Source organism: Leucoraja erinacea, chromosome 23, assembly GCF_028641065.1.
Source record: "Leucoraja erinacea ecotype New England chromosome 23, Leri_hhj_1, whole genome shotgun sequence".
NCBI classification, from domain to species: Eukaryota; Metazoa; Chordata; class Chondrichthyes; order Rajiformes; family Rajidae; genus Leucoraja; species Leucoraja erinaceus.
The window spans coordinates 3,444,036-3,582,019 of NC_073399.1; the positions used below are offsets into that span (position 1 = coordinate 3,444,036).

Sequence of the window (137,984 nt, forward strand, 5' to 3'; positions counted from 1 at the left end):
AGATCAACTTAGTTTTAAAGATACACAAAAATGCTGGAGAATCTCAGTGGGTGCAGCAGCATCTATGGAGCGAAGGAAATAGGTAACGTTTCGGGTCGAAACCCTTCTACAGACGTTTGTGTAATAGGACTGATGAATACTGAATCTAGAACATTTTAGACTGGTAACAAAATCTCAAGGTGGAGCAAGTGAAGGTAATCATACAACAACCTGAAACGCCACACTGTGCTGTGCTGAATGGCAACTTCATAAAGTTCAATCTACCTCTCAATCTGCATTCTAGTTTGATGGCCACCAATTTTTTTGAAATACACCAAAATATCAAAATATTCTTTCAGTTTGGACTGCATCCATATACATTTGTAACAAAATAAATAAGGATGCTGCTAAAGCCAAGTACTTCAGACATTAAGTGATACATTACTTACCGTTTCAATGTCACTGCAGCACAGGATGCCATTACATAAAATATTTTCGCCTTGTTCTCTATATAAATATTTAGAATCAGAAATATTTGTTGATTTCAACTTATTTGATTTGTACTTTCCAATCTTTATTTGTTCTCATTAGTTATGAAATTTTATCTGTGGTAGAAAATGTTTCATGCCACACAAACTTGTTTTATAAAATCCCTTTTACACCCCTCACAACATAGTACATTTATTTGCATAGCAGCAACTAAATAGTTTGTTTTTCAATGTACAGAGATGGAACTGAGATTCTCACTTCTGCAATGGAACATTCCCCAACAACATTCCCAAAACTCCATTAATATTGCAATTTCCTTGCTTCTTAATGCTGTACAACTTATAAAGCTCAGTTGCCACAAGGCAAACGTTTCATGTTGTTCCAAACGATGTAGTTAGTTACAAGGTCACATCACAAAAGCAGACACTTTTAGACTTAAATTAAATGATAGTTAACTACAGCCAAATATTTTAGTGTTTTATAAGTAATTTTGGATTTAAAGAAAAAAAACGTTTAATCTCATGAATTTACTAGGATAGGAATAAGTGATACAACTCCTGGAATAATGGTTTTAAATCCTTCCCTTGATCTTAGATTTACTGGACTGCTTCAGATCCCAATCTGGAAAAGCCACCACTCCAGTAAAACCACCACAGAGTGGACTAAAAATTAACAATATTGCAATCATTTCAAAAGCATTACACCTCATTTATTGATCTGCTCAAAACACTTCAGACTTGGTTATTCCAGCTCACTTGCTTTGGACTAATGTTGCTGAAGGCAATGCATTCATATTATACCTTTCTACAATTTCATGAAAGTGCATCATGTCGGTGAATTACTTTGAAATACATCAACTTTTGGCAAAGAAAAAACAAATGAAGCCATAGGTCTTGCACTCGTTTTTCCAGATTCCATGATTCAACATTATTTAAAACTATGCACAAAGCGATGGTCTCACCAATCACCTTTTCTATTCAATTTAAAGTAACTTCATTATGACAAAATGAGGTTTAATGCAGCTTATCAAACCGGTGAAAAAACGGGGACGTTTCTGCCCTGGAACAGTGGTTTTACATTGTTATAAAGTACAGCTACCCGTCATGTGTGATATGGTTCTCTCGGGGTTCAAGGGTCTTTCAGACCCCTTTCAGCAAGCGATCCAATAACTGCTACGTTTTCCTTACAGCAAATGGCACCAGGGAAAGAAGTCTTTCTTGGCTACTTTCCTATTCCATTCTATTTTACCATTAAAGACAAGAGGCACTTGGCTTAAACCAATGAGTAAAGTGATTGAGAATTATAGGTGCAAAGCTTTGATTATTCTAACAGCATAATGCTACTACATTTTTACGTTTGGTTAAATTTTAATCCTGGCGTCTATTAGTTTCCTTAAATCATAATGATGATATTGAACACAAAATTACAAACTTTGATGTCACAGAAAATATTTTTTGCTCCGCCCATCAGCCACGAACTTAGGTTATTCAACTTTGAGGCATCACAATCACTGTCCCAAATCCCATTCCTGGAATCTACAGGGCAATCAGTTGGAGCAAGAAACTGATGAAACCCATTACAGCAGAGCCCATCTAATTAACTGGACTGAGGACTTTACATTCTTGGCTACGTTGAGGATAAAACTGCATGCATGCATTGAACAAATCCTAACTTGACACAAATTAATTTTCTTCATATGATCATTTTCAGGATGTGTAATTTTCAGTACATGGACATCATATTTAAATGTTTTTATTCTTCAGTTTGACTTTTAGTAACAGTTACTAGGTTCCAATAGCCCAGAACAGATATGCAAGTTTTCTCCCATTCTTTTAAATAAACAATATGCAGCAATGTGTTTTTCTTCTTTTAGTTTGAAATATAGCCTGCAAAACCAAGCCAGGAATAGTCAACGTTAACACAAAGTAACAAATAAGCGAATAAAGCAAAGAAGCAGTAGTTAAGTGCAGCACTGGTCAAATTAACAGCTGTTCATTTAGGTCTGGCAACGGCTCAGTTACATTGTCTTCTTGCCCAACACATGCAAACCCGAAGCATTTGCTCACTAAATATTAATAAAAATGGATTAAATTCATCAGGAATCTGTTAAAATATGAAAATTTGCAGGTGTAAATTAGCTTTATCTGGATTCAAATAAAAACTGAAGTAAACTTTTAACCACTCATGGTTATTTAAAAAAACATAACTACATTCGATTTCACTGAACATAAATTTACGTACGAAAACAGTTGCAGTTTCAAAGCTTCTGAAATATAAAATGGAGTGATCTGAAATGATAGGAACCCCATTTTCATCTACAGAATGAAAAACACCCAAAAATATCCTAATTCCACATATGAACAAAATACTGCATATTTACTAACAACTGCATTAGGTAGGTCATTAAAGGCTAGCTGCCAGATGTAGGAAATGGGTCCACACCTTTGTTCCCTTTATGTAACATACAATCTTGTGTAATTGGTGTTGTTTAAAGCACTCGCCATGTTGCCGTCACATTGGTGTGTGTGGCTAGCTGAGGTCCTCTCATTCTCTCCCTTTCCCAGTGAGCACTGAGGTAGATGAGCAGGAGGAACAGCCTCTCTTGAGGGGTGTGATGTTTTACATTTGTTCAGTTTCTTTAACTTGTGTTTTAAGGCTTCCCATTTCTCAGTGCTGCAGTTCACAGTCGCTCCTACAGGGCCCTATAACCCCCAACGAGTCAACACATGCTGGAGTTCTGGATATTGAGTTAGGCTTGTCCTTTTGGCACCTTGCAATTGATAAAAAGTTAGCTGCATTCCCATCCCCTGGTCTTTAATTCTGGCTGCTCTGTGCATTTGCAGCCATAGTTGGGGCTTCCACTTTGACAGCAACAAGTATGCTTTCTCCATCTTCTGTTTTGATACGTTTAATCTCTGGCTGCTCTCCTTGGTCTCCATTTTGGCGCTTTGTGGGAAGGGATGCTGACGCAGAGGCATGGGTTGCCAACATATGCAATGGGCTTGCAGCAGCTGCAACAACAGGAGCATACAAATATTTAGTGTTACACAAGCTCACAAAATCCTTCTTAATAGTATTATTAACTTTAATTTAAACCTATATACTTTAACTGTAAATATTTATTTCAAAACTACTATTGAAAAGTTACAAAGCAACTTGTTACACATATTTTGTTTAATCTATTTGTTATTCCAAATACAAAGCAGAAAATAGATTTAAAAGCAGAATTTTGAAAATGGTCATTTCTGTACAGATCTAATTTTAACCAAGACTACAGTGGATTGAACTAGGTTTTCATTCAGACTTTGACTGGTCCAGCATGTACAATCATAATATTTCAATTTAGAATATTCTTGAGCTAGTGATTTAGTGAAACAGCTATCTTGACATTCCAGTATTCTCACAACTGTACTGCTCAAAAAAGCTAATCTTCAAAGAGATAATTGTTAACCAGAAAATTGTTAAACAGATGATGTCTACATTTCCACAGCTTCAATTTGTCCAATAATAAAAATAAATATTCATATTAAAATGATACTTCTGTTTCGTTTACACCAATTAGTGTGGACCATTGGGACCGTGACATATGTAAGCATCCACAGTGCAGATCACAATGGAGGTATTCTGGAAGGCATTGCAATAAACTAACTGATCTGCTGAATTATGCCTTTCAACTGAAGACAATTACAAATATGCTAACCATAAGCCCCAATCACAAAGATAGTTTTGTACCTTTCTGATTTAACAGCTGAAAACGCTTGTGATCCTTTTCAGCAAACAATTTAAATTCATAAGATTACAAGTGGTAGGAGCAGCCATTCGGCCCATCAAGTCTACTCCGCCATTCAATCATGGCTGATCTATCTCTCCCTCCTGACCCAATTCACCTGCCTTCTCCCCATAGTCTCTGACACCCGTACTAATCAAGAATCTATCTATCTCTGCCATAAATGTATCCACCAACTTGGCCTCCGCCGCCTTCTGTGGCAAATAATTCCACAGATTCACCACAGATACATGTTGAACCAATTACAGAGCTAATGTATGTGGAGCATCCAGTTATACCTTTTTCTGCGGAGTGTTATTATTCAACTTTCCATCAGAAAAACTAAAGCCTTGTATTCCAATCTGGCACAAAATGAGATAGTAGGAAGCCCAAGTATCAAGGTACTGGAGGCAAGATCCATGAACTTGCATGGTCAACAACGGAACAATTAATTGGATTACAGCTGTATTCAGTCAATATTAGAATCAGTGATGGAGAAGGAATTGGGATGATTGCAAGAATCTAACCAGAATACCAATGCCCTTTTACACAATGCAGCCTTAAAACTATTCTCTCCAGCCTTTATGGGGAATCTTTGATAAACTCATAGCTAAAGAAACCGTTCATCAATTTACTTTGCTTCTTATGTTAATTAACATGATGTGGGATGTTGTACTCTTAAAAACAGTTTGAAGCTTTCCCGCTGCCTACCTGATTTAAAGAAAACCATTGAGACTTTTGCATTGTGCAAAGTTTCATGGCATGTAATGAAGGCATTATGTAAATGTTTGACCAGTATTCAGGGGACTAGGTTCATATAGGTGGATGGAAAAACAATGGCGTCAACAATATTCACCAGATGCAGTTAATATTTAACAAAGCCTTTTAACTTCATATACAACTCCTCTGGGAAATACTTTCAAAGTAATTTTCAACCTTGGGTCGGGAATAGCTATATCTGACCACCAAAAGTCCCATGGGCAAGATTTAAAAAGCAAAGGAATTCACCACGTGCCCTGGTCAATATTTATCTTCTCAACTAACATCACCAGAAACAAATTAAATAGTAATTTTATTACATAAACCCATTACGTTCATGCCTGCCAGAAAAAAATGCCCAGATTAAACGGGGTCTCAGGTCTCAGATTGAAGCCTCGTGGATGAATAATTGAAATGCTCTAACACAATAACTTTTAAAACACTGGTGGTCTCTCAATCCATTTCCACAAACGATGAGATTTTCATGAAGATCTTGCTGGCTCCTATTGCAGAGGATGAAGTTTCATTCAACAGGAAACTGCCCGTATCAAATTTTCAAAAATGCGTATATTTTGTCTCGTGGCGATGGACTGACTGCAAATTCCAGGCACTCAATTCTCCATATTTTTTTTTTTAAAGAACCATTCTTAGCCATTTGTACATTGGTTAAACAAATCATTTATACCAATAGAGTCATAGTGTGGGGAAACAGGCCTTTCGGTCCATCCTGTCCACACTGCCCAACATGCCCCATTTACACTTGTCCCACCTGCCTGCGTTTGGCCCATATTGCTCTAAACCTATCCTAACCACCTACCTGTCTAAATGTTTTGTTATAGTTCCTGCTTCAAGTACATCCTCTGGCAGTTCCATATACCCACCACCCCTTGTGTTAAGGTTCCTATTAAATCTTTCTCCCCTCACCTTAACCCTGCGTCCTTAGGTTCTGGCAAGAGGCCGTGATCTATTTGTACACTTTATTAAAAAAGTTATTATCAATAATTATTCCAATAGGAAGCCTACATCTAACAGTAACTCAACATAAATGCAATGAGTTTGAGGCAAAGGCATACAGGTTTGTAGGTTAATTGGCTTGGTAAATGTATAAATTGTCCCTAGTGGGATAGTGTTAATAGCGGGGATCACTGGTCAGCGCAGACCCGGTGGGCCGAAGAGTCTGTATCTCTAAACTAAACAATGCTGAACTAACATCACCAGAAACAATCTTTCATCTTTCCACCAATTACTTATTTCAAAATTATGCCAGAATTATTGATCCAGTTAGGCCCCTCAATGTTATATTCCTTGATGTGATAACGTCCCACTTCAAGATTTGATTTTACTGGCACTGGGCCCCTGACATGTTTGCTTACATTCCAGGAGCACTCATATTCAAGGGTGAATTTTCATCAGCTTCAATGCAATTCCAATATTCAAATCCTCCTCTTACTGTCCAACATTCTGTATCGTCACTCAGCACCTCGTTTGTTCTTTCTTGCATATTCAGTAATTCGTCACATTTTCCCATGCAACATTTACCTTTATACCTCTTCCCTTCCCACACGCCTCAAAAGTGTGGGAAGAAAAACAGTAAAAGGGCAGATCTTGCATTAAAGTGTTCTCCTAACCATCCACGCAAAGTAGCAATTCTCTGGTATTATTATTTCCAAATTCAGTGCTCAGTGTGTGATCTTTTCTGCAATTGGCAAAACCCAAATACAGATTGCCTCCTCTGCAGAACTCCAAGTTTCCAGTTTAGTGATACAGGCGCGGAAACAGGCCCTTCTGCCCACCGAGTCTGCACTGACCAATGATCCCCACATTAACACTATCCTACATACACTAGGAACAATTTGCCTACAAACCTGTACGTCTTTGGAGTGTGGGAGGAAACCAGTGCTCCTGGAGAAAACCCACAGGAATTACAAACAGCACCCATAGTCAGGATACAACTTGGGTCTCTGGCATTGTAAGACAGCAACTCTACTGCTAACCCAAAGATGCCTGCCACTATTTCTATTTTCCATTATTACTCCTCTGAAAAGACAGGCACTACAAGGCTTCCATCTTATGCGACTATACAGTTTTGATGAAAAACTATCAATCTTAAAACTTTAACATTAAATCAGGTATTTTCCTTCGTCCACAGAAATGCTAATTATTCCCTGCACTTTTATCAGATTTCCAGCAATTCACTTCTACATTGTTCTTATTCCTTCTATTTAGATCTCCTCGAGTCAGTTCAGCTGCGATTAGCAAGCGTTGCCCACCAATTCTCAGCCAACACCAGCATTACCATATCTCGGTCTCTTCTGGTCTCCAGCTTACCACAGGAATTTCCTCAGGTCTTTCACTAATTTAAATGTTTGATTTCCAACTTTCCTAGTTCTGAGAAAGCTCAAACCGAAACCATTTATAGCCCTGTCCCATGGCACGAGTTCATTCCAAGAGCTCTCCCGAATTTTAAAAAAAAACAAAAACTCGTGGTAAGCACGGAGAATGAACCTAGCAGGTACGTCGGAGCTCGGGGACGTCTCTTAGCGGCTAGTAACGCTAACGGCAGGTACTCGGGAAGACTCGCTAACGGCAGGTAAGCACGGGAAGACTCGTGAACATTTTTCAACATGAAAAATGTCCATGAGAGCCACGAGTACCGACGAGTGGCCATTACCGTAAATCTCAGAGTTCGACTCAGGGCAAACTCGGGAGAGCTCTTGGGGAAGGAAATTGAGGGTTAGCTCCAATGAAATTATTTGAAATAAGACATCTGACTTCTCAAGATATGTTTAAATAAATCTCATGACACACAAATGAAAGGCAACAATTTATTCAGGAAAGATGTATAAATTTCCCCTCCTAATTTTGAATTAAGGAATATCATCGAGGAGTGGGCAATATTGGGTAGGGGAACTGTGCACTGGTAAAGACAAACCATAAAACATCAACCTCAAGTATTTACATTGAAAGCAAATGAGCGAAAAAGTTTCCATATTTAAGCAACCCGACAAAAAGCACAAAAATAGTTTTACCCGTATTAACTTGTCCATGTGTTATCGAGGAGATGGGTATGACATGCGTTCCATTCTGTGCAATTGTTTTGAGGGGTAACTTGTGCTGGCCCAGTGGAGCCTGTTGTAGTATAGTAACTGTCTGTATTGGTGCACCATGCGAAGTCTGAATGAAACGACTGGCAGTGCCTATTGAGGCTGGTGTCATTGCTGAAATAGGCTCCACTTTGACTGTGAAACAGAAGCAGAAATATGAATAAACAAAGTTTAAAGGTGACGTCTCCAATTTTCGACCCGATTTATTCAGAACAGCTTTTGTTTTTCCATTAAGATTACCAAAAATAAGATAGTGCAAAAATATGACCACTGTAAGCGATGTTAGACACAAAAACCTGGAGTAAGCTGGACTCATTAATAAAGCCCAGTTGAGGGGTTGTCAAATGCCTATGTTTGGACTGAATAAAGGAATGTTCTTTATCACATTTGGCTTCATTAAAAAACTGGAAAAAAATGTACCATTTATAATCTTAATCAGCAGATTCTTACAGCAAACTTGAATAAACCTTCATTTAACTGCTCAGATACATGGACTGCAGTACATGTTGAAAATTGCACCAAGGTATCTCCAATTATAAAGTGATATTTTTCATTTTGTATTAAAACTACAGTGCTATTCCTGGAAGTACACAGAGTGGCTGGAATAACTCAGCAGATCAGGCAGCATCTCTGGAGAATATGTGCAGGTGATGTTTCAGGTTGATACCCTTCTCCAGACCATGATCTAATTTGTCCCCTCTCCCAAAAACATTTTTGAACACGAAAATAGAAGTATTTAGTTTGATGCGACAGCTGTGCATTCCACATGGGCAATGCAAGTTTCACTACTGTGATTGCACATATGGACGAACATTTCAGAACACAATTAATTGCCTTTTTGGGCAGTTCTATCATGTTGGGAATTAGTTTTATGATGCAAGATCTCATACCAAGTTAAATTTGGTGTAGCTTTTAATATGCATTACATAATCTATCTTGTACTCTATACTAGTGATCATATCACGGCTTCATTCCCTGCCACAATTAATCGTAACCTATTCTTATTCATTAAGTCATTAAATTAAATGGTAATTTGTAAATATAATGTGCAACCATACTGTAATAATTTGGTTAAAGGCATCAAGGTGCAGTGTTTGAAAATTCAAACTCACATTACCTTTCACTTCTTTTTGTTCTCCATTTTCTGGGCGTTCCATTTTGGCTTGACTGATCATCGCCTGTGTCACAAGTGACTGGTTTGCTACAGTGTAGCTGTTTGCTGTGAGATTAGCCATAGTAACAGACACAGCTGGTATCTGATGAACAACATGGACTGTTTGCAACATAGGCTGCTGGGATGTTGAAGTAACCGGGGTGGCCACCGTGTATGTAACTGGTTTCGTCGACTGTGAAATTTGCCGCTGTACTGTGATTAAAACTGGCTGACCTGACATAGGTGATCCTGCAAATTAGAGCAAGGGAACACAATTAATCCAATTGTTACACATTGAAATAAAGATGTGTATACTATGTCTAAAATTATACAAAAAATGGCCACCTATTCCCAGTCTTCTTCCACTAATTAAATCACATCTTTTTGAAAAGATCTTTCCAGGTAGCGCATTCTTACCGAAGATTTGGCTAAACATACCAAAACATCAATAAAAAAGCCATTTTTCAAATGGCTCACAGATTAGTCCAAGCACAACTTTTATTGACTGTAGAACGGCATTTTTAATTAAAGCCAGAGCATTTTATCCAATGCAAATTGATGTGTTAAAGCATGTCATATTTCGGCAACCTTGCTCAGTCCCATAGTACACCCCTGCATAACTTTGCTTTGGTAAATACTTGCACATGCCTGAAATATGCTGGAAAAACTACCAAGCATCTCTTAATAATACACTGAGACTACACGGTATGTTTATTCATTTAGAAGACAAAAATGATAGATTTCATTGGTTCAAATTCTACCTATCAACAAACATGTTTCATTGAACTGAATTGAACCAAATCCTAACATTTCTAAGAATTGAAAGTATTGGCACAAAATAAATTAGATTCATGAAATATGATCCTTCTCCGTACAATCGGATTAGCCTTCTAGGTTTTAAGTATGTTCTATTTCTCAAAAAGATGAGATTGCCAGTATCAAAGATTAATGAATATTACAGTTATTTGTATAGACATCAAATCTGGAGCCAACAAGATTTCCTGGTGAATTCACATTTGGTAAACTGCATCAAAGTTAGAAAAATATGTTAATGTGAACAATATCCAAGTAATATTGGAAAACAAATACTTTACGCAGTACTGACCAGCTTGCTCATTAACAAGATAATTTGTGAAAATATGCACTTTGATAATAATAAATATTTAAGAGCACACTATCTTCATAGATATTAATGACAGGAGTACATTAAGAATATCTTCTGCCTAGTCCTCCAACGCATCTCATTTATGGCAGCAAAGCCATAGTTTTAAAGATCACAGACGCAACTATCCTTAAAAGCCACAGAACAACCATCAACAAGAGAAAAGGAATAGTCAATTGCAGGATCTGGAGGCACTTGTCTCCCCCTTTCCTCAATAGGCAGTTTTGATTTAGCAGCATTTTTAATTCACTTCCCAGTCCCATCCTTTTATGTTCATGACATCTAGATCATAGGTTTTCAAACTGGGGTCCATGATAAGATCCCATGGGGATTGCAAATATCATCTACATTACAAGGAATCTTCAGAATTTAGCATTTAGATTTTGTTTGCAAAGGTGGAACTATCACATTGCAAACATTTTCTGCAAAACAAGGTTTTAACTGGGCAGCCTAGACCAGTGAACACGTTTAGAAGACAAAGGAGGGGGAGGGGGGGTCACCAAAACTCAGCGTTTTCAGGACTTTTTTCTTGTGCACAAAAGTTTGAAAACCATTGATCTGGATCACATTTGGCGAAGGATAAAATTGACTTTTGCAGCAATTGTGCGTTCAGTTGGTACTATTTCCAAAACCTGCAGATTGTGATTCTCTGGCAAATTTCAGTTTACGCTTCATTCAAGTATTTTCTAACTGATCTAACTTAGCCTTGCTCACCTTTTTCTGCGTGGGTGATTAATATATTATCCTTCCTCTAATAAAGGCCTTGTATGCTTTCCACTCTGTACCAAGAGAGGAGGTGTATTTTTCATTAAATATGAAATGTGACATACTTTTGCATCCTTTTTGAAAAGCTCTATACATTTGGAGTTTTAATTAATGACACGTGAGTGTGTCATCACATAATTCTAGGCTTCACCAAGGTATTGAAAAGTTGACCATTTTCAAATATTACTTACCAAATAATTTTAAAGCGATCATTATTCAGATAATGTAGTTCCAAATTAATTTTGGACATGCACAAACATTCTAAATGTCTTAATTGTTATTAAAAAATCTGCCTCCGCAATGAGTGTGCTGTCTTTATTCAGTTTTATCCATCTTGCACATCAAGCAATGAATTGCCTTAACTAGTCAAAATGTGTTTACCACCGAGCTGAAAAAGCAACAATCACGCATCAACACAGCAGTGAGAATGGTCTCATGCCCAAACCCAGCTTCCTATTCCACCAAAAGAAATACACAAAAGCAAATGGAGAACAGAATCTCCATAAGATGTGTACTATTAACAAGTCACACATGTAAACCTAGTTATCGAATTCTACAAGTTGCAGGACCACACAGGTCATCTAGGATACAGATGAAGAAACACCATTACTGAGATCAGCAAGTGTACTGAAAGAAGCCCCAATGTCCAGAATTGATCAGAGGTATTGATGAGATACAAATCAAGCTTTTTTACAAAGGTTGAAAAACATGTAATATTCAAAACAATCCCAGAACAAAACGTTTTAGAAGGAACAGCAGTTGCTGTTCAATCGAAGGTACACAAAAAAAGCTGGAGAAACTCAGCGGGTGCAGCAGCATCTACGGAGCGAAGGAAATAGGCAACGTTTCGGGCCGAAACCCTTCTTCAGTTTGTGTACCTTCGATTTTCCAGAATCTGCAGTTCCTTCTTAAACCCAGAACAAAACAGCTTGTTGGCACAATGAAACCATTGAATAGTCAATGAAATTGTTAACCATTTGACATTTGTCTTAGAACCAGATCCACCAAATTAAAATCTTCAGGAACTCGGCTAGGTATGCAAAGCGCTCGCTAGACCACAAAGTGCAGCCGCTCATCACAAATTAAAGGTTTGACAAGAAAGAGTACGTTTCCACTAAAAGATTTTTACATGAGGGTCACATGTAAACACATAATGTAATTGCCTGAATTATACCACTGGAATCAAGGCAATCAACAACCACTCCAAATCATGACTTGAGGATCTGTTTAATCTTTATGTTCCAAACATCTATTACGTCACATGCTCAAGTAGACATGACTGCTCGCTTCATAGCTGTCAGCATTCACGATGAACTTGTCCTTTAACTGTTGATGATAGTATTGATAATGATTTATCAACTAGAGTAGATTCAATAAAACATTCTAGGAAGCCTGACCTCCTCTCTCAAGAACTATTACATTCATCATCTCTTCACTATTTTTCAGGTTTTCTTTCACATTTTTCTGTGACCAGTTGTGAAGTATAGATCTACAGTGCCCTCCATAGTGTTTGGGACAAAGACCCATCATTTATTTATTTGCCTCTGTGCTTCACAATTTGAGATTTGTAATAGAAAAAAAAAAAAAAAAAATCACACGTGGTTAAAGTGCACATTGTCAGATTTTAATAAAGGGTATATTTAGACATTTTGGTTTCACCATGTAGAAATTACAGGTGTTTATACATAGTCCTCCCTATTTCAGGACACCATTATGTTTGGGACACAGCAATGTCATGTAAATGAAAGTAGTCATGTTTAGTATTATGTACATACCCTTTGCATGCAATGACTGCTTGAAGTCTGCGATTCATTTACATCACCAGTTGCTGCGTGTCTTCTCTGGTGCTGCTCTGCCTGGCCTTTATTGCAGCCATCTTTAGCTTATGCATGTTTTGGGGGCTAGTCCCCTTCAGTTTTCTCTTCAGCATATAATAAGCATGCTCAATTGGGTTCAGAACAGGTGATTGACTTGGCCACTCAAAAATTGACTGTTTTTAGCTTTGAAAAACTCCTTTGTTGCTTTAGCAGTATGGTTAGGATCATTGTCTTGCTGTAGAATGAACCGCTGGCCAATGAGTTTTGAGACATTTGTTTGAACTTGAGCAGATAGGATGTGTCTATACACTTCAGAATTCATTATGCTACCACCATCAGCAGTTGTATCATCAATGAAGATCAGTGAGCCAGTACCTTCAGCAGCCATAACACCCCCACCACCATGTTTCACCGATGAGGTGGTATGCTTTGGATCTTGGGCAGTTCCTTCTCTCCTCCTTACTTTGTTCTTGCCATCACTCTGATATAAGTTAATCTTTGTCTCATCTGTCCACAAGACTGTTTTCCAGAACTGTGGTTGCTCTTTTAAGTACTTTGTGACAATCTGTAACCTGGCCTTACTATTTTTGCGGCTAACCAGTGGTTTGTATCTTGCAGTGTAGCCTCTGTATTTCTGTTCATGAAGTCTTCTGTGGACAGTGGTCATTGACAAATCCACACCTGACTCACGAAGAGTCTTTCTGATCCGTCGGGCAGGTGTTTGGGGATTTTTCTTTATTATAGAGAGAATTCTTCTGAAATCATCCGTGAAGGTCTTCCTTGGCCTGTCAGTCCCTTTGCGATTAGTAAGCTCATCAGCGCTCTCTTTCTTCTTAATGATGTACCAAACAGTTGATTTTGGTAAGCCCAAGGTTTGGCTGATGTCTAACAGTTGTATTCTTGTTTCTCAGTCTCATAATGGCTTCTTTGACTTTCCTTGGCGCAAATTTGTCCTCATGTTGATAAACAGCAATAAAAGTTTCCAAAGGTGGAAAGACTGGAGGAAAGACTAAGTGCTGAGAGCTCTCTTATACTTGCCTATGTATAAACACAGCTGTCATTTCCACATGGTGAAACCAAAATGTATATAAATACCCTTTAATAAAATCTGACAATGTGCACTTTGACCACATGTGATTTTTTTTCTATTACAAATCTCAAATTGTGGAGTACAGAAGCAAAAATAAATAAATAATGGGTCTTTGGTCCAAACATTATGGAGGGCACTGTATTTCACGAAGAAAAGCATTCTAATGATTATGCAATCATTTACTCAATTTGTCGAAATCACCCTTTTTCATTTTCTGAAAACGAACAATTCTCCCTCGAAACAGATCTTTCAGTTAGTTGATGAAACCTTGATTCCCTGCTTACTGATTCAGTAGCACTGCAAAAGCAGATTTGTTTTGAAGTGGAATCAAACAAGTTTGCATATTTTGAATTTCTTGATTTCTGAAGCAAATTCGTACTTCCACACTACTATTCATGTTTCCGTCATTTATAGCTAGATAGCTATTTTTCCTCACAAAATTCCAGAAAGTTTGATCTCAAAGTAACAAAACATATATACAATGTTATTTTGGGGGAGATAAAATAGTGATGGCATTCAATCTGAAATCAGGTTTCAATGCATTACTTTTGTTTAATTGAAGATTTGCCATTATAAAGGACAAGGCAGTTTGTGTTAAAGGGGGAATGTATTTTTTCCACAGTCAAGTACCAGATTTACGCAGAGATCACCGTGGCATCTGGATGTGATACCATAATTTAACAAGACCTCAAAATTCTCTTCTGCTAATACATTCCAGAACAAATAAAATCATCAGCTTTATCACCAGCACACGAGTGTAAGATATTTGATGGAATATAAAATTAAGGTTTTACCACCTTAAATTCCATTTTTGTCTCCCCACAAAATAAGAAGTTTTTCTAACCCTTTATAGATTATACCTCATATCAATGTTTTTTTATTTAGATGACATGGCCATTCAAAATTACAAAAAATCATCATAATATGTGTGCTAAAACCAATAATTAAGATATTTCAATTCTGAATTACAAGTAGGTAAACAAAAGAACAACCAAAAACACAGTCCTGACAAATGGCTTAAACAGCCACTGATGTGTATACATTTAGAACATTCACCTGGTGCACTTTGAGCATATCTTGCCTCTTGTATTACTGCTAACTTGGGTTGCACAGTGCTAGATTCATGGTCTGTGGGGACTGGAGAACCTTCTCTGGACAGGCTCTCTGGGGTTTGAACACCACTGGAGTGAGATGAAAACACACCGGGGTGACTTGGAGAAGCTGGTGCACTTCTGTGGTAAAAAGGGGAGAAAAAACAAACAATCAGCATCATTTAAATATATACTAGGACAATAATATATTTGAAGTTTTATTTCAACCAACAATCTGTCAATTATATCCAAAATCCATGGTCTTGAAATTCTCAACAAACACGTTAATTATTTACTTCAAGCATTTAGTTGAATACAGAGTGTAGAGAATTATTTCAAACTTTATTCACACAATATTAGAATAAGTCAACTAGAATACAAGCTGAAAGTTGATGCGTTCTACAAACAGTAGTATATCTTTATTGAAGCAAGGTTACATTCAGCACAATGATGGAACCATTATATTTTCTTCGTCACACTGAAAATGACAATTGAGAATAACTACGAACAGATTTTTGTTAAGGCCTGGAAAAAATGAAAACCTTATCATCTGAACTTTTTAATAATTTCATACTGCATATATACAATTCCTGTGAAACAAGAAATGAGGCTTAACTTAAGAGGAATATCTTATTAAAAACAGGTTAACTAGGGTGGTGGAAATCAGAATTTATAATCTGTTTTGCACAGGGCGGCACTGTGGTGCAGCGCCAGAGACCTAGGTTCGATCCTATCAACTATAGGGTGCGTATCTGTACAAAGTTTGTACGTTTTCCCTGTGACCTGCGTGGATTTTGTTTTGGGATCTCCAATTTCCTCCCAAACTCTAAAGACGTACAGGTTAGTCGGCTAATTGGCTTGGTATAACTATAAATTGACACTAGTGCGAGTAGGACAGTGTTAGTGTACGGGGATTGCTGGAACGAGAAAGTCCGTTCCAACATTTGAGCATAGTTGAAGCTATCAAGTCCAACATTTGGGACGGCTTAGGGAACATTTGTTGTAAGTATATAGAGGGCCAACAAAAAGAGAAGGAACACATCACCTCTCAAACTACCTACCTGCCCGCTCCCTCAAGCATGCCTTGCAATACTTGGGGCCCACAATAGTTATCTGTAACCTCAGAATTCGAGTGGAAACAAGTCATCCAGGAGGAGGGAGCAAGTGGATGGTGATAGAAAACCAGAAGCAACTTTTCCTACACTGTTGACCATTTTGCAGAATTGTTAACTTCCTCACATCAATATGCTCATGTTATTTCTGTTGGATATACAAAAATCATGCAGCTGCTGACAATAGTTGTTTCCCTGGATTTCCCAGAGAAGATCAGACCCTGATATTATTCAAACACCAAAACATTTAAGGGCCTGTCCCACTTTCACGACCTCTGCCGAGTTTGCCCTTGACTCGTACTCCCAGCATGATCGTCACAAGGTCGTAGGTAGGTCGTAGCAGGCCGTGATGCTAGTCGTAGGTACTCGTGGCATCAAGTAGGTCGGGGCATTTTTCTAGCATGATGAAAAATGTCCATGAGTAAAAAAGGTTGTGAATTAGGTCATGAAAGTGGGACAGGCAACTTAAGACCTGGAACGCAACGCTACAACAAAGAAGCTGACTAGTTGTGGATCTCAGCTATGTCGGAGTAAACAAATAACAAATTAGCTGAGAAAGGAAATTATCAAAAATAGCTGCAGCTTGTCACTGCCACAATACGAGTGTTTAATAATAGATACACAACCCATTATTGTCCTTAAAGCTAGTACTAATCAAACCCATGGGTACCCCAGTGAACAGTATAATTAATTTATTTCAGGGTTAGTTGGCAGCATCTTCAACATCAGAGGGGGACATACAAGATTATGGCCAGAGCACTTCACATATTCATCCTTTAATAAGACATCCCTATTTTAAAAAAAAAAACTTAGATGAACACATTTTACCAGTTCAAAAGTTCACTCTCCTGCAACAACAAATCTGCACATACCATTTATTTCCCCCATGGTTCCATTCTCAGTTAGTACAGCAATTGGATGCACATTCATGTTAAAGATTTGTTGAAGCCAAATGAAGGACAATAAAACCCACATTACATTCACCAATAGTTCCTTTTTACACAATGTTTTTGACAGTCCATTTTTGTATTTCTCATTGTACTATGCATACACTGTACTTTCTTGAAGATCTCAGATCTCCTCTTTTAAATTCTGATACGTTTCCTATGCTCAGGATTACTGTTCTTTTTTCGGCAACATTATAAGCCTTCACTTTATACACTCCTTACAATTCCAAATTTTCTCAACATTTTCTGGTCAAAAGGTCAGATAAGTTGTGTTGACTATGTCACACATTTGCAATATACACAAATATACTCAGATTTTCACAAGAGACGGTACCATGACAGCACAGAATTGTTTTTTAGGCCCCAGTGTTTTTAAAATGGTCATTTGCTGTGTAGATATTTCTCATGGTTCCACAGCATTCCAGTAGGTGGCACTCTAGTTAATTTCCTTATTATATATGTATGCACCTTCTTGCCATTTAAGAGTACTTTATATTTAGAAAGAAGAGTTATACAACACTAAATGCTGACTTGGCAAAATGTCCAACCCGAGAATCATTGGCTCTATCAATTAGATTCTTCCTTCCTTTCATTGCGAGGTAGTCATTAAAAAATGGTTCTAATTTTCATTATAACAGAGGCAAAATATGACCATGCATGCATACAATAATGTTCAGAAGTTCACTAAAAAGTAATAATTCAAATCATTTAAAATACATTTGTTGGCAACATGTTATAACAGTGCATAGTATGAGAATTTTATAACCATCTTTTTCTGAAAGATCAGTCCTCCAGTTACATTTGCCAAAGTGTGTGATTGTGTATATGTTTATGTTATATATTTAAAAAAGAATGAAGAATTCATTCAGATTTAAATTTTTCAGATGTTGTCAATAACCTCACACAAGTATGGACTATGTCAATTTGGAATCACGTACAGTATTTTGTGGAATATTAAAAAAAAAGTGCATTCTACACATCATAGAACATTGAACAGTACAGCACAGAAACAGGCCCTTCAGCCCACAACGTCTGTGCCCAACATTATGCCTGTTTGCACGTGATCCATATCCCTCCATTTCCTGCATCTCCATGTACCCATTTAAAAACCTCTTAAACGTCACCGTTGTATATCTGCCTCCATCACCACCCCTGCAGCATTTTGCAGGCACACACAACCCTCTGTGTAAAATACTTGCAACAACCATCTCCTTTAAATTTTCCCCTTTAATCAAAGCTATGTCCTTGACTCCTGGTCTTTTCCACCCTGCTAACAATGTTCTGATTGTCTGGGAAAGAACTGCAGATGCTGGTTTAAATCGAAGGTAGACACAAAATGCTGGAGTGACTCAGTGGGACAGGCAGCATCTCTGGAGAGAAGGAATGAGAGACATTTCGGGTCGAGTCCCTTCTTCAGACTGAGTTACTCCAGCATTTTGTGTCTATCTTCTGATTGTCTATCCCAAATATGTTTCACATAAATTTTTATATACTTCTATCAGGTCTCCACTCAACCTCAACGGTCCAGACAAAACAATTCAAGTTTGTCCAACTTTTCCATACAGTTAATGCACTCAATTCCAGGCATAAGCATTTGACCCACTGGTCAAAAAGAATAAGACTAATATAATTAACACATGTAGGTAAATGGATACATTTACAATAGCCAGCTAAATGTAATTTTTTTAAGACAAATGCTGTTATAATTATCCCTTTAGTAGAAAACCTCAAATCCAGAAACATACCCCTGGCATAAGTAACTAAGACAAATATTGCATAACTAATTCCATGCCATTTACACACCTGGAGGAAAGGGGTCCCAAGGGAGTTCTGAAGCACACACCCCTAGGCCTTCTTTTCCTGAAAGCCTGCTCTGTTAGTTTGCTTTCAGAAGCAGGGTCTATCCTCCAGAATGAGCCTTTTCCTGGCTCCTCTTGGGAACGTGGTACCTTAATGAAGTAGCGGTTAAGTGAAAGATTGTGTCGGATGGAATTCTGTAGGAAATGAGAGAAAGGTTGAGGTTCTCCAAATAAAACAGCCTTGATGCTACTGAGCTGCATTAAGACTAAAATACCAAAAGAAAATGTTGCCAGTAAAGTTCATAGAATCATGAACCACTTAAGACACAGGAGCCAACTTGGCCCATCATGTTATGCTAGTTGAAAAAAGTGCCACCAAACCCAATACCATCGCCCCAATTCCATGGCCCTTCAATTACTTTCTAAATAGATGATGATCAGTGGTCCCCTTTATCATTTTTCCTTGGATTCTATGTTCTCTCTTCCCTCCCCCCCACATCACCCTGCTATGTGGGATTTTGTCAAAGTCATGCCAAAACCTAGGTAGGGGATGTGAAAAATATTACCCCATTAACCCTCCCCATTACCACCTCTAAATATTCAATTACATTAATCAGACATGACTTTCCATTAGCAAGTCCATGCAATGTTTTGTTGCTGCAAATTGTGATATTTACCTGCCAGCCTTTGTCTGCTGTCCTGTAATATGGATAATTCTTTGTGATGTGTGTGTAGATTCCACTTAATGTAAGCTGCTTATCTGGTGCTGTTGTGATGGCTTGAACTATTAATTGTGCATAGGAGTAAGGTGGTTTTGCATCATCCTGTTATCAAAGAACATTGTTACTTCTCAAAGACTTGAGAACTTTGAGTTATTAAGGAAAAAAAATCTGTCACTGAATTTTGCTCAAAACCAAATGTTTTCACACATCACAAAACACTTCTGTTTGAATGAACAAATTCTGTTAGTGTAATGTAGTATGAGGAAGGGTCCCGGCCCAAAACGTTGCCTATCCATGTTCTCCCAAAACGCTACATGACCCAATGAGTTACACCCAACACTTTGTGTCTTCTGTTATATTGAAAACCACCTTTAATCTATATGTTCAGATTTTAATTAACTTGGTATCACTTAACACATGCTGCAAAAGAGTTACGGATCTAGCTTTGACTTTCTTCAGAAGAAATAGAAGGTTTATTTAAATAATGACACTGGTGCAAGACAATTTTCATGACACGCTGCTCAGCCAGGGCAGACAGACCTTGACCCTGGACCTAGTCTTTATTAGAGACCCCGGCAATGCTCCAAGTAAACACCAAATTCACCACAGTGGATTGAAAATGAATCTACCCTTTTTGAAAATCAAATTAGCTGTTTTCAAATTGCTTAATAGGTCTCTGGTCATTTTCATCTGAAATGTTAAATTAAGAACATTTGATATATTGGTTACCAGTTTAACAATTCAGTTGATTCCCCTTTTCTATTTTGCCTGTATCCCTCCAATCTATTCCCCTTCAGGTACCTATCAACTTTGCAGATTGACACTTACACTCATTTACAGTAGCCAATTAAACAAACCAATTTGTCTTTGGGAAGTGGGATGATCCAGCTAAAACCTATGTAGTTACAAGTAAAATGATCACAGCCCACAAAACAGACATTGTGGCGCAGCGGCAAAGTCGCTGCCTTAGAGCGCATGCAGCTCTGGTGACCAGGGTTCGATAATGACTACGGGTGCTGTCTGTACGGAGTTTGTATGTTCTACCCATGGGTTTTCTCCGAGATCTTCGGTCTCCTCCCACACTCCAAAGATGTACAGGTATGTAGGTTAATTGGCTTAGTAAATGCAAATATGGTTCTTAGTGGGTGTAGGATAGTGTTAATATGTGGAGATTGCTGGTTGGCATGGACCCAGTGTGCCGATAGGGCCTGTTTCCGTGCTGCATCTCTAAACTAAACTAAAAAGATGCCAGAATCAGACCTGGACCCCTGGTTCTCTAAGACGATCTGTCACTGCTGCTTCATTGCTAAAAATAATATGTCTAAATGTAACAAAAATTTGGGTTTGTAGAGTAGATGAGGTAGCCAAATAATTTGAGTTTGTACTGGTAAAACCAATTTGAAATACACTAATGCTGTACAACAATTTGGCTCAATATGCAAATATATGTCAGAATTACCTCAGTGGGGCTTCAGAATGTGCCAGGGGCATAAAAGTGACCACTTATGTTAAGTTCTCTCTTTGTCAGGAGTCAGTAATTTGTAATCAAAGATCACGTCATAGGCAGATACACCTTGTGTATGCTACAGCTTGCTGCTATAATAATTCATTAACAGCAGTCAGGCATGGCTCAAACTTACAAGATTGCTACCGTACTCCAGGAACTAGATCTGACAATTTAGTGCAGCACTCAGCCAGTCATCTGCATATGGTTTTAAACTAACCTTTGGACTATCTCCATCTGATGTTTCCTTGTCATTCTCCGAATTATTTTGTACGTGGTCAGACATTAGCTGCAGGTCAGAATGAAGTCCACGACTTATTCGATAGCCTGAGGAACCTGCACCTCTTGGGCTGGAAGGACAGGAGTTTGCAGCGCTGAACACAAAACAAAACAGTTCAAACATTGCAGCAGAAAGGCAACAAACCAGGATTATAAGAAAAATAAGGATTAGCTAATTCCACAGTGTGGCAGATATTGAAACCTGTAGACTGGCAAACAGTTCCAATACAAGGATAATTTAAATTCCAGGCCTTAACTTGGGATCTTATCAGCTGCAGATCATTAATTTAAGAGTATGATATATGGATAATCTGTGAATGGCCCATTAGAGGGACCTTAAGAGACATTAAGAGATTAGAGTGACGAGGAGGAAGATAGAGTAGAAACAAATAACTGCAGGTGCTGGTTTGTACCAAAGGTAGACAAAGTGCTGGAGCAACTCAGACTGAAGAAGGATCCTGACCTGAAACGTCATCTGTCCTTTTTCTCCAGAGATGTTGCCTGACCCGCTGAGTTACTTCAGCACTGAAAAGAGTGCTTGCCAACAAACAAGGCAGATGCAAAAGCCAGTGGCTAGTTCAAGAATGGAGTAGTAAATAGGGTGAATCATGCAAGTTGTGTTGGATTTAGTGGAATACAAGTTAAGAGTTGAGAAAAAGTAGGATAGATGCATACTGCATCACATGCAAACTGAAAACGGAGAGATAAAAATATATGGTTTTGAATATGGTGGACAACGTAGGTGACTGGGAATTATAGTTTATACAAAAACAAGGAAATATACAAAAAAATATACATTGAAACATATAAGATTGTTAAGGGCTTGGACACACTAGAGGCAGGAAACATGATCCCGATGTTGGGGGAGTCCAGAACGAGGGGCCACAGTTTAAGAATAAGGAGCAAGCCATTTTGGAACGGAGACAAGGAAACACTTTTTCTCACAGAAGGTGATGAGTCTGTGGAATTCTCTGTCTCAGAGGGCGGTGGAGGCAGGTTCTCTGCATGCTTTCAAGAGAGAGCTTGATAGGGGTCTTAAAGATAGCAGAGTCAGGGGATATGGGGAGAAGGCAGGAACGGGGTACTGATTGGGGATGACCAGCCATGATCACAATGAGTGGCGGTGCTGGCTCGAATGGCCGAATGGCTACTCCTGCACCTATTGTCTATTGTAAAAAGAGCAGCTTGATCAGTAGATATATTCATAGTCAGTCTACGAGTCCAGAATCTGAGTGCTTACACAAGAAACTGGAAGCACTCGGATTGTGATTACCTATTATTATTCTGCATTCTCAACCATATGCAAATTGTTTAGAGGAGGGTTACCCCACCTCTCTTGCACTACATTCAGCTCTGGATTAGCTTGACAATAAGAACACTAGCAAGTTTGCGGATGACACTGCCACCCAGCTTTGTGTCATCCGCAAACTTGCTAGTGTTGCTCCTAATTCCCTCTTCCAAATCATTATACACACACCGAGCCTTGCATATATGTATACATATATGTATATATATACACTCGTCACTGCCTGCCATTCTGAAAAGGCCCAGTTCACTCCTACTCTTTGCTTCCTGTCTGCCAACCAATTTTCTATCCACGTCAACACCCTACCCCCAATACCATGTGCTCTAATTTTAGTCACCAGTCTCCCGTGCAGGACCTTATCAAAGGCTTTCTGAAAGTCTAGATACACTACATCCACTGGCTCCCCTTCATCCATTTTACTTGTCACATCCTCAAAAAATTCCAGAAGATTAGTCAAGCATGATTTTCCTTTCATAAATCCATGCTGACTTGGACTAATCTTTTTACTGCTATCCAAATGCTGTGTAATCCTGCACCATTCTGCTGTTTGAACTCGTCGCCATATTATTACTATGTATATTGTTTACACTGAGCTTCAAGTGAGAAAGGAATTTCATTGCAAACTGGTGTACACAATAACAATCTAACTGAATTGTGTTACTTTTCTCCTTTCATCTGCAACAGTTCAAAATCCATCTTTATAATGTAAATTTTAGTCAGTTCTCCTGCAGTCATTTTGACTTCAATTGTCAATTGAATAAACTAATGCATATGCCAGAATGCCACTATCCAGTATCTTACCTGATTGTTCCAGTGGGAGAAGGCAGGGGACTGATCAGATGAGCTATGTTGTCTGGAATGTTTATCTTCAAGGGGGAGATTTGTGGTTGCACTGGCCTCACTGGGGATTCTGGGGCCTCCTGTTTTTCTTTTCTTTCACTGCACAGTGCGGTAAATGAGATCTTGATATTTGTGCTGGGAAACCTGAAGGTACATCTGGAAAATACAAGGGCAGTTTTCAATAGGCATGTTATTTCTTGGCCTTAAGGTACTCTTAAATATTAATGAACACACTCATTTTGGAATTTCCCTAATGAGAGGTAATATTAGCCATTTCACATGTGATGGATTCTATGCTTATATACAGTTGTCTGCATTCACATGTGCTGTACATACACACACACATACCATGTAGACCTGGAGTGAACTGTGGCCTAATGCCACCCAGAATCATCCCTGGTGGTTCACCAAGCCCAAACTGACCAAGGCATGTGATAGGGGCTATCTTGCTGGCATCCAACATGGCTGTCCAGAGGCCCCATCCACTTATCATCCATCTGGACAGGCGTTGATAGATTTATATTAAAAGTTTTCAGTTTCCATGAGATACAAAATTAAAACTGAAATAAAAATTTAGAAATTGAAAGTAGTTAAGAAAACACATAATTAAAACCTTGAAGCAAAATAATTAAGCTTAGCTTCTAACTCTTTGCCCGACCACCATCAAAATTAATGGCGTCTCAGAACGTAGGCATCCAAATATCAATTCCCCGGCATGATTCTGGAGAAACCCAGCAAGATTGGTCCTGGCTGTTGGGCGTTGTATTAAGATAAAGAGCCAAAGTAAACTAGAAGGTACAGTTCTCAGGATACAAGAATAGAGAGATCCAGGGTAAATGTACATTTAAATTGTTAACACAGGCTGAGAAACTGGTTTTAGTTACGTGGCCAGGCTGGTGTTGCTGGGGTGTTCGCCATGGAACTGAGAAGGTTGAAAGGGGCCTGTTGTGCTGCTGCTGTGTGTGCTGTTGTGGGATATATGACAATCACCACACTTTACTCTCTTCAAGTAGAGATGTTAAAAATCGTGAAAGGGATGGACAGGGAGAAACTGTTCCATTGGTGGTGAGATTAATGAACAGGAAAAGAAACGGAGTGGCAAAAGAGCAAAGAATACGAGGAGCATTTATAAAAATAAAGCACAAATGTCTGGAATACATTCCAAGAGTAGTAGAGGAGGCAGGTTCATTTTCCAGTGTTCAAAAATGATCCAGGCAAGTCTCTAAATACAAACTTGCAGAGCTACAAAAAAAAAAGGGGGTAGTGGTATGGAATGAGGTAGTCTCTTCTTTCCCAGCATCGATTTTGCAATTCTGATTCTACATACTATTCAATGATGGACAGACTTGATCCTTTACAGTGGCCAGAAACCTTGGATTTCTATGTTTGACAGAGTATTTGCAAAAGTCTGCCACTTGGAACAGCTGAAAAGTACGACAAAGAGTTTGTTATGCGAATACTTAAAAGAAAGCAAGCCTGGTTTTTCTGGAATATAACCTGCAAAGCGCTCTTCGACTAACACATTATTTTGTGCATGTCCTTAAACTTTAATCAGAAGTCAGTTTGTTACAGTAACACCGACTACAAAAGTTCACCAATAATAAAATTAATTTAAAAAACTGGTCTATAAAGTTACTTTTAACATTAAAAAAAATTATACCCACTGAAGTCGATTTGTCTTCTGCAGATAATTTCATGCTTGTTGAATTTCCAAATTAAAATTTAATATGCAACAATTTAAATGGACAGATTATATGTCTGTAAACAGGTGGACTTCACACATGCTGTTTTTCAAGTACTGTAAACATTAGCAGCAATTCATTTCAAAGAGCAAATGGCTATTTATAGATGATATCAGGGATAAACAGTCTCACTAAGAACTCCATGGCAGGACTGCGCACAACATAGGGACTGTTGCGTAAACAACTTCAAGTATCACACCCATTTGTTACTAGCTACCTTGTCCCTTGCGCAGATCAGCAGGTGCTGTTTTTCTTGGTTGCGTTTCATCTCCACAAAGCACCAACTCTGCAGTGCTGTTTATACAATTCATCCCTGAAACAATCTCCATCTGTCAACCAAAATATTTAGCAGAATGCAACCATCACATTTTCGCAATGCTTGCAGTCTTTAAAAATAAAACTGGTTTTGCAAAAAAAGAGATAAATGCATTACCCAGATGAACATTTATAAACAAACATAACTGCAGCAGTCCAAGTGCCTAACTGACAATTATTTCAACATGTTGATATATTAGAAGCCCTGAAAGTTTGTTCCCTGGCCCCAACGAATCATCTTTAACATGGATGGACAATCTCTTTACATCTCCATCCTGTTGAAGGCCCCCTGCCTTTTCCTTGAGCAAACTTCCCGATGTTGGGGAAGTCCAGGACAAGGGGTCACAGCTTAAGGATAAGGGGGAAATCCTTTAAAACAGAGACGAGAAGAATTTTTTTCACACAGAGAGTGGAGAATCTCTGGAACTCTCTGCCACAGAGGGTAGTTGAGGCCAGTTCATTGGCTATATTTAAGAGGGAGTTAGATGTGGCCCTTGTGGCTAAGGGGATCAGAGGATATGGAGAGAAGGCAGGTACGGGATACTGAGTTGGATGATCAGCCATGATCATATTGAATGGCGGTGCAGGCCCGAAGGGCCGAATGGCCTACTCCTGCACCTAATTTCTGTTTCTATGTTTCTAAAAATAGATCATGGGAAGAATGAAAGCATTTTCGAAATGATCCTCTTGACCAGACTTAGATTTTAAAGTGTACACCAAAATACCAAACAAAAGTCAGCTTACATGCACCTGAGCCTCATATTGCAAATTTAAAATTCATCCACATTTGATCAAATTGTTTTAAAGTATGATCAAAGTGTTCCAAATTGGACATTTTGTATTGTTAGCAAAAGAGTCTGTCATGCCCTCAAGTATTTCATAAAATCTTTAGTGAGCATCTTCAACAGAACATTGCAAAGTATTTCATACATTAAGCACATAAAGATGATAAATGACTACGAACTTGATTTAAAGCAAGTTTAGAACAACGAACTAAGAGGGGCTCAAAACACACTTGAAAAAAAATACTACAAAAGTTTCAAATCATATTTAATAGTAGGAAAATTCTGTTTGGCTTCTTCTAGATATCAATTCAGCAATTTGAAATTTAGAAACAAGGAAAGAACCAAAAAGGAAAGGAGATAAGAGTTTTCACCCTTAGCGTACGAGGGAAATTGGATGTGCCCGAAAAGGACGCAAAAATTCCCCCGCCCCATTTTGCTAATACACACATCTCGGAGTTCTCATTTAAAAAATATTTATAGCGAGGCTACTCTTTCACTTTGACCTCATCAATTCTGTCACCTTTTGTTGGCTTCTCATAAAACCACAAGCTTCAAACTTACTGTCCCATTGAGTTATTCCAGCATTGTGTCTATCTTCAAACTTACTACTCTTTTCAACATTAAGTCGCTTTGTTTAATTTTGTGACATCCTAACAACTTAATTGGATCATTTTTCCTTTGAACTGATTTCTTAATAGATGATATTATATCTCATTTAAATGTGTGAATATCTCTTACCAACAAATCTTTGAGTCTAATTTCAGTCTACAATATGCACCAATGCCCTGTTATTGGTAAAAGTCAGTACCACATCCTGTCACATTTTGATCACTATCCAAACCACTTCTGTGTTCAATGGTGCCTTTTCTGTTTAAAGTGCAACATTTCCCTTATTTGATCACCCCAGCTCTCCACAAATACTCATAATACAGTAAGTTTAAAGCCCTACCTCCTACATCTGCCCTTAAGTAATTTGCCAAAGTACAAATTCCTGTTCTTCCCAGCAAAATATCTCTAATTTCCCCCTTACTGTTGCCTGTCTCACTGGTTCAAAAGCTGGCGTGTCTTTTGGGCATGTACAAGGCATGATAGTTCAGCCATGTAAAAAATTGTAATCATTTCACTTTTTAATCTGACCATGCTACCAAAGCCGAATGAAATCTTTAATGCAGAATTTTTAATAAATTAAAAATAGTAGAGTTAGAACTGTGTCGTCATAACCAACTGTTCAAGTGAAGGATTCTAAATGTGTGCTGCTTGGTTGAAAATAATGTACAATTTATAAACCATTTTTCAAATTTCTATAAAAAGATTTGAAAAATTATAATCTGCAATATTTGAATGCATGACCTTTATTCACCACATTTGTGGTCAGAAATATTTTGGCACTGAACACGTTAGGACCAATTCCCGGAACTGAATGGGCTCACATTCCAAACACTGTTCTTATTAATTTCCTCATACATCTATGCTGCAGGATGTAACGAGTCAGAACACTGACACTTTAGTCAATTGAAAATGTTGGTTTAATGTCCATACCTTTATAATAATGTACGGCGTCACAAGGCAGAGACAAGAGTTCAAATGAAAAAATAACAAGTTGTAAAATAAGGTAGTTAGGCTTAAGCAATGCCAGAAGGGCTTCCCCGACGACAATGTCTATGACAAATTACAACAACCTACCACTTAGTTGGCGTCAAACTATTGACAATCGGTGACACACAAGGACGTCCACACCTACGACCACACAGGAGACAACCTACAACAACCAAAGTCAACTCACAACTAGCTACGACCCTGTCGGCGACAATTGAAAACAACCGTAGACAATTCAGTCGCCGGTACCTGTCGCTGGTTGACGTAGGTAGTCGCCAATGGAATTCACCAAAGTCAGCACCAGCGAAAACCTACATCACCTGGCGACAACCTACGACAGCACCTACGTCAGGAGAGGTCAAGCTACGCTCATTGGCGTCAACCCACTGTCGGCAACATTTTTTGAACATGTTGAAAATCCAGCGGCAACCAGAAAGAGGCTACAACTCTTTGGGTGACTGAGGAGACTACTCACGATCATATAGGCAACACCCTGGCAACCATGTGGCAACAGCCTAGTCACCTAAAAAATAGCCTAAGTGGGACAGGCCCTTTAGTCCTAGACGAGAGAAATTATCGCCAAATAGATATTCAGAAGACAAAAGTTATCTTTGGGGTTCTTGTCACAAACTCTACGTCCTAACCAATGATCATTTGTCTCCCCGGCAGATGTTTAAAATTGATTACGGCCGTTGGTAATGAAACAAGCCGCTTTAGTTTTGTCTCCTCTGCTGTTATGCCCTCATTCATATATTTGGTATTTCCAAGTATTGCAACAGATAGCTGTCCGGTCTTTCTCATTTTATATATTGTAATTCTCATCCAGACAATACAATACAATATCCCAACTCTCAGTGTATCATTCATGCATCACTGTTGAATTTCCTTAAAACCTACTTTGGGACAGGATGTTCAAGTGTCAAATTTATTTGCTACTGATCCTGTGAATCAATTTTGCCAAATTAAAAGATGCTACATTCCACAAACAACAAATTTTAGTCAAAAGGGTCTCGACCCGAAACGTCACCCATTCCTTCTCTTCAGAGATGCTGCCTGTCCCGCTGAGTTACTCCAGCTTTTTGTGTCTACCTTCAATTTAAACTAGCATCTGCAGTTCCTTCCTAAACAAATTTTACGGTGCATTATGAATTTCTGGTAGTGGAGTGAGTGTTCTTTGCAAAGAGCCCCAAACTGATTACAAAAACATATCTAGCATGCTTTTGGCCTCACATAATGACTATTCAGTAACTTGTATTACTAATTAAAACTTACTGGAATTTTTATAGCAAATATGGCAAGTAATTATAGCTCTCCTAACAAGCAAATATTTATGATTGACTACTGAATAGAACAGGTCAAAATACATCCACAGTCTTGCACAACTGATTAAAAAAAGTCAAATAACTTTAATTTACTGTATTCCTGTATATCAATGTATAATATGCAAACACATAATATTCTAGAAATTATCTAGACTAAGAAAAGGCAAAAGGTTTACATATTAACATATATGTACATCTGTATATGCGCTACATGATTTCGGGAAGTCAAGGTGTCACAAGGTGCTTTGCTGCTGATGTGTTTTCAAGTATAAAGTAAAAAGACACAGCCAGATGTTTCGACAGAGCAATGAAATAAATGTACAGATCATTTGTTTTAGGTGGTGATGGAGGGATAAATATTGGGAAGACACTAACTCCACGTCTATCGAATGGTTTTCCATTCCTCAACACTCATCACCGCAGTAGTGTTGTTGGCTAATTTAATGATTAGATTGGTGCTTCGCCACAGTCGTGGGTATGAAAAGAGCAGAGTAGGAGGCTAAGCATGCAGCCTCGAGGCAAATCTTTCCCATGTACATTGCACAAACCATTATCGGATCATATTGTTAGGAAATTTCTAAATCTTTTTCAAATAAAAAAAACTTTAAAACTTGCAATTTTACCCTTTTTTGTATTGTCTCGATAGTTTCTATGAAAATTTGGCGGAGCATTCAACTCGTTGCATTGTTGTTGACTTTTCCTGCAGGAAGGCCGCTACAACCTGGCTCTGATCTTGCAACACAAGATTGTCATTTAGAAAACATAAATAATCAAACTGCATCCTCCTTCCTGATGCAAAGTGGAGTGCAGGACAGGGATCATAAAAGAAATTAACTTCAAAATGTTTAAAATACCATTGGATGAGTGAACTACAATTTAACAACAGTCACAAATATCCAACCCAAATGTTCAGACCTATGTCAACGGAATAGAATATTTCTCTTTTCTTGTGAAACTTATGAAACATAAGTTTGAATGATTAAAAAATAGTCAAATAATCAAAGGCTTAAGATAAATGCAACCTTGACAAAAAAAGGTGCAAACAATCTTTCCATGCTTCCAGGTAATATTGGTAATATTAGTCACAGAGAACTTTAAGGTGGTTTCTGAAACAACTGTGCTAAAAATAGGAAATGAATAATGTACAAAGTAAAGAAAACTACTCTGGAATATTTCAAGAAGGGATTCCTCAGAATAATTTAGCAGAGACGGAGTCTATCACAAAGATCGCCAAGCAATAAAAATATTTTCCGTACAGACGGCATACAATTTTGGTGGTGGGGTTACAAAAAAGTAATTTTATGATTATCATTCTCCTCCAAGCCCAACAATATTGCTTTTTTTGCCAACAGTTTTTGTCTGAAGAAGCTACTCTTGCTTTTTGAAAGAACAGAAATGTTGAAAGCAATCAATAGGAAGCTGCTGATAAAGCTACACGTCACATCTGTTGTTCAAAAGCTAGACATTAATTCATTAAAGCTGCTCATGTAATGCCTTTGGAATTCACGTCTTTCCAGACTCTGAAGACAAAGCCCAAACCAGGGAAATACAGCTTCTTTCTTACCTTTTCTTTCACTGGCAATGTCTATGGCATACTTGGAATGAGGGGGGGGGAGGAAGAGACGAAGAATTCTTCGCCTAACTCGCTGCATACACAAAAGTAAAAATTCCATTAAGAAAAGTAATCACCATTACGGATTCACAGACATTAACGCTGTAATCTGCATGCAGGCAATGTAATCAAAATAAACCAAGCTTTAGCTGCACAAATCCCACTTCGGTAGCCTCTATGGACTAAAGCCACATGTGTAACTTCAGCATGTACTATTTTTCCAAAGGTTCATTCTCTATCCCACCCACCAACAATATGATAACATCTCAAATGATTCTTTGATTTAAACTGTCAAGTTTCCAAGACGTTAGATTTGTAATTAGATTTCATGCTGCTTAATACATGCTAATTTAAATTGTCTAGTTTATAAAAAGTTATTGTAAAAGACCATTCAAAAATCTGCATTTGCATCAATGATCAAGTATGTGCACTCATTTATCAAGTCTTTTCTCCCCAAACTCCTTTACATTAAATGTGTCAGGGACAAAAGCAAAAGCAGAAAAACACAGAAACAATAAATGATTTGAGATACGGGATGTGCTGCTTGCCAAAACTAGAAATAATGTTCCTTTGGCTCATTGATTTCCACACTCACTTGATGTGTGGAAATGTATTCTTCAGAGTAGTGGAGGGGGAAAAAGCACAATTTCAACGATACAAATAGCACCATATTGCAGTTTGCAGTTTGCAGTTTACATTGTCAGAAATATATTTAATTTTATTGTACAAGTATAAAAATATTGAAAAAAGTTTACAAAAAGCTTAGAGCAAGGCAGCAGCTATTATGTTTATTGTGCTTGTGCCAGGTCTTTGAAAACAGCAGCACAATTATTCTTTAGTTTTAGTTTTGGAGATACAGAGCATAGGCCTTTAAGCCCACCGAGTCTGCACCAACCAGTGATCTCCACACACTTACACAATGCAAGGAACAATTTACAATTATACCAAGCCAATTAGCCTACAAACCTCTACGTCTTTGGAGTGTGGGATGAAACCGGAGATCCTGGAGAAAATCCGCACGGGTCATGGGGAGTGAACAAACACCGTACAGTCAAGCACCCATAGTCAGGATCAAATCCTGGTCTCCGGTGATGCAAGGCAGCAGCTTTACCATGGCGCCACTGTGCCACACTCTTTCTTCACAGATTTTCACAATTGCTACTCTTTCTTCACAGATCTACATCTCTCCCTCCCCCCACCCCCCTCTCATTTTAAAGTACATCTTCAATTCCTCCTTGAAAGTTATTAATTGTCCACCGTTTCGAGGAAGAGCTTTCCCCGACATTCTCTCTGGCTTATCGTCTTAATTTTCCATTTTTTGGTTATCAGTACATGTTGCAACAAGAACATATTTGCCTCACCATAACCAAGCAATATAGGTAGGAGATAGAGCCGTAGGCATCTTTGATGGTTGCATAGCAGTGATCATGAATGTGCTCATAATCACTCTCTCACAAATTCTCTTATGAACTAAATGACAATCTCTTATGAACTAAATGACAGCAACCCCAATCCCAGCCTATCAACAGTACTCCTGCTTTATCCATCCCTTCACGTCCTCTCTGCAACTCAAAACGTGCTTGTATTCTCATGAAGCATTTCTGACCTAAGATTTTAACTTCTGTTATATTTTGGAGTCATGCTAACAACATAGAAACATAGAAATTAGGTGCAGGAGTAGGCCATTCGGCCCTTCGAGCCTGCACCGCCATTCAATATGATCATGGCTGATCATCCAACTCAGTATCCCGTACCTGCCTTCTCTCCATACCTCCTGATCCCCTTAGCCAGAAGGGCCACATCTAACTCCCTCTTAAATATAGCCAATGAACTGGCCTCAACTACCCTCTGTGGCAGAGAGTTAACAAGAAGTTAACATGTTGATTCGAGCACACCAGTATGACAAGAATACTTGTTTTGTGTTTGTCAAGTTTTCTTTGGCTGTGAAATCATGCGATTTCAATGGATACACAAAAGCCTTGATGAATTTCAAAACTGCAGACATACAGCACACACAGAGGATGGATCACAGGTTTTCAAACATGGACAGGGGCTTTTTATCAGGCAGCATGTTATACCTCACTTCCCTTCAAGAGTCAAGAGCATTTAACTGTCATACGCAACCAGGAATGGAACAATTGAATTCTTCCTTGCTGCAGCTTTTGCAGGCACATTAATCAATGATACAACAAATATATATTAACAAGGCTGTGATGCAGTCAGTATTTTCTTCATCGTACATCTGTAGAAATTCAAGAGATTATTTGGTGATATACCAAATATCCCCAAACCTGAGGAAATACAGGCATTGAAGAACTTTTGTTGTGATTGCATCAATGTGCTAGGAACACAATTGATCAGACATGTGCACACCCAGGAACCTGAAGCTGTTGACTCTTTCCACTGCTGTTTCGCCAAACGAAGACACTTTCATGGACCACAGTTTTCCTTTCCTAAAGTCAATCAGGTCCTTGGTTAGAAGCAAGATCGTTGTTCTGGCATCAACTCAACCAGATTACTGATCTCAATCATGTATTCTGACTCATGGTTACCCAGTATTCATCCAACAACAGTGTTTCATTGACAAATTTAAGGATGCAATTAGAGCTGTGTCTGGCTGCACCATCATGGGAACAGAAAAACAATAGAGAAGGGAACTGAGTACACGGCATTGATGTACCGTAGGACATTTGGAACTGAGATGAGGAAAACTCTTTCACACAGTTGTGATTTTGTGGAATTCACTGCCTACGAAGGCTGTGGAGGCCGATTCACTGGATGCATTCAAAAGAGAGTTAGATAGCGATCTTGGGGCTAGCGGAATCAAGGGGTATGGGGAGAAGGCAGGAACGGGGTATTGATTGTGGATGATCAGCCATGATCACAGTGAATGGCAGTCAGGCATGAGACAGGAAAAATCTGAAAAAAAGAGGAAGAGAGAGGGGGGGTCCAGGGGGAAACGCAGATATATGCAGAAATGTTTTGATAATTGTACCTTGAAATGACTCAGTTTTCTTGCCTGTTTACCCTTAATTTTTTTATTGTACTTTAAAATAACACATTTTACTTGCTTGTCACTTCTTAATTTGCACAGAAAATCTGTGATAATCATACCTTAAAATGACACCAACTCCTTCTTGTTTACTTAAGTCATATAAAAAATATTTAATATTGCACCTACATGTAACATGATACCTGTTCCTTGCTTGTTTACGCTAATTAGATAGAAGTATCCTTTACCATTGTATTTAAACACCAAATTATTTTCAAATCCAACTCTTAACAGTTGAGATGAAAATGATGATTTTCATTTCAAACCCCCCTGCATCCTCATAGCATCCTCTTCACAGTTCACATAACCACCCAGCTTTGTGTCATCTGCAAATTTATTCATGTTACTTTTAATTCCTTCATCTAAATCATTAATGTATATTGTAAATAGCTGCGGTCCCAGCACCGAGCCTTGCGGTACCCCACTAGTCACTGCCTGCCATTCAGAAAGGGACCTGCTAATCCCTACACTTTGTTTCTTGTCTGCGAACCAATTTTCTATCTATGTCAATACCCTATTCCCAATACCATGCGCTCACTAATTTTGCCCACTAATCTCCTGTGTGCGACCTTATCAAAGGCTTTTTGAAAGCCCGGGTACACTACATCCACTGGCTCTCCCTTGTCCATTTTGTTGAAGGTACTCCTCAGGTTGACCAGCGTGTCATGGAGTGGGCGAGTTGTATTGTCCAGGATGCTCCGCAGCTTGAGGAGCGTGCCAATATTTTACTCATGTTATGCAGACTTCTACACCTGAAACATTTACGCACCACCTAATTTCTCAGGCATGAGCTTGTTGTTAAGGTTATTTTTCTGTGTTGTTTAACTGTTTCAGGTTGGTCTTTAACAAGAATTTAAATTTATCGTTATTAGTTTTGAAATCAAAACAATGAAATAATTTATTTTTTTTTAAATCACATTTAGTAGAAATTTAGTTGATTTAATTTATTACTTTCAAAATATAAATGAATAGATAGTTGCACCCAGGGCAGCCTTCCTAACGAGTTTGTTGATCCTAATGGCGTCCACAGCCTTCGCCCTGCTGCCCCCACTACACAGCAACTAAGAAGAGGACACTGGCCACCACCACTGGCATTGCCCAAACATCTGCAGCATGTTATTGCAGATGTTAAAGGAACTGATGCAACTATCTGTACTCATTTATATTTTGCAAGTAATAAATTAAATCAACAAAATTACTACTAACTGATTTTTTAAATTTCTTATATTTCATTGAGTTTTGATTTCAAAACTGTAATAACGATAAATTTAAATTCTCGTTAAAGACCAACCTGAAACAGTTAAACACACAAAAATAACCTTAACAATAAGCTCATGCCTGAGAAATTAGGCGTAAATGTTTCAGATGTAGAAGTCTGCATAACACGAGTAAAATATTGCCATGCTGCTCACCTTGAATATGAAGACAACTAAATACATTTCATGCCTTGTCCAAGCTGTTGTCGGGTGTCAAGGGCACAGTCAATGCATCCAAACAATAACACAAAATTTCATTGATTTGCCCAAACATCAAATTGCCAAGCAGCAGACCAGAAAGGCATAAGCATAATTTTCAGACAGAATCCAGACTAAGATATCAGTACTGGAACACACATATAAAAATAAGTTGAAAAATGTAACAAAAACACAGCAGTTGGGCAAAACTTTGATGTCCAGATTCTCTGCTTTCCCCCATGCCCAGGTATGGATATGGAGGGCCCATTTTGCAGGCTCAGAGCACCAACCGACTCCAGTTTGATTAGTGATGTAAAGCTTTGACAGCCGACAAGCCCCCCCCACCCCCTCTCAAATCCAGTTTTCTAGATATCAACTGTGGAATATTGAATAGTTGTTAAATCTAATATGAACATTTTAAAACTAAAACTGGTTAATTAATAAAATGATCTTATTACACCCAATCCATAAGCACACAATCTAAACCACCCCGAGGATTCCCAGACCTATGCCAGGTTCGTTCTCAGAGCTGGTCTGGACGTGATAGGTTGAATGACTCCTCCTGTGATCCCATGAGGCAGTTCCTACAAATGCTGGAAAATCTTAGCAAGGCATGCCTCCTTCATTAGTTTCCATTCAGTGTTCCAAATCTGTCAGCAACTCTGACGGCCATTTAAGAGCTTAATGCCATCACTTGTGCTAAAAACACCGATATAAGCCAGTTATCTTTTGAAATGCTGCAAGGAGGCCAATAGGAGGTGATGATTGAAGCAGATACTTTGGTGGCATTTCAAAGACCTTTGGATAGACATAAGGATATGCACGGAATGGAGGGATTTGGGTTTATGCGGGTTGCTCTGTGATGGTCTTGGCACCATGTTTGGCACACAGACATTGTGGACCTAATTGCCTGTTCTTGTATTATAATGTTCTATGATCCAAGAAGAAAGTTAATAAAGTGAAAGTAGCTGGTTTAACAGGACTATAAATGAATCAATTTTTCACATCAAAGTACAAGTTTGCAGAAATTGGAGTTAGAATTGAGAGATCACACACAATCAACAACAAAGCAGCCTTAACCATTACACCCTCAATAAATAACACCGACTGGCAAAAAGGAATGAAGACATATTTAAAAGGGACAACTAACAAGGAAGAGCAAAACGACCAAGGCTATCGAGTATTTTGAATGATGCAGGATTTTACAAGATCCTCAAAAATCACCACTGATAATTTGCATTTTGTGACATAGAAATATTAATCAAAGTTCACAATTGGTCCCATACCCATAACGTAGCAAGAAAAAGCTTTAAAGCTTACAATCCCAAAAATACTTTTCACAAGTGATAGTGACATTATTTTTGCAGAAGCTGCAAAGGCATGACTGTCAAATGCAAGGCATGTTAACATTTCCAGAATGTTGGATACATTTATAGAATATTTAACTTTAATTTCAATTCCTACTTAAATGTTCTCTGGACCACGCGTGCAATGTGGAAATATTTATCTTAGCAGTAGTGGACCAAATATGGACTGTTATGAGGACAACCTATTTAATATGTCAATAATACCCAAGTTAGAGCCACACATTCTGAAGCCTAATGTATTATACAACTTAGAACATTGTGTTCTAGTGCAAAAAGTACAGTAGCCTTAAACATCTAATATAATAGTCAACTGCAGAAAAAAAGGTGGTTAGTATTGCTCATAGAAAATAGGTGCACGAGTAGGCCATTCGGCCCTATGAGCCAGCACCACCATTCAATATGATCATGGCTGATCATCCAAAATCAGTACCCCGTTCTGGCTTTTCCTCCCATATCCCTTGATTCCCTTAGCCCTAAGAGCTAAATCTAACTCTCGTTGTAATTCCTTCTCTATTCACAGTAAAGGCCAAATCTCAATGGAGCTACAGTTAACTTATATAACCCAAACAACAAAATACATTTGGACAGGTACATAGAGGAAAGGTTTAGAGGGATATGAGCGAAACCCGAGTTAGTGGGCAAGACTAATGCGGATGGGGCATATCAGTAGGCATGGGGAAGATGGGCCAAAGGGCCCCTTTCCATGTTGTATGCCTCTAAAACTTCACACATTAAGGCACTCGTGAACCAAATCATTCCAAAAAGATCCTTGACTAAATATATTTTTATTCATTCCCACTATTTTAAAATATGTTACAAGAATCATATTGAAATAAACTCTTGCCTGGTGAGCAATCCTTTTAGATTAAAACATATCAAAAATCCTAGCATCTTATTAACATCTAAGACTATTGAGGAATAGGAATTCCCCGTGCACAAGTTGGTTTGTCTCACTCAAGACGAAAACATTTTAAGCTTTGGGTGGAATTATTCTGAATTTTACTTTCTGTTGCCAAATGATTTATGATGCATTTTGTTTCGAACACACTTTGGAATGTCCCACTTAAAACAACGCTTACTTTAGCCCTGGGAATACACTGAAATCAAGACTAGTTAGTAGCAATAAAACCTCTAATTGAGTCAAGGTGTCCAACTTTACTGTGTAGGAAGGAACTGCAAAAGCTGGCTTAAACCGAAGAAAGACACAAAATGCTGGAGTAACTCAGCGGGACAGGCAGCATCTCTAGATCTCCGAAGAGGGATCTCAAATGTGAAATGTCACCCATACCTTCTCTCCAGCAATACTTCCTGTCCCAGTGAGTTACTCCAGCATTTTGTGTCCAACTTTACTTATTGCTTGTATGTCTTTGAGAAATGTTCAATTCGTCGATTTAATGGAGAACAGAAAAAAATCCTTAAAATACAAGAAAAAAAGTTTTGTTTAAAAAAAAATTACCTCTTCTATCAGCCTTTGCAGTCAGTTCAATTTCTTGAAACTAGCTGCATCTACAGAATATACATAACAATATCACAGGAAATAAAGTTGCAGTCTTTGTTTCTCTTAGGTCAGTTTTATGAATGATTGCAGCTTTCAGCTGCAGCATTTCCTTCTTTTCCCAGGCCAAATAGTAAGAACTTTATTAGTGTTAAAGAGGGGAACTGCCTGGAAATCGAAGGTTACCAGAAAAGCTGGAGTTTGCAGCAGCATCTATAGGAAATAGGCAACGAAACCCTTCTTCAGACTGATCAGGGGTGGGGGTGGGTGGGGACAAGAAAGGAAAAGGAGGAGTAGCCGGAAGGCTGGAGGGTGGGAGGAGACAGCAGGGGAGCTGAGGAAGGGGAGGAGACAGCAAGGACTAACAGAATTGGGAGAAGTCGATGTTCATGCCCCCGGGGTGCAGACTCCCCAAACGGAATATGAGGTGCTGTTCCTCCAATTTCCGGTGCTGCTCGCTGTGGCCATGGAGGAGACCCAGGACAGAGAGGTCGGAGACGGAGTGGGAGGGGGAGTTGAAGTGCTGAGCCACCGGGAGGTCAGCTAGGTTATTGCGGACCGAGCGGAGGTGTTCGGGAAACGATCGCCCAACCTCCGCTTGGTCTCACCGATATAGATCTGCTGACATCTAGAGCAGCGGACGCAATAGATGAGGTTGGAAGAGATGCAGGTAAACCTCTGTCGCACCTGGAACGATTGCTTGGGTCCCTGAAAGGAGTTGAGGGGGGAGGTAAAGGGACAAGTGTTGCATCTGCTGCGGCCGCAAGGGAAAGTGACCGGGGAGGGGGTGGACCGAGAGGGAAGGGAAGAATTGACAAGGGAGTTATGGAGGGAGCGGTCTTTGCGGAAGGCAGATATGGGGGGAGATGGGAAGATGTGGCCAGTAGTGGGGTCACGTTGGAGGTGGCGAAACTGACGGAGGATTATTTTTTGTATGTGATGGCTGGTGGGGTGAAAGGTGAGGACTAGGGGGACTCGGCCCTTGTTGCGAGTGCGGGGATGGGGAGAGAGAGCAGTGTTGCGGGGTATGGAAGAGACCCTGGTGCGAGCCTCATTTATGGTGGAGGAGGGGAACCCCCGTTCCCTGAATAGTGAGGACATTTCAGATGTTCTGGTGTGGAACGCCTCATCCGTGGAGCAGATACGGCGTAGACGGAGGAATTGGGAGTAGGGGATGGAGTCCTTACAGGAAGCAGGGTGGGAAGAAGTGTAGTCCAGATAGCCATGGGAGTCAGTGGGTTTATAGTGTATGTCGGTTAGAAGTCTATCACCTGCAATGGAGATAGTGAGGTCAAGGAATGGTAGGGAAGTGTCGGAGATGGTCCAGGTGTATTTCAGTGCCGGGTGGAAATTAGTGGTGAAGTGGATGAAGTCAGTCAGTTGTGTGCGGGTGCAGGAGGTGGCACCAAAGCAGTCGTCGATGTAGCGGAGGTAGAGGTTGGGGATGGGGCCCTGGTATGTATGGAACAAGGATTGTTCGACGTAACCTACAAATAGGCAGGCATAGCTGGGGCCCATGCGTGTGCCCATAGCTACGCCTTGTATTTGGAGGAAGTGGGAGGAGTCAAACTCGAAGTTATTGAGGTTAAGGACCAGCTCCGCTAGGCGGAGGAGAGTGTCAGTGGCCTTCTCTGGTCGAGGAAGAACCGGAGGGCTGTGAGACCATCGTGGTGGGGGATGGAGGTGTATAGTGATTGGACGTCCATGGTGAAGATGCGGGGGTGAGGGCCTAGAGAATTGAATGCGCGGAGACGACGGAGAGTGTCTGAGGTGTCTTGGACATAGGTAGGGAGGGATTTAACCAAGGGTGATAGGATGGAGTCAAGGTATTTGGAAATGAGTTCGGTGGGGCACGAACAGGCGGAGACAATGGGTCTTCCGGGACAATCTGGTTTGTGGATTTTAGGGAGAAGGTAAAATCGGGCTGTGCGGGGCTGGGGAACGATGAGGTTGGAGGCTCGGTCGGGTAGGGCATTGGAGTGGATGAAGTTGGTGATGGTGCTGGAGATGGTGGCCTGGTGCTCGTCAGTGGGGTCATGGTCCAGGGGTAAGTAGGAGGAGGTGTCCGATAGTTGGCGCGTGGCCTCAGCTTTGTAGAGATCGGCGCGCCAGACTACCACGGCACCTCCCTTGTCAGCGGGTTTGATAACCAAATCTGGGTTGTTGCGTAGTGAGTCGATGGCAGAGCGTTCCTGTGGTGAGAGATTGGAGTGAGACAGGGGAGTGGAGAAGTTGAGGCGGTTGATGTCGCGACGGCAGTTATTGATAAAAAGTTCTAAAGCCGGAAATTGGCCACGAGGGGGGTTCCACGAGGAGGGGGTGCGTTGGAGACGGGAAAAGGGGTCATCAGTGGGGGGCGAGGACTCCTTCCCATGGAAGAAAGCTGTGAGGCGGAGGCGACGGTAGAAGCGCTCCAAGTCGTGGTGTGCGCGGAATTCATTGAGGTGGGGACGGAGGGGGACAAAGGTAAGACCTCTGTTGAGGACGGACCGTTCGGTGTTGGAGTAAGAACTTTATGTTCATTCCCAAAACAAGCCAAGTTTTAATTAAAATGAACCATTACTCAGATGCAAGTCACAGGAAGTGTGTGATGCATTATTTAACCACAATGTTTAACAACCCTTTGTTTTATACCACAATGAATAATGCCTGAAGCTCCATATGGAAAATATTCATTACCAGAGACAAATGTTTCCTCACTGACTGGTTAGTCAACAGCCTTTGTAATAGGATAAAAAGACCAACTGACCCCAAGTTGGTAATGAAGAGTGAAAAATGTTGATTTTTCTCACTTTTCTCCTAATTCACATACCCACTTTTCTATCCTTGGTCTCCTCCATTGCCAGAGCGATGTCACATACAAGCTGGGGGAGTAACACCTCATATTCCAGTTGCGTAGCTTACAACCCAATGGTATGACCATTGACTTTTCCCAATTTCAAGTGATACCATTTACTCCATAGCTCCTTTCCTGTGTTCACCCTGACCCCAGTGTGCAACGATTTTCACTATCCCACCCCTCATTCCCCTCCTTAGTTTAGTTTATTGTCACGTGTATCGAGATACAGTGAAAAGCTTTTTCGGTGCATGCTATCCAGTCAGCAGAAAGACTATACATGATTATAATCAAGCCGTCCACAATGTACAGACACAGGATAAAGAGAATAATGTTTAGTGCAAGGTAAAGCCTAGTGAAGTCTGATTACACCTCCCTTACCCATTCACATATTTCCTCTCTTCAACTGTTCTCTCCTAATTTGACACACTTTTGTCTCCTTTTCATCTCTAGCCTTTGTCATTACTCCGCCCATCTACCAATCAAACCCCCACCCCTACCTGTATTTATCTATCACTTACCAGGCTTTGTCCCACCCTACCTCTCCATTCCAGCATATGAACCCCTTACTACAATGTCTGAAGAAGGGTCCCAACCTAAAACGTTACCGTTTCATTCCCTCCAGAAGGTGCCCGACCCACTGAGTTACTGCAGCATTTCTCGTTCTACTCAACTTCCTGGTGTACCTATTTTATGCCCTCTCCAAAGCCTCCACATCCTTCCTGTAATGGGATGACAAGAACCGCACACAATACTCCAAATGCAGCCTCGCCAAACTTCTTATACAGCTGTAACATGACTTCCTGATTCATACAATGCCTTGACTGATGAAAACAATCATACTGTCACATCAACGACTACATTGGTGCTACCTCATGCACCCACACACAACTTACTGACTTCAAAGCATTCTATCTTGTTTCTCTTTGGCACTGGAATAAGTAGTGGCATTCGTAAAGCAAGTGGGTACCTGAGAACGGAGTAGGGTGACCGTTAATTCTCTTGCCAGATCAACACAGGTCCTGGGTCATGATTGGGGATTCTATCTGGGCCTGTTGCTTTCCGCAGGTTCACTCCTAGGAAAGCCAAGCTGACATGTGCAACAGTGACCCACGTGTACAGGTTCATCTGAGGCTGTCAGAGTGGATAATGTCATTCCTCTGGTTCAAAGTGAGCTTAATATGCATTGAGCTCGTTGGGGAGGGATGCTGTATTGCCAGCAATACTGCCAGACTTCACTTTATAGCTGTTATAGCATACAAATCTTGTCACAATCAATAGGCGTCAATGCAGTTATTCCGACTTGATTCCCTCTAGGCAGCCTTGAAATTTTTTGAAGATTGTAAATAGATTTTGTATATTACTCTGGATCATTTGACTTTAGCTTCACCTGGGAATGGACCACACGATTCATCCATGGTTTCCAGTTGGAAAACATTCATATTCCATAATTTTTTCCCCAATTCCTCATTCATTCCCGACATTAATCGCTCCCAATTTTTTCCCCCAATTCCTGCCTATTAATGCGTTAGATAGCCATCCTCCAATTTATCACCTTCATCCAAGGTCCAGACTTATCGCTATTGTTATCTTGATGGTGGTGGGGTGTAGGAGAGGTTTGTAGGAAGAAGCCAAGATTTATAAAGTTTTCAAAGAATGACTTGCAGTTTTAGATCACCTGCACTGCAGCTTTCACCATCATGAAAACAAATCCATAATTGACTGATCACATGGGAACAAAGCAAGGTTCACTCAATTTAAAAAACAACTTTGCAGAGGCGTGATTAAGTAATAAGATAAGTTATTGGTAATTTTAAGTACAATAATTGATCAACTAAAAAAATCTGAATTCAACATCAAGTGTCAAGTCTCAAATAAAAAACATGTGCCGCCAGAAAGCCTTATCCTTAGATATTTTCAGTAACATTTCAAAAATATTACACATTTTTTTAAAACCATTTTCTTTTAAAACACACCAACTAGCACATGTGCAACTAAGAAATGTTTACATAATCACTTCGCAATGCTTTTCATTATCTACTAAAAAGTGCTAATTATTGGAGTGCAGTTTCACAGGAGAGAACAAAAGGAAGCACATGTTCAATGTACATCTTCATTCGTTCTTTGAGAATATAGTACTTAATTGCTATTGGTCACATGTTCCCAAAGAAGATAGGGCATCTAGGTTTGAGTGTTGAAATGTGAATGGAGATGGCTTATTAAGCCAATCTGGGCTCGAACGTACCAACCATGCGTGTGACAGAGGTGAAGGAATACATGAGGTTTCTGATTTGAGATTCTCTTTTCCTCTATACGTCCTCCATTCTTGGTTCTTCATACAAGCATGCATCTCTTTTTGTGTGGATATGCCAAATAGGACCGTCTAGTGCTTGCTGTTTCCAGTGGTGTGCGTCAATATTGACACTTTTCAGGGATGTTCTACGAGTCTTTGAATCTCTTTTTATGCTAGGACATGATGTTCGCCCTCAGTCCACTGTCCATAAAGTATTCTGTCAGACACTCATCTGACATGTCCCACCCACCACCTCCACGATCCTTTCTGCAATGTGGGGATGTTTGGTTTGTCTGGGACAGAATCTGTGTCTGGAATCTTGTCTTCCATTCCTTGTGAATTATCCTGCGCAGTATATGGAAGTGGTTAAGCTGTATATCGCGTCTGCTGCACACTACACGTCCCGCAAGCATGGAACAAGGTGGGTATGACAACAATTTTCTTGTTCTTTAGGCCAATTTCTCTGTTCCCACACTTTACTTTGCAGCCTTTCAAAAGTAGAATAGCTATCTTGTTGACCTAGTCATCATTGTTGACTGATCTTGAGAGTACTTGAGCTATGTGAACATGTCCATAACTGAAAGCCTCTGACAATAAAGATTTATGGCACAGGCTGGTGCATGATTTTTCTTTGTGCTAATTGTCAAGCCAGAGTTTCCACAGGCACTGACAAACTTGTCTAAGTTTTCCTGCATATCACCTTCTGAACTCACAGTGAGTACACAAACAGGAAGATCCTAAAGATGGTTTCTTCTACGTTGGTTTTGACTTGAAAATCTGTGGTTTAAAAGAGCACCATCAGCCTTGCATCTAAGCTTGAGTATCTTTTTCATCAGGGTAGACACCAGACAATATTGAAGAGAACATCGTAATAAACCGTGGGCAAGAACGCAATATTATTTTGCACCATTAGTGACTGGGAATGGGTCATACTTTTATCATCCAATACTCTGGCCATAAAACTGTCATGGAGTTGTCAGACAACGGAGATTAATTTTTCAGTGCAGCCATACTTGGCCATGATCTTTCATAGGTCCTCACTACAAACAATGTTGAAATCTTTCATAAAATTGACAAAAATGGAGAACAATCTGCAGTTTTGTTCTTGGTACCTCTCTTGGAGTTGACTTGTATCCCATAAATATAACTAGATAGGAGAGGACGATGGATTAAAGCCTCTAGATACACTTACTCTACAAGAGACTAACCCTTCACCGCATTTGTGGTTTCATTATCACTCAACAGAACAATAACATTTAGCCCTGACAGAAAATTACATGCCATTGTGTCGAGCAAGGAATTTCCCGACAAAATAAGTCATGAGCATGAAGAAATGGACACCTCAAGGTTTTTGCAGCAAGATGAAAAGGGATATGATGTAAACATACCAAGAATAGGTTTTTAGGGTAAAATGCCTCGTACCTTTCAACAACCTGGCAAAAAAGCAAATAGGTAAATAGAATTACACGAGTTTTTGAAGAAACGTTGTTTATCATGCTCAATGCCAATAGCAATAAAATAATGGGCCATGATTGAGTTTTTAAAGAGAGAGTTATATTTAGCTTTTAGGGCTAAGGGAATCAAGGGATATGGGGGGGAAAGCCAGAACAGGGTACTGATTTTGGTCGATCAGCTACGATCAACTGGCTCGAAGGGCCGAATGGCCTACTCCTATGACCTATTTTCTGTTTCTGTTTGCAGGGAAATGCTATGTTTGGAATTCATGCACAAGCATGCGTGAGCACAGCAATCCCAAACTTGCTGACAGCTGCTCCGAGGCATTTTGCCAACTGCTCTTAAGCATCGACACCACATGGAGTCAAGCGACAGTGTGCAAAATTGTGGCAGTTTAAGCGGCCTGCTCCTGCTGTGTGGAGATCTCCTCTGTTGATTTCAATGGAGAGAATTGCTACAAGGGTTAGTTTATAAAAAACATTTTTTAAACAAACAAATAAATATGACCAATTTTAACTTGTATCCCATACTTGGTACTGGAATTGAATGGTTTACTTTTAAGTTTTGGAATGCCAGAAACATTATTTTAGTAGCTGGTTAAAACACAGGCATTTAACTGGCTCTCAGCATTGCCCTTCGCACCCCAGAAATGATACTACCAGATTTACACACCCATAGACACTGTCCTCATGCAGAGTATCAAGGCCATGGATGGAGACAGTGCTATTGAGGAATTGAGAGAAAGAGGAATGAGTGACCTCAGACCAGTGATGACTAGCTAGCAAAATCTGCACCCATGCTTCACTAGAGGCAGAGGCAGCTACCTGGACCACTAAATCCTTTCTTTCATAAAACCCATCTCCCCCATTTCAATATGTACAACAATCAGCTTACTATTATTTGCAAACTACTGGTTTATATTGTTGCAGCACACTTTATTTAATTTTTTTTTTAAAATCCACAGTATTTGGAATTTAAATTGTCCCTCGTATTCAGGATAGTGCTAGTATATGGGGTAATCGCTGGTTGGCGTGGATCAGTGGGCCGAAGGACTTGTTTCCACGTTGTATCTCTAAGCTAAGTATTTGTAACATTATAGACAGCCTCTTATTATATTTATAATTTAAATATAGGGATTTTTCCAAAAAATAAGTTTCTACAAGACCTATTTAATTCTACTTGGCTGCCAACAGAATAAACTGATCTTTACTCTCCAAACACATTACAGAATCGCACAGGGTGACAATGCAAAGCACATAGCAACAATACTATACCATACTAGAAGTCACCATCATTGTGGCAGATGATCAGGCCTCTATGACTGATGATTTTGACAATAACATTTCCAGCAATACTAAATATACAGAAACATGCAATACAATATTACCCCGTTGCATCCAATGCCTTTACTTGTAGGTGCCAATTTCAATACGGCTATTGTATGTACTGTAAACATGAGGAACATGAAGAATATTCCATGAACAGCTACATTTCCCAAATAATATATTTTGCCAATTGTGAAGATCTGACAGTGGAATGCTTCTCTATTTTCTGATATTGAGCTCTTGCCCTGTGAGGGAAAGGTGATCTGCCATAATGGCAGCCTATATAAAGCCCGATGGAAATTGAAATATGAGACAGATCCAAGTTAAACTTGGTCAGCTATTTCCAGATGTGCATTAGAAGATCCAAAAAAAATATTGAGGAGGACAGCGGGCACCTGCTGCTTAGCACCTGAAGATAGACACACAATGCTGGAGTAACTCAGCCAGACAGGAACACTTGATGTCGACGTAGAACATCCATTATCTCTGGTTACATCCGGCCATATGACATTAGGTCATGCAACTTCGACAAATGCAATGGAAATCACTTGATAAAAGATTGGTTCTGGCAGACAATAGATAGTGATTTTATGCAAGCAGCTAAAATCCAAATAATCTAATGAACCGTGGACAGCTAAAGTGGAAAAACAAATTGCTAAAATATTCTATAATTCCACATACTGAGAATCCTCCCCCCCCTAATTTTATTGTATTAATTTCAATATATTAATGTTTAAAATCCACGCATTTCCTCATTGACAAAATGGTTCATAAAATACATCATGAGACGTTTATTTCACATCATTGCCAAAACGAATTTAAAAGATAAATCTGGGCATAGTGAGATTGTCCTGGTTCTGTTTTGGGACATATGACTTGACCAGTGACAATATCAATACAATACATTGTATTGACGCATTTGACAAAGCACTATTCACCCAGATAAAATGTTATAATGCTCCATTGAATATTGTCTAATAGTGTCCAACTAATTCAATTTTTTGCAAGAGAATCTGTTATGTGACTTAATGTGCAAAACAAATCAAGATGTGCATTACTCTGATGTTGGCAAGAAAGAAAAAGGAAAGCTGATTAGAATCCTAGCTAACTTAAATTAATTCATTTGGCAGATGCCAGTATTTTGTAAGGGCAATATAATATTGTAACACCGGACGGACTGTAATTCTTGGCCAAAGATCACATTTTGTACAATGGTGGGAGTTGCATCCTGCAGCAGTGTGCGAGAAAGAAACACAAATACGTAAATTTCACTTCTCACTTCATAAATAGTAATGCAATGTGGATGGCCAAAATCACAAAATTCCTGCATTGATTTCTGTTTGTTAGAATAGCAAATCTGCTTGTACTTATATTGTGCCCCAAATATGCAAAACATTATTTAATTTATTATTAATTGTGAGACAAACTAAGTGCAATGAAGGAGAGTCAGGACAAGAGGATAATCACAAAAGAAAGAGTGGGTCAGAGTTCAAAGAACTAAGAATTTGATCAGTATCAGTGTAGTTGGAGAACTGTACCAATATGAAGAGATAGGCCGTTCAGTAAAGATAGAGTAAACTTAATTTGTCAAGTCAAGTCAAGAGAGTTTGTTATCATGTGTCCCAGAAAGGACAATGAAATTTGTGCTTGCTTTGGGGGATAAGAAACAGAATGTTGCAGATGAATAGGCAAGATGTGCAAAATGGGAGGCAGGAATTGAATCAAAGTGATGGAGATGGGAATAGATCTTAAAATGGTAGACTATATGGGCCAGGGTCTTGGAATTGAAACTGAACAATCCTGTTAATCCAACACAGGAGAGACAAGGAATGTGTGTAAACTGACAAGCGCCATGACAGCACAAGGATAATAATCAGGACAAGAATGTAGTTGCAGAGCTGGAGTGGAGTCAGCATGTGTAGAATAAAGAGAAAGCCACAGAATGATCCTCAAGAGGTTCCAAAAGTGAACACATAGGAGAAGAAGAGGCACCTATTGTAGATATTACGGAATGGTGGTAGAATTAAGAATGGATGATGGAGGAGAGTGTTACTCTTGATTAAGGTTGTTGTATTGATTGGAGAAAAAGAGGGGTACATATAAGCCAGTAACATATTAAAAACGGGAAAGGTAAAACTAGAAATGCTACCAGTTATTGGAAAAAGAGTGGTGAAAAGAATACTCCTGGAAAAAAAAGGAATGGGTGGCTCAGATGGGATACTTAAATATTACTTAAATATTATAACTTTAGTTACCTTGGTGGCTTGGGAGGGAAATTAGGTTATTTTTACTTTAGCGGTAACTCAATGAAGAAAACAGAAACAAAGGAGGAGGAGACGGTGGAATAAATTAGATAGAATCAGATATGAACTGCATGTGAAAGATCTGGTACAAAAAAAAAACTATATTCTGTTGGTAGCAGTATCTGAATACCAACTTATGTGATTTGCAGGAGTGTAAAAATGGCATAATTATGGCTATGCACATACTGTGAAAAGCTCTGGACCCCAAGTGAATTCATCATTGGGTTGAAAGATTGCCTCAATACAAGATCAAAGTCAATGACATGGATCTATAGGTTCAACTGTATAGCACAGGCCCTCGGGTGTATCCTTGCTTAATTATCATTGCTTTCAAGATGCTAAACGAAATAGAGCATTGCGATATATTTACAAACAAACATAAAACACTTGTCCCAGGCCAACAAAAATTAACAGAATTAATCCACAAATGTAGTTATAGAATAATTCAAGAGAGTGCTACTGTTTCTTTAAGCACCAGGAGAAACACAGAAGACTGGAATGCTCCAAGTGATATAAAAAAAAAAAAAAACTACTTAAAAAATTAATCCAAGCACGCAAAACTATTTTCATTCAGAAACAGAAGAAAGGAAAAGAGAAATGTTCTAATTCATTGACCACCAGGAAAGAAACAGTGCAACATATTGCATAACCGTTTGGAAACTGCAGATAGAACACAAAGTAGCCATTGTCTAACTATATTACGTCATGCTTGGATTTGGATTACTATACACATTCACAGAAAATACAGGGGTACAAGTATGGGGAGGGGGTGGGGGTAGTTGGAAAAGACTCAAATAATCAAAATGAGCAGCATCACAGTTTCCTATTCCCAGATAATTGTGCTTTTACATTGACAAATCATATTTACAGAAATCAGGTTGCAACTCACAACACTGATTCTAAAATCATAATACGTCAGAACATGTGGAGTGAACCCAAAATGCAACGTCACTACTGTGGCCTCTCTAATTTCTCATTAATTCCCTGTCGAAAACTTGCACTTACACAAGATATTTGAAAACATTTCACAGCAATTCACAGGATCTTAATAATTTTATTGACATAGCCAAAAAATTGTTTCTCTGTCAACTTTTATTCTAATGGCAAAAGCGGAAATTTCTTGAACCGGAGATAGTAAATAATGTCTCTTATTTTAATGCATCAAATAGAATGCCTCACATTTCTGGTGCAGTTCATCTTAACCTACTTCCAATACCATGATGCATCGCACACCTCTGCTTTTTCTATGCAGGGTGTTTTTGGTTTGTGGTTCCCAAGAAATCAATTTTCTGTTGAGTTACTGGAAAGCATTAGTTGTGCTATTTTTCTAACCAAATGCATGGGAAAAAAGTCTTCAACTCAAATAAATCCCTCTCTCTGCCGACTGCTTAAATTATCTAGTTGGATGTTAGTATTTTCCACATTAGTACACTAGTCGCTAGCTTAGAAAGAAAACTGCAAAAATCAAGACTGTTGGAAAACAGCCAACCTGAAAAAGTGTGTTAAGCACTTTGGTGAACAAAATGGTTATTGCTATATAGTCTAAACCAAATTTGAAGTAAAACAAAATCATAAAATTGGGATATGTTTGTTTCAAGAAATTGTATTTTACACTCCATTAACACACAACAGTGCAGCACAGGAACAGGCCTTTTGGCCCAAAATGTCGATGCTGAATATGATGGCTCTGCCTGCACGTGATCCATTTCCCTCCACGTCCAAGTGCCCATCTTAAGGCCTCTTAAATGTCACTATTGTGTCTACCTCCACCACTACCCCTAGCAGTGCATTACAGGCATCTATCATTCTGTTTAAAACACACTTGCCCTGCACATCTTTAAACTTTCCCCATCTCATTTTAAAGCTGTTTATGTCTATGACAGTTCCGCCCTCGGATAAAGGCTCCTCTCCCATCTAAGCCTTTCATAACCTTATACTCTTCTTTCAGGTCTCTCCTCAGCTTCAAACACGCCAGAGAAAACAATCCCAGTTTGTGCGACCTCTCCTTATCTAGGCAGCATTTTGATAAACCTCCTCTGCACCCTCTCCAAAGCTTTCACATCCTTCTTATAAATTAGGTGACCAGAACTGCACACAATACTCCAAATGCAACCCAACAGCTGCATTTAGAGCTTCAAAAATCCCTTGATCCACACAGAGGACTGGCTGCCGTCACAGATTTTAGAACAAATATTACAGTGGGTGATTTTCTATATACAAATACTCTGCTCCAAAAAAGGAGCTACTTGAATTCATGCATCACTATTTCCAGAATGACCTACTAATTTTGCAATTTATTTACAAAGGTTGTAAGTTGGATCTAATTTCTATTGTTAGTATTGTTGGCAATATAATGCTTAAAAATATACCAGTGAAACGAAAGACACGTCCAGACAGGTTGTACCCCATCCAAATTCTCAATAGGTGGGACTTCAACCTCGAATGGTACTGTGTAAGTGACACAAGTGCAATGTTGAAATCCAACTCTCCCCAAATGTTTCTGATCTTGCTTTTGCAACCACAATAGATTGCAATGACCATCATAAAACTGTGCATGAACAGACACTATCGCATAGCAAATTGTTGGAATCGCTCTTGTTGTAGATGTCATTCCCTAGCACGACACGGACGCTTCTTGGCATTTAACAGTCTAGATATGGGTATTATCTATGTCTTCTTATAGACAGGTATAAACTGTTCTATTACAAGAGTCACTCAGATCATACAAACCAACTAAAGCCTGTTGTCCTGAAACAGCTCTCTGCGGATCTCTTACATCGATATCAGAAAACTGAGATTACAATACCCTAATGATTATAACTAGCTTTCCTAGTGTAGCATATGACTTGACTCAATGAATGTTTCACCTAATATTAATTTTACAATACTCCTTGATATCCAGGATACCCCTCACAATGCACCTTAGATTAATTTAGATATACAGCTTAGTAACAGGCACTTCAACACACCAAATCCACACCAACTATCGTTCACCCGCTCACACTAGTTCGATGCCATCCAACTTTCCCTCCCACTCCCTACACACTAGGGACAATTGTGGAGGCCAGTAACCTACAAAGCCACACATCTTTTTGGGTGTGGGAGAAAAGCAGAGCACACAGAGGAAACCATGTGGTCAGAGAGAATGTACAAACAGTGGTGGGTCTCATCAGTGACAATGATGAGTCAGCGTACAGGATGGAGGTGGAGCTGCTCACAGGATGGTGTAAATCCCACAACCTCATTCTCAACGTGTGAAAAACTAAGGAGATGGTGGTTGACTTCAGGGGGGGGTGGGAAAACAACACCATACACCTCTGCACATCGATGGAGCTGATGTGGAAAGGGTCAGCAGCGTGAAGTTCCTAGGACTCCACCTGTCAGATGACCTGACGTCCACGACCAACACCACAGCACTGGTCAAGAGAGCCCATCAGCGACTACACCCTCTCCGAAGACTACGGAGAGCAGGTCTCCCCACTACACACCTACAAACTTTTTATAGGGGGACAATCGAGAGCACATTAACCTACGGCATCACTTCCAGGTTCGGGAGCTGCAAGGCGTACGAACGGCACCAACTAGACAGGATTGTGAAGACCGCCAGCAGGATTATTGGTGCTCCACTCACTTTCCTGCTGGACATACAGGAAGAGATGTATCAGCAGAGCCATCTCCATCATCAATGACCCCTACCACCCATCGCATCACATATTCTCCATCCTGCCATCTGGGAAGAGGTACAGGAGCATTAGCAAAACCAGCAGGATGCTCTTCAGCTTCTTCCTGCAGGCTATAAGACTGATAAACGGACTTTGCCCCCTGCCAAAGTATCACGCACCAACCACCAACCTGGACACACTACAGCAGAGCCACTGTCGTGCCGCTGCCGATCGGAACGCCTGTTGATGTTTAGTAGAGAGTAGAGTGTTTAATTTGTTCATGATATATGTATTTTTATTTCTATTTATTTTTTACTGCACATTGAATGGACACTGGTTGAGCAACGTTTTTTTGTTTCCTCTGGGTATGTGAGTACTCAGGAAAATGACAATAAAGATATACTATACTCCATACAGACAGTACCCAAGGCCGGGATCAAACCTGGGTCTCTGGTGCATAGGCAGCGACTCTACCAGCTTGCCACCATACATCTGAAATACATCTCCATTATTCACATTTATAAGGCCATTGTAATCGAGTCAAGGACTCTGAATGAAACCCAAGCATCGGCAAATAGTTCAGTGCCGGGACTGGATTCATGCTGCTTCTAGACAGCTTTCTAGAACCAGTTTTCTGCACCGTGTAAACTCTTTCGATCTTGGAGCAAAGAGTCTTCAGTATTTGAGCAGGGAGTTTGTTGTACTCAGCATACATTGACATCACTTGCAGTGCATTCTATTAGATTAGATCAGCTTCCATACGATAGGGTCGTTGAATAAGCCGAGCTGGAACATCCACTCGGCAACTATTGTTGAAAATTAGTCTTGTCATCTGCATGCGAGATTGACTCCAACATTTAGTACTGCAGAATCGGTCACACAACATAAATGAATATTTGAGCCAAACTGTTCAGCATACAACAGGTACATTAAGACTACAGGTGGTAATATTTTTTTTGTTACTGATCTACCATGTTAAAACATACATCTTTTTAGGTTCTGGACCTATACTGAACTGAAAGCAAATACTGCTTTTTACAAATAAAGGATTATCCACATTAATATTTTTCTCCCAATTTTCTGCAAATGAGAACCTATGAAGAGGGATGAGAAATCAAAGTCCAATCACTTCTAAAAATATATACACAGTAAAAGTCCTGTCATATGCCAGGTCAGGCACTTTGACTGTGTGTGGGCTGGGCTCATTGCTGTTGCAATTTCCATTCAGCTACCACATTACCATATTTCCCAGAAAATGTGAGAAAATTATGGCCGTTATAAAATTTACCAGTACATTCTCTTTAACTGGGGAAAGCCAGTTTGGAATAATGAATGCTGGGCACTCCCACTCCCTACAAATTATAAAAATAGAGCAGTATGCCAAGTTGCCCAAATCAAATAAATATTTCCAAAAAACGAAAATGCTTTTTAACAGATCAGACGGCAGATCAGATAATGAAATACAATATTACATATTAATAAGTCATGCCTCTATTGTGCAAACCTATTCAACTGTACTCTGCGTGCTATATGTTTACTCTTTCAAGCAAAAGCATCAAACAAGTGTTCTAATGGTGACGCAACCTACTTTGAGAACATTCATTGTGCAGTAATACAAATGCGTGCTGGATCACATATGGCTTCAATCACTTATGAACATACAGATATATTTCCAAAGACTAATTCAGCTACTTACATTGGTTCATTGGGGTGCTAAATCCTTATCTCGCACTCTAGCATTACTGTTGTAAATTCGATCAAGGCTTAACTAGAACAATTATTATGCAATCATAACCTGTCCAGGAGGTTATTTGTCAATGGTTCAGTTAGAAAAACTGAGATTCATTGTGACACTCAGTTCAGTGGCTTCCAAATCATAAGATGCAAATTGCCCCAAGTTGGAACTATGATATATACAGGAAAGATTGAGAAATTCTCAGTTAGCCAAAAGGACAAACATTTGGTACACATTAGTACACATTTGGCTTATGAAAACGATATTTTCACTTATTGTTTAATGGGTCATTACATTGCAAATTCTTTGAATCATGTAAAACAGTTTCTGCCTCAAAACAACATCAAAAGTAGAATATGAGCACAGGCAATTCAGGACTTGGTCCAATGTGTGAGACAGCATCCAGTAGGTGGGCAACCTAATGGAAAATTGAAACTTGAAGATAAAACACTCCAAGTTCTACCCAATTTCATTCTGACATTAAAAGCCTCCACAAATAGATGACATAGATTTTCCACATAAATTGACAGACACTTATTAACCCTTGACTTGACAATCAAAAGTGAGAGCCAGTCCATAAGTAATCCAACTGTTGGGCACCTTAGATGCTGCAATGTGCATGCATCATATTTTGAATCTCATACAGTGACACAACAGCTTTTATTCCTTCTCCACATGAAGATCCTGGGAACTTGCTCATGCAAACACTAACTTGCCCATATCGCCTTTGCTTTCAAGTTCAAATGAACACCATTAAACAATGAATGGAGTTAAATTCAGAAACATGTATTAACTGACACCATACTATTTTAAGTCAAGCTAAACAAACTTAAGTACAAATCCTGGGTAGACAAAAATGCTGGAGAAACTCAGCGGGTGAGGCAGCATCTATGATGCTGCCTCGCCCGCTGAGTTTCTCCAGCATTTTTGTGTGGTGTCAGTTTCTCCAGCATTTTTGTCTACCTTCGATTTTTCCAGCATCTGCAGTTCTTTCTTAAGTACAAATCCTTGTGTGTTGGTGTTTATTATATCGTATTAGGAAACAATTGGGATTTGAGAATTATTTTCCTCATGGGAAAGATACAAGGTTAGCAATTCAGTTACTGCCAAGTCTGTTTGACAGATTTAAAATTGATTTTTTAATCTTCAAATTAGAAGGTTGTCTGCCCACCACGAGTAGCAATTAAAAAATAGAAATATTTTCGATTATCCAATCTTTCGTCCGATATGGTTGATTTTAACGCATTTATATAAAAATATAACCTTGCAATAACGTACCGACCTGCAGGGGTGATAATTAGTTTTGCTGGGAAATAGCACGGGAAAAATATCGCGTGCGCATGATGATCAAAATTATTTTCAGATCTTCCTAAAACATATTCTGTTTTATCTGTGAGATATACGAGCAAATATGAACTCGTCCCGTTCGTGTTCTTGTCTTACGAATATAGTGACTCGGGTTTAATGACCTCGCAAGGTTAAATACCCAGGAGGGGGGGAAAAAAAACCGTAAAACTATGCCTTAAAATCAACCTTTCAAAAAAAAAGGTCAAAATATACATACGGGATTTCCACAAACCACAACACGTGTCTGAATTCCACAGCTCACACGTGTAGTAATAGACACGATTAAACAGAACATGTTAAACATCATAGTTAGGCATCGATGGATTGAATGAAAACAGATTGTTTTAATTTTTTGATAGGAGTGCATGATTTGAAAACTGTCTCTGCAGCCACACGTGTATCTAAACCATGTCACTGCATAAACATGGCCGATTTAAGGGTGGAAAATCAAGGTTAATGCTGATGTGCTATCGATTGCTCTCTGTAATAAGAGGGAGGGGGAAGTGGGGGGGTTCCTCAAGACAGCTGCCGGCTCCACGTCGCAAATCCCCCCCTCAAGACACCCTCTATACTCACAGGTTACACAGAAAAGCTGGAGAAACTCAGCGGGTGCAGCAGCATCTATGGAGCGAAGGAAGGGCAAGGTGGGTTGTGCTCGGTGGGTTGCGAGGGGCGGGGGAGGGTGGTTCCTGCCCTCCAACTGTACGACTGTCCCCCATCTGTGATCCCTCCTGCCCTCCAACTGTACCCCTCTTTAACTCTATACTCACAGCCTGGGCAGCTGTAGAGGCGGCGCCCCTCTCCGCTGGAACACACCGTCCACGAACACCCCGTTCTTGCCCAGACACTTCAGGTAGAAGCCGGCGGCCGCTGCCGCTGCCTCGCCGCCGCGGAAGATCTCCAGGTGTTTGCGGGAGATGAAGCTGGAGTGGCCCATGTTGACATCCACCTGGCCCTGGCTGGAGTTGCGGCCGATGGTCACGCTCCTCTTCTTCATCAGGAACTCCAGGTCGCGGCCCTCCAGCCGAGCCAACACCTCGGGCCCCGACAGCTGCCCGTGTCCCGGGGCCCCGCCGTTCAGCTCGGCCTGGGGGTCCCAGTGAACCTGGACCCGTGACGGGCTGCACGGCGCCGACTTGAGGGCGAGGAGGGCCCGGGCCCCGCAGTCGCTGCCGCTGCTGCCGCCGCCGTTATTCACGGCGCTGGGTGTCGACTCGCTTACACCCGCTGTGCTGGCGCTTGCTGCCGCCATATCCACGATAACTCTATTCGATTATTTCCTTAATAGAAATTAACGGGAGTCAGGTTTTATTTTTCCTCCACAACAACAGCAGCGGCGGCGGCGGCCGAGAGGGGGCACAACCACACTTGACGGCTTGAGCGACAGCCAGCTGGGCCAATCGGCCGCCTGAACGGGCCGCCCGCGTCGCAGGGTGATCGCCCGCCCGGCCAATCGGCGGCGGGGAGGGGGGCGGGTCTTGCAGCTGCAGCAAGTTAGGTTGACGCGGAGAGCCGGGGCTGCGGAGAGTTGGGGCGAAGGCGAAGGAGGCGGTAAAACACGGACTGGATCCACTAGGAAGATTGAATGGACTATTGAATATTTATTACATGTCATTTGAACCTCAGTGAGGCTCAAACGAAACTTAGTTTCCACAGCCATACACAAGTCTTACAAGACATACAAACAATTCAATTTACACAAACATCCATCACAGTGAATCTCCTGTTACACAAAAAAGCTGGAGAAACTCAGCGGGTGCAGCAGCATCTATGGAGCGAAGGAAATAGGCAACGTTTCGGGACGAAACGTTGCCTATTTCCTTCGCTCCATAGATGCTGCTGCACCCGCAGAGTTTCTCCAGCTTTTTTGTGTAACCTTCGATTCTCCAGCATCTGCAGTTCCCTCTTAAACACAGTGAATCTCCTCCTCACTGTGATGGAAGGCAAAGTCTTTTCTCTCCCCTGCACCATTTCCCCACCCCCGATGTCTGAGCCCCAGGCGGGCGATGTTAAGTCCCACAAGATAGACACAAGATGCTGGATTTATTCCACGGGACAACTCTGGAGAAAAGGAGTAGGTGATGTTTCGGGTCAAAACCTTTCTTCAGACTCCAGCCAGACACTCTCATAGAAACATATACAATTCTTGGAGTATGGGACAGGGTAGATGCAGGAAAAATGTTCCCGGTGTTGGGGGAGTCCAGAAACAGGGGTCACAGTTTAAGAATAAGGGGTAGGCCTATTTGGACTGAGATGAGGAAAAACTCTTTCACCAAGAAAGTTGTGAATCTGTGGAATTCTCTGCCCACAGAAGGCAGTGGAGGCCAATTCGCTGGATGTTTTCAAGAGCGAGTTAGATTTAGCTCTTAGGCCTAACGGAATCAAGGGATGTGGGGAGAAGCAGGAATGAGATTTTGGATAATCAGCCATGATATTGAATGGCGTGCTGGTTCGAAGGGCTAAATGACCCAATCCTGCACTTATTTGCTATGTTTCTAAAACACAATATGGGTGGGAAGGAACTGCAGATGCTGGTTTAAAACACAAGACGATGGAGTAACTCAGCGAGACAGACAGCATCTCTGAAGAGAAGGGGAACTTCGGAGGGTGACATTTCGGGTTGAAACCCTTCTCCAGTCTGCAAACTGAAATAAGTTTTCCAAAATAGTCCATATTGTGTTTGAAGAAGGGTCTCCACCTGAAACGTCACCCATTCGTTCTCTCCAATGATACTGCCTGTCTCGCTGAGTTTCTCCAGCATTTTGTGTCCATCTTCGTTTTTAAACCAGCATCTGCAGTTCCTTCCTACCCTATTTGTGTTTTGTCCAGCTATGGTTTGAAGAAGGGTTTTGACCCGAAAACATCACCTACTCCTTTTCTCCAGAGATGCTGCCAGTCCCGATGAGTTAATTTAGCTTTTTGTGTCTATCCTCTGTGTAACCTAGCGTCTACAATTCCTCCCTATACTGGATGTACAAGGGCAGGACTCCATGTTAGTTGTAATATCCCACCTATCTGCAGCCTTTACAAAAGCATTTTGCATCCAAAAGACTGCAGATCATATCACTGACTTAAAAACAAATGAATACCAATCAACAGCAAATGCCAGCTTGCTCTGTCGGTGTTTGACCGAAAGGAGACATTTGCGTCTAAATATGCAATGATCATGGCATTAAACCTATGGAGGAAAGATAGAGTTGCACATGTGGCACAACGAAGAATAAATTAGCCGATGCACGAAGCTTAAGTGTCATCCTTCAAAGAATTCCTTCAATTGAGTGAAATAGACACTTGGTTGTTAATTCAAGACAGTGTTCCAAATTAGCCAAGTAGACATGTGCAGATAGACACAAAATCCTAGAGTAACTCAGCAGGGCAGGCATCATCTCTGGAGAGAAGGAATGGGTGGTGTTTCGGGTCGAGACTGAGAGTCAGAGGTAGGGAAACTAGAAATATGGAAGTGTTTAAGAGGGAACTGCAGATGCTGGAGAATCGAAGGTTACACAAAAAAGCTGGAGAAACTCAGCGGGTGCAGCAGCATCTATGGAGCGAAGGAAATAGGCAACGTTTCGGGCCGAAACCCAAGGGTTTCCATTAGTTCAAGAGGTTGCATTCCTTTGAAATAGGCAACGTTTCGGGCCGAAACCCAAGGGTTTCGGCCCGAAACGTTGCCTATTTCCTTCGGTCCATAGATGCTGCTGCACCCGCTGAGTTTCTCCAGCTTTTTTGTGTAACCTAGAAATATGGAAGGGTCGGGTGTGAAAACGACAGATCAAAGCGGACGCTGCTGAAGATCCGCTCCGGTTTTTGCGGCGAGCTGTCGTCTCTGTTGCCGCTCCGCTGATGTAGCGCTTTCGGAGCCGGGCTATAAATATATAACATCATCAGTTCGCCAACAGCACCGTGAGACCGCAGGTTGTTGGCTCCTGCAGACACGGCGTGGGGGGTGAGAACGGAACCTGGTGTATGGAGATGCCAGGGGTCTGCATTTGGTGCATAGTTCTCTCCCCCTCCCCGGGTTACACTCAGACATGTGGTGTAGAGAGAGGCGGCGCTGTCTGGCCCGGGTGACCGAGGCAGGGAGTGTTTGTAAACACTGAGCAACAGCAAGGGAGGGGCGAGCCGCACTCTGCAACCAATGGTTCGCTGCACCACTCTGCCTACTCTGAATGTTGATGCATGCACTTCAAATAAAAAGCTTTGCACAGGAGTCTGCAGCTCCGAAACAGACCATTTTGTTATAGGAACCGCAGATGCTGGAATATTGAGTACAGACTTGTTATAGAATAGTAGAAACACGGGCAGTCTGAAGAAGGATCCTGAGACTAATTTCCCTCCTGGGATGAATAAAGTTTGATCGTATCGTAACCCATGCATGCTTTCCAGCAAAGATCCTACAGCGGATCCGCTATAGGATCTTTGCTTTCCAGGGATGCTGTCTGACCCGCTGAGTTACTCCAACACGCTGTGTCTTTTTTTCATAGACACTTCGAGTGCCAGCCGAGTAAACCTTGTAAACCCGTATCTGCAGTTCCTTGTTTGTACATTTCAAGTGCCATACTGGCAAGGTGCTGCAATGCTCTTGGAATGAGATGCTTAATTAATTTCTTGGATAGATGCAAAGACTTCCATGAATCTATGGGGGAGAGCTCCATATCCTTAAGTGGACCATAAAACTGATTGGTCACATTAGTTTAATTTGATTTAGTATTGTCATGTGTACTGAGGTACAATAAAAAGCTTTTTTTTCTGCTGACCAGTCAAAGATAAGAGCGAAGAAGGGTCTCGACACAAATCGTCACCCATTCCTTCTCTCCATAGATGTTGCTCCAGCTTTTAGTGTCTATCAAAGATACGACTACACATGATTACAATCAAGCCGTCCACTGTGTACCAAATTACTCAGAGTGGCGGCTTGCTGTTCAGCCCAGCAAACACAAAAAAGATAGGACATGCAGTTGTTGGAATCTGGAGCAAATTGCTGGTCAGTGAGTCAGGCGGTATCTGTGGAAAGAATGGGCAGGCGCGCCTTCTGATGTGCTGGCAGCTCACGGCTGGTGGGCTGGCAGTTGACTCACGGCTATTCCTTGAAATTCCATTCATATCACTTCAAGCAGGGTGCAAGGCCACCCAATCCAAGTGCAGTTTCCTACCACTTCAAGCAGGGTGCAAGACAACCAAATTCAAGTGCAGTTCAAGTTCAAGTGAGTTTATTGTCATGTGTCCCTGTATAGGACAATGAAATTCTTGCTTTGCTTCAGCACACAGAACATAGTAGGCATATTACTACAAAACAGATAAGTGTGTCCATGTACCATAATATAAATATATACACACATGAATAAATAAACTGATAAAGTGCACAAATAACAGAAAATGGGTTATTAGTAATCAGAGTTTTGTCCGAGCCATGTTTAATGCCCTGATGGCTGTGGGGAAGTGGCTATTCCTGAACCTGGTTGTTGCAGTCTTCAGGCTCCTGTACCTTCTACCTGAAGGTAGCAGGGAGATGAGTGTGTGGCCAGGATGATGTTTCGTACCACTTCAAGCAGGGTGCAAGACAACCAAATTCAAGTGCAATTTAATACCATTTCAAGCAGGGTGCAAGGCAACCAAATTCAGGTACAGTTTCGGACCACTTCAATCTTTAGGGGAAAGAAGGAATGTGGGAGGGAAGCTGAACAATCTCTTTGTGAGAAATTAGTTCAAGAGGTTGCATTCCTTTGTAAAATTGTTTAATCTTAGCTTGATGTTTTTAATTATAAACATTTTTTGATAACTATATTGTTTATATTTTTAGAAAATATTGCTCAGTGCTTTAGTGAAATCTCTGTTATCCTGCCCGCAAGATAGGCTCTTTGCCGAGTTCTAATAATTATGCATGTGGGGTGACTATGGGCAGCATTTCTGGGCAGTGGGCCCAGTCCAGTAAAACACGCTGTCTTTGCTTGTTTATCCGACATTGTCACGAGCAGCTGAATTTTTTTAAATCATGTTATTATCCTTAAATTCTTCCTCTTACAATTTGTATATTCCTTACAGATCTTTTACTTTATTAATATGGTTGTGGATGCAAGTAAAGTCCATAAGAGTTTAAAATGTCTCTCTAGAGTAAAATGTCCCTGTACATTCCCACTGTTACAGCTCATTCCTTGTGTTCGGATACAGGGCTTGCACATCACTCTTCCCGTGATTATGCCGATAAGGCACCTTATATGATTTTCAGAGAAAATGAGTACCTCATATTGCATAATATACATGATGGTCGCTCTCCTGATGTGGTCATTATAGATAACTCTCCATTGATTCTATTTTCAATTATGCTTTCACCTGTTGGTAAATTCCATCCCCTCTCTGTTTCAGAGCCGTGCTATTTTCTTGAGCCCTTGCACTTTGAATTTTTGGAATCTCTCTATTTTGAAACTCAGATTGCTGTACCTATTAATAGGTTTAAAATTTTCCTGGTCCAGTTTCCGAGTTTAAAGCTATTATGCCATGCAGTGATCATTTACAGTTACAATAGAGTCCACAATTACTTGACCTCGAAACAAAAACTGGTGGGAAAAGAGTTTCTCAAGAAGCTTTCCTTCCTATGTTTTGTTTGGTTCCAAATATTCAATTGATGTGACTTTGCACTATATCAAAGTGCATTATAGAAACATGAATTTAACAATTTTATTCAATACAATTTCCCAGATGTTGCTGAAAAATAATAGTATGCAACAACAAACTGCTTATCAGTGCACAAATCAACCAGGAACATGGAACACGAGGAACACACCTTGTCAACTGTGAATCGTCAAGGATTGCGAGCTGATTTATGCTGCTGACTTTGGAAAAACAGCACCTCCACTTAATCTCCATGTGAATTTCATGAGAATGTTAAATTTACATAATAATAATAATAATAATAATTTATTTATAGAGCACTTTAAAAACAAACATAGCTGCAACAAAGTGCTGTACATCACTAATCATTGACAAAAAAGTTAATACACACCAAAAATAACAATCAAAAGAAATAGTAGGAAAAGACATGTAAAATAAAGAAACATCAAAAACACCACAAACAGAAGCAAAGCCTCAGGCATGGTCAAAAGCCAGGGAGTACAAATGCGTTTTAACACTGGATTTGAAGATGGACAGTGAGGGGGCCTGTCTGATGTGCAACGGCAGGGTGTTCCAGAGTGTTCCAGACATGTTGATAGTCCTTGAAACTTGCCATAGAAAATTATCAATACAAGTACCCTTTCAACAAAAGTATTACATATTAATAAAAACAGATAATGCTGGAGACTCTCAGGAGGTCAAACAGACTTTGCGGAAATAAAATGCAGTTAATATTTCAGGCTGAAGGCCCTTCACCATAACTGTGAAAGAGAGAAAACAAGATAGTTTTAAATAATAGAGAACGTGGGAAGGGTTAGATGGAATCTCTGATAGAGTGAGGTCAGGGTTTCCATAGCAATAGGCTGTTGATGAAATAACCTAGTTGTTGGATTTTTGTAGGTAATTGGAGACAGATATTACAAACAAAGAAACTTGAAATATGTGAGACGAGGGCTGTTGGACAAGAAAAAATTAAAAAATTGAAAAGCTGAAAAATACCGAGCTGGAAGGATTATTAAAATTGTCAGGCCAGAATAAGGAAACGAGACAAATTTTGACAATAGTTAAATTAGATGAACTGAGGCAGAACAGACCCATTTCTGTTGGAGTGCATCTCCTGAAGCTGTTGCATCCAATATTGAGTCTGGGAGGCTGCAATGTGTCCAAAGAGAAGAAAAGTTTACATTGGCTTCTTAGTAACAGTTCCGGAAGCCAGAGACCAATGGGTCAGAGTGGGAATGGGATGTAAAATCATAATAATCATAGTGATTAGGCCACTACAATACTTTATTAATCATAATCATAATCATATTTTATTAGCCAAGTAGGTTTTGCAACATACGAGGAATTTGATTTGCCATACATTCATACCAATCAAAAGCAACAAGACACACAAAATACATTTTAACATAAACATCCACCACAGTGATTCCTCCACATTCCCCACTGTGATGGAAGATGTAAAAAAAGATCAATCTCCTCCCTTCTTTGTTCTCCCGTAGTTGGGGGCCTCGAGCCTTCCGTTGACGGGATGACCTTGGCTCCCATAGCTGGCCATCGGGCCCTCTGCGTCGGGGCGATCAAGTTCCGCTTTGGGAGGAGATCTCAGCTCCGCCGCGTCGGGCGATTTGAACACGGGGTCGGGGCTGCTCGAAACCTTTTGCGTCGTTTGGAGCTTCCAGGCATGGGTCTCTACCCGAGACTGCGAGCTCCTCGATGGTGAAATCCGCAGGCTGCGGTTGGAGTGTCGATCCCAGGCAAGGGATCGGCTCCGATGGTAAGTCCACGTCCCCGTGGTGGGGCTCAAAGTCAGTCTCGAGCAAGTCCGCCAGCTCCATGATGTTAGGCCGCAGAGCAACCGGAGATACGATCCGTAAAATAATCGCATCCCCGGGAAGGTAAGAGATTGAAAAAAAATGTTTACCCCAACCCCCTCCCACAAACCCCCACATAAAACAAAACATAGAACATAAACACAAACTTCTAAAACACATTAAAAGTAACAAAAAAGATGAAAAGACAGACAGACTGTTGGCAAGGCTGCCATCGCTGATAGTGCCACCTGGTGGAAATGAAATGGTAACTAACAAGAAGCTCTGGTTTGGCCCATGCAGAATGAGTACAGATGCTCTGCAAAATGGTAACTCAATTTGCATTTGGTTTATCCAACGCAGAAGTGACCAGATTGTACTGGATTTGAAGAAATGCTGCTTTGCTTGGAAGGACATCTTTAGGTCCTCAGATGACGCAAAGTAAAAATGTAAAAGGACAGGTCTTGCATCCTCTACATCTGCTTCAGAGAATGTTCTGGGCGGCACGGCGGCTATGCGGTAGAGCCGCGTGCTTTACGGCGCCAGAGACCCGGGTTTGATCTTGACTACAGGTGCAGTCTGTACGGAGTTTGCACGTTCTCATCGTGACCTGTGTAGGTTTTCTCCGAGATCCTCGGTTTCCTCCCACACTCCAAAGACGCACAGGTTTGTAGGTTAATTGGCTTAGTATAAATGTAAAATTGCCCCTAGTGTTTTCAGGGTAGTGTTAATGTGTAGGGATCGCTGGTCAGTGTGAACTAGGTAGGCCAAAGGGCCTGTTTCCGCACTCTAAACTAAACTAAACCAGAAGGGTGAATAGCTGGTGCAGATGAAAGTACAGACCAGGGATTTGCAAAAGGAACAATACCTTTGCAATGTTGAAAAATGAGGGAAGCATGTGTGTGGTAGAATCTTGTTGCAGGTGACGGCAATTGTGAAGGATGAAACTTTAAATGTGGAGGTGGGTGAATTGGAAAGTGATATCCAGATATCCCCATCTTTTCTCTGTGGGGAGGAGAGGAGAGTAAGAATGCAGGAAATAGATAAGATGCAGTCAGTTATTGTTGTGTATGAAATATGATTAGCATATTTAATGTCTTGCACAATGGTACGCATGCGCAGGAGAGACTCAGAGTGGCGTTCAGAATACAAGCAGTTTGTTAAATTACTCTTGTGTCCGAGTCTTATTTAAAGTCAGTTCCATGCGCGAATACACAACAGTTATAGTAGAGGGAAAGCCACAATTCAGGACAAAGGAAGATATCTTCAAGATATCTTTGTGGAAAATCTTGATCTGACAGATAGATGAAGGAATTGGATGAATAGAGAGATGTCTTTACAGGAGTAAGGTGGGAGGAACTACTGTCAAGAAAGCTGTGGAAATCTATTGGTTTGAAATCGACATTTGTCATATACTAGTCCGTTGAGGAAAAGGGGAGATGCAACGAGACCTGGGTGTCATGGTAAACCAGTCATTGAAAGTAGGCAGGTACACAAAATTGCTGGAGAAACTCAGCGGGTGCGAAGGAAATAGGCAACGTTTCGGGCCGAAACCCTTCTTCAGACTGCATGAAAGTAGGCATGCAGGTGCAGCAGGCAGTGAGGAAAACGAATGGTATGTTAGCATTCATAGCAAAACGATTTGTGTATAAGAGCAGGGAGGTTCTACTGCAGTTGTACAGGGTCTTGGTGAGACCACACCTGGAGTATTGCATACAGTTTTGGTCTCCTAATCTGAGGAAAGACATTCTTGCCATAGAGGGAGTACAGAGAAGGTTCACCAGACTGATTCCTGGGATGGCAGGACTTTCATATGAAGAAAGACTGGATAGACTCGGCTTGTACACTCTAGAATTTAGAAGATTGAGGGGGGATCTTATAGAAACGTACAAAATTCTTAAGGGGTTGGACAGGCTAGATGCAGGAAGATTGTTCCCGATGTTGGGGAAGTCCAGAACAAGGGGTCACAGTTTAAGGATAAGGGGGAAATTTTTTGGGACCGAGATGAGAAAAACATTTTTCACACAGAGAGTGGTGAATCTGTGGAATCAGATTTTTTTTTTTTTTGAGTTCCGAATATGAATTGTTTCTGGCACTTGGAATATAAAACTGACACATATATCATCACAGAATTGCTGAATGCTTTTTTGTATTCAGTGGGGAAAAGATCAAAATAGATCTCATACTTTATCATGCAGTAGCTTCAGAGCAACTTCTTTGATGTTGGATAAAATGGATGTTTCATCTTTAAAGCAACTATTTCCCCATATCAGAGAGAAAATAATGAAGCAGAAAGTAGCCACTTATCTGCTCCAATTCAATTTATCTGTTGCTAAAATCTCCATCCATCATCACCATGGTTTTTATTTTATTTTATTAGAAGTTAATACAGTACAAACCAATACAGTGGGACCTAATTTTAGGTGCCAACTATGTCATAACGTAAAAAAACATTCTATGTACAACCTCTAGTTTTATGTTTTTGAAAAGGAAGTAAGAAAAACAAAAACAAAAAAAATAGAGAGAAGAAAAAGAGGAAAAATAGATAGTAGAAAATAGAAAAACGTGAAGTGTGTATTTAAGAAAAGAAAAAGTAGCAAGTAGAAATAGGAGAAAAAGACCCTTAAAAAATAAATTTTCAAATCTTTGTTCGGAGATGTAAATCTATCCACGACCTGACCTGAAATCAGTAATCTTTACGCTACTGCTGCTGTCGATGAAAGGAGACCAACTATATGGTCATATTTATCTATTAGTCGGAGTCTCATTTCTTCAAGGTGTGCTATGTCCATCACCATGGTAATTCTCAGGTTTGACTATCACAACATATTCCAGGGGCTATCCATCAACTCCCATAAACTTTACAGAAACCTCTACACATCATAGTTTGTACCCAATCCCATACAATCTTCCCTGTGTGAATAATGACCAATAAAACAACCAAACAAAAACCCAAACGCAGATCTGAAAAGGCCCCAGACCAGACCTTGTATGTCTGTCTCTGTCTGTCTGTCTGTCTGTCTGTCTGTCTGTCTGTCTGTCTTTAAACTGTTTTATAATACCTTTTATTAACAGAAGAATTTAAAATATGTCAATTGTCATCAGGATGTTCCAGAGGCAGGAACTCAGGACCAGCCAGCTGAGACCGAGGAGGTCTAGTGACTACTCATGGTCTGTTGAGGTCTGCCTTCCAGGATGGCCCACAACAGCTAGGCCTGAACTAAGCCGGAACATCCGAAACCACAGGTTTTGCTGCTGCTGCCATCCCTTGAGGTGGAATGGGTCTGGTAGGCTGATCAAGAAGATTAAGATGCATGGGATTAACAGTAAAGGGCCTGTCCCACTGGCCGTCATTTACGCGACAGGCCGGTAGCGAGATTCGCGCGAGTCATCACGCGTCTTCATGCGTCAGCACAGCCGTCTGGAGCGCGTGACGTCATTTGAATACCCAGTTTATGATATTTACCCAGTTTATGATATTTATGGAGATTTTCTAAAATGTTCCCGTTTCTTGAGTGGTGCTAGCAATTGGAAAACTGCAGATGTAATGCCCCTATTCAAAAAAAGAGGCGAATGAAAAGTAGCAAGCTGCAGACCAAATTAATCTGTGGGAAGGAACTGCAGATGCTGATTTAAATTGAAGATAGACACAAAATATTGAAATTTTAAGCCTTCATCTTCTGAGACTCGTGATGTTTCGGGTCGCGGGATAAACAACTAAATAAATATCACAGGCACGCATAAACACCCAACCCATCTTCTGTCGGAGTTACCACAGTCCCTTAGTCTGTATCGCCCCTGCGTTCCTTGGCGGCTACATTTAGTGCTTTTATAGCAGTGGGGTAAAAAAACTGTTTTTTAATCTGTTCGTCCTTGTCCTTGTAGATCTGACGTCTGCCTGACGGCAACAGTTCAAACAGGGAGTGTCGGGGTGGGAAATGTCCTTTATGATGCTCTGGGATTTTTTGGTGCAGCGGGAACTGTGTAAGTCCTCCAAGGTAAGGAGAGGGCAGCCGACAATCCTCTGGGCGTTGTCAATGGCCCTCTGGAGCGCTTTCCTCTGAGCCGCTGTGCAGCTGGTGTACCACACCATACCAGTAAGTTAGTATGCTCTCAATAGAGCACCGTTAAAAGGACAGCAGCAGTCTCTGAGTGCTGTTATTTTTCCTGAGCACCCTCAGGAAGTGCAGTCTCTGCTGGACCTTTTTCAGCAGCGCAGTGGTGTTCATGCTCCACATCAGGTCCTCCTCAATATGGATTCCCAGGAAGCGGAAATCCGCCACCCTCTCTACACAGTCCCCTCTGATAGTCAATGGTACCATGTCCGTTTTATTCTTCCTGAAGTCTATTATTACTTCCTTTGTCTTTTTGAAGAGCCTCCTCTTCACACCACACTGTCAGCTGCCAAGCATCCCGGTAGGCGTCTCGTTGGAAGAGCCCCACCACCTTAGTGTCATTCAATTGACATGGTTTTGTGGTTTGCAGTCGGTTTAGATGGTGTAGAGCAGGGGGTGTACGCAGCCACGTAGAGAGCCGGTACTGAGGCTGAGGGCTGTGCAAACTTTGACTAATGGCGCGCCGACAGGAAGCTTATCCACGTACAGGTGGAGCGTGGAAAAGTCCCCCCGTTTGTCCACCTGTTTGTGGGCGGATGGTATTGGTGGTCCACAAAGGTTACGCACGTAGTCCCCCGCTATTCAGGTGAGACAGTGCAGCATGTAGCTGTGGTGGCTACAGCGTCCTCTGTAGATCTATTTGCTCTGTACGCAAACTGGTGGGGGTCAAAGCTTCGGGGCAGGAGTGATGTGATATGACCCCGGACCAGTTTTTCAAAGCACTTCATCACCACTGGTGTGAGTGCGACTGGCCGGTAGTCGTTGAGGCTGGAGATGTTGTTTTTTTGGGCAAGGGGACTATGGTGGAGGACTTCAGACAGGGTGGAACAGTGGACTGTGCCAGAGACTGGTTAAAAATCCTCGTCCAGACTCCATCCAGCTCGTCTGCGCAGTATTGTTGCATGCTCATCACTAGATTCCCAAATGCCACCCATTGTGGGCCAAAGGGCCTGTTCCTGTGCTGTACTGTTCTATGTTCTATGTACAGTGACTAGTCCTCAGGTGACAGATCCTGAATTCTTGGCCCCCGTAACACTCTGGTGAATCTTGATAATTTTTCAATGACTGAAAATTAGGGACGTTTAATAATAATTCAAGTAGATTTAAATAACGTGATGATAAATGAAGCCATGGTTAGTGGGATTGATTGAGCATATTTCAGTCGATATCTTGGAGTTCTCCTAAAACCACATGGCTCATTGCATCCCATTTCCCTTTTGCAAACATATGCAAAGCTATCTCATGAACATAGGCTTTGATGACCTCACATTACCTCTGTTTACCTTTCACCTCTGTGCATCATCATCAGGCACCATTTGCATCATTGAGATAAATTAAAGTTGGCATATCCCACAGTTGTGTGGTTTTGCAGGTTAATTGGCATCTGTAAATTGCCCGTAGGGTGCAGGGAGTGGATGTGAAAGTGGAATAACATAGAACTAGTGTGAATGGGAGATCAATGGTTCGTGTAGTGGGCTGACAGACCTGCTTTCATGCTGTAACTTTCAATCAATCAATCAATCAATCAATCAATCAATGGCAGATACACAAACCAGTGTCAGTTTAGTCCACAGGTTAACAACTTAATTACATTCGGTCAGCTCAGATGCACAGCCAATATTGTTTGCATGCTCATCACTAGACTCCCAAAACAGACATTTCAGTCTCAGCACAAGATGTAGATGTATAAAAGCTAAAGGTATGCTATCAAAGATTCATTTTACAAACATTGCAAAATTGCTAAATCTCCACCAACTCTTAGAAATCTCTGGGCAATGACTGCACAACATGGAGATAGGCCATTCATAATGACATTTGAGTACCTTGAGCCCAGATGTTGATAGCCCAGTGTGAATATCCGCAGGAGTACACCAGCTCCCAATCGACCCACACATCCGCCCAGCAAGCATCTGCTCTTCCACCTGCACCACAACATGTAGGTCCCACACTGGCCTCATTAGCCATCTCGAATTCACATAAGTGGCGTTGAAGCAAGTCTCCTTCCATCCTGAGCCACCCTGATCCAACCACTTGAGATGAATTGATATAAATTCAATGGCAGTTTTATTTAATGATGCCCCCTAGTGTGGGACTGCAGGTTGTTCAGAGTTGTGCACCATTGCCAACACTGGATCTGTTTTAGTCTTCCTGGAGTTGGTTCAGGGTTGGGCTCAGGATAACAGTGGGCAGGAAATATCAGAGTTTTACAGCTGAAATATTGAAGCTATTTTAAAGCATGCATCACAAGTTTCCTTCTGGACATTTTGAGGGGATTTGTTGATGATATGCACAACCTCATTTATCCCATTGTTTAAAGTTACGTTGCAAACATGACATCATCTGGTTCCCGGAGATAGCTGCACAACTGAAACAATTGACATACTGGACTGCCGATGACCAGGATTTAAAACTTCCTCACTAGTATTTATAGTGGGAGCTGTAACTGTTTACAAATGAATGCTGATGGGAGGGAGACAAGGCTGGATGGAGGTGGCTGCATACGTCAGCAGCAGTGGTGTGAAGATATTTTCTGAAGAGAATGACCTGTGTAGTTTAGTGGCAGCATCAGACCAGGAAAGAGTCTAAAGTCAGGAATGTTGAATTGTCATATGAACCACCAACAGAACAATGCAACTCTTACTCGCAACAGGCCTGTAAGCACAATATATACCGATAACATATAATAAACAAATATTCAATTAATTAATTTCTCAATACTTGTGCAAAAAAAACAGCACGGTGAGTGTAACCAAAACAGCCTGTAGTGCAATGGCCCAGTGCAGAGTGGAGAGCCAGCAAGATCACAACCCCTGTTGATCTACTGTGGTGACAGACACATTGTGATGGGTCCTGGTCTTCTGAAGGTATGAGCGGCTATGTGTCATAATGAACCTCTCAAAGAACTTGTGTAGGAAGGAACTGCAAAATGCTGGAGTAACTCAGCGGGGTGAGACAGCATCTCTGGATCGAATGGATGGGTGATGTTTCTGGTTGAGACGTCTGAAGAAGGGTCTTGACCCAAAATGTCACCCATTCTTTCCAGCATTTTGTGTCTCTCTCAAAGAACTTCATTGCCATGGATATTTATGCCACTGGTCGGTAGTCATTGACCTATTATGGGCAACATTCCTTATCATTAAGGCTGTCACCGTACTTGGACTCGGGTATTAAACATAGAAACATAGAAATTAGGTGCAGGAGTAGGCCATTCGGCCCTTCGAGCCTGCACCGCCATTCAATATGATCATGGCTGATCATCCAAACTCAGTATCCCGTACCTGCCTTCTCTCCATATTGCCACATCTAACTCCCCTATTACTGGCCTCGACTACCTTCTGAGGAGAACACTCTCTGTTATCATTTGGTTTTAAAGGATTTCCCCCTTATCCTTAAGCTGTGACCCCTTGTCCTGGACTTCCCCAACAGCGGGAGCAATCTTCCTGCATCTAGCCTGTCCAACCCCTTAAGAATTTTGTAAGTCTTATTGATGCCCTTTTAAAGCTGGTGGAAACCTCGTTATAACTGTACTCCATTAATCTGCCCTCTTCTATTCCTCTGTGTAGAAAGGAACTGCAGATGCTGGTTTATACCAAAGATAGATACAAAATGCTGGATTAACTCAGCGGGACAGGCAGTATCTCTGGAGAGAAGGAATGGGGAAAAAGTCAAAGAACACACGGAAATATTTTGAATGTTACAATTTTTGTGTTTCTTTTTTTTTCGGTTTCACTGGCAAAGCCAACTGTTAGCGCCAATCCCTAATCCCCATTTACTACAACATGGAAGGGGGCTACTTAGCCCACTGATTCAATGCTGTTTTGCAGCAGTGCCATCCCATCAGACGCATTCCCCCTCTCCCTGTTTCCTTTCAATCCTGCAAACTACTCCTTGTCATGCCCATCAAACATTGCCTTGACTCTGCTGCCACTTAGCTACACAAAGGGATAATTTTAGCAATTTAAACTGCTTGTGTATCTTTAGTTTAGTTTAGCTTCGAGATACAATGCAGAAACAGGCCCTTCAGCCCCCTGCACATTAATACTATCCTACACACATTATGGACAATTTACACATACACCAAGCCAATTAACCTACATACCTGTACGTCTTTGGAGTGTGGGACAAATCCGAAGATCTCAGATCTTCACGCAGTCACGGGGAGAACGTACAAACTCCGCGCCCGTAGTCGGTATCGAACCCGGGTCTCTGTCGATGCAAGCGCTGTGAGACACCAACTCTACTGCTGCGCCGCCATTCTGCCCCTTTTGAAGATGAGCAGCTAATGGAACCCCATTCACAGAGCGCTCATGATCCCGATGGAACACTGGTCTTTGAAGCTACGAGGCAACTGGTCTCACTGCGGCACCAGCACGTAATCCACTGCTTTTGAAAAGATGGTGATGCATCACGTCCTTGAATTGCAACAGTTCTTCTGGTGAAGGTGCTGTTGGATGGAAAGCTCCACAATATACGTAAATCTAGCAGTGATGAAACAATATATTCCCGAGGTAATGTCCATGGCAGCATATATTATTTTCCTCATCAATAGTATCAGTTCTTTTTCACCAAATCTGTCCCTCCCACAAACACTTTAATCTTCCATTTATTGTCTATTGTCTATTATCTATAATATTTAATTATATTCATATCATCTTGTGACGTTGAGGGAACATATGCACCTACTGCCCTTCTCCTTGGTTGTAAAGGTCAGGGGTTTGGGAGGTGCTAAGGGAATTAGCCAGGAGATTACCTACAGTGTGTTTTCTAGATGGAACTCACTGCAAACACCTTGCACAGGTAGTGGAGGAAATTAATGTTAATGATTGTGAAAGAGGTGTGTCATCTGTTCAAATAGGAAAACAGTAAAATCCTACTAATCTGCTAAAACATCATTTGGAAATACAGGTGAACCTTCACTGGTTCAAATGGGCCTGTGATCAACACTGTAAATTCACTGGGGACAGTTTCATTCCCTTTACTCACCAGGGCTTCAGTTCCTGTGCTTCCTCTAAACTTATCAGGGCTATGTTTAAAATCACAAGGGCCCTGATTCCTACCACCCCTTTAACCTTACTGGGGTCCCATTTTCTGTGCTCCATTAGTTACAGATTCGTGTGAACCTTTCAAACCCACCAGGCTGACTGGAAAGACAATGGTACCACTGGGTAAAATCTTAAAAGGGTGGGGAAAAGAATTGCTAGTCCGGCACCTGCAAAGTCTTGAAGACGACAGATTATCAGAGTTTTACTGTAAATACAAAACGTAGCGTAGAAAGAGGCAGAATGTGGCCGACTTATCTCATGCAAAGAAGTTAGACGTTTGCCATTAATGATCCCAAATTCCTTCTCATTTTCCTTCATCGCCTGTTCAAACAAATTGGAAAGTTGGTGTAGTTTAATGCTGACCTGCTGAATATTTTAGATCCCCAACAGCTGCGATTTTCGTTTGATTATTGCTCAGTCATTAACCCTAGAATTGAATCCTAGAACATTCTAACTCCTTGGTAAGGATGGGGTATTTTGTCTGTTCTAAGTCTCTTACAATGAATTTTACACAGGTAGCCCCTTAATCCCGATCATTCAATTATCAGAAAGTCTTCTTCAGTATTTCTAATAATTGTATTTATTTATAGCATTTTCTAACATGTGCTTGGCCTTTTCTCTTTTAATTGCATAACCTGGCACTTACGTGTAAAATAGTCTGGTCCTTTGAGGCAATTTCCCTTGGTTTGTCACCTGAGTGAATGTACCCATCCTTCTAAAATCTTCCTATTCCAGATTGACATTCTTGATTGTCCGTAACTTATTTGATTTGGACATTTTCATTTCAAGCCTCCTTCTCCAGAGGTGCACACTGGCATTAAACACAGACGTTGCTTCACTTCACTAAGTGGATACTAGCCTCTGCCCTTAAAGGCACAGAACACTTCGAGAGGAAGGACCCCTGAGTGCCTTTCGGTAATTTGTTTCGGAATAAAATCAAAATCTGACATCAGTGAGTCGGACGTTAGCTGGGTAAACTTTGTAAAAGCAATTATTCCACAGGGATATAGAAATGTTGCAGAATTCCCTTTCCTGGTTTTCATTTGTCCCTATTGTATCTCTCTCAAAGAGCTGACGTTCTGAATCTCCTGAACCAAACAATTTTGTTTTTGTGTACATCTTTACGATCAGAAACTGACTTCTCATTATTTTACAGTTAGGAGAGTGTACAGTGCAGATCAACCAATGCAATGATTTTATTTGCATCTTTAATCCCTAAGCATATTGATTCTTGTTGTGAATCAATGCTCATGCGAGGATATATTCTTTATTTCACCAATACTCTTCATTTTCACCTACAAATATGTTAACCTTTTGTTTATTGTCCATTCAGAATATGACCTGTTTTCCAGTTATTCTATCATCTTGTTAGACAGCTGCTTCTAAGTCACTCCGTCTATTCTAAATCACTCAGTTACTCTGATGTTTGGTTTTGAATGAATTACGTGCAAGCGTTGAGAATGGCATTGAGTCAAAGCAGGCAGAGATGGTAACTGTGAATATCAGAATATTGTGGTGCCACCTGGTGGTTAGGCCACTTACTGAGCGAACCCTCGGCACTAGGGCTGGCAGGACCACGTGACTGTGTTTGGTGGGAAGCAATCATTACATGGTTAAGGGGTGTGCCCTGGTGTATATGAATGAATGAATGAATGAATGAATGAATGAATACGTTTATTGTCATGGCACAATACTGTGCAACGAAATTCCATTGCATCTCCTCCGGTTAAAAAATACAAACGCGACAACCATTGACACATACGTACGCTTATCAGTAAAAATAATAAATAAGTATTTAAAAATAATTTTAAAAGTATGTTGTATTTCTTGGAATTACATTTTGCTTCCCCAGTGTTCTCTGTTGGAGTTAAGTTATTTTATTGCACATGGGTAGAAACTATTTTTTAGTCTACCGGTGCGAGCCTTCAGAGACCCGAATCGCCTCCCAGAGGGTAGCAGAGTGAAAAGGTGGTTGGCAGGGTGGGATGTGTCCTGCTTGACGTTTGCATCCCATTTCCCATTTGCAAACATGTGCAAAGCTATCTCATGAACATAGGCTTTGATGACCTCACATTACCTCTGTTTACCTTTCACCTCTGTGCATCATCATCAGGCACCATTTGCTTCATTGAGATAAATGAAAGTTTGCATATCCCACAGTTGTGTGGTTTTGCAGGTTAATTGGCATCTGTAAATTGCCCGTAGGGTGCAGGGAGTGGATGTGAAAGTGGAATAACATAGAACTAGTGTGAATGGGAGATCAATGGTTCGTGTAGTGGGCCGACAGACCTGCTTTCATGCTGTAACTTTCAATCAATCAATCAATCAATCAATGGCAGATACACAAACCAGTGTCAGTTTAGTCCACAGGCCAACAACTTAATTACATTCGGTCAGCTCAGATGCACAGCCAATATTGTTTGCATGCTCATCACTAGACTCCCAAAACAGACACTTCAGTCTCAGCACAAGATGGAGATGTATAAAAGCTAAAGGTATGCTATCAAAGATTAATTTTACAAATATTGCAAAATTGCTAAATCTCCACCAACTCATAGAAATCTCTGGACAATGACTGCATAACATGGAGATAGGCCATTCATAATGACCAGAGGGTAGCAGAGTGAAAAGGTGGTTGGCAGGGTGGGATGTGTCCTGCTTGACGTTTGTGGCCTGGCGCAAGCATCGGGCCCTGTATATATCATCCAAGGAGGGCAGTTGAGCGTTTGTAATGCTCTGTGCAGTTTTTATAATTCCCTGCAGCGCCCTCCTCTCAGCCACTGTGCAGCTAGCAAACCACACCAGGATGCCATAGGAGAGGATACTTTCCACGGCGCATTGGTAGAAGGGCAGCAGCAGCGGCTGTGAGACGTTTGCTCTCCGCAGAGACCTCAGGAAATACAGCCGCTGCTGTGACTTCTTCACGAGAGTGACGGTGTTCATTTGCCATTTGAGGTCCTGGGAAATGTTTATTCCCAGGAACTTAAAGCCAGTGACTCTCTCCACCACGTCTCCTTTGATGTATAAAGGAGCAGGTTCCTCTCTCCTCGTCCTCCTGAAGTCAACGACCAGTTCTTTTGTCTTTGATGGGTTGAGTACCAGGTTGTTTTTGGTAAACCAGACAGTCAGTTTTTGGACTTCATCCCTGTAGGCAGACTCGTCGTTGTTGTTTATCAGTCCCACCACAGTCGTGTCGTCCGTAAACTTGATGATCCTGTTTGTACTGTGTGTTGGTGTGCAGTAATAAGTGTATATTGTATAGAAGATGGGACTCATCACACAACCTTGTGGCGCTCCTGTGTTGAGCATCAGGACTGGGGAGTAATTGGACCCCATCCTGACAGTTTGTGGGCGGTCTGTTAGGAAGTCCTTAATCCATCTGCATGTGTTTGCATTAACACCCAGATCAGAAATATGGGAAAACCCTCCCCAGTCGCATGAGTGCTGTTCTCTGTATTACCTCAATAAAGATCTCTTTGATTCACAACGCATAGCTCGCTATAATATGTTCGTTAAAATTTCCATATCACCCATCACAGAAAGGGTAAATTGCCAACAAGCAATGGGGCAGTTCACACTTGGCAGCTTGAAGGGGTTGGCTACCTCTTGATCATCTAATGTCGGTCAAGGTGGACTGGGATGGAATGCTCTCTGTAAACTCCAGCTTCACTGTTACCCAGTCCTCACAGATTCTGCTTTGTGCTGAAGATAGACACACAAAGCTGGAGTAGCTCAGCGGGTCAGACAGGCAGCATCTCTGGAGAGAAGGAATGGGTGACGTTTCAGGTCGAGACCCTTCTTCAGAAAGTTCCGCTTTGTGCTGTCTGCTAATTTTCTGGGAATTACATGACTGATATTCTGGACTGGGATTTCTCGAGATCAATAGCAGCCTGACCCGCTGAGTTACTCCAGCACTTTGTGTTGGTCTTTTGTGGTGACACGACTGGATTACTAAACCTGAGACTTGGACGTGGACCATCTGAGACTCAAGTCCAAATCCCACCATCACTATAGCAAAATAAAATTTTTTAGATTCAGTTAGTTAATTAAACTGGAATTAAATGAGATAAATGAGACTGTGAGGCTGTGAAGGGGGTTTGCTATGAAAAATATTTGGCACTATTATTCCTTAGGAGCATATCTGCTGCCTGTGAATACTCTGAGTGTGTGGTGTGTGACTTGGAGTGATATAATTTGCTGGAGGCTGCTGCCCTTTACCATACATTTGGTAGAAGATATAACACCTGGGGGTATTGTTGAAGTCTTGATGAGGTACTGCGGTACATTTAGTAGTTGGCATGTGCTATGATGGCAGTGGGTAGGGTGCCTATCAAGTGTAGAATCATAGACTCATGCATACAGTGTGGAAACAGGCCCTTCGTCCCAACTTGACCATACCGGCCAACGTGTCCCAGCTACATTAGTCCCACCTGCCTGCATTTGGGCCACATCGCTCCAAACCTGTCCTATCCATGTACCTGTCTAACTGTTTCTTAATTCAATTCAATTCAATTCAACTTTAATGTCATCGCACAAATACAAGTATGAGTACAACGAAATGCAGTTTTGCGTCAGTCCGTAGTAGTTGTACATAAAGAAATCAAATAAATAAATAAATAAATAAATAAAAATAGAAAGAGAGAAGATACAGAATAATAAAAAAATACAGAATAATTAAACAATGGGGACGGAGGGACCGGAGAAATCTATCAGCGGGATAGATGAAACGTTGGGTTAAAACCTCAAATACATTACTTTGGAAAAGTCAGTGGGTTTAAGTCTTAGAAACAGCAACACCAATCTGCCTTTGTGCAAGTTATGACTTCAATTTATTGTGAGATTATCCCACAATTCCCATTGTCTTCAGTATCACTAACATTCCTTGCTCAACTATCATACAGTAAATGCTCTCACACACCTCGTTTGTTTATATTTGGACTAAGGCTGTAGTGAGTTCAGGGGTGTAAGTTGTCATCTCTGCCCACTGTGATCATACTATGAAATTAACTTGCACGGATTTGTGAGAAATCTGAGAACCACATACTACAAGATATCTCCTTCAGTCTTCAGGAACTATTTTCCTGCGATCTCTTCAGGCTTTTTACTTTGGATGTTGTTGAGAAATTCAGAACCAATGGTATGGTTTGCGTAAAAATGAATTGAGTGCATCTTGGTCACTTCACCCAGCAGGGAGATCTGTTCAACCTGGCTAAGAATGGATGAGAGACCTGCCGCAGAGAGAGAAGCAATTTTAAACACGTCCTGTCAATAGAAACTTAAATATTAAGTGATATAAATTAAAGTATTGTTCACATGCCAGACACTTCACAAAGGTACCAGAAAAATTGTTTTCTTGCTTCCAAATATCATAATTGGCTAATTATAGCACTTTAAAAGCATGTGAAAAAGCTTTTAGCATCCATTAGGAAATGTATTGCAGGCTCTTTTGAATTTGCTGAAAAAGGGAAGTCTGGATGCTTTTAGCTGATTTGTGTTACGGAATGGCACAAACCTTTCATCTAATACCACAGAGATTCCTCAGGAAGTAGCAGATCAGCTTATTATTTTGGTTAAGTATGACTCAATTCACTTTACTCTGACAGCAGAATTCAAAATATTGCAGGAATGCAGCCATCTAATTTCTTAAAAGTCAAAATGTGCAGTCACTCCACTCCAATGGGCCTCATTAGCTGGTTCTATTACCTCTCTAGCCTTGAGATTACATTTGGTTACCTTAATGTATAAACTGTAGAAACAAAGAACCGCAGATGTTGGTGTACAAAATGTGGATTAGGTGACATCTGTGGAACATAGATGAGTGAGGTTTCGGGTCGGGACCCTTCTTAAGACTGAGCAAGGGTCGACCTGAAATGTCGACCAAATGCATAGAGTCTTTTACCAGAGTAGGAGAATCAAGAACCAGAGGACATAGGTTTAATTCCCGGGATGGCGGGACTGTCTATGCTGAGAGAATGGAACGGCTGGGCTTGTACACTCTGGAGTTTAGAAGGATGAGAGGGAATCTTATTGAAACATATAAGATTGTTCAAATTTTGGACACGCTAGAGGCAGGAAACATGTTCCCAATGTTGGGGGAATCCAGAACCAGGGGCCACAGTTTACGAATAAGGGGTAAGCCATTTAGAACGGAGACGAGGAAACACTTTTTCCTCTCCGAGAGTGGTGAGTCTGTGGAATTCTCTGCCTCAGAGGCAGGTGGAGGCCGGTTCTCTGGATACTTTCAAGAGAGAGCTAGATAGGGCTCTTAAAGATAGCGGAGTCAGGGACATGGGGAGAAGGCAGGAACGAGGTGCTGATTGGGGATGATCAGCCATGATCACATTGAATAGCAGTGCTGGCTCGAAGGGCCGATTGGCCTACTCTTGCACCTATTGTCTATTGCCTATTGTCTATTAAGGTGAGAGGCACACTATGTAATAAGAAGCTGAGGGGCAACATTTTCACTCTGAGGGTAATGGATATATAGAACAAGTTGCTGGTGGGAATAGGTGAGGCAAGTACTATAACAGTATTTAAAAGATACTTGGACAGAAACATGGATAGGAAAGGTTTAGAGGGAAATGGGCCAATGCAGGCAAATTGGGCTGGCTTAGATGGGGCATGTTGATCAGCATGGATGTGATGTGCTGAAGGGCCTATTTATGTCCTGTGGGACTTAATGGCTGAGTGTAGCTGTAACACGAGATACTGCACTCTTGTTAATTTTCTCTTTTCCACCACCTGATATACACGTGGAACATGAAGTTGCTACCGTGTCCCAATAAACGTGACACATATAAACCAATACCAAGACAGCAGTCAGGCTCATTATTACTTTAACAGATCAGATCAAACGTAATTAAGTTTGAATGCACTGAATCCAAATTTTGTATTGGTTCTTTAATGAAATGAGTTTGATTTTATTGAGTAGTTTGAATTGATCTAAGCTGTGAAAGGTCAGCAAAATTTGAATTTAGAAATAAGACAAACAAAATTGAAAATGAGATTTAGAACAAATATAAATAGTTTAATCTTTTTGGGAATAACTTCAATAAATCTATCTGATTAAAAGATGTTGGGGAGTTTAAGATATTATATATGCAAACAAGTGCAGCTACTACATGATTCAAAGACAGCACATTGCAGGTTTAATATAACAGCTTTGCCTGGAACGATCAAGATTGGGGAATGTTAGTTATATTGATATCATTCAAGACTAGAGCATCACATTTGCATAATCTTTACATCTTTCATTTAGCCTGGAGATAGTTTCAAGGCTTCAAGGTCAGTTCATTGTCACTTGTACAAATTAATGTACAGTGAAATTCAACTTGCTAATCATGCCATATTTAATCTCATCCAAATCATTGATGAAGTCCATTTCACCCACCATGGTCCATTCATCCTGGAAGACCCATGCAGTTGAGCAGTTGGTATAGCTGCTGTCTCACAATGCCAGAGCCAGGGGTTCGATCCTGACCTTGGTTGATGCCTGTGTGGAGTTTGCATGTTTTCCTTGTAATCATGTGGATTTCCTGTGGGCCATCTACAAACCCACATCCAAAAGACAAGTGGGGTTGTAGATGAATTGGCCTCAGTAAAATTGCCCCCAGTGTGAAGGGGGTAAATGAGAAAGTGGGATAACAGAATGAATGTGAATAGGTGGTTGGTGGTTGTCTAGACTCGATGGGCTGAAGGTCCATGCAGTATCTTTAAACTCCAAACCATAGTGACCATAATATGGTTGAGTTCTTCATTAGGATGGAGAGTGACATTGTTAATTCAGAAACAATGGTTTTGAACTTAAAGAAAGGTAACTTTGAGGGTATGAGACGTGAATTGGCCAAGATTGACTGGCAATTAATTCTAAAAGGGTTGACGGTGGATATGCAATGGAAGGCATTTAAAGACTGCATGGATGAACTACAAAAATTGTTCATCCCAGTTTGGCAAAAGAATAAATCAGGGAAGGTAGTGCATCCATGGATAACAAGGGAAATCAGGGATAGTATCAAAGCAAAGGATGATGCGTACAAACTAGCCAGAAAAAGCAGCATACCGGAGGACTGGGAGAAATTCAGAGACCAGCAGAGGAGGACGAAGGGCTTAATTAGAAAAGGAAAAATGGATTATGAAAGAAAACTGGCAGTGAACATAAAATCTGACTGCAAAAGTTTTTATAGATATGTGAAAAGAAAGAGATTAGTTAAAACAAATGTAGGTCCCTTGCAGTCAGAAACAGGTGAGTTGATCATGGGGAACCAGGATATGGCGGACCAATTGAATAACTACTTTGGTTCCGTCTTCACTAAGGAAGACATAAATGATCTGCCGGAAATAGCAGGGGCCCGCGGGTCAAAGGAGGTGGAGGAATTGAGTGAAATCCAGGTTAGTCGGGAAGTGGTGTTGGGTAAATTGAATGGATTAAAGGCCGATAAATCCCCAGGGCCAGATAGGCTGCATCCCAGAGTACTTAAGGAAGTAGCTCCAGAAATAGTGGATGCATTAGTAATAATCTTTCAAAACTCCTTAGATTCTGGAGTAGTTCCAGAGGATTGGCGGGTAGCAAACGTAACCCCACTTTTTAAGAAGGGAGGGAGAGAGAAAACGGGAAATTACAGACCAGTTAGCCTAACATCGGTAGTGGGGAAACTGCTAGAGTCAGTTATTAAAGATGGGATAGCAGCACATTTAGAAAGTGGTGAAATCATTGGACAAAGTCAGCATGGATTTACGAAAGGTAAATCATGTCTGACGAATCTTATAGAATTTTTCGAGGATGTAACTAGTAGCGTGGATAGGGGAGAACCAGTGGATGTGGTGTATCTGGACTTCCAGAAGGCTTTCGACAAGGTCCCACATAAGAGATTAGTATACAAACTTAAAGCACATGGCATTGGGGGTTCAGTATTGATGTGGATAGAGAACTGGCTGGCAAACAGGAAGCAAAGAGTAGGAGTAAACGGGTCCTTTTCACAATGGCAGGCAGTGACTAGTGGGGTACCGCAAGGCTCAGTACTGGGACCCCAGCTATTTACAATATATATTAATGATCTGGATGAGGGAATTGAAGGCAATATCTCCAAGTTTGCGGATGACACTAAGCTGGGGGGCAGTGTTAGGTGTGAGGAGGATGCTAGGAGACTGCAAGGTGACTTGGATAGGCTGGGTGAGTGGGCAAATGTTTGGCAGATGCAGTTTAATGTGGATAAATGTGAGGTTATCCATTTTGGTGGCAAAAACGGGAAAGCAGATTATTATCTAAACGGTGGCCGATTGGGAAAGGGGGAGATGCAGCGAGACCTGGGTGTCATGGTACACCAGTCATTGAAGGTAGGCATGCAGGTGCAGCAGGCAGTAAAGAAAGCGAATGGCATGTTGGCTTTCATAGCAAGAGGATTTGAGTATAGGAGCAGGGAGGTTCTACTGCAGTTGTATAGGGTCTTGGTGAGACCACACCTGGAGTATTGCGTGCAGTTTTGGTCTCCAAATCTGAGGAAGGACATTATTGCCATAGAGGGAGTGCAGAGAAGGTTCACCAGACTGATTCCTGGGATGTCAGGACTGTCTTATGAAGAAAGACTGGATAGACTTGGTTTATACTCTCTAGAGTTTAGGAGATTGAGAGGGGATCTTATAGAAACTTACAAAATTCTTAAGGGGTTGGACAGGCTAGATGCAGGAAGATTGTTTCCGATGTTGGGGAAGTCCAGGACAAGGGGTCACAGCTTAAGGATAAGGGGGAAATCCTTTAAAACCGAGATGAGGAGAACTTTTTTCACACAGAGAGTGGTGAATCTCTGGAACTCTCTGCCACAGAGGGTAGTTGAGGCCAGTTCATTGGCTATATTTAAGAGGGAGTTAGATGTGGCCCTTGTGGCCAAGGGGATCAGAGGGTATGGAGAAAAGGCAGGTACGGGATACTGAGTTGGATGATCAGCCATGATCATATTAAATGAAGGTGCAGGCTCGAAGGGCCGAATGGCCTACTCCTGCACCTAATTTCTATGTTTCTATGTTCTATGTTTCTATACCTTTCACTTTTCTCTGTTTCTTAAACTATTTCAAGGACTTTGTCTTCTACATCCCACTCATTCCAAGTGTCGATCACCTCCCGTGGTCATCTTTCCTTAATGGAAAATAACATGTAAGTGTTGCTGTTGGTCTAATGATTTAATGATTACTTCAATTCTCTGAAGACATTTACTTGTTAATGAGCACTGAATCATTTTCCTTTATGAAATCATTCATTATTAACTGTGACTTTAATACATTTCATCTTACTCTGTATTTTAGTTGTAAAATATATTATCTCATAACTGCAGAGTAAATTATGAAATTTTAGTTATAAAATATATTACCCTCAGCTTATAATGACATTTATAACAGTTCACAGTAGCATTTAAACTGGTAATAATTAATTGTTTTTGAAAGAGCATTCAGTTCACTTTCATGATAAAGAGCGCTCGACTGCTAAATTGACAGTGGGCTATAAAAATATGACACTGACTTTAAACTAAGAATATAAACAGAAGATAGTAATTTTAAGAATCCTGGTGATTTTGTGGTAAAAATGTTTGTAGTTCAAAGTAAAATGTTCCTTTTAGCTAAAACTGCAATGAGTAAATATACTGAACAAATTTACAGTTGCCAATTTAATTGTATCCTGACATGAGTCAATAAGAGAGGAAAGATAAAAGGTAGAATTAATACCAAAGAGTATTAATTATAGTAATTATAATAGACAAATACTAAATAGATTAATGTATTAAAATCCAAGCGTTACTGTAATGTTATTTGACAGGAAACTAGCCTGTATCACTCATCTGTAATTATCCGAGTCTGCCCCAGTGTTACTCAGTTTAGTATTGACGGCAGCAAATATCCAGAACAACTACTGCCTGTTAAACTACATCAAGAAAATGGCATGTTTTAATCATCCACTGATCATTAGTTCAAATAAAAGTGTTACAAGAAGACAATGTATATATTTGTGTTTAAGAAGGAACTGCAGATGCTGGAAAATCGAAGGTACACAAAAAAGCTGGAGAAACTCAGCGGGAGCAGCAGCATCTATGGAGCGAAGGAAATAGGCAATGTTTCGTGCCGAAACCCACCCATATCAGAAATGTGTTTATGCAGAGAAAACAATTCATAGATGTGTATCAGTGTATGCCCACAGGCAGGACCCTGATCAAAATGTTTAAACAATTGTCAATGACGCTGGCAAAGACCTTGAAGTTAAACTTCTCCCAGTTCCCTGGGACTCTGTAACATGACCCAGTAGTAAGTAGCAGGCACACTTAATGAAACCGTAGATGCAGCAAAAAAAAGCGTTACTTCAACCCTGTTTTATCTCAGCTTGAATCTCTCATGATTATTGTGAGTTTTCCTTCTCTTACTTCTCTTGCTAAATCTCTTCTTCCTCGTCCACATTGACAGAAGTGCTTTGTTTGAAAGAAAGGCTTGCTTTTCACAAAGCACATTTAAAATCATGGAATATTGCAAAGTGCTTTCCAGCTAATTGAGTGTGATTAAAGTGCTGGCATCGTGAAAGGTTGGCAAAATGGTAGCCGATTTAACATATCAAACTGTCAAAGGCAAAGTGACAATAACCAAATCATCTATCCACATGGTCAAAAGCTTGCATCTGTTAGGACATATGCTGATATACATGTGAATTATTTTTTCTGCATAAACATATTTCTGTATTGAGTTCATCAGGCTTTGACAATTTCTTTACAACTGATTGAAGCCAAATAACCTACAAACCTGTACATCTTTGGAGGGTGGGAGAACACTGGAGTACCCAGAGAAAACCCACGTGGTCACAGGGAGAACGTTCAGATAGCATCTGTAGTCAGGATCGAACCCGGATCTCTGGCGCTGTAAGGCAGCAATTCTACCATTGCACCTCTGTGTCGCCCCTAATTGCTCAATAATGTCATATTGCTCATCTCCCTTAATATCTAAAAATCATTGCCTTGTCTATATTCAGCAAAAAGATCTCAACAGCCCTGATGGTGAAGGTGAAGACATTTCTCTGCATCTTAGTCATTGACTTTGAGGCCATTATTCCTGGTTCTAGAAACCCTGTTGAAATCTATAAGGATGTTGTCTGTTTCATTGTGATTACCTATCATTTTTCTAAACACTAGAGAGGAAAACCACAGTTGACTTAATCTCTGTTTACAGGATATATTTCCCACAGCAGGAATAATCCTGATGCACATTGGTGCACTCCACATCGTGTAAGTATGTCCTTTCTTAGAAAAATTCTGTACATACTTTCTCAGTAACGTGTCAACCGGTTTCGCTATATATCCAAGCACAGGCTTGGCGATCGTTTCGCTGAACACCTCACTCAGTCTGCCTCAACCTATCTGATTTCCCAGTTGTCAAACTCCCCCTCCCATTCCCACACTGACCTTTCTGTCCTGGGCATCTTCCATTGTCAGAGTGGGTCCCAGTGCTAACTGGAGGAACAGCACCTCATATTTTGAGCTTGGGCAGCTTACACCCCAGCGGTATGAATGTTGACTTCTCTAACTTCAAGTAACCTTGCTTTCCCTCTCTCTCCATATCTCTCCCTCCCCAGTTCCCCGACCAGTCTGACTGTCCCTGATTACATGTTATCTCTGTCTGCTTTGTCATTACCATCTCCCAGCTAACAATTCTACATTTTCCTTGATCTCCACCCCCTTTGATGTCTCCTTCTCACACCTAACACGTCCTTATCTCTGTATCTCCCCCTCCCCTGTCTCTCAGTCTGAAGAAGGGTCTCGCGCATTACTTCTCTCCAGAGATGCTGCCTGTCCCGCTGAGTTACTCTAACATTTTGTTCTATCTTCTCTATATATTAGTTCTCCTCCAACTGAATCTGCCTAATTGATGATCCCTTTGTGCCACTGTGCCCCATGCAAACTGAAAACATGAATGACACATTCATGCAATGGAAAGACTAATATGAACACACAATTTGGTGTCTTAACATGTTGAGATATTGAGTTTGATTACATTCCCCTATTGAAATAATGGTTGGATTAGAATCTTATTAGCATTCTTCTTTAAAATGCCTGTTGAGGCAAATTGATTACTGAATAGACAAAGTCATTTTTATTCATCTCATTATTACATCAATGTGGTTCTTGAAAATGAACAGTGAATGACATTTCACAGCAGGACCTCCAGGGACTTCTCTCTGTGATTGTATCCAGATGCAATTCTCATCAATAACATTTCAGCCTAAATGTCATATAACATTTAGAGCTGGAAATTCAAGGCTTGAAATCTGGTTTAAAAGGATCTCAAGGTATTTAATTAGATTTCACATTACTGCCAAATATTTCTTACTTGGAGTTGAAATGTTTGGCGGATGTTGGCTGAAATTGGATGGTTTGCAGTGAAATAATATCTTGGAGATCTGGGCAGAAATGAATCTAAATTTCTTATTGTAATAATTTTCTTAATGAATCCAGAGAGTAATATATCCTACAAGCATCAGATTTTAGTTTTTAGAGATATAGCATGGAAACAAACTCGTCGGCCCACCAAGTCCACACAGACCATCGAGCACTCGTTCATAGTTCTATGTAATTTCATTTCCATGTTCACTATCGACATCGGGAGCAATTTTAACAGATGCCAATTGACCTACAAATCCACAGGTTTTGGGATGTGGGGGGAAACCAAAACACTCCCAATGGAAACCCCTGTGGTCTGGCAAACTCCACACAGACAGCACCTGAGTTACCAGCTGCGCCATTATAAACCGCCCCAGATATAAAATTAATTTAATGAATATTTTTAAAATACGTTTAGAGTTAGAATTTTCTACTTTGATGCAATGGACTCAAATTCTGGGCACTGTAACCTCTTCATTAATGAATGTGTACATACAATTTCTCTGTGTCAGATTGGTATATATAAGATAGGCAGACATGTCCCTCCACCTACCCTTGTGGGGAAAGCAGAAGATCACTGTAACATTGTTTGTAAGCTTGCCCTAGTGTGAAGTGACCTTAAGGATGATTACAAGGAAGTAAGAAAATAGATATGTTTCTGCACAGAAATCTGAGACATTCTGCCAAGCGAAGTCATCCAATAACATCAGCAAACAGCAGCCTAATTTTTCAAGTTGAAGTAAGCAACGTACCCCCTGCAGCTTTAAAATGCATTCTCCAGCTTCAACTCTCACTGTGTTGATGAATAGTTTACATTCCCAGAAGCCTGCTTAAAAAAGCCACAGAAAGGGCAATATGTCCTCGTCTAGAACCATCAGCACAGGAGCACCATTGGGCTGCGAGTTCAGACCCCTGCTCTACTCAACTTATACAGTATTCACCACTGCGTAGTCAGACACCAAATTTGTCAAAGGCACCATTGTTGTTGGATGAATTATAGATAAAATACGATCGGATACATTAGGATTTTATTTATCCCAGGAGGGAAATTGATCTGCCAACAGTCATAAAACTCAATATACATGAAACATGAAATTAAAGTGATGATGTGGAAAGAATTGGGGATGTGCAAAGATTGGGGAGGGGAGTCAGTCTAACCCAGGACAGGAGGGGGAGGAGTTGCACAGTTTGATAGCCACAGGGAAGAAGGATCTCCTGTGATGTTCTCTCCTGCATCTTGGTGGAACCAGTCTGTTGCTGAAGGTGCTCCTCAGGTTGACCAGTGTGACAGGGTGGGGATGAGCTGTATTGCCCAAGATGCTCTGCATTTTGAGGAGCATCCTCCCTTCCAAGACCACCTCCCGTGCATCCAACTCCACCCCCAGGATGGAGCCAGCCTTCCTGATGAACTTATTGTTGGATGCTGTTGCTGAACTTGCTGTTGGCGTCTGCGGTCTTCGCCCTGTTGCCCCAGCACACGACAGCGAAGAAAATGGCACTGGCTACCACCGATTGGGAGAACATCTGCAGCGTTCAGTGAAGGAGCGGAGCTTTCTCAAAATGTACAGCTGGCTCTGTTCCCTCTTGTACAGGGTCTCGGTATTCCTGGACCAGTCCAGTTTACTATCCAGGTAAACTCCAAGGTATTTGTACTCCCTGGTAAACTGCACGTCCCCACCATTGATGGGGACTGGGGACAGGGGTGTTCCTCTCCTCATAGAAACTTAGAAACATAGAAATTAGGTGCAGGAGTAGGCCATTCGGCCCTTCGAGCCTGCACCGCCAATCAATATGATCATGGCTGATCATCCAACTAAGTTTCCTGTACCTGCCTTCTCTCCATACCCCCTGATCCCTTTAGCCACAAGGGCCACATCTAACTCCCTCTTAAATATAGCCAATGAACTGGCCTCAACTACCCTCCTAAAATCATAAAGTCCAACACTAACTGACTGTTGTGCTGCTGCAAGCAAGATGACATATGTGGGGGGAATATATAGGAGGAAGATCGATTGACTGGCCAGAACAACTTTGCTCTCAACATCAGAAAAACAAAGGAACTGATTAACGACTGGAAGAGGAATAACGATTCATAAACCTGTCTTGAAATGAGGGACAGTGATGGACTTCAAATTCCTGGGCGTGCATATCTCTGAAGATCTGTTCTGGATCCAGCACATTGATGCAATCATAAAGTAAGCCCATCGATGCCTCCACTTCCTTAGAACATTGAGGAGATTTGGTATTTCAATACATTCTCGCACTTCTCTAGGTGAACGATGGGGAGCATATCGCCAGGTTACATCACAGCCTGGTACAGCAACCCAAATGCCCAGGGTTGAACAAGATTACAAAAGGTGGTGAACACTGCCCGGTCCATAATGGGTAATGAACTCCCCACCATCGACGGGATCTCCCTGGAGTCACTGCCTCAAGAGGGCAGCCAGCATCATCATCATCGAGCTAAACTGCCCTGACCACACTCTCATTGCACTCCTGCCTTTGGGAGGAAGGTACAGGAGTCTGAAAATGATAACATCCAGGTTCAGGAGCAGCTTCTTCCCGACGACCATCAGGTTATTTAACACAACAACTGCAAATAAGCTCCAAACTATATAGACATGGGAGCATTGTCTTTGTCTTTGCACTATTGTTTGTTTATAGGGCATTTGGGGATGACGCCAGGTTTGGTAGCGACCACATCGCCACATGCAGCACGGCGAACTAACGTGATATGTTTTATTCATAGAGACAGAAAGTCCAGGACCATATGGGGGCGCTGTCCCTTCTCGTCAGGCCACATGTCCAGTGGAGCTGGTGATGTCAGGCTTGTCCCAGCCTCACTTAACCTCAGTAGAGGCACTGGCTTTCTAGGGCCTCTTGTCAGTAGCCCAGTCTTAACCACACGGTGGCGCTGAAGATCTCAGGTTCATCCTAGTGGCTCAAACTTCCACAAACCAGGGGAACACAGCTGGTAGAGAGGCACTTTCCTCCCCCCCTCCCCGACCCCCCCTCCCCCCCCCTCCCCCCCCCCCCCCCCCCTCCCCCCCCCCCCCCCCCCCCCCCCCCCCCCCCCCCCCCCCCCCCCCTTCAGACTGAGCATCAGGGGAGAGGAAAACTAGAGGACTCTCAATCTGAAGAAGGGTCTCAACCCAAAACGTCACCTATTCCTCTTGTCTAGAAATACAGCCTGACCTGCTGAGTTACTCCAGCATTTTGTGTCTATCTCCTGCTCTGTGTATATACTGGTGAAGGGGTGTGTTTGTGGGACTAAGTCAACACAATCACCAATCCAGCAACTTGCATACATAGTAGTCACAAGGAAGTGGCTGCTGGAATCTTGTGTAGAATACAAAATGCTAGAGTCACTCAGCGGGTGAGAGTACATCGGCAGTTAGCGTCATCGATCATACCCCACCACTCGCTCAGCTTGTGGGTGAACTGAACCTTAATGCCCCTGTCCCACTTAGGAAACTTGAACGGAAACCTCTGGAGACTTTGCGCCCCACCCGAGGCTTCCGTGCGGTTCCCGGAGGTTTTTGACAGTCTCCCTACCTGCTCCACTACCTGCAACAACCTGCAACCTCCGGGAACCGCACGGAAACCTTGGGTGGGGCGCAAAGTCTCCAGAGGTTTCCGTTCAGGTCTCCTAAGTGGGACAGGGGCATAAATCTATTTATCCACCTCACTGAACAAAAACACATAATTTGAGTTTTTAAACATCCTTTGCCCAGGAACAATCTCGTACGAGGTCAATTTGCTAATTTCCGCTAACCTTTGTGTGAAGAAAGTGTTTGCTTATTTCACTCCCATTTGGGCTAATTAAAATTGAAGTTAACCATTCAAAAATGATGTTAGAAAGCACTTGGCTAACAAAGTGTGAAACATTGTCTACAGAGTGCAAAATTAAAATGTTATCCGTGTGGGATTAAAAATGTCAAAGCTGACACATTATGGTTGGGTTTGGATGTTAAGCATTTCAAACCCAAGACAGATGCAGTTAGGACATCCCAAAGATCTGCCTGCGTGAAGGAAGAGCTCAAAGGAATAAAAGGCATACTCATGTTTCAATGTTCGCTGGAGGTTTCCCAATCTCCAGCTGTTAGTAAAAAACTCTGAGAAACAGTGTGAATTATATAAAATGTCAGGCTATCAATCCGCTCTCAAAGTAATGGTGAAGGATTGGAAGAAAAACGCAGGTAAATTAGATGCTTTTTGAACAGCAACAGAACATATATGGTTGTTGTGGTGAATTAATGTAAAATAAACTAATATTTAAAAAATGTAAATATGCCTAATGGCTATTACTCACAGTCTTGAATCCCATGGTTAAAATCAATCACATTTCTAGACAAATCTCTCTCTTAATAGTGAATGGGGTAGGTTTCATAGCTTTAAACATTTGATACATTTCTCTACCGTAGCATTCACAAATTGGAAGCATGAAGCTTGGAAGCTAATATCAGCTTTTTTTGTTTTTCTACTCTCAAAATAATCGAAATTAAATATAAATATTGCAGGTTATGGGCACTCAGCGCACCTTTCTTCACTAAACGTGGCATTCCCACCTCTGTTGTGGATAGATCCTTCACCCATGTCTCCCCTGGGTCCTACAGTTCTGCTCTCACTTCCCCATCCTCCCAGATGGAACAAGGGTAGAGTTACCCCGGGCCTCAAGGGCCTGTCCCACTTGGGCGCCATTTGCGCGTCATGCAGATGGCGCTTGAAGAACTTATACATCCCAAAATCCTGGGGCGCCGCGCACGACCGCTCGTCACTGCCTACGTCACCACGCACCATGCGCGCGTAATGCACGCCATGCGAAAAGTCTTTTGCCCACTCTATCTGCCTACAGCTACACCTTCAAGGAACCATGCACCTGCTCTCCTAGATCGCTCTGCTCTACAACACTCCCCAGAGCTCTACCATTCACTGTGTAGGTCCTGCCTATGTTAGACTTCCCAAAAGGTAACACCTCACATTTCTCCATGTTATATTCCATCAACCATTCCTCAGCCCACCTTGCCAATCGATCAAGATCCTGCTCCAATTTTTCACAACCATCTTCACTGTCTGCAAAGAAAAACATAGTTACTTTTTGTAAGGTTCCCAATGGATTCTCACACCATGAGGCATTTTAAAGGCATTGGTGCTGATAAAAAGTCTCCTTTGATGCAACTTTGCTTCATTCAATTTATATTTATTATTTATTATTTTAGGGGTGGCACTTTGGTGCTTCACAGCGCCAGAGACCGGGATTTGATCTTGACCTTTGATGCTGTATGTGTGGAGTTTGCATGTTCTTCCTATGACCACATAGGTTTTCTCCAGTTCCTTCTCACCTCAAAGACACACAGGTTTGTAGGTCTGAAGAAGGGTTTCGGCCCGAAACGTTGCCTATTTCCTTCGCTCCATAGATGCTGCTGCACCCGCTGAGTTTCTCCAGCATCTTTGTGTACCTTCAGGTTTGTAGTTAATTGGCCTCTGTAAATTGCCCCTAGTGTCTATGGAGTGAGTACAAAAGTAGGACTATATCATTCTAGTGTGAATGGATGATCAATGTATATGCTGGACCACAATTTATTTAGCTAAAATTATGTGATAACAGTAAAAAAAATAAAAGATGGCAGAATTCATTATTCATACAAATTGGAATGTTATCTTGAGTTAGAGAAACTGATGAACAATTCTCTGCTCATGATCAGTGAGCACTCTTACCTCAGCAATAATGTCCTGAATGGCTTCTCTGGGGCTGTCTTTGAGCTACCAAACATTGGAAACCTTTGAGCTTCTAAACAGGGATGGGAATCGGTCAATGCATTGCTCTTTTGATATGCCTCAGACCCCACTGGCATTGGAAATGAATGAAAATAAAGTGTTCGGAGCTGATGTGAAGCCCAGAGAATCACCAAGTGGATCTACTTGTGATAGCACGATCTGCCGTCTTTCATCCAATCAGCATTATTGATCAACCACGTCTGGCTTTCTCAACTCACAAGGCTGCCAGAAAATCACAGTGTTCTTTGAAGAGCTTTAAATCATTCAATGTGGCACAGTATATTCCCACAGATAACCTCGTGGAATTCCAGATCAAGGCTGCTGTTCACTATGATAGATTTAGGAAATACAGCTTTCCCTAACTGCTCGTCTCTGCATGGAAAGATAGAGGAATGATTATACTAAGTTTTAATTTGCAAGGGCCTCTATACAAAGTTTAAAACAATGCTTTCATTATAGTCATTGGCCTGTCCCACTTAGGTGTCCACACACAGGCACACGGCACATTGCACACAGGCACACACACACACACACACACACACACACACACACACACACACACACACACACACACACACACACACACACACACACTCACACACGCACACACACACACACACTCACACACACAGGCACACACACACACACAGGCACACACACACACACACACACACACACACACACACACACACACACACACACACACACACACACACACACACACACACACACACACACACACACACACACACACACACACACACACACCTTCCTTCACCAGCCCGTTATGCAGGCGGGGGACAGGGCAAGCGGGGGAGCGCTGTCTGAGTGAAATTCACACGGTGCAAAGCCAATGTGAGCCAATGTGATACAGACACACACCGCGATGAACAGGAAGGTTGGCGCTGTAACGAAGACGGTGAAAGCACAGTGTACGGAAAGGGTCACATACGTCCTTTAAAAGAAGGGGGGGAGGGAGAAGGGGGGAGAAGGAGTGGAGACAACTTTGAAGAAGCCAGAAATACACGGCTGTGAAGCTCGATGGGCATTAACATTACTGGTCGGTTATCCTTGGTTCTGAAAACTACTGCTTATGTTTTTTTTCCCAATGAGCTAATAAAATTCACCGGTCAGCACCGGCTACAACCTACAAGAACCTACGTGAACCTATAATGGTATAATGGTGAGTAAGTTGGCGAAAAAATCCTAGTGATAAAGGGCACCATTTTTGTGCAATTTTCTTTTTAAAAGCAAAGTGGTCAAGATGAGAGTTTTAGTAATAGTATAGATAGATTATATCATATATATAAAATAATATAATATATGGAAAACAAGATATAGAAAATAATATATTAAAAAATAATATAATCAAATATAATCCAAGCCTCCTCCCTTGCCTGGTGTTTCCGAAGATACTTGGGGTTCCACAGTTGCGTTGTGGTAGAGCTGCTGCCTGACAGCGCCAGAGACCCGGGTTTGAACCTGACCACCGGTGCTCTCTGTGTGGAGTTTGTACGTTCTCCCTGTGACTGTGTGGGTTTTCTGCGGGTGCTCTAGTCTCCTCCCACATTCCAAAGACGTGTCAGTCTGTAAGTTAATTAGCGTCTGTAAACATAGAAACATAGAAACATAGAAATTAGGTGCAGGAGTAGGCCATTCGGCCTTTCGAGCCTGCACCACCATTCAATATGATCATGGCTGATCATCCAACTCAGTATCCCGTGCCTGCCTTCTCTCCATACCCTTAGCCACAAGGGCCACATCTAACTCCCTCTTAAATATAGCCAATGAACTGGCCTCGACTACACTCTGTGGCAGAGAGTTCCAGAGATTCACCACTCTCTGTGTGAAAAAAGTTCTTCTCATCTCGGTTTTAAAGGATTTCCCCCTTATCCTTAAGCTGTGACTCCTTGTCCTGGACTTCCCCAACATCGGGAGCAATCTTCCTGCATCTAGCCTGTCCAACCCCTTAAGAATTTTGTAAGTTTCTATAAGATCCCCTCTCAATCTCCTAAATTCTAGAGAGTATAAACCAAGTCTATCCAGTCTTTCTTCATAAGACAGTCCTGACATCCCAGGAATCAGTCTGGTGAACCTTCTCTGCACTCCCTCTATGGCAATAATGTCCTTCCTCAGATTTGGAGACCAAAACTGTACGCAATACTCCAGGTGTGGTCTCACCAAGACCCTGTATATTGCCCTTAGTATGTAGGATGTGAGAGTGGAATGACATTGAACTTGTATACGGGTGTGATCGATGGCTGGTGGGTGTGGACGTGATGGGCTGAAGGACCTGTTTACATGCTGTATCTCTAGGCTCTAAACTCAAAACAAGAAACTTATGGGCTTTAATGTAGGTAAATAACAAGTTGTTGGGCAGAGGGCTATCCATTTAGCAGGTGGCTTTGAAGTGAAGTGGATTGCATTTGGTGATATTATATTTCACAATATTATTGTAGACTCCATCAGGGGTGGATTAGGCACTGTCCCACCATCTCATCACCCACCACTCCACAGCAAAGTACTGCACACATTCCTCCTTCAAATCTTTGTCTTGCAAACCTCCTGATGAGCTGCCAAGAAAGGAACCCACACAGATAAAATGTAGTGCACCTCCTTAAAAGGTGAAACATGGAGCCCGCAGAGCATAGTTAGCAGCAGTAGCAAATTTGGAAGTTAGCTAAGAGACAGGTGAGTATTGAAGATAGGGGAACTTGTCATTCGCATCTGGGATTTAATTTTCAGTTCTTCATCTGTTTCATTTTCTTAATGTTTTTATAATGGGCTTTCAAAGGCAAAAATTTGATCTGGAAAGGTTTTTATGTTTGCTATAAAAATTTAAATGAAGCGAATTATCTGCTCATTATCTCCTCACTGTTTTGAAATGATTGCTCTGCGGAAACTGGCCGCACAGGTTTGTCGAGAAGTGCTTTGGATTATCCTGAGATCATGGAAAGTATTTTCGGGATAGTCCTTCCTGTAACACAGGGTAGAGCTGTACAGGGTAGAGTTAAAGAGGCACTATCTTTGATAATGGTCATTTCCGGACAATAATCTTCATTGTAATCAGCTAGTCAAGGGTGCAGCCACTGTCGGGCTGGAGAGGGTGGGTTGGGCAGGTGCAGTTTGCAAGGCTGGGAGGATTTCGCGGTGTGCTTGGGTGTCATAAAACATACTTAAATGACGGCAGTATTGAACATGATTGCAAGTCTAACTATTTCAGAGAAGTCATTTACTTTCTCAAGGGAAAGTTAAACCCTCTCATGACCCAGTTCAAAGGGAATATTCCCTGTTCAATTTGCTGCTATTTCTTTCACCACATTGAGTTCTGATGTGTGTGAAAGTTCTGCAGGGAACTGCCTTCAGTCCAGGAGAAATCAGGAGAAATTGAGGTCAAATGCCATCACTTGTTCTGTCCTACATCGCACCTGGCTGCTATGGCTGTGTACAAGGGTGGGCCATCTTCACCTCTGCAGTAACGTGAGGTTCAGTGAGAAGGTCGTTTTTTTGCTTGGACAGCTTACATCCCCGTGGTATGAACATTGACTTTGCTAACTTTAAGTAACCCTTGCTTGCCCTCTCTCTCTATCTCTCCCCCTTCCAGTTCTCTGACCAGTCTTACTGTCCCCAACTACATTTTATCCCTGTTTTTTTAATCTTCTCCCAGCTAACAACGATCTATTCTACAATTTCCTTGATCTCCATTCCTTTTGTTCTATTTTCACACCTTACACATCCTTATCTACGTCTCCCCTGAAATCCTGAAACGTCACCGATTCCTTCTCTCCAGAGATGCTGCCTGTCCCACTGTGTTACCCCAGCATTTTGTGCCTATCTTCAGACTATGCATAATATTCTTATTTATTTAGTTTTCTTATTTAGACTTAATATTTGGTTTTCTAACTAATCTGTGGCAACTTCTATATACCTTGAGCAAATTATTACATTTTATTTTAAAATTATTTTTAAACAAAAAAATCTTTCATTAGAAGTCTTCTCAATTGGCTCTGAATATCCAGGGCCATCTGCGTTATGGGAGAGGCAGTCCTTTGGGTTCCACTGCTTGAGGCTCGATCGCCATTTGCAGCCCACTTTGTCCTGCAGGAGGGCCACAGTGAGGAGGTCTCCTGTACACAGAAACCTCTGGTGCTGCATGAAGGAAGAATGGCCATGGGATTAAACCAGTGGTTAACAATTATCCCTGCAAATGTTCTCCTCACATTCCCATCAACTATCTCCAGATCCTGCCATGTCATCTGTACATGAGAAGCAATCTACAGTGGCCAGTGCAAAAACCACCCCAGACGCCTTTGGGATGTGGGAGGAACTCAGGACGTCTTAAGGAGATCCACACGATCTCAAAGCAAAAATGTTCAATATTCACACAGAGAGCAGGGTGTGGCCAGAACTGAACCCAGATTGTTGGATCTATGGGGCAACAACCCACCCTGCCATCATTTGGATTAAATCACACATCCATGAGTGGTAATAAATGGTGTTCTATTCATTTTGTTTGCACATCTTTAAATTATCAGATGAATCCTTTAGCCTGGTGTAATAACCATATAACCATATAACAATTACAGCACGGAAACAGGCCATCTTGGCCCTACAAGTCCGTGCCGTACAACTTTTTTCCCTTAGTCCCACCTGCCTGCACTCATACCATAACCCTCCATTCCCTTCTCATCCATATGCCTATCCAATTTATTTTTAAATGATACCAACGAAGCTGCCTCCACCACTTCCACTGGAAGCTCATTCCACACCGTTACCACTCTCTGAGTAAAGAAGTTCCCCCTCATGTTACCCCTAAACTTCTGTCCATTAATTCTGAAGTCATGTCCTCTTGTTTGAATCTTCCCTATTCTCAAAGGGAAAAGCTGATCCACATCAACTCTGTCTATCCCTCTCATCATTTTAAAGACCTCTGTCAAGTCCCCCCTTAACCTTCTGCGCTCCAGAGAATAAAGACCTAACTTATTCAACCTTTCTCTGTAACTTAGTTGTTTAAACCCAGGCAACATTCTAGTAAATCCCCTCTGTACTCTCTCTATTTTGTTGACATCCTTCCTATAATTGGGCGACCAAAATTGTACACCATACTCCAGATTTGGTCTCACCAATGCTGAGAATGTTGAGAATTATTTTGCTTAGCTTCATGTATTTTCGGTATTGAACTGTGAATAAGCGCAAGGGTTTATAACAATTCTGCCTGACATGTTCAGTTCACAGAGTGCCCGCTGTGTGTTTCTTTGAGATCAGGGTCTGATTCATCATCCTCTTGTTTCAAGCATCACACGGGACGATTACAGACAGGAATGCAGTAAATGGTGCAATGCATGACGTCTTTGGATGTTGGACAACACTGTGGAACCAGCGGGTTAGTTCGTGCGCCCTGAAGAATGGATTGAGGTTTACTGTGATTAGATTAGAAAAACAATGCTCGTATCACACGGTGAAAGGGAATATGCAGGATATCATGCTGAACCTGCTTCAAATATTTGGTTAAATGACACGTGACTTTTGAGATAATGGCAAGCGCTGAACTTTCTGACTCAGCAAAGAACAAGGAAGTGTGATTGGAGACACAAGATATTCCAGATCCTGGGATCTGGACCAAAAAAACCCACTGGAGGAACTCAGTGAGTTGAGCAGCATCACTGCAGGAAAGGAATTCTTAGTTTAGTTTAGAGATACAGTGTGAAAACAGGCCCTTCGGCCCACCCAGCCCGCACCGACCAGCGACCCCCGCACATTAACACTATTCTACACGCACTAGAGACAAATTACATTTATACCAAGTAAATTAACCTACAAATCTGTACGTTTTCGAAGTGGGGGAAACCAAAGCTCTCGGAGAAAACCCACATGGTCACGGAGACAATGTACAAACTCCATTGTACAACCTGGGTCTCCGGTGCTGTAAGCGCTGTAAGGCAGCAACTCTAATGCTGCGATACTGTGCCGCCCCTATGTTTATATTATACTGGGTCTGGATCACGATGAGTACTCAGTGAGACTGGATGCTTCACAAGTTATTTCTGTACATGGGCTGAGGGGTTGTAACTTAAAAGGCCTGTCCCACTTACACGACCTTTACAGGCGACTGCCGGCACCCGTCATAGGTCGCCGAAATGTTCAACATGTCGCTTGTAAAGGTCGCATAAGTGGGACAGGCCCTTAACACTCAACTGTCTGTAGCAAAAGCATCGAGCAGAAATGAACTTATATATAATTTAAAGTTACACATCTCCAGCTTCGTTTTAATTACAGTTGGGAGAGCGTGGGGCAGATAAGATATTGGAGGCACAAGTGAAACTGGAAAGTTGACTTCTGCCTGTCTTTACTTGCAACAATTATCATTCCACCGATTTGGAAGAAAATCAGATTGTAATTTTTCACGAATGTTTAATGTAGCTATAAAATTATGCACAATAAAAATGTTGGGTAGAAGATAGAGACAAAATGCTGGAGTAACTCAACGGTTCAGACGGCATGTCTGAAGAAAAGGAATAGGTGACGTTTCGGGTCGAGACCCTTCAGACTTTTCTTCAACTTTTGGGTATCCCACTTTAAATGAGCTTAAATGTTAAAAGCAACATGAATTTTAGCATTGATACCTTTAGCCTAATTTGCTTCAGATTGTTCTCAGTTAGATATCATAAGATTCTTTGAATGTTGTCAGTGCTATGGGTCTGTACTTCACTGTTTCACAGCTTGAGTTATTTGGAACAGATTATTCTCCCATCAACGGTTCTCTGAAATAATTCAGAGATGCTATTAATCTTATTTTTATCCAGCAATTATGATACAAGAATTGTCACCCATTGCCAAATCTGTGTTGTAAAATGCCTGGCTGCATTTAGTCCACCATTAAATTCAGACCAGCTCGCTTGCTGGGTTAGTAATGCTGGTTGCTTGCAATGAGACCCTATTTAGTTCAGGTATTAACAAAGGACATTTATTGGATGATATTTATCCATTATTACCACTCATTTTTCTTCCAAATGCAAGCAGATATATTCTACGGATCCCAATTATTTACAGTGGGAATTCGCAGAGAAAACATCAGATGCAATCAGGCGTGGAGCAGCACCCGAACAACAGCCCGCTTCTGACTGCTTGGATACCTCAAAGCTAAGCGGAAATCAAACCATGTTATGAAGGAAAAGAGTTCTCCTGTCAGCAATAACACCTTCTGTGATGGCAACAAAGTATTTCATTTGCTATTACATGCCTCATTATAACTTTAGTCAAAATAAACCCAGTGGCACGTTTAGCCTTCATTAGCTTGAATGGGGTTGTACTTTGAAACCATAGATGTTGAGACAAACACCATTCTGGGTGTTTTTAGCATAAGCATTTGTTTAGAATGCCTGGATTAACTATTAATTATGGCAGGATTTCCTTTCATTTTTCTTTTTCAGAATTGAAGATTACTAGATTAAAGTAAATGCTTGCACTGTTTCAAAAAGAACAGCTTTGTGTGTATAACAGTGTCACCTTATTGCGAACTTCATCCGTTTGCTGGTATGCGTTAATCGGGTGGGGAAAAGCATCTATGGAAGTTTGCTATCAATTGTCAACATGATCTGGACAGATCACAACCTCTATCGCTTTATGTACTGTCAGTGAAAAAACACAACATCAGCTTGCAGTATAGACATTCACATCCCTGGGAAGAGAATTTCTTCTCTGATACAACGTTAATATCATTAGCCTTGGTAAATTAACTTGAGCTCCTGACATTAACAATGCCTTTTTCACAGTACGTATATCAAGCAATAGGGACTGAGCCTTTGATGTAATGATAACACTACCTTGTGAGTTAGAGGGTGAAGGCTGACAGTCCACACAATAGGGATTAGAGTGCAGTCTTTAATTATCGGCATCCAGTCACGTACCTACACTTGGGCTGAGCCACAATTGATTTAGTGAATAACAGCCCTATTCTAGAAACTTCTGAAAACTTGAGAAACACTACGGACTGATAACTAATCTGAATAATTGTGTCTGCGAAAGAACGTGAATGTCCGGAAGTGGCGGCGCTGGTGAACGGCTGCGGCTCGCCTGCAGTCCGTTTGTTTTACTTTTTTGTCTTGTTTTTTTCGTTTTGTCTAGCTAAGTTTTTGGTTTTATAGGTGGGGTGGGGGTTGAAACAAGGCTTGCCGTCTCTCCCTTTGGGGGAATGCAACTTTTTTGTCGTAACCCCCTTCTCTGCCTCCGTCTGCGCTGAGGCCTAATGGTGGAGCTGGCGACCTCGAGGCTCTGGAGGCAGCCAGTCAGGACTCGCACTGGGCTCGCTCCCGTGAGTGCGGCCCAGCTCGGGGCTGGAGCGGCGCTCCCGCGAGGGGCTGTGACGCTCCCGTGAGGGCGGCCTGGCGAGGGGCTGAGACGCTCCCGTGTGGGCGGCCCAGCCCGAGGGTAACGGCGCTCCTGTGAAGACGGCCTGGCGCGGGGCTGAGATGCTCCCATGAGGGCCACCCGGCTCGGGGCTGGAACGGCGCTCCCGTGAGGGGCTGTGACGCTCCCGTGTGGGCGGCCCAGCCCGAGGGTAACGCCGCTCCCGTGAGGGCGGCCCAGCTCGAGGGTGGAACGGCGCTCCCGTGAGGGCGGCCCAGCCCGAGGGTGACGGCGCTCCCCTGAAGGCGATCTGGCGCGGGGCTAAGACGCTCCCATGAGGGCGACCCGGCTCGGGGCTGGAACGGTGCTCCGGTGGCTGAGACGGCGTTCTGGCGGCGGCAGCCTGAGTCCGGGGTTCGGCCGTGGGCCAGTGGACGACGTTGTCAATAGCTGCGTCCGCTGGACTGGAGGGCGGCAGCTTCGACCACCCATGGCCGCGGTGTTTGAACCGGCCCGTTCGCGGAGCTCGGTGAGCCGCGGGACTGATTTACCATCGCCCGGTGGGGTATCGCCTCAGCGCAGAGGGAGAAGAGGAGGGAAGAGACTGCAGCCCTAAGATTTTTGCCTCCATCACAGTGAGGAGGTGCTTGGTGGACTCACTGTGGTGGATGTTAATTTGTGTTTACTGTCTTTTCTGTTGTCTATTATTGTATTATTGTATGTATGACTGCAGGCACAAAATGTCGTTCAGACTGAAAGGTCTGAATGACAATAAAGGAAATTCAATTCAATTCAATTCAAGCGCAGATGCTGGAAAAAATCGAAGGTGGACAAAAATGCTGGAGAAACTCGGCATCTATGGAGCATCTCTTCTATATCCCATAGCTCCGCTCTCACTCCCCATGTCCCAGAATGTCTTTACAGCCTTTGGCAGAAGACAAAGATACGCGTGGACTTTTGTCATTCAGAAATGCATAAAATATTAAAATTGATGTAAACAATTAAAACAATCGATAAAGTATTAAAACATTAGCAAAATTATTAAAATATTACACAAAATTTAAATATTTTTTAACGAGATTATCCACCTTTATCATTCCTGGACTGAGTATCCCAATGAAATGAATGTGGACCTTCCTACTTCATGTTAAAACTTAAAGAGAACATTGAACATTGCATTCAAGAAGGAACTGCAGATGCTGGAAGATCGAAGGTACACAAAATTGCTGCAGAAACTCAGCGGGTGCAGCAGCATCTATGGAGCGAAGGAAGTAGGCGACGTTTCGGGCCGAAATCCTTCTTCAGACAGATTGCATCTTAATGTTGCATCTTAATGTTTCTATTATCGGTTTACATTCAGATTGATACATTGGTGTGCTTTGGGTACATTGATTTTGGGCTAATATATATGTGAACCATTAGAGATGGATTCCTTTGTTTACTTTGCCTGTCAGTTGACGGTCTTACTATTGACTCAACTGAATATTTGACATTTGCATATATACTAAATCAGAAAATGATGGATATAATGAAGATTTGTTCCAGTGTACCTGCCTGCACATATAGCAGCTTGTGGGAAAAGAATATGATCCTCTGCTGAAGATAGATACAAAAAGCTGGAGTAATTCAGCTGCTCAGACAGCATCTCTGGGGAAAAGGAATAGGTGGCGTTTCGGGTTGAGACCCTTCTTCAGACCTTCTTCAGTCTGAAGTGTCTCAACCCGAAATGTCACCTATTCCTTTTCTCCAGAGATGCTGTTTGAGCAGCTGAGTTACTCCAGCTTTTGTTTTGTCTATCTTCGGTTTAATCCAGCATCTGCAGTTCCTTCCTACATGTTACTTTGCTGTGTTCTTCCTTTGCTCAGGACTCGGTGGGAGGGTGGCTAAGGTTACCAAACAACTCACTGTGCCAATATCACAGCACTTAGTGTGGTCAGATATTTCAGCTATTTAGGCAACCACACACTAAACATTGGCTCTGAACATCAGGCCATAGAAATATTGGCCCTGAACAACAGAAAAAATAGAAACATAGAAAATATGTGCAGGAGTAGGCCATTCGGCCCTTCGAGCCAGCACCGCCATTCAATATGATCATGGCTGATCATCCAAAATCAGTACCCCATTCCTGCTTTCTCCCCATATCCCTTGATTCCATTAGCCATAAGTGCTATATTTAACACTCTCTGGAATACATTAGGCACAGGGAACCTTTGTAGTTTGTTCGTAATTTTTAAGAGCAGCGTTTATGATCCAACCATAAAGGGTGCTCAATGGAAACAAAATATACACTTCAGCATCGCAACTTGGATCTGCGCAATGTCACAAGCCACCATCCCCCCTCAGCTATGTAATTGCCTCTGGCAGCAAGAATTTAAATGTTTGTTTGAGCATTGAAAACATGAAATGATAATGATGTATCTAACCCAAGGAAATGTGGCTTCACATATCTCTCAATTATTTTGTGCAAATTAATTTTTTCCAACGTTGTCGATGCACATTGTCTATTTTCAAAATAAACACGAGATCTTCCTGCAGCCCAGCGCGCTGCCTCCATTATTATAGTGCCACACACCGTAGCATAATGCCAAATTTGGAATACTCTTGAAGTGAATCAAATGATTAATATCCACAGCAAATATGGAAACTGGATTAAGAGCTTTGAAACTAAGATATTGCATGCTCATCATAAGCATGCAAGATTATTTTTTATCCAGAGTAACGCTCTCAGATTTGCTCGACAGTAATATATATATAACAATTACATCCTTTCAATGGGAGTGAGTCTCCATATACAGTGAAACTGTGTAGTTTGGAGCTGAGGTGATTGTAGTGTTTAATAGCCTGATGGTTGTTGGGATGAAGCTGATCCTGAACATGGACATTCTACTTTTTGGGGTCTTATACCTTCCTCTCAATGGCAGAATTGGTCTGAGAGTGCAGCCAGGATGCTGTGGGTCTCTGATGATACCAGCTGCCTTTTTGAGGCAGCGATTCTTGTAGATCCCTTCAATGGTGGGAAGTCAGTACCCGTGATAAACTGGGCAGTGTTTACCTCTTTTTGAAATCTTCTACATTCCTGGGCGTTTGCGTTGCCAATTCAAGCCATGATGCAACCAGTCAAAATGCTCTCTACTGCACACCTGTACACGTTCAAGAAGTCAACATACCAAATCTGCTCTATGATTTCTTTGTTGTCATGTGCATCAGATACAGGGAAATACATTTTTGCATACAGCTCTGCAAGACGATCCCCCTACATTAACACAACAGCCCATTGAGTCCATATGCAAGAGGTGCCATTTTGGTTCCATTTTATACTCCCAGCTGCAGCTGGCTGTAAATGCCCATTGCAGCCATTGCCTCCACTCCACTCCATGTCCTCATTAGCCCTCGTTCCCTAGGCGCATGTCATCTTACTCTTCATGGGCACTGCTGTTAATGAAGGTCTTTTAGAGCAGGCGGGAATTACTTCAGTAATGAGTAATTGAAGGTGTTCACCAAACCTCCTGACATTTGGTCCACACAGACTTGAAGAACATGACCTGATACACCATCAGGTCCAGATGCTTTCCGAACATTCACCCTCTTGAAGGATCTTCTGACGTCGGCCTCTGTGACTGTGACTGTATTACCATCAGAAGCTATGGGGGCTTGGGAAGGCACATCAGTGTCTCCCTATCAAAGAGTGCATAGAATGCATTGAGCTCGTCTGGGAGTGATGCTTCACTGTCCCTTGAGCTGCCCCCTAGTTTTGCCTCGTAGGAAGTGATGGCGTGTAAGCCCTGCCACAGTTGCCAAATGCCCATCTCATCCTCCAGTTTTGAGCAGAAGTCCCATTTAACATTTTTGATGGCTTTATCAAGGTTGTATCTGGACTTCTAGTATGAATCTGCATCAACAAACATGAATGCCCAAGATCTGGTCGTAGTCCCTTGTGCAACTTTATCTCAGTTTGGTAAAACTTCAATCCATTGAAGTCCCAAACATCTTTCCTTGCCATAATCTTGTAAAACCTTTGAGTCACCTATTTCTTTCCATGTTTAACATAGAAACATAGAAAATAGGTGCAGGAGTAGGCCATTCAGCCCTTCGAGCATGGCTGATCATCCAACTCAGTATCCTGTACCTGCCTTCTCTCCATACCCCCTGATCCCTTTAGCCACAAGGGCCACATCTAACTCCCTCTTAAATATAGCCAATGAACTGGCCTCAACTACCTTCTGTGGCAGAGAATTCAAGTTGACTTCAAGTTGCTTTTGTATATTTAATACTTGGTGCCTCCAGTGTGTAGTTTGGCCACTTTAGGTCACTGGTAAACTCGCTGGTTACTTATCTGCCCACAACTCCTCCATCGCCTCTTCACCAACAATGCTGCATGGTCTTTGTGTGTGCTCCATCTTCATATTATTTTGTAAACATTTTAAGGTAAACGTGCCCTTCAGGGTTTTTCCAGTTTGTTGCGGCACCTCTTTCTTGTTGACGGTAGATTAGTGTGAATGAGATAACTTCGTAGTTCCAAGATGTTTAGAACCAATCAGGGTTACAGAACGGCTGCCTTTGATCTAGATCGGTAAATATATTCAGCAGATAAAACATGTTCTGTTCCTTTTGCTTAATAATTCAATATTCACCTTACGTTTATGTTGTTGTACATTTACTCATATAGAATCATGTTGGATGTTATGTGAGTAAATGAAGAAATGAATCAACGGTCTGATTGCAAACTCCCAAGTGCACACGCAGTTATCAATGTAACCAAACACAAAATCACTCGGTCTCTTAGTTTTCTCAACCACAAAGCTCTTCACAATGTACCTCACCTCTCAGAAATATCCATGAAGGTACAAATAATTCCAGTGGATCATTCTCCAGATAAGCACCATGTGATCTGATTTGATATTTGTTACCTCTGTAACTCTGGACATATTGTATTAAGGGCCTGTCCCACTTAGGCAATTTTTTTGGCGACTACAGGTGACTAGGCTATCACCACATGGTCGCAGGTGATGCCTGTACGGTCGTGAGTTGTCTCCTCAAGTCGCCTACAGAGTCGTAACTGTTTTCTTGTCGCCGTTGGATTTTGAAATGTTCCAAACTTTTCAGCGACTGTGGGCTTGACGTCGCTTGTCTTCTCCTGACGTAGGTTCTGTCGCCAGGATGAAGCAGGTAGTCGCCGGGTGCCGACTTTGGTGAATTCCATTGGCGACTACCTACGTCAATCTACGTCAACCGGCGACAGGTACCGGCGAATGAATTGTCTTCAATGGTCTTCAGTTGTCGCCGACAGGGTCGTTGTTTGTCGTAGCTTGTCGCGGGTGGACGTAGGTCGTAAACTTCAGTTGTTGTAGGTTATCACTTGTGTGGTCGTAGGTGTGGTCATAGGTGGATGTCCGAATGGGTCGCAGGTTGTCAGTAGCTTGATGTCGACTAGGTGGTAGGTTGCCGTAGACATTGTCGTAGTGGGGGTCCAGTTGCCGATTTTACGGCGACCTGCTACGACTGTGACTGTCGCCAGCAGTCGCCGAATAAATCCCCTAAGTGGGACAGGCCCTTTACATATTCTAAGCATCAACTGTTAACATCATGGATAGACTTGGTTTATACTCTCTAGAATTTAGAAGATTGAGAGGGGATCTTATAGAAACTTACAAAATTCTTAAGGGGTTGGACAGGCTAGATGCAGGAAGATTGTTCCCGATGTTGGGGAAGTCCAGGACAAGGGGTCACAGCTTAAGGATAAAGGGGAAATCCTTTGAAACCGAGATGAGAGGAACTTTTTTCACGCAGAGAGTGGTGAATCTCTGGAACTCTCTGCCACAGAGGGTAGTTGAGGCCAGTTCATTGGCTATATTTAAGAGGGAGTTAGATGTGGCCCTTGTGGCTAAGGGGATCAGGGGGGTATGGAGAGAAGGCAGGTACGGGATACTGAGTTGGATGATCAGCCATGATCATATTGAATGGCGGTGCAGGCTCGAAGGGCCGAATGGCCTACTCCTGCACCTAATTTCTATGTTTCTATCAGAATCAACAAACACTATCATTTGCTATTGCTCTCACCATTCAAAGGTTTCAAAGGTCTTTTATTGTCACGTGCACCAATTAAGGTTCTGGTTCCATATACATTATATTTGGACACTTTACTGGACTAGGTATTGAGCACAGTTTATAATTTGGTTGTTTCCTCATGCTCTCTGCCTTTGTACCTCTGCATTCACACTGCCTGGCACCTTGATTCCCACTCTATAGACTCTGTAGATGTTGATTATTTCCTCTCTCCTGCTGTCCCTTTTGAAGCCCAAGGTCGTCATCTCTGATTTTCCTTCACTGGATTATCTCCAAAACCCTCAACTGGGCAAGCTTTGTTTAGTCTTCGTTGTCATGTTCTGGCTGCATTTTATTGGGCTGACATCAGTAGGTCCCTACTTACAAGGACATCCCTCGTGGGATCTTCAGAGCTTTTTAATGCTCTCACATTGCAATGTGGTCATCTTGGAAAACATTAACTAAGTCTGAAGAAGAGTCCCGACCCGAATCATCACCTTTTCGTCAGAGATGCTGCCTGACCCGCTGAGTTACTCAAGCATTTTGTGTCTATTTTGAGGAAGACTTTATTTTGATTTTGTGGGTTCTGAGGCTAATTATTCCAATGTTACAATTGTAGAATTTTCCCACAGATGGCTTAGATGTTGGCCAATAAATGGATGGGTGGGTAGTGGATGAGGTGATGTGCTCCTTACACTGTTTACACACGACTTCCTTGTAGTCTGATGCGTGGACTCAAGAGTCTCAAAACATTCTTCAATGCACTTCCTCCACTTCAATTAGTCATGGGCCAAAGATTCCAGGGGTCAGTGTGGATGTTGTGCTTCTTCAAGGAGGTATCAAACGCATCTTTGTATTTACTTCTTTGGTCTCTTGCCAGAAACCAGTATTTTTTTGGGGAGGGACACAAAGTGCTGCAGTAACTCAGCGGGTCGGGCATCCTCTGGAGAAAAAGGATGAGTGACGTTTCGGATCGGGACCCTTTTTCAGACTGGGCATCTGATGTCAGGCGTAATGCATATGCACCCCTACCCCACACAGCCACATACACCACACACGCACACACACACCATGCATACACACGCCACACACACACACGGCAAGCGCACACACACGTGCACCATGCACACACACACCATGCACACACACACACACGCCACGCACACACACACGCGCACCATGCACACACATACACACTTCGACATTATCCCACTTTCTCATCCACTCTACACATTAGGGGCAATTGTTCTACAAACCTACACATTTTTTGCAATGTAAACAGGGATCGGTGCACCTTGGAGGAAACCCATGTGGTCACTGGGAAGATGGGCAAACTCTACACTGACAGCACCTGAAGGTCTCTGGCGCTCTGAGGCTGCAGCCCTGCGTCCATGGAAACACACACGCACATACAAGCGCGTGCGCACACACACACACACACACAAGCGCGCACACACACACACACACACGCACACACACACACACGCGCGCGCACACACACACACACACACACACACGTGCACACACACACACACACACACACACACACACACACAGCAGTAATTAGGAACAAAACTCTGTTTAGTGTTTTTCTCTGCAGTACAGGGCACTGACACACTGATACCATGTTTATTTTATTTTGGTTAATATAGCTAATTCAGCATTAACTTGGATCAGACCTTCACGCTTCTGTAGCTCAGTTACCCAGCAATTCAAGTAAAATTTTGCCAATCAATGGTGAAGTTTTGTTGAACAAATTTACTGTTATATTAATTCAGGATGGCACAGTGGCACAGCTGACATAGCTACTGCCCCACAGCCCCAAAGGCCCGGATTCATTCCTGATTCCGCGTGCTGCCTAGGTAGAGTTTGCATTCCTTCCCTGTAACTGCGTGGGTTTCCACCGAGTGCTTTGGTTTCCTATCTCATCCCGAAGATGTGTGAGTCAATAGGTAATATTATGCTGCCTCCTCATGATTTGATATAAATACCCTGAGTGGGTATTCCATAGGCTGCTTCCAAATACTTAAAACATGTCCTAATATGGAATATTTTACTTGAAAACGTCGGTGGAGAAGTGTTGCTCCCATATTGAAGCAGTTAATATCAGAACAAATCAATCTTTCTTAAGATGTTGCCTGAATATTGTGGCAGTGAAGTATATTGACCGAAGCCCATTAACGATCCTGCTTGTTATTATAACATCATTGACGTCTTTATGTCTCATGGGAGGCCTGGTCCCCCAATGCAATATTACACCACTCACCCATAGCCCCCACGGGAGGCAAGTAGAGATATAACCTGGGCGGGAGGGGGGTGTGAATAACCTGTGGGGGGGGGGGGGGGGGGGGGGGGGGTTGTTGGCTGCCTTTTTGAGGAGGGGGGGGGGGGGGGGGGGTGTGCTGGATTGCCTTTTTGAGCTGGCTGTGTTGCTGTTTCTTCTCCCCGCTGGCGGTGGGCCTGGGGCCACAGCTAGCGCGGAGAAAAAGCAGTAGCCCCGACAGGCCTGGACCCCACCGCCGCGAGGCCCCACGTGGCGATGCCTCGCCGCCGCTGCCCCAGCCCCCAGCCCCCATCGCGTCGACGTCTCCTTCACCCCAGCCGGGGCGTCAGGTAATTTAAATGCCGCCTCCCCCCGTGACGTCACTGGAAGCCCGTGGAATATTCTGTGTGTAACGGGCGCCAAGTCACTCGCGCCATCGTGCTCGCCCACCTCGTTGTGACGTCATCAGGTAAAGCTTAAAAGGCAGTTTTGTCTTTTTTTAAAAAACTTTAATCACCAATAAGTCGTGAAATAATGCATCAAATCTTAAGTGAAGCTGACAACTGATTAGAGGGGAAATGTGTCAGAAAATGTAAACATTTTATCGTTACCGCGGAGGATTTTGCCGAAAATATAAAGACACACACACATATACACACACAGCACACATACAAGATGAGAGTTGTTTTAAAGTTATATACTAGACCAAGTGCTGAGTCCGTTCCCCCAACGCACCTGTTCCCTACCCATAGCCCCCATTGCACTTGCCCTGCGTGTTGCAATAGCAATTTGCCATCCCCATCCTGTGAGGTGAAAAGCTGATCACTGCTGGCAGAATCATCAGGTGAAGGTGGTCTTTTAGGTCACATACATTTCTTGATTGTAACTAATTCTATCAGACTGCTTAGAAAAGAGCAGGGTGCAATAATAAGGAGGCCACGATGAAGCTTTACATAACATTGGTCAGACACCATTGGAGTGACATGCTCATGTTTGGGGAACAGACATTAAGAAAGTTGTGAAGGCTTTGGAGTCAGTTTGCAGACATTTAGTTTAGTTTAAGGTAGACAAAAGTGCTGGAGAAACTCAGCGGGTGCGGCAGCATCTATGGAGCGAAGGAAATAGGCAACGTTTCGTGCCAAAACCCTTTTTCACATGTTTAGTTTAGTTTAGTTTAGTTTAGAGATACAGCGCGGAAACAGGCCATTCGGCCCACCGAGTCCGCGCTGACCAGCGAGCCCCACTTATTAACAGAAGAAATTCAATCAACTAAATCCATGGGTAAAAGGACTTTGGTTCTTTGGATAAAGTGAAGAAACTGCAATTTCATGCCTTGGAACAAGAGGTTTTTGCGGACATGAATTTTACTCAAATGGCGTTTGGAAGTCCATATACACCACATCCACCTCATTAAAGGACGTTCTTTTCGGGATTTCTTTAGTCAGAGGGTGGTGAATCTGTGGAATTCTTTGCCACAGACGACTATGGAGGCCAAGTCAGTGGATATTTTTAAGGCAGAGATTGATCGATTCTTGATTAGAACAGGTGTCAGAGGTTATGGGGAGAAGGCAGGAGAATGGGGTTAGGTGGAAGAGATAGATCAGCCACGATTGAATGGCGGAGTAGACTTGATGGGCCGAATGGCCTAATTTTACTCCTATTCCTTGACCTTATTTCCTTCAATGAATTTCCCTTTCAATGTGTTTTCAATATTATTCCCCTCATTAGAAATGCAGATCCTCCATAAGGCACTGAAGTAGTTAGTGTACTGGCCTGAGGAATGGGATACATTAGCCTTGAGTTTGCGGAAGAATGAATCATTTTAGATGTCAGGATAAATAACAAGGTAACTACACTGTGACATGGAAGGTGCTCCAAAAAACGGTGCCAATGCTTCCCTGTAAATAATTCTATCTTGTCATTTAAACCTTGCACTTTCCCTTCAATCTTTTTGCCAACTTTTATTCCTAATGCTATAATGCTATTGTTACAAACAAGTAAGTGTAAGTGTGTCGTCAGAAGTACAGAAATTAGATCCACTGAACTTTGTGTGAAGCTTTTGTGGTCTGTTAGCTGCAGGACAGGGTGGCACAGTGACTTTGCAGACAGAGTATCTATCTCATAGCCCCATTTGTCTGCTCTTAATCTACAATCTGTTCTGTACACATGTTCTCCCTGTGACCGGGTAGATTGGGTCTTCAATATCCCAAAGAAGCCAGCTAGCTGTTAGGCGAGTTTATTTCTTGTGAAAGTGGGTGGTTAGAGAATCAGATGGGAGTTGATGGTCTTTGTGAAGGAACTAATTGCAGGAAAATTGGATTGATCTGAGTCCTGGTGCAGACTCAATAAGCTGAAGACTTTTTTTCTACGTTGTCAGGAAACAGGACACATGGGTCAATAACTATTATGTGTATTGATATAAACAAAAATGTTATGTTAAAAAAGACAAATAAATCTTATAGATCTCGGGTGTCTTTCTAGTGACCAAATAAGGCATAAAAATGAATGCTTTGTGTGGAAGAGAGAGAGGTGGTGGCTAGATGCAAGAAGATTGTTCCCGATGTTGGGGAAGTCCAGGGCAAGGGGTCACAGCTTAAGGATAGGGGGGAAATCCTTTAAAACCGAGATGAGAAGAACTTTTTTCACACAGAGAGTGGTGAATCTCTGGAACTCTCTGCCACAGAGGGTAGTCGAGGCCAGTTCATTGGCTATATTTAAGAGGGAGTTAGATGTGGCCCTTGTGGCTAAAGGGATCAGAGGGTATGGAGAGAAGGCAGGTACGGGATACTGGTTGGATGATCAGCCATGATCATATTGAATGGCGGTGCAGGCTCGAAGGGCCGAATGGCCTACTCCTGCACCTAATAATTTCTATTCGGTGAACATTTGATTCAGTTTAAGAAGGAACGGCAGATGCTGGGAAATCGAAGGTACACAAAAATGCTGGAGAAACTCAGCGGATGCAGCAGCATCTATGGAGCGAAGGAAATAGGCAACGTTTCGCCACTTCTAACCCCGTTTGTTATTTCATTCTGACGCGCCCTCGCACGCCTTTAGGGGTAAGTTTAAATTAAAAAAAAAAACTCTATTTACTTTTCTCGCCCACCTCCCAGCAGTGATACAGGCAACCCCGGGTTGTACAAGTGGCGTTGTTCTGGTTCTATCGCAACTTTAGCTGGGACTGAGAAGGATGACTCAGAGAGTGGTAGCGGTGTGGAATGAGCTTCCAGTGGAAGTGGTGGAGGCAGGTTCGTTGGTATCATTTAAAAATAAATTGGATAGGCATATGGATGAGAAGGGAATGGAGGGTTATGGTATGAGTGCAGGCAGGTGGGACTAAGGGAAAACAAGTTGTTCGGCACGGACTTGTAGGGCCGAGATGGCCTGTTTCCGTGCTGTAATTGTTATATGGTTATATGTTAACCACACAGCGCGATGACCATATCGGGGAAAGTTGAGTGGATCATCTCAAGTGTGACCGGCGGAATACAAGCTTTTGTTTCGTTCACAACAAAACAAAGGAAAACAATTCGGAGGCGTTCGGGGTGAATGAAAATATCAACTCTTTCTTTGAGGAAGCTCGAACGCGATGTGCAAACTTCCAAAGTTACACAATATTACGCAGTTTCAGCGTGAAAGTAACCGGTCCAGCGTATCGATAACAAAGCGACCGTCGGTACAAATAGATACTGGACAATGCCAACGATAACAACCGTATCGATAACAAGTTTAAGATACTTTGATTAATTTAAGAACGCGTACATTAAAACGATGCACCTACTATTTAAAGATAAATACTCTGAGTAAACATTTACAACTTCATTTGCCCCGTTTAGTTAGTTGGCCGTGGCGTTGGAGCAGCGGGCTGGAGTGCCGTGTGTCACCAGCATTGTCACACTCACACCACCGAGGCAGCCGGTGTGAGTGAGTGAGTGAGGTCTGTTGTGTGAGACGGGGAACTCCTGTCAACCCCATGTCTCCGCCGCTCGTCTCCGCCGCCCCCACTCTCCACAAAGTGCAATTTGAACCTTCCTCCGTTTTCTCTTTGCAGCCTCCTTCATGGTGACCGACTCGTCCAGTAAACTTAAATCCCCCGCAGCGATCAAGTTCTGGGGTGTAAATGATGAAGCCACATCCACATTCTCCACCCACCTCTTAAACGTCTACTGAAACTGCAGGATCTCTGCAAGAAGCGAGGACGTGTTACAATTGAGTGAAATCAACAACCCCGGTAGTTAATTCAAGGCAGGGCTCCAAATGGGTAAGTGTGGGAAGAAACTGCAGGCAGGCACACAATGTTGGAGTAACTCAGCGGGTCAGACAGCATCTCTGGAGAGAAGGAATGGGGTCGATAACCTTCTTCAGACTTCAAGCCAAGTAGACTTGTCTTCCTGCGCTGTCTATTCGTCTGTAATGAATCCTCTGAGCATTGTTACACGAGTCCTGTGTGCTGTGGGCTGTGGTTATGTGGTCCTGTGTGCTGGACAAGGCGCCTCGCTCGCTCTACACCAGGTTCGATGGCCGAGTTTTCCCTGCGCCGCGCACCCCTAGCAGTTCCTCCTCGGACACCTCCAGGTTCACCGTGTACCAGAAGGTCCACCACACCAGGCTCAGCGCCACCACGATGGCCCCCGTGTAGATGAAGAAGTCGAATTTTTCCAAGGAGCCGAAGATGCCGACCAGCAGCAAGATGAGCCCCAACACGTCGAACAGAATGCCGAGCAGAAAGAGCACCCCGCAGCGCCCGACGATCTTACCAAGCGCTGGCATTGGTGTGCGGAGATGGCCCGGCTTGCTGGCAACGGGAAACCTCACCGCGCACACACAGGTGAAAGCTTCTTATATACACCAATTAAACAGCAGTCTAAAGGGCAAAGGGGTGGAGATTGGCGCGTTTGCATACCTGCGACAGCCAGGAGAGGTATTAAACTGGTCTGTAGAGCTGCCAACTTTAATGCTTCACACCCCACCCCTCCCCTCCCCTTCCAGCCCCTTCCCCTCCCAAACCCGTCTCACCGTCCCATATCTCTCGTTTCCCTCGCCCCTGGCTCCCAGTCTCGACCCGAAACGTCACCCATTCCTTCTCTCCAGAGATGCTCCCCGTCCCGCTGAGTTGCTCCAGATCTTTGTGTCTGATTCATTTCATTGAACTCGCGGTGGGCGAGTGAACAGGCGGCCTCCAGTCCCCGCCGACAACCAGCTGGTCGCTCATCCAGCGCATTTCAAGAGGACGTCTCGCCGCCTCCCATTTCCATATTCTTATCGCCAGTGCAAGTCTGGCAGCTTCCAGATCGTGTTTCCCTGTACACCATTCTCTCCCACATACTGGTTCGCTAGCGCCCTGCCACCCACCTATAGTCGGGGCGATTAACTCATCGACATGTCTTTGGGATACGGGGCGGGTGTGTGTGAGTGTGTGTGTGTGTGGGGGGTGGGCACTGTTAGGAGACCTGAAAACTCCAGATGCAGAGCACCAGAGTTCAGGGTAGAACTGGGCCATTGGGGCTGTGAGGCAGCAGCACCAACTGTAGTGCCATCTGAGGGATGGGCACTGCCCACTGGCTATGCCCGACCATTAGTGGGAATAAGAAACACCCAGTCCTCTCTTCCTGGTATCCCTCATCCAGTGGTCCTCTAACCGCTTCTCCCTTTTCCACTGCTGCCTCTGGAGAACCTGGGCACACATTCACTGCAACTTCTCCCCCCAACACATTGACAATTAATCTGTGTGTTGTACTTTGACTCCCGCAGAGTTAGTCTGGAGATGCTGGTACTCCAAAGAAGACATTGACACTTAAGAAACATTTGGACAGGTACATGGATGGGCCAAACGCAGACAGGTGGGATGAGTGTCGATGGGACTGGCAGGGTTGTGATGTGTTTCATGAACTTGTGCCACTTCCCAATCTCACCGGGAAAGGTCAACATTTGGGCAATGCTTACAAGAAACGTTGCAGCCTTTTTCTCAAACAGTATCACCATTCCTTCGATTCCTCTCATCCACATCTTTTAATCCTTTATTTTAATTCTTTTTCCTGAGCAAAATCTCATCTCCAGTACAGGCTCTGTCTCAGAATGTCCAAATTCCATTCCTGGCCTTTCACTCACCATCATGAGTTCCTTGACAACAGCTTTTCACCACGAGCAGTAGCTCTACTCAACAACCAAGAGTCTGTAGCCTCCTTTTGCTCTGGTATTTTATTTCATTCACATGTTTAAACTATAATCTTTTATTCTTAATGTTTTATTCTTAATGGGTTACTGTATGTCGTGTTGTTACTTGCGAGCAGAGCACCAAGGCAAATTCCTTGTATGTGTATGTACTTGGCCTATAAACATTCATTCAACGTTGTCTTCCCTTTCACCATCACCACTTCCTCACCAGCCTATCTCCTACCTCCATTGGACAAGTTTGAAAGATTCACGCACATTTATCTTTGTATCCACCAGGAGATTTAGTTTGATTACAACAACCATTTTTATGGTTTGCACTTCCTTGCAATATTACCTGCTCTTTGGAATTCTGCCATCCAGCCTAAGTATGCAGGTACCGCAGGCAGTGAAAAAAGTGAATGGCATGTTGGCCTTCATGACAAGAGGAGTTGAGTATAGATCCTCCTGCAGTTGTACAGGGCCCTAGAGAGACCGCACCTGGAGTATTGTTTGCAGTTTTGGTCTCCAAACTTGAGGAAAGACATTATTGCTTTGAGGGACTGCAGCGTAGGTTTTTTACAAGGTTAATTCCCAGGATGGCGGGACTGTCATATGTTGATAGGTTGGAGCGGCTGGGCTTGTATACTCTGGAATTTAGAAGGATTAGTGGGGGTCTTATTGAAACATATAAGATTATTAAGGGTTTGGACACGCTAGAGGCAAGAGACATGTTCCCAATGTTGGGGGAGTCCAGAACCAGGTAGCATTGTTTAAGACAGAGAGTTGTGAGTATGTGGAATTCTCTGCCTCAGAGGGCGGTGGAGGCCGTTTCTCTGGATGCTTTCAAGAGAGAGTTTGATAGGGCTCTTCGGGATAGCGGAGTTAGGGGATATGGAGAGAAGGCAGGAACGGAGTTCTGATTGTGGATGATTAGCCATGATCACATTGAATGGCGGTGCTGGCTCGAATTGTCTATTGTCTATTGTAAACGTGTTTTACTGCATATATTCCCTTATAATTTTTTTTTTAAAGATTAGATTAGAGATACAGAGCAGAAACAGGCCCTTCGTCTGACCGGATCTATTGCCGACCAGCGACCACCGCATATTAACACTATTCTACACACACTAGGGACAATTTTTATATTTACCAAGCAATTAACCTACAAACCTGTACATCTTTGGAGGAGACCTAATATCTTGGAGAAAGCCCACGCGGTCACGGGGAGAATGTACAAACTCTGTACAGACAGCACCCTTAGTCGGGATCGAACCCGGGACTCTGGTTCTGCAAGCGCTGTAAGGTGGCAACTCTACCTCTGCGCCACCGTGATGCTTATTACATGCTACATGGATGCAAGGGTCCCAACCTGAAACATTATCATTCCGTTTCCTCCACAGATGCTGCCTTACCTGCTGAGTTCTTCCAGCACTTTGCTTTTGTACATGTATGCAAAGTTGATAGAGTTACTGTCGGAGCCTGGGATCGACACTCCAACCGCGGCCTGTGGATTTCAACATCGAGGAGCTCGCAGCCTCGGGTAGAGACTGATGTCGGGAAGCTCCAAGCCACAGGAGGTTTGACCAGCCCCGACTTGGGAATCCGATCGCCCGGCACAGAGAGCTGAGATCCCCCGATTCAGATGGTTCGACCACTGGCTGCGGGAGCCAAGATCGCCCCGACAACGGAATTTTCAAATGCCCCGTCTGCGGGAGAACAAAGAAGGAAAGAAGTTTGAACTTTTTGTGCCTTCCATCACAGTGGGGAGTGTGGGGGAGTCGCTGTGGTGGATGTTTATGTTAAAAATATATATTTTGTCTTGTTGGTATGACTGTATGGCAATCTGAATTTTACTGTACTTTAATTGGTACATGTCACAAAAAACAAACCTGGAACCTTGATGCAATCTGTCAATTAAAAAAAATATTTAAAAAGAACTGTTTTTATAGTTCTATGAAAGTTTAGATTGGAATAAAGCATATTCCAATATGCTTTATTCCAATTAAACAGTAATTGGCCTAATTGCTGGCCAATGCTTCTGGAATATTTATGCTAAACCTATCAGAAATCCATTATGCTGTTGTTGGTACATATGATAATCAAACACTCTTGACTCTACAGCTGCATATAGTCAGAAATAAACAAATATGTGAATCGCGTGAAATGAACCAGCAAAATGTCAATACCCAATAGACAATGGTGCAGGAGTAGGCCATTCGGCCCTTCGAGCCAGCACCGCCATTCAACGTGATCATGGCAAACCAAATTCAAAGTGAACATGTACACAAGACTCACTAATTGTTATTGGAATCTTCACCTTGCCCCCTTACTCCAAATACAACAAGAACCATCACAAGCTTACCAGATACATGCCTAAGATTCATTTCCTTAGAGTTTAATATGTTTACAAGGTGGTGTAGTGTATACACAGAATGACTGCATTCAGTCCAAATGCATCTGTAAACAACTGCTAAAATGCCAGCTCTAAAATAATAAATGATTTCTCTTTTCCTTGTTTGTACTATGATTCAAAGTAAAATAAACGCCGTCTACAAAAATAATTGAACAACAAATGAAAAGAGTCTTGTACTCAGCTTGTTGCCAGCAGCCACACTTGTCACCATCCTATAGCTCTAAGATCTTTGCTTGTCACTGCTGTCTGTGTCTTTTGTATGCACATGGAGAATGTTTTCAAACTGGTTTTTCCAGGTTAATGGCATTCATCTGGCTTGCCACTGTGGGGAGGAATGGAAATTTTAGAGGAGCGGCCTATTTTGCTGGTGTGATTGCTCTTTGCTCACTTGTTTGAAAAGCAATAAATAGCGCTAATGTAGGATAATAAATAAAATGGCTGAGAAAAGCAAACAAAAAATTTAAACAAATAAACATTCACAGCAGAATGTTTGGATTACGAGTGTTAACATGCACTTAAAATACAAACACATTTAAAAGCAGGAATACTAATTTGTCTTCCACGTATTCCAGAGCACACCTTCCCCAATCATCTTTTTGGTTACTGTAGATCAATTTACTTTGCGACGTGTATAGTGGGAAATATCATTTGTTAATTTGAAACAGTTTTTATCCCTTCATAAGCAATACAGGAATACCTGAAATTTATAATGAAAACCTGGACATTTGTCTCCACCTGGCTTGCTATTGTCAATTATCTCCTTGCAAATTGTGTGTGCTTTGTATTCAGCTTAGTCTAACGTTCTGCTGATGGATTGCATCGGAAAAGACATCCACTGCTTATCAATGTTGCCATTATCACACAGGACTCTGCTCTGCCCCACCCAGCCCCCTCCCCTCGCTCAATTTGCATATTGGGGCACACACCTAACGGGAGATCATGTGTGGCTTGGGAGACCACCAACTCAATCAGAGAGGGTCTGGGTGTGGTCTTCCTAAAACCTACTGGTCTTCCAGTTGATGTCACATCCACACTATGCCAAGTGGGGCACCCTGAAGTGCTGTGGGATATTTGCAGGGTGGAACTGCAGATATCGAAATGCCGCGGTCTCGATGCCTCCGGGATCACCGCGTAGAAGCCTGGGTCAACGGAACGGCCAGTGGAGCCCGCGGCTGGGGCCCGGGTTGGCACCGCAGAGACGTGGCCCGGCAAGATACAGACACATCAAGCAGGTCTTTCTGATTATACACCCTGCAACGTCCGAAAAAGAGGGTCGACTATTGCACTTTCAAATTGCAATGTAAATACTGGATCATGGTGCTTAAATGACATGCATTCAGGACATGTGATGTGTATGTACATGTTGAATAAGTGGAGCATCGTGCATTGGCCAACATCCATTTATGGAGGGGTGCAATGAGTGAGATCCAATGCAAACTCCATTCCTGAATTTACACATTACCCACAGACTGAAGCCATCCACTTAGGTCATCTCTTAACGAGCTAATGGACCTTAACTTTAACAACCTTAGGGTAATTATTTCCTCCAGCCATTCGAAAGAGCAAAATATACTGTGTTGTTGGCCTTTTCTTCATGTTGTGTTATGCCAAGTGACCTGAAATGGCTGAAGACTGGCTTCTGTGACAGCAGGGACTTGGAAGGAAGCCACAATGGATCCTCTACCTGGCAGACACGGTTGGTTTAGAGATACAGCGCGGTAACATGCCTTTCGGCCCACCGATTCCTCGCCGACCAGCAATCCCTGGACATTAACACTATCCTAGACTAGAGACAATTTTTACATATGTGTCAAGCCAATTAACTTACAAACCAGTAGGTCTTTGGTTGCATCCCTCTGCAATTGGATCCTCGACTTCCTCATCCACAGACCACAGTCTGTCCATATTGCTGGAAATGTGTCATCCTCGATAACAATAAGCATGGGTGCACCTCAAGGCTGCGTGCTCAGCCCCCTGCTGTACTCACTCTATACTCATGACTGTGCAGCCGGACATAGTCCAAACTCCATCATCAAGTTGGCCAACGACACTACTGGGACGAATCACTGATGGTGAGTATAGAAGTGAGATTGACCGATTGATCAAATGGTGCCAGCACAACAACCTGGCTCTCAACACCAGCGAAACTAAGGAACTGATTATGGACTTTGGAAGGAGTAGGATAGGGACCCACAACCCCGTTTATATCAACGGAACGATGATGGAAAGGGTCAAGAACTTCAAATTCCTGGGCGTGCAAATTTCCAAAGATCTTTCCTGGTCCCAGCTCACTGATGCAATTATAAAGAAGGCACATCAGCGCCTCCACTTCCTGAGAAGATTACGAAGAATCGGTATGTCAAGGAGGACTCTCTCAAACTTCTACACGTTCACAGTAGAGAGTATACTGCCCAGTCCGTCATCGGCTCCGACCTCCCCACCATCGAAAGGATTCCTCAAAAAGGCTGCCAACATCATCAAAGACCCACACCATCCTGGCCACACACTCATCTCTCCGTTGTCATCGGGAAGAAGGTACAGGAGCTTGAAATCTGGAATATCCAGGTTCAAGAACAGCTTCTTCCCCACAGCCATCAGGCTATTGAGCACGACATGAAACAAGCTCTGAACAATAACTGCCTATTGCACTTTATCTGTTTATTTATTGTGTATATATGGTCTATGGACACACTACATTTTTATCTCCTGTTCTGTATTGTGTTTACATATTCTGTTACGTTGCAGCAAGCAAGAATTTCATTGCCTAACTGGGGCACATGACAATAAAACTCTTAACTCTTGTGTGGGAGGAAACCGAAGTTCTCAGAGAAAACCCATGCGGTCACGGGGAGAACGTACAGACAAGCACCCATAACCAGGATCAAACCCGAGTCTCTGACGTGAGTAAGTCCTGTACGGCAGCAACTATACCGCGCCGCCCCAGATTGCCAAGTTTGTCCTTGGCATGCACGTATTGGACTACCCCATTGTGCAAGGATTAAGCTGTTCATGGAGCTATTATCTGGCCATCACCTTCTGAGACTGACGTGGCAAGTACAGAGCTTGGTTCTGATGTATTGGTTGTGGGGATCATCTAGCTCTGTAGGTTGTAATGCTGCATTTGCTGTTGAGAATGCCTGTGGTCCTGTGTTGCAATCTCACCAGGTTAGAACCTCATATCATATACACCCAGTGCAACTCCTGGCATGCCCTGATTAGAAAAGTATTCTTTACTAATCCGAGTGGGTTCCTGGTTTAATCATGATAGTCAAGTAAAGGGCCTGTCCTACTTACGCGATTTGTTTTGCGTCCGCAGGCGGCTAGGTTGTTGCCACATGGGGTGACGCCTGTACGGTCGTGAGTAGTCGCCCAAAGAGTTGTACCTTTTTCTGGTCGCCACTGGATTTTCAACATGTTGAAAATTTTTGGCAACCTGCTACGACTATGACGGGTGCCGGAAGTCGCCGAAAAGATTGCGTAAGTGGGACAGCCCCTTAAGGGATATGCAGAGAGACAAGATTACGAGATCGTGGAGGAATATTCTGTTCCTCGTTCCTCGTGATCAATCGGTATAGAGCATCTGATCTGCTCCCCATCAAATGTATTGATCACAAAGTGACGCATAGTGTGCCCCAGATGTTAAGCTGTGCCCTTGTCTTCAACCAGTACTGTCATGGAGAGATTGGATCTGCATGGATTGAGAAGTTGAGATCAAGTAAGTTTCTTTTGTAACTTCACCCAGAGACCCAGGTTGAGGCCTAACCTTGGTGCTGTGAGTGTGGAGTTGGCACGTTCTCTTCCAGGTGCTCCGTCCGGTTTGTTGCCACATTCCAAAGGCAAATAGTTAGGTAGGTTAGAATTTAGACTTTATTTTAGATTTTAGAGATACAGCACGGAAACAGGCCCTTTGGCCCACCGAGTCCATGCTGACCAGCCATTTGTTCTAATGCCAGCACTATGCTACAATTTACAGTTTTACCCAAGCCAATTGACCTACAAACCTGTACGTCTTGGAATGTGGCAGAAAACCGGGGCACCTGGAGAAAACCTACGCGGTCACAGGGAGAATGAACAAACTCTGTACAGACAGCACCCGTAATCAGGATCGAACACGCGTCTCTGGCACTGTAAGGCAGAAACTGTACCACTGCGCCATCGTGCCGCTCAAAGGATAATACGATGCTGAATTATCCTTGGCGTGCAGGTAAGTGGTAGAATCTGGGGGAGTTGATGAGAACACAGTGGCAATAAACAGTGGGCTTGGTGTGATTGATTGATTGATTGATTGATTGATTGAATGGATGGTCAATGTTCAGCACAGACTTGGTGGGCTGAAGGGCTAGATTCCCTGCTGTATTCCTCTATGGCTGGGACTTTCCCACTTCCATATTTAGGCTAGACAAGGATTAGGACAGCAGATATTCTTCCCTGAAGGACTGAAGCAGAACATTTGCTTTAACAAACTGCTAGTTTCATTGGTGCCATTACAATAAATAAGTTTTTAAACAAATTCCAAATGACTTCATTAACTGAATTTACGTTCCCTGTTTACTGTCACCGACATTGTGCTCGGGTTTTTGGGTTATTATTTAGTTCTGGATCATTAGTTTAGTAATTAACCACCGTCCCACTGATTATTGTTCTTGCTCTGCTCGGGTACACAGAGCTAAGTGAGGTTAGGTGTCATAAACCTAGGAAGCATGAGTCAAAAGGTTTAATCACCCATGAAGGCATGTGTGGGCATTGCACTGTGCTGTTTATTTGTGCCTGGCTTTGTTCTGCAGGACTCGTGCAAGAATACACACTCTTGCACGCACTGCCAATTCGGTGTCTTCCAAAATTAATGCATGTTGACTATGGGATCATTACACCAGTTGGAAGTAATTATGTCGCTCTTAAAGGTGGAATAAGCATTGAATCCATGCACAGTGTTAACTGGGAAGTGTTATCCTGGATCTATGAGGCAGCAACACTGGCTGTACACCACCATGTTGAGTACATTCAATGTTTCAGTACAGGGACACTGGCCTCGTGGGGAATGTTGATGTAAATGTGTAGATTCGCTTATTCTCTCCTGTGCTTTGATGTACCCGCTGTAAAACAGTCCAAGCCTCGCTTGTGGGCAGGCAGTAGGGTTACCACCTGTCCCGTATTAGCCGAGACAACCCGTATTTTGGGCTAAATTGGTTTGTCCCATACGGGACCGCCCTTGTCCCGTATTTGGTTGCTACTACTCGGGTCGAGGGGACTGTCGGTTCAGAGAGCCACGTCCGGCCCCGCCACACCTGTCCCGATGTAGTGCAGCCCATGGAGTGCAGAAGCAGGGCCTCGCCCGTGGCTCCATTGGTCGGCAGCCCCGCCAGCTGTCCAACCTTCGCTTACCGCCGACACCACCACCCCTCCTCCTTCTCATGGCCGATCATCGCTTCACAACTTGGTTGGGGTGCTGGATTTTGCACGTGACGTCGCCTGGGCCAAAACTCCTCAGCTGGTCTGCTAGCTGCAGTCCACCATCCGGGCCAACTCATCATTCACCCAGCCACGGCCGAGTCGGTCAACAAATTGACGTTGGGACCTTTTGTCCCCTATTTGGGAGTGAAAAAGTTGGCAACCCTAGCAGGCAGGGTTATCTGCCCTCAAACAGCCAAGGCCGGACAAACTCTCCAAAGGTCACTCACCTGGGCAAATCCACTACCTCCATGGTGCCTGCTGCTCTCTACTTGTGGAGGGGGGGTGTAGGTGCAGGGCTGTTTCTGCTGTTTGATGCATGGGGCATGGGCCACAGTTCATGAGTGTCACACAAGAGTGAGACATTAGCTGGCCTCTTCATGCTTTGTGCAGACAGCACCTGATGTCAGGGTCGAACCTGGTTGGTACTGTGAGGCAGCAGCTCTACCTGCTCTCCTGTGCCACCCTATTATTTATTTCTGGAGTATTTTACTTGTGTGATATTTATGAGAATAAGATCTGTATAGCTTAGAGCACTCTCATTGCATCATGTTCAAATGTTTAATGAGTAGATTTTAGGAGCAAAATTGTTGAAAATATCCTTGGAATCAAATTCTCATTTATCTTTAATAACTTGAAATCACTGATGATTATAAACATAGACTTGCTTAGTGGAATAATCTGTGAAAATAATACTCTTGGCCTCTTCATATCTGTTGACACAGTTCTCTGCAATTCTAGGCAGATAGGTGAATGCAATCTAAACTCCACAGCCCTACCAATTTTTGAGATTGTAATCAAATATCATCCCTCGCTTGGAAAGAGAGATTGAACTGCATTTCATGAGTACAAAAAGATCAGAGTGACCCTGAACAATTAGCTGACCTCTTCATGCTTTGTGTGTGGGTGCTACATCATCCACAAGGCACATTCTACAATCTTCTAAAGGTGGTGCTTTTCCAAGCACAATGCATTTACATTGATAGGCCAAGGTCCTTCAAAGCCGCTGGTCACAATCAAAAGAAGCAAAGTTGGCTTATCTTGAGTTGATCTTGGGTGAATTAAAATAAATCTTATTGGAAGTGATGGGACCCTTTCCACAATGTAACTGATGGCCTGACAAGCATTTAGTGTTTGATTTCTATTTTTAGCACTGCCAAGAAGCTTAAGGAATGCTGTTTTTCTTTCGGCTAATGTTCCTCCCAAGTGTTTGGTTCGATCTACGTGGACTCCTAATTATCCGTCGTAATTTATGCTTAAAGGAACCAAACCTCTGATGCAAATAACAATACAAAGGGCCACTGTTACTGCACTCGAGCTTTTGGAGTTTTCATAGAAACTCTGAGATAAAAGTGGAAAATGCTTAAAACTCTCAGAAGGTCAGGCAGCATCTGCAGAAAGAGAAAAAAGTTATCGATACATGTCGAAGACCGTTCACCAGTTATAGATCAAAGCAAAAATGTGCAACCCTGTAAAATATACAAACAGCTGATCCATAAGCAGGGGAGATGTGAACATTGGTTATGTGGTTGCTTTTTAGATGGGGATACCAGAAGAGATATAAAGAGTAAATAAGTGTGTATAAAATCATGAGAGGAATATATCAGGTAGACACACACACACACACACATAGTCTCTTGGCCAGAGTAGGGGAATGGAGAAGCAGAGGACATAGGTTTAAAGTGAAGGAGAAAAGCTTTAATAGTAATCTGAGAGGGAACATTTTCACACAGATTGGTGGGTGTTTGGAATGAGCTGACAGAGGAGGTAGTTGAGGCAGGGACTATTGTAATGTTTAAGAAACATTTAGACAGGTACATGGGTAGGACAGGTTTGGAGGGATATGGGACTAGTGTAGCTGGGACATGTTGGCCGGTGTGGGCGTTAGGCCAAAGGGCCTATTTCCACACTGTATGACTTTATGACACTAAAAGTACCTTTCAAGAGTTAAAAGTACAAACTTGTCATTCTAGTTCAGTGGGTGAGGGTGTGATTTTATAGCAGCTTTATCTGGTATGCATAATTAAGCAATAGTGACATTCAGTGCGAGTGAGGAGGTACCATTTATTCAGCACTATCTACCAGTGATTGGATACAGCTTGTGCTGAGGTATTTACCACACAACCCACTCAGTGTTGGTAGAATTGTAATATTCCCTCTGAAGATTCCAGCAATGACAAGGAAGATGCTCCTCACGCTATTTTGAAATACATTTCCACAGACGGGGACAGAGAAACAAAATGCCACCTCATCCAACCTGGGGAAATGCACTGGAGCTTACTACCGAGTAGGAAACATTGCAAAGAAAGGGAGATTGATGGTGCTTTGTGCATTAGTATTACTCAAACTCTGAAACCCTCTCCGAGCTCAGACAATAGCTGTGGTTACAGTTAGGGGAGGTAAAAAGCATGTTGCAACCTGTTGTGAGATAAATGAAACTTTCACCACTCGTAATTAACTTAACTTTAAGGTTTAAGCAACTTATTTCTGCAATACACAAACTCAGAAACGTCTGGCAAACATGGCTGATTCCGCAGGCTTTTCCCGCCTGAAATACTTTGCATATGCGCACACTCCGGAAATGTCCTGCACATGCGCACACTCTAGAAGAGCTCCGCACATGCGCACACGCGCCCACTTCATTCTCCCCTCCTATTTATAAGTTGAGATGGTCAGGAGGTTTAATACGTCTTGATGACCGTCGCAGCACTGGAGCCTCAGGAGATACCGGTGTTTCAATAGCTGGGGGTAGATATATCGCTTGGTCATCAACTTCACTCATATTGTTATTTAGATTTTCAATTTTAGAATTTCTTGTAGAAGTTTCCATAGAGGATGCTGGAAGTGTTGGAGGAAATTCCCGATTAGTATTATCAAGAAGTGACGGAGCTGACGGAGGAAGTTCTCGATTAGTGTTATCAGGAAGTGACGGAGCTGATGGAGAAGATGGACATGGTGCAAGGTCAGGAAGTGAGACAGTTGACTGATGTCCATCCCGATACTTGATAGTTGCATAAGAAGGGTTGACATCAGTCAGTTCAACTTCATCAACAAAAGGTTCATTCTTATTTAATCGGACATACCGACGAAAGCAACACAGGCCCAGGGCTCGTCAACCATGATGGCAGAGAAGTACCACTAGAAGAACGCCCTTTGAAGTTAAAGACCCGCTTGTGTGGAGTAGTACTGGTAGCAGTTGACAGTAGAGATCTGATGGAGTGTAATGCATCTGGTAGAACACATTCCCACTGCTGATCTGGTATATCATTTGACTTTAAAGCCAGTTTCACTGCTTTCCAAATGATTCCGTTATACCTCTCAACCTGACCATTTCCAATAGGATGATGTGGTGTTGTTTTACTTGTTGCAATTCCTCTCTTAGAAAGGTAGTCCTTTAAATCTGTTGACATGAATGAGGTGCCCCCATCAGAATGTGTGTAACTTGGAAATCCACAGAATGAAAACAGTTGATCTAAACATTTGATAACCGTACCAGCTGAAATATTTGGACAAGGAAAGGCAAATGGAAACCTCAAATATTCATCAACTAAGGTAAGTATATAAAAATTTAGAGAGGAGGATGGTAAAGGCCCTTTTGAAGTCAATACTCAAACGTTCCTTATTAGTACGTTGGTGAAATTCTTTTGTAGTAGTTGCAGCAGAATACACATTAGATGAGCCATAAGCATCTGAATTTTTCTGAGCCAAGTCTAAAGAGTAAGCTTGATTGTAAGCTGACTGTAAATCCAAGGTTTTGTGTTCTAATAGTCTCTGTCGTATTAAAGGCGATGCCAAACCATTGATAAAAGAGTCTCGAATAACTTCCTGTCGATATTGATCAGCCCTAACTGCTTTGAAGGCACAGTCTTTACTAAGTCCTTGAAGTTCTTGTAAAAATTCATCAAGTGACTCTCCAGGTTTTTGTTTCCGAGTAGCAAGGAGGTGTCGAGCGAATATCACGTTGGGTGTCTTAACGAAGAGTTTGCTTAGTACATCAATAGCAGAATCATAAGTTGTACATTCCTCTATGTAATCATATACATCAGAAGAGACAAAGCTTATTAATGTCTTGAGTCTGTCTGGTGCATCATTGCCACACTCATCAAAGAAGTTATTTAGTATACGAAGCCAGTGCTTCCAATTCTTGCAGCAGCAGGTGAGTTGGGATCCAGATCCAAGCGTTGTGGTTTCAGAAGCTTCTCCATCCCAAGTCGGACTGTTTGACTTCTGAGATAAGTTGCTTAAATTTTCAGAATGTACAACATCTAAAAACCATTGTACATATCATGTTCAGTTTGGTCTTTTCCTGCAATAATTATATTATCAAGATAAGGGAAAGTATCTTTAAGGTTTTCCATTTCAACAAGTTTGTCCATCTCTCTCTGAAAAACAGCCACACCATTAGTTACCCCAAAAGGAACTCTGCAGTAGTGATATAATTTCCCATTTACTTCAAACGCAGTGTATTTCTTCTCCGATTCCTTCAGAGGAATTTGATAGTAAACACTTTTTAAGTCAAAAGTAGAGAATATCTTATACTTAGCTAATGTATTAATAATCTCTTCTATTTGAGGTAATGGATATGTATCAAGCTCCGTGAACTGGTTTATAGTTTGAGAGTAATCAATGCAGAGTCTCTTTCTATGTCTCTCCAAGGGGTCCTTAACCACGCCAACTTGTGCCCTCCAAGGGGAAGAACTGTGGTCTATAATCCCTTCTTGTAAAAGATGAGTTACTTCTGTGTCGATGAAGTTCCTATCATCTTTACTAAAATGTCTTGATTTTGTAGCAATTGGCTTGTACTTAATGTGCAGGAATCGCTGGTCGGTGTGGACTTGGTGGGCCAAAGGTCCCGTTTCCTCGCTGTATCTCTAAAACTAAAACTAAAGTGACCTATAAGGAAATAAATCTGCTCTGGCTCTTACTTCCCACTGTTCCCTGAGAGTTCCTGGAACGTTATTGTTTGAGATCAATGAGAACTGTCATAAATACTGCCTTACTAATGGTAGCAACACAGTACGAATGGAAAATGTGACGTAAATCTTTTTCAAAATATGTACATACATATAATGAACATAACATTCAGCTGCAAGTGCACTTCCGTGTGAACCAAAAACAATGATACAAGTTGGAAGAACTGGTTTGGAGGAAGTACTGGGTAAGTAAGAACAAATGATGAAACTCCTTCATTGCATATCTTCCATCCATTTGTTCTATATCTCTCTATATCACCTTCTATATCTCTCGTTTCCCTTTACCCCGAATCTTAGTCTGAAGAAGGGTCTCAACCCAAATCGTCACCTATTCCTTTTCTCCAGAGATGCTTGCTGTCTGACCCACTGAGTTACTCCAGATTTTTGTGCCTATCTTCATTTTAAACAAGCATCTGCAGTTCCATCCGACCCATATTGTGTTTTGTTAACTTATACTTTGAGTATTGCTCCACTTGCAAATCTCAAGGTTCCTTCCAACTGATATCATCAGTAATAAAATCAAATAAGATTTGACTGGCCGGCTTCGGGGCGTGGAGAGCGGCGGTGGCGCGTTGCTGCGGCCCGGCTCCGGTGGATGGAACACCGGGAGCTCGCGGATCCCCAGTGGGAGGCTGCTTTGCAGGGCACCGGCAGCGGCGACTTCTCCCGCCCGAATTGCGGGGTTGAGAGTGACTTGGAGGGGGGGCCCTACAACGCCCGGCGCGGCCTTAATTTGCCGCGGACTAGCGCCCGCCGGGGGCTTTGACCTCGACTTCGGGAGGGAAATGGAATGCAGGGGAGAGACAAGAACTTTGCCTTCCATCACAGTGAGGAGGAGAGCCACTGTGATGGATGGATGTTTATGTGAATAGTGTTGGTGTGTGTTTTGGTTCTTTTATTGTATGGCTGCAGAAACTACATTTCGTTTGAACCTCATGTGAGGTTCAAATGACAAATAAAGGTATTGTATTGTATAATACAACTTAAAGTTTATGATCGAATGAATGTCACGCCCTACACACCTTGTTGAACCATAATCTCTATATCGTTATCATTCTATCAGTTGTATTGCTGTCATCATTCTACTTGATGCGGCTTTCCACGCAACATTGCGTTTTCTTTTGGAAAAGCAGAGGCCTTATTAATGCATTATTAGTGGATTCCTTTATTTACCACTGGTTAGCGTTCAAAGGTACCTCTTGGTGCACAGTCACATTGTCCAAGAACCAAGGTTTGATTGCATTGCATAAAACAGATGGCCTAAACAGGTGTGACAGGAAATTCAGCTATAGTTTTCCGATGATTGGAATTAAGGAGAAGAAGCAGGGGAAGCTATTGCATCCCTTGTGCTTTCACCACCATTCTATGAGATTATGGGTTGATCTTGTATCTCAACGTCACTTCCCTCGATTCCCTTAATATCTAGAAATCAAACTCTTTCTTGAACAGAATACCTACCCCAAATGAAAAACAGTGGATGGCTGTGGAGAAGGTGCAAAGGAGATCTGTTTGGCATGTTCCTCACAGAGTCGACAGCTACAATAGGTTGATGCAATAAGCTTTCTTCAGCGATTTGTCTTGTGAAAACCAGCTGGAATAATGTGAAGGATTATATATTGGTCTCATCTGCACACCAGACCCATGGCTCTGAAAGTCTGCAATGATTCCAGCTCTAGATCATAGTCATACAGCATGGAAACAGGCACTTCTGCCCAACTTGCCCCGACCAACATGCCCCATCTACACTTCTCCCACCTGCCTGCATTTGGCCCATATCCCCAAAAACCTTTCCTATCCATGTATCTGTTCAAATGTATTTTAAATGCTATTATAGTACTTGCCTCAACTACCTACTCTGACAGCTTGCCCCATATACCCACCACCCTTTGTGTGAAAAAAGTCGCCCCTCAAGTTGAAATTCAATCTATGTCCTCTGGATCTTGATTCCCCCACTCTGGGTAAAGGAATCTGTGTATCTAACCTATTAAACCCCTCATGGTCTTTTACAGTACATCTCTATAAGATCACCTCTCATCCTCTTGCACACCAAGGAATAAAGTCCTAACCTGCCCGACTCCCTGTAGCTCGGGCCTTCAAGGCCTGGCAGTATCCTTGATTTCTTCTCTGTACTCTTGGCAGCTTAACAACATCTTTCCTATTGCAGGGTGACCAAAACTTAACACAATACTCCAAATGAGGCCACACCTTGATCTTGTGCAATTGTAACATAACATCCCAGCTTCTATACTTAATACTCTGACTGATGGAAGCCAAGTAGGTTAATGCATCAATTAAATTCTGAGCACAAAGAAACACTGGCAAACTCATCAAATTCTACCCTTACATTTGATGACTTGGAAAGTGGGTGACTAAAGGTTTCTAGGTAGTGTTCACCTGTAACACTCCAATACCCATCATTCTGGCTTCCTAAACTCTGGCTTCCTAAACTCACATCTGTGCCTTCCTGGGAGTGTACTGCTTCAACACATATTATCCATACATTTCACCTGTTGAATTCTAGGAGAAATTTAATCCTCCAGATTTTTTAAATTAAAAAGTTGCGGACTGTTTGGGAAGCTGCCATTCACCAAGTTGCGATTGTTCACGAACAAATCAAAGTGCATCCACTCTCTTGTGGATTTGCTCGCAACGTGCAACAACACCTAGTAAAACGCAAAGTGCTGGAGGAACTCCACAAGTCAGCAGCATCTGTGGAGGGAATGGACAGGCAACCTTCTGGGACCAGACTCTTCCTCAGTCTGAACAAGGTTTCTGTCCCAAAACGTTGCCTATCCATTCCCTTCCCAGATGCACCCTGACCTGCTGAGAATCTCCAGCATTTGTGTTTTGCTCTGGATTCCAGCATTTGCAGTTGTTTGTGTCTCTGTAGCAACACCTACAACTCCCCTGTCCCACCATCACCAAAGTGCTCACTCGGTTTTTCAGGACTATTTAAAATTGATCTGCCTATGCCACCAACCTCTCAAGGTATACAGTACCTTTAATCCAAGGCCGATAACTATATTACCTCCATAGAAAAAATGTCCTGGTTCCATTTGCAGAGAGGTAAACAGCCTTGATATTGCAAGGATTTCCTATTAATTTTAATTTTCCAATGCCGATATCTTCCTGTTAAATAAAATTACAGTAAAACAAATTCATCACATTGACATAGCAATATCCAAATCAATTATTTTCTCAAATGGAATCATCACACTGCCTTCAAATTTTATCGAAACATATTTAGTAGAAACATTTCACATAAGAAAGTACAACAAATTTATGAATTGACTGACATTTTGGCATGCTGACGAGCGCAAAGGAAGTGCATTTAAAATAAATCTTGCACAGAATGTATTTTGTGCTGCAATTGTGGCATCGATGGCCTATCTTCAATTGCCCCTGAGGAGGCTATTAAATACCAGGCACAATGGTGTGTCTGGAGTTATACATTTACCACATGAAAGTAAGGATGGCAGATTTTAATAAACCAATGTGCTGGAGGAGCTCAGTGGGCCAGGCAGATTAGTGGAGGGAATGGACAGATGGCGTTTCAGGTCAGAAAGATGTTTCGTTTTTTAGTTTAGAGATACAGCATGTTTAGTTTAGTTTAGAGAAACAGCACGAATAAAGGCTCTTTGGCCCATAGAGTCTATGCCGACCTGCGATCCTCGTACACATACACGATCCTACGCACACTAGGGACAATTTAAGTGGTTTTCTGGGGTCTATGGAAAAGATATTCTCCCCGATCCAGAACTGGCACTTTTTGGATGCTCAGAGACTGCTTTGTACTTCACGTCTGAAGAACAACAAGCACTGATGCTTGGTATGGTGGCAGCCAAGAAAATGATCCTAACAGACTGGAAATCATCTACACCCCCCTGCTTCGAAAAATGGCTCAATGAAATGATAATAATCGTACAGATGGAAAGGATACGCTTCTACAACTCCAAGGTACCAAACAACTTTTTAAGTGTTTGGGGACCATTTATCAACCATCTCAAAGTCCAATAATTTCATATTATCTGCAGTGATGTAGTCCTGTGACCTTTACTTGCTTTTGCAATGCATGACTGTGTAGCACCATGTGGATTGTACCAATACTGTTATGACTGGCGGCTTTGTTTTATTATTATTATTTTTTTAAATTATAATTATTTTTTTTCCTTCCTTTTTTTTCCTGTTGTCTTTTTCAGTTTTTATTTTTATTTTTTGTTTGTTTTGTTCTGTTTTGTTAAAAAATTGTATAAAATAACAAATATTAAAAACACAGATACAGTATGGAAACAGGCCCTTCGGCCCGCACCGACCAGCGATCCCCACACATTAACGCTATCCTACACACACTAGGGACATTATTTACATTTACCAAGCCAATTAACCTACAAACCTATATGTCTTTGGTGTGTGGGAGGAAATCGAAGATCTCGGAGAAAACTTACGCAGGTCACGGGGAGAACGTACAAACTCCATACAGACAGCATCTAGAGTCAGGATTGAACCCGGGCCTCTGGCGCTGCATTCGCAGTAAGACAGCAACTCTACCGCTGCGCCACCGTGACTGCCATGGGCCCAGACCTGAAACACACTTTATGCATTCCCTCCACAGATGCTGGCTGACCTGTCGTGTTGAGTTTGATTTAGTTTAGTTTAGAGAAACAGCACAAATAAAGGCTCTTCGGCCCATCGAGTCTATGCCGACCTGCGACCCTCGTACACATACACGATCATAATCACACTAGGGACAATTTACAATTATAACAAACAAATTAGTTGACAAACCTGTATGCCCTTGACGTGTGGGAGGAAACCTGAGCACGCGGGGAAAACTCACACGGTCACAGGGAGAATGAACAAACACCGTACAGACATCACCCGTAGTCAGGATCGAACCTGGGTCTCTGGTGCTGTGCGACAGCAACTCCACCGCTCTGTCGAGATTCCAGCATCTGTATTATTTTTGTGTCTAAACTATAATGAACCAGTTTATATTTAAAGATCAAGACTCCATTATTTTCATGGTTACTATTGCCAAGATGACATATTGTACCCTTGCACCAAACATTGCACTCAATAGTGTATGCTTGATCTTTATTTGTGTACACTGGACGGCTTGATTACTCTTTCCTTTGTCAGGATAGCACACAAATAGCTTTCTCAGGAGTGATTGGGTTAACATATGATGAGTGTTTGACGACACTGCACTGGAGTTTAGAAAGACGAGGGGGGAAAAACTACATTGAAACTTACCAAATAACAAAAGGCCTGAATAGGGTGAATGTAGAGGGGATCTTTCCAATACTGCTGTGGGAGAGATTAGGACCAGAGGACCAGAGCCTTACAATAAAGAGACATACCTTTGGAACGGAGATCGAGGAATTTCTTTAGTCAGAGGGTGGTAAAACTGTGGAATTCATTGGAGGCTGTGGAGTTCGTCAATGGGTATTTTTTAAGGTGGAGATTGGCATATTTTTGATTAGTTCAGGTGTCAGGGTTTTTTAAGAGATGGCAGGAGAATAGGGTTGAGAGGAAAAGATAGATAAGCCAAGATTGAATGGCAGAGTAGACTCGAAGGGCCAAATGGCCTAATTCTGCTCCCACAGCGTATGAAATTTTCACTGTACCTCAAGACACATAACAATGATAATAAACTAAACATATTTATTTTTAAGAGGGAACTGCAGATGCTGTAGTATCGAAGGTTACACAGAAAAGCTGGAGAAACTCAGCGGGTGCAGCAGCATCTATGGAGCGAAGGAAATAGGCAACGTTTCGGGCCGAAACCCTTCTTCAGACTGATCGGGGGTGGGGGTGGGTGGGGACAAGAAAGGGAAAAAGAAAGGGAAAAGGAGGAGTAGCCAGAAGGCTGGAGGGTGGGAGGAGACAGCAGGGGAGCTGAGGAAGGGGAGGAGACAGCAAGGACTAACAGAATTGGGAGAATTCGATGTTCATGCCCCGGGGGTGTAGACTCCCCAAACGGAATACGAGGTGCTGTTCCTCCAATTTCCGGTGCTGCTCGCTGTGGCCATGGAGGAGACCTCTGTCCTGATTCTCCTCCATGGCCACAGCGCGCAGCACCGGAAATTGGAGGAACAGATCATTAATAGGTTCCGTTTGGGGAGTCTACTCCCCCGGGGCATAGAACATCGAATTCTCCAAATTCTGTTAGTCCTTGCTAAAATCCTCCCCTTCCTCACACTCCCCTGCTGTCTCTGACCACCCTCCAGCCTTCTGGCTACTCCTTTTTTTTCTAGTCTTTTGCCACAACAACCCACCCCCACCCCCGATCGTCTTAGACAATCTTTCGGAACCCGAAACGTAAATACTTGATCCTTCGCTCCATTAGATGCTGGTCAGGTAAACCCGCTGAGTTTCTCCAGCTTTTCTGTGTAACCTCCCATATTTATTTTTAATTTTGATTTTAAATTTCAGATTCAAACTGAAGATGCCCAGTTCAACAGTGGTTGCTCATTCAGTCTAACTCCAAGGTATCATGGAAATGTGTTTAAATTAAGATAACACTTCCTCTTGAAAGAACATTCAGGAGTTCCAAGTTTTCTTAAATACTTCCTCATTGTGTTATGACTACACATCATTTAGAAGCAAAAATATTAGAAATGAATCATGTTTAAAATATTTTTATAAATACGCATCGTGTACTTGTTATTTAACATTTCATTCCTCGTCAGATTAAATTATAATAACCTATTGCGGATTGATTTCCCAGATGCCTCAATGCAAATGATCATTAATGGCGGAGGTTGTTGGTTATTTAAGCCTTTGATTGCTCCACACCCTCATACATAGTTAGAGGTAACTGGTCAATCCAGTCTGGAAAAAAAGGTAAAATGGACTTTCTACACAATAGGAGCTGCAGATGACAATTTACCCAGCACGTACATACACCTTTTGAATTTCTAGTCCTTTGCCACAACAACAGAAACATCTTTTCCCAGAGCGTTTACACAATCTATCTGAAGAACCAGAAATGTAAATACTTGATCCTTTCTCCATTAAGTTGTGGTCAGGTAAATCAGAATAAATGGTTATGTGGATTAATAAATCCTGGCGAGTGCACCGATTTTTAATTTGTAAAGTTTTTTTTTATTCCACACGAGTTAATATTATATACAATTTAAATATGAAAGTGCCATGCTGATGCTCAATGTGTGGGACTGAGAGCAGTCCCCTGAATACATACAAGCACAGTGCAATATTGAATTTAATACATTACACATTAGTGCAAATGCAAATACATTCAAACATGACCATAACCGCATAATATGTTGTCGCCATTTCATGATGTCAATTTTTAGTAAGAGTGAAGCCAGCTAGACAGATTGATCATTTTAAAATGTTAAAACAATTCTGTCAAGGATGAAGCTGGTCATGACAAATCACAAGCCGACGTGGATCAGTTGCCACGTGCTTTTAAGGAATCAGAACCTTCTGCTTGGAAAATAGTGCAAATTTAATCTGCCAACAACAGAGCATTCATTCGTAAGGGAACACCGTCTCCTTCATATTTTACATACATTAAGTCTCACACGATCACCTGCAATGGAGAGGAGAAAAGACCAGCAATTAGTTATTCATCAGGAGAAGTAGTTTAGCATGACATTGATAACAAATAACAAGCAAATAAGCCGATCGACTTTGGTGATACCAGCTACCTTTTCAAACAATTATAGGATTGTGTGAATTGTAGAATCTACTTATTTAGTCCTAAAACTCAAAGACAGCTTTGAAAAGATTTTATATTGAACGGATATTTTTTTTGCCTGGCTCCGTCCGGACAGTGATCCTCCAGGGAATAGGTAACCCTCCGTCATTTCCACAGAAACCGGTCTCGGATTAGGTGGACCAGCATCCAACATGCGACAGGCACCCACTGGATTCAATGCCACGTTTCAACATGGAAGTCTACATTGAGACCAGAAGCAAAGGAAAATCTTCTTAGATACCCCAGCACATTGATGAAGACATTATCTTAGCAGACCTATGCCGACTAAGACCTACCTAATGCAGTATTGTTGGTCCTGCTCATTGGAATAGGGATTCTCAGTCTGCTGAATAGGAAAAGTTATAATTTTACTTTAGTGTTTTAATGATGCAGCCCAGAAACAGGCCCTTTGGTCCACCATACCCACTATCAAAAACATATCGAGACTAATCCCATTAACCAACACTCGCCCATAGCCTTCCGTCCCTTAACAATTCAAGTGCTTGTCGAAATACGGCTTAAATGTTGAGAGTTTCTGCCTCCATGAGGCAATGTTCTGGATTCCAACCTCTCTCTGGGTGGGGAAATTCTTCCTCAGATCCACTCTAAACCTCTTATCCTTTACTTTAAATTTTGCACTCTGCTTTGCGTATTAATGGTTATAATTACATTAAATAAAATAACTAAAGGCCATAGCGTGTATCAATTTTAAATTAAAAAAAAATGTATTTTGATGAAGATAGTTAAAAATGGTTGAATGGCTTTGCACTCATGGTAGGAGCTGAAACGTTGTTCCCAGCTGGACTTTGTCACAACCTGTCAAGATGTCTAGACCAGGGCCTCTACACATCACCTGTGGTCTACACACCATATGGACCTTGCCATCTGACTCCAGTGTTCAGAGGGCCAGCAAACCAACCCTTCACACCAACCCAGCGAGTGCAGAAGGCCAGGTCATGCAGCAGTGCCTGCATTCACATAGATACAACCACGTTCAATAAAATCATTTTCTCAAGGCCTTGAGATCTCTTGTGAACTGTTGAGCTGTTTTCAGATTCATTTCTAAATTAAAAAAATTCTAAGAAAAAATGAATGCAGCCCGAGCTCATTTACATAAAATCTCATTGAATGTTCCAAAGCAGATACGGCAAGTTTTCTTCATTTGAATGTATTTGCCAGAATACAAGCAAACAGAAGTCACCTCAACCAACTCTGAATGATCTGTTTTGACAGCCATCTGTCTATAATGGACAAAAAGCAGAGAAAGAGTGGGGAGAGTGAACACTTAAGTAGAATCTCACTCTGTAAAATGGGAGGTCAAAATGTCCCAAAGTCCCTCATGAAAGGTTTTGGATTCTTTACAATAATAGCTTCACAGCGGAAGAATCTGAAGGAAACTCTCTCTAATTCTCTACACAGTATTGCAGCAGAAGTCCCAACCCAGCGATTATTTCCTTTTCCACTTTGTCAGGTCTTTCTCCGATTATAAGTTATTTCTCTAAACATAACGTTAAATTTCCATTGCATCTCAATACGAACTTGATATATATTTTTAAAGTTGACGGAAAGGTATGCACCTCTTTTGAAACCTTCTCTCCATTTAAATTAATTGAGGTGAAACCAGTTCCAGGTTCTTAAAACACATTTCCCACTCCAACCATTGGGAAAACACTGGTTCTTGGTGTCCACTGGTAAACTGAAAGACCAAGTTCAGATTGTTGTGGGAATGTCAGTGGTGGTAACCTCTTAGGAAGCTCAGAAGTATTCTGCTTTGTCAAACTGGGCCTCCGCACAAAAACATGCCGGTTTACTGCAAATTCTTTGATTTCTCAGATTCATTGAAATATGCACAGAAACAGGCTCTTCAGCCCATCTACTCCTTGCCAGCTATCAACTGCCCATTTACCTGAATCCTACATCAATCTCTTCCTTAAATTCCCATGCCAAATTCTGTCACTTGCCTACCCACTCAGGGCAATTTAGAGGCCAATTAACCTACCAGCCGGCACATCTTTGGAATGGGGGGGGGGGGGGGGGGGTGTAAACTGGAGCAGCCAGTAGTGGTCACAGGTAGAATGTGCAAACTCCATGCAAACTCAGTTAGATTCCATCTCAGAAGAGATTGTTGGACTTGACCTTTGATTGCATTTAAAACCAAGGCCAATCAACTGTTGGCCAGTAACAAAATCAATTGTGGTGTGTAGTTTCCATTGCCCCTTTATATTGGACTACTAAACTTAAGAAGATAAACTCCTATTAATTTAAAATCATACAATTCAAATTAATGGAGAAGTTTCTGTTCCGTAGTATAAAACTTTTAACAAATAAGAAGTTATATCCATAGGTTCACCACACCCTTCCATCACAACATCCACTAGATAACATTTCCTATTGAGTTATTATAGGTTAGAGTACCCACCCTGTGACGTCAAGCTACAGGTTGTTTACACAATAATAAACTTTTTCTTACAAATTGCAC

At 42.0% G+C, this 137,984-nt stretch overlaps 1 protein-coding gene and 1 long non-coding RNA gene across 2 annotated transcripts; one reads left to right on the forward strand and one right to left on the reverse strand.

Moving 5' to 3' along the window:
• Positions 1–2,204: 2,204 nt before the first annotated feature.
• On the reverse strand, positions 2,205–56,736 carry LOC129708113 (forkhead box protein K2-like). The gene is made up of 9 exons (XM_055653677.1): positions 56,151–56,736; positions 23,646–23,840; positions 21,480–21,633; positions 19,711–19,857; positions 19,038–19,228; positions 15,141–15,316; positions 9,215–9,499; positions 8,023–8,232; positions 2,205–3,479 (listed from the first exon to the last, which is right to left on the reverse strand). Exons 1-9 carry the CDS (start codon positions 56,630–56,632, stop codon positions 3,283–3,285), a joined length of 2,037 nt encoding a protein of 678 aa, XP_055509652.1. The 5' UTR covers positions 56,633–56,736; the 3' UTR covers positions 2,205–3,282.
• A 56,745-nt stretch (positions 56,737–113,481) lies between these two features.
• LOC129708117 (uncharacterized) lies at positions 113,482–117,488 on the forward strand. The gene is made up of 2 exons (XR_008725287.1): positions 113,482–113,620; positions 116,346–117,488. It is a non-coding gene; the product is annotated as an uncharacterized LOC129708117 (long non-coding RNA).
• Positions 117,489–137,984: the final 20,496 nt, after the last annotated feature.

Bases quoted from the DNA above. Each gene is read 5' to 3' on its own strand.
- LOC129708113 (XM_055653677.1), bottom strand. From the start codon at position 56,632: ATGGCGGCAGCAAGCGCCAGCACAGCGGGTGTAAGCGAGTCGACACCC. The intron at 23,841-56,150 runs GTGAGTATAGAG...TGTATTTTCCAG, and splicing joins CCTCTACAGCTGCCCAGGCT to ATGTACCTTCAGGTTTCCCA. The intron at 3,480-8,022 runs GTAAAACTATTT...CTGTTGTTGCAG, and splicing joins ACATGGACAAGTTAATACGG to CTGCTGCAAGCCCATTGCAT.